The sequence below is a fragment of the Saccopteryx leptura genome, chromosome 3 (genome assembly GCF_036850995.1).
Source record: "Saccopteryx leptura isolate mSacLep1 chromosome 3, mSacLep1_pri_phased_curated, whole genome shotgun sequence".
Classification (NCBI taxonomy): domain Eukaryota; kingdom Metazoa; phylum Chordata; class Mammalia; order Chiroptera; family Emballonuridae; genus Saccopteryx; species Saccopteryx leptura.
Window position 1 is genome coordinate 65921108 of NC_089505.1, and position 139232 is coordinate 66060339.

Sequence of the window (139232 nt, forward strand, 5' to 3'; positions counted from 1 at the left end):
CAAACCCACAGCCAACATCATACTCAATGGAAAAAAATAAAAGCAATCCCCTTAAGATCAGGAACAAGGCAGGGGTGTCCCCTTTCACCACTCTTATTCAGCATAGTTCTGGAAGTCCTAGCCACAGCAATCAGACAAGAAAAAGAAATAAAAGGCATCCAAACTGGAAAAGAAGAAGTAAAACTATCATTATTTGCAGATGATATGATATTGTATATAGAAAACCCTAAAGTCTCAGTCAAAAAACTACTGGACCTGATAAATAAATTCCGCAAGATGGCAGGATATAAAATTAATACTCAGAAATCAGAGGCATTTTTATACACTAACAATGAACTGTCAGAAAGAGAAATTAAGGAAGCAATCCCCTTCATCATTGCACCCAAAAAAATAAAGTACCTAGGAATAAATTTAACCAGGGAGATTAAAGACTTGTACTCGGAAAATTATAAAACATTGATAAAAGAAATCAAGGAAGATAAGAACAAGTGGAAGCATATACCGTGCTCATGGTTAGGAAGAATAAACATCATTAAAATGTCTATATTCCCCAAAGCAATATATAAATTCAATGCAATGCTGATTAAAATACCAATGACATACTTCAAAGATATAGAACACATATTCCAAAAATTTATATGGAACCAAAAGAGAACATGAATAGCCTCAGCAATCTTGAAAAGGAAGAATAAAGTGGGAGGTATCACACTTCTTAATATCAAGTTACTAGAAAGCCCGGCGGTCATACGAAATGACTGCTGTTCTAGATATTATAAATTGTAATTAAAATGATTTGTGCAAAGGTGTCTGCTAATTCAAACTGAATTACCCGGGGGCAGGCGGCGAGGACGCCCCTTTGCTTAGTGCCCCACAGGGTTTCCCCCTTCTACTTGCTTAATTGCTTAAAGTAGAGTGCAATGAAGGAAACCACTGGCGGTACATTTCTTAAGAGCCACCGCTTGCTATTTGGATGCTGATTAGTCAATAATTTATTCAAGAGTGGTGGATAATTCTCAATTAGTGGAACTACAATGTTTCTGTACTTGCAACATTGAGAAAATCCTTTCTTGCCACGGTCAAATTGATTAGTTTCTAACTTGAAGTTTAAGGACTGACAGTGTTCACACTTAATATTCATGTCACCAGAGGAATGCTCAAAACTTAAAGTTTCTCCATTTGAAACTGTTTTAATCCTTTTTGCATTTCGGTCAGCATTACTCTGTCATTTTTTTGCATTTCTCTCCTGCCTTTGTTCAAGGGACTCATTTTGTCGAGACAGGCTTTTTTGTCTTGCATCTGGGGCAAGCCTTGTTTCTCTATGCTCATCAGTCTCATTTTGCCGAGAAAGACGCATTTGCTCTGCGACTGAAGCAAGCCTTGTCTTTCTCTGCTCAGTGGTTTCTTTTTGTCGAGAAAGCCGTTTTTGTGCAACTTTAGCTCCTTTTCTCTCCTCTTCAGTGCTGTATTTTCTAGGAGGCATTCTTAAAAGAAATTACGTTAAGACTTAGGTTTTATGTAAAATAGATGATTGCCAATGCAAACAAATGTTCACCTTCCCCCTGACCTGCTCAATTTGCGTTCAGCCGTGGCAACTTCACCCCATTGGCTAGTACAGTTATGCAAGCAACCAATAAGCTATCGGTGACAAACAGACACTTAAGCCGCATATAATAAAGATACTACAAGGCCATTGTACTCAAAACAGCCTGGTACTGGCATAAGAACAGGAATATAGATCAATGGAACAGAACAGAGAACCCAGAAATAAAACCACACTTTTATGGACAACTAATATTTGACAAAGGAGGTAAAAGCATACAATGGAGTAAAGACAGCCTCTTCAACAAATGGTGTTGGGAAAATTGGACAGCTACCTGCAAAAAAATGAAACTAGACCACCAACTTACACCATTCACAAAAATAAACTCAAAATGGATAAAAGACTTAAATGTAAGCCATAAAACCATAAGCATCTTAGAAGAAAACGTAGGCAGTAAGCTCTCTGACATCTCTCGCAGCAATATATTTGCTGATTTATCTCCACGGGCAAGTGAAATAAAGACAGGATAAACAGCCTGACCTGTGGTGGCGCAGTGGGATAAAGCGTCGACCTGGAACACTGAGGTCGCCGGTTCGAAACCTTGGGCTTGCCTGGTCAAGGCACATATGGGAGTTGATGTTTCCTGCTCCTCTCTCTCTCTCTGTCTCTCTCTCTCTCACTCCTCTCTCTCTAAAAAAAAAAAAAAAAAAAAAAAAAAGACAGGATAAACAAATGGGACTATATCAAACTAAAAAGCTTCTGCACAGCTAAAGATAATAAGAAAAGAATAAAAAGACAAACTACACAATGGGAGAACATATTTGACAATACGTCTGATAAGGGGTTAATAACCAAAATTTATAAAGAACTTGTAAAACTCAATACCAGGAAGACAAACAATCCAATCAAAAATGGGCGAAAGAAATGAATAGACACTTCTCCAAAGAGGACATACAGATGGCCAATAGGCATATGAAATAATGCTCAACATCACTAATCATTAGAGAAATGCAAATTAAAACCACAATGAGATATCAACCTCACACCAGTCAGAATGGTGCTCATCAACAAAACAACACAGAATAAGTGCTGGCGAGGATGTGGAGAAAAGGGAACCCTCCTGCACTGCTGGTGGAAATGCAGACTGGTGCAGCCACTGTGGAAAACAGTATGGAGATTGCTCAAAAAATTAAAAATTGGCTTGACCAGGTGGTTGCACAGTGGATAGAGCGTCGGACTGGGATGCGGAGGAACCAGGTTTGAGACCCCAAGGTCGCCAGCTTGAGTGCAGGCTCATCTGGTTTGAGCAAAGCTCACCAGCTTGAATCCAAGGTCACTGGCTTGAGCAAGGGGTTACTCAGTCTGCTGTGGCCCCACAGTCAAGGCACATATGAGAAAACAATCAATGAACAACTAAGGTGTCACAACAAAAAACTAATGATTGATGCTTCTCATCTTTCTCCATTCCTGTCTGTCTCTATCTATCCCTCTCTCTGACTCTATCTCTGTCTATATAAAAAAATGTGTGTGTGTGTGTGTGTGTGTGTGTGGTGGTGGTGGTGGTGGTGGTATAGGGGGAGCAAGGAGTCCACCTTTGAGGATAAGCCAATCTCCTGACTGTCTCGCCCCCCAGGCAGACTCTTTAAAAAAAAAATTAAAAATCAAACTGCCTTTTGACCCAGCCATCCCACTTTTAGGAATATACCCCAAGAACACCATAGCACTGTTTCAAAAGGAGAAATGCACCCCCATGTTTATGGCAGCATTGCTCACAATAGCAAAGATCTGGAAACAGCCCAAGTGTCCATCAGTGGACGAGTGGATTAAAAAGTTTTGGTGCATATATACAATGGAATACTACTCAGACATAAGAAATGATGACATCAGATCATTTACAACAACATGGATGGACCTTGATAACATTATACTGAGCGAAATAAGTAAATTAGAAAAAACTAAGAACTATATGATTCCATACATAGGTGGGACATAAAAATAAAACTCAGAGACATGAACAAGAGTGTGGTGGTTACAGGGTGGGGGGGGGGAGGGGAGAGGCACAAAGAAAACCAGTTAGAAGGTGACAGAAGACAATTTGACTTTGGGTGATGGGAATGCAGCATAATCAAATGCCAAAATAATCTGGAGATGTTCTCTCTGAACATATGTACCCTGATTTATCAATGTCACCCCATTAAAATTAATAAAAGAAAAACTCTAAGGTTGCACCTGACCAGGCAGTGGCACAGTGGATAGAGCATCGGACTGGGACACAGAGGACCCAGGTTCGAAACCCTGAGGTCGCTGGCTTGAATGCGAGCTCATCTGGTTTGAGCACAGCTCACCAGCTTGAGCTCAAGCTGGAGCAAGGGGTCACTCGGTCTGCTGTAGCCCCGTGGTCAAGGCACATATGAGAAATCAATCAATGAACAACTAAGGAGCCGCAACGTCTTCGTTTGCAAAGATGTTTGATGTTTCTTTTCTTTTTTTTTTTTTTTTTTGTATTTTTCTGCAGCTGGAAACGGGGAGAGACAGTCAGACAGACTCCCTCATGCGCCCGACCGGGATCCACCCGGCACGCCCACCAGGGGCAACGCTCTGCCCACCAGGGGACGATGCTCTGCCCCTCCGGGGCGTCACTCTGCCGCGACCAAGACCCACTTGAGCGCCTGGGGCAGAGGCCAAGGAGCCATCCCCAGCGCCCGGGCCATCTTTGCTCCAATGGAGCCTTGGCTGCGGGAGGGGAAGAGAGAGACAGAGAGGAAGGGGGGGTGGAGAAGCAAATGGGCGCTTCTCCTATGTGCCCTGGCCGGGAATCAAACCTGGGTCCCCCGCACGCCAGGCCGACGCTCTACCGCAGAGCCAACCGGCCAGGGCCCGTTTGATGTTTTTTTATCTCTCTCCCTTCCTGTCTGTCTGTCCCTATCTGCCCCTCTCTCTGACTCTCTGTCTCTGCCACAAAATAAATAAATAAATAAATAAATATCAGATGCCAACATTTAAAAAAAGAAAAAAAAAGAAAAAGAAAATCCAGATAGCTGTATAATACCTAAAGAGATCAAATGAGCAATAAAAATAAATAAACATGCTCTGTGAAGAAATCCATTTTCTGAATAGATGCAGTATTGTCACAACCATGTGCAAACCCTTTCTGGTAATAAAAGTTGTCTGATAATTTACCTCTAAAAAAATAATAATAAACAAATAAATAATAAATAAATAAACAAACTTTCTACAAAGAAAAATGCAGAACCATATAGCTTCGCTAATTAATCCCACCAAACTTTTTAGAAAGGATTAATGCCAATTCTTCACAAATTCTTCCAAAAACAAAGGAGAAACACTTCTCAATTCACTTTATGAGGCCAGTACTGTTATCCTGCTACCAAAATCAGATAAAGATATCATGAACAAAGAAATATACAGACTGTAATAATTCTTGTAAGTATATATGCAAAGTTTCACAAAAAAAGAGAAAAGAAGAAGAGGAAGAGGAAGAGGAAGAAGAAGAAAAAGAAGGAGGAGGAGGAGGAGGAGGAAGAGGAAAAGGAGAAGAAAAGGAAGGAAGGAAGGAAGGAAGGAAAGAAAGGAAAGAAAGGAAAGAAAGGAAAGAAAGAAAGAAAGAAAGAAAGAAAGAAAGAAAGAAAGAAAGAAAAAAACCCCAATTTTGAAAAAGAAGTAAAGGCCTCCCCTGTGGTGGCGCAGTGGATGAAGCATCGAGGAACACTGGAACACTGAGGCCACCGGTTTGAAACCCGGGCTTGCCTGGTCAGGACACATATGGGAGTTGATGCTTCCTGCTCCTCCCCCTGTTCTCTCTATCTCTTTCCTCTCTCTCCCTCTCTCTCTCTCTCTCCTCTCTCTTTCTAATAAAAGTGAATAAATAAAAATCTAAATAAAGAATTCTTAAAAAAAAAAAAAAAAAAAAGAAGTAGAGTAAATAGCAGACATATTCTGGCCAATGGCAATAAGCACTAAGAAGGAGTACGAAGCCCAGAGGAGAGTGGTCCCTCGAATAAGACAGAGGGGGAAACTGGGCGCAGAGAGGCAAAGTCTCTTCCCTGCTGTTCTCCAGCGAGCAAGTAGCAGGGCTGGGGTTTAACTGGGGCCTTGCGTGCTCTGAGTCCCGTGCGGGGAGAAAAACCCAGCTCTGGGCCTGGCTCCTCAGAGTGGATGTGTTTTAAGCATCTGCCATGGACCAGGCCTGGCGCTTAGTCCTGAGCCCTGAGCAATCTCTAGGTTTTCTGAATCCACTTCTCTGGGACTCGGTTGCCTCACCTGTAAAATGGGGATAATAATACTGACTTCTCAGGGATATCCTGAGCATTCAGAGAGCCTAGAGTGCGGCTGCACAAAGGAAGCACTCAGTAAATGGTAGGTTTCATTCAACAAGTATTCACTGAGCTCCTTTGGGGTGGCAGGCACTATGCTAGGCTGGGGACACAGCAGCGAACCTCCCAGTTGGAAATCCCTGCCCTCATGGGGCTCCTGTTGTTGTGAGGGTGAGTCACTTAAGTAGAGAAATGTGGAATATGTAGAGTGATAAGAACTGTGGAGATAAATAAAGCAGCTGTCATGGCTAGACGGTGGGAGCTGCATTGAATAGGAAGATCAGGGAGGGCTTCTCTCAGGAGGTGGCTTTAAGTAGAGACCTGAAGGAGAGGAGGAAACAAGTCATTCCTTCCAGGTGGAGAGAACAACAAGTGCAAAGGCCCTGAGGTTGGAGGAACAGCCAGGAGGCCAGAGTGACTGGAACTGAGTGAGCAAGGGGCACCAGGAAAGAGGTGAGGGCAGTGGAGCCTGTCCATCCTGCGGGGCCTTGTGTGCCAGCTATTGGGGCTTTTACGTGGGGCTTTTACTTTGAGGGGAACAGGAGTCAGGGAGAGCTGTAAGTAGATGAGTTTCTTGAACTCACTTAAGTCTTTTTTTTTTTTTTTTTGTGGCAGAGACAAAGAGAGTCAGAGAGAGGGACAGACAGACAGAAAGGGAGAGAGATGAGAAATATAAATTTTTCGTTGCAGTTCCTTAGTTGTTCATTGATTGATTTCTCATATGTGCCTTGACCCGGGGGCTACAGCAGACCAAGTGACCCCTTGCTTGAGCCAGCGACCTTGGGCTCAAGCTGGTGAGCTTTTTGCTCAAACCAGATGAGCCCGTGCTCAAGCTGGCGACCTCGAGGTCTCGAACCCGCGTCCTCCACGTCTCAGTCTGATGCTCTATTTACTGCGCCACCGCCTGGTCAGGCTTAAGTCTTTTTTATTATTATTATTATTATTATTATTATTATTGCTGCTGTTGTTATTGTTCTTGTTATTCCCATGTTAAGAAGGTTGATGGAGATCAGGTAGTGGCCCAGTGCCCAAGGTGGAGGTAGAATTTGAACCCGGAATGAAAAACCCATCTCTTACCCACCTTGTGAGGGCGCTCTCCCATTCCCCACCAGGGGGCGCCAGAGGCCGGGCGCCAGGTTTGGGGAGGGGGGGGTGCCTCGTCCCGCCCGCCCCCCGCCCCTCCCTTCCCTCCTTCTGGCTCCGGGCCCCACCCGGCTCAGACGGCTCCGGGACGGGACCAAAAGCACAGGCCGCTCTGTGGGCGCCTCGGATCCCCGTGGGACCCCCGCCCAGCCGCCTGCGCACCCCATCGGTGAGTGGCCCCCGACCTCAGCTGTCGCCCCCAGTCCCAGGCCGTGGAGCCCCGAGCTTGCCCTGGCTCTTGGTTTAGTCGCCTGCTCGCCCAAAACCCTCAGCCCCCATCCCACAGTGTGTAACGGTCTCCCGGTCCCCAGTCCCTCCTGAAACCTGTCTGTCTCCTCCGCTCTTCTCAGCCCCTTCCAGTCTGTAACAGTGTCCGCCGCTCTCTGCGTCCCTCCCAGTTTTGCCCAGTCTTCTCCACTCCCCTCTGTCTCCACCAGTTGCTCTCAATTCCCTTCCCCATGCTCTCAGCTAGGGGAGACCCCCTCCTTGAGCTCTCGCTCCACCGCCCTCATCCATCTCGGTCCTACTTGGTCCTCCGCCTACCCAAGAGCTCCCTTCCTACCTCACCAACTCCGTTGCCGTCTGGCCACTTCAGGCGTCCTTCCAGCATGTCCCCCGGAGCCCTCCCTCTTAGGATACTACCCACAACCCTCTGCCAATGTCCCAGGGCCCAGCTCCTGCCTCTTTACCTCTCTTTCACCAACTCCTTTTTCTTTTCCTTTTTTAAAAAGTCATTATGATCGTATGGATTTTTAACATATTTGATTTGCAATTGTTTTTGATGCTCAAACTGTCTGATCTTTGGCCAGTGGCAGCCCCCTCAGGCTGGGTCCTGTGTCCCTGTGACATACCCCATTTGTCTTTAAGTGCTTCCTCATTGTCTGACCTAGGCTCACTTCTTTCTCTGCTCCAGCCCAAGAATCAGCCATGTCTCTTAGAAGCCCCAGTTCCTTTCTTTTTAAAAAAATTTTCTTTTTTGACCTTAGTGAGAGGAGAGAAAGGTGTGTGTGTGTGTGTGAGCAGTCAGGAAGCACCAACTTGCAGTCACTGCTTCTCCTACATGCCTTAACTGGGCAAGCCTAGAGTGTCCAACTGGGGACCTCAGCATTCCAGGTCGAGGCTCTATCCACTGGGCCACCACAGGTCAGGCTGCCACAGTTTCTTTTAGAGGAAAATGATATTTAGAGACTCCAATCTGACCAAAAGCTGGTTCTGGGAAAAGATCAGTAAAATTATAAGCATCTACCTAGATTGGTCAAGGAAATTAAAAAAGAAGGACACCAGGAATGAAGGTGGAGACATCACTACAGAGCCTACAGAGAGTGAAAGGCTAGGAAGGGACTTTAGAGAACAACAGTCTGGGTGTTGGGGGTGCTCACTGCTGCTGGGTTGCTAATTCTTTCTCTACCTAATTCTTTAGACCTATGATTGCAGGCTCTGAGGTCAGGTTGCCTGGAGTCCCAGCTTGAGCACTTTCCAGTCCATTGAACAAGTTATTGCTATCTTCCTAAGCCTCTGTTTTCTGGTCAAAAAAGTAAGAATAACAATAGCTCTACCTTACAAAGCTGTTATGATGATTAAATAAAGTAGAGCAGTGTCTGGCAGGCAGTGGTCATAAATGTTGAGTTCTTATTCTTGTGAATACCTCAGGCCTCCTGACCTGGATGCACCTGGGCAATTTCTCAGCTTTATTTCTCACCCCTCCTACTCCTGCCCATGAGTCCAGCCACCCCTTCCACACACTTCACAGCTCCTGACACATGGAGTGATTTCAGCAACAATGTGTGAAATGATGGAAGGGGAAGGGGGAGGAAGAGAAGAATGAAGGAATGAGGGAATAAAATATATATATATATATATATATATATATATATATATATATATATATATTTTTTTTTTTTTTTTTTTTATTTTTTTTTTGTATTTTTCTGAAGCTGGAAACGGGGAGAGACAGTCAGACAGACTCCAGCATGCACCCGACTGGGATCCACCCAGCACGCCCACCAGGGGCAACGCTTTGCCCACCAGGGGGCGATGCTCTGCCCCTCCGGGGCGTCGCTCTGCCACGACCAGAGCCACTCTAGCACCTGGGGCAGAGGCCAAGGAGCCATCCCCAGCGCCCGGGCCATCTTTGCTCCAATGGAGCCTTGGTTGCGGGAGGGGAAGAGAGAGACAGAGAGGAAGGAGGGGGTGGAGAAGCAAATGGGCGCTTCTCCTGTGTGCCCTGGCCGGGAATCGAACCCGGGTCCCCCACACGCCAGGCCGATGCTCTACCGCTGAGCCAATCGGCCAGGGCCGAGGGAATATATTTTTTTTCTGGGCAGCTTCTGCATCCTTCTCTTTGTCCATCCCTTGGTCTGCCACCACCAATCCCCCTTCTTCAGCCATTCCACCATTAATTTCTCTCTGCCTCCCATTGGAGGAGAAGTCACCTTCTTCCTCCTCCAGCATCACCTCCTACCATCCATCATCAGTACTCACTGCTCCTCCCACTCTGCCCGCTCCTCCATCCTTCTCATCTCAATCCACCTTCCAGCTCCTTCCCCTCTCCTCCTCCTCCACTAGGCAGTCCCCCATCAACACCTCCTCGTTTTCCCTCAGACAGCTCTCCTCCTGTGCATCTCCCTTGGCCGGTGAGCCCAGTGGGTAGTGTGCAGCCACCATGTTCAGCTGGATGAAGCGGAGTGGGGCTCGGGGCCAGCAGCCTGAGGCCATCCGCACAGTGACCTCGTCCCTCAAGGAGCTGTACCGCACCAAGCTGCTGCCCCTGGAGGAACACTACCGCTTTGGAGACTTCCACTCGCCTGCCCTGGAGGATGCCGACTTCGATGGCAAGCCCATGGTGCTGGTGGCTGGCCAGTACAGCACAGGCAAGACCAGCTTCATCCAGTACCTGCTGGAGCAGGAGGTGCCAGGCTCTCGCGTGGGGCCTGAGCCCACCACCGACTGCTTTGTGGCTGTCATGCACGGTGACACTGAGGGCATCGTGCCGGGTAACGCCCTTGTTGTTGACCCAGAGAAGCCTTTCCGAAAACTCAACCCCTTTGGAAACACTTTCCTCAACAGGTGTGCAGCCTAGTCAGAGGGCATCTTCCCTTCTGTGTTTTTCTCCTTTTCAACCCCAATTCCCTCCTCTCTCTCCGATCCTTCCCCTTCCTGCCTCTGCTCTTCTGCCTTCCTCAGGGGAGCAGGTAAGCCAGGGGAGCCAGCCTACCTGGGCTCTGCTTCTGCCCAGCTGGGTTGCCTTGGGTAAATGACTTGACCTCTCTGTGCCTCTCTTATCCTCATCTGGAAAATGGGGATAACCATAGTCTCCATTCCACAGGATTGTTTCAAGGACTAAATAAATTGTAATACATAAAAGTGATGAGAACAGAACTTCCTCTTTCTTTTTTAAGTGAGAAAAGGGGAGATAAAAGGACAGACTTCCACACGCACCCCAACCAGGATCTACCTGGCAACCCCGGTCTGGGCCAATGCTTGAATCAACCAAGCAATCCTCAGTGCCTGAGGCCGAGATTTGGACCAACTGAGCTGCTGGCTGCAGGAGGGGAAGAGAGAAAGAAGGGGGAGAGGGAGGAGGAGAGAAGCAGATGGTTGCTTCTCTTGTGTGCCCTGATCAGGAATCGAACCTGGGATGTCCATATGCTGGGCTGACCCTCCATCCACTGAGCCAAGCAGCAAGGGCTGGCTCTGATTTTTTTTTACAGTTATTATTTTCTGTACTGATCTTTTTCTTTTTAAGTCTTCCCTTTTCTGAACCCAATTTAACTAACCTCTGTGCAGTGCTGGTTTCTCTTCTGTGTCTTCTCCTGTCTCTCCTTGCATTGACCCCTGCCCTTCCTTCTACCCTAGGTTCATGTGTGCCCAGCTCCCTAATCAGGTCCTGGAGAGCATTAGTATCATTGACACCCCGGGCATCCTGTCTGGTGCCAAACAGAGAGTGAGCCGTGGTGAGTGAGGCTGGATTCCTGGGTCTGACTGGCGGGGCTGGGGGTCTGGACTCCCGGGTCTGAGGGGCGGGGCTGGGGGGTTTGGATTCCCGAGTCTGAGGAGGGCGGGGCTGGGGGTCTGGACTCCCAGGTCTGAAGAGGGACGAGCCGGGGCCCAGACTCAGACTGCAGGGACTCCTAGGCCAGAGGGAGGAGGCCCTGGTCTCTGCTAGGACTTGCCCTTGTGTCAGCTGGCCCTGTGCTGGCTGGTACTGGAAGGGAACTGGTGGAAAGGAGGCCGTGATTCTCCGTGTTGGCACCGGTGGGGGAGGCGGGTGGGTGAACACGTGTGAACAGGCCGCAGCTGCACGTCTGGGCGGGCTGAAGGGAGGAGAGGGAGTGTTCGAGAAAGAGACAGGGAGAGACACACAAAGTAAGAGACAGAGATTCTGAGAGCGAGGCAGGGAGACAGAGAGACAAGAGGCCCGGAGGGAAGGGAGGCCCTGGGCGCTGAGCTCCTCGCTGGGTCTGGGCCGCAGATGGGGCTGTGAAGGGGCTGGGAGGGGGACCTGGGCGGGGGCCAAGGCCGGGCCTGGAATTTATAAACAGCTGTGCAGGGGGAGCGGCAGGAGGCGAATTCCAGCGGGGCCTCCAGAGCCCGGCCCCCACCGCCCTCTGCATCTGCGCCCCGCACCGCCGCCCCAGCGTTCAGGGCCCCGCCCCGCGCCTCGGAGGCCGGGAACTGGGGCAAAAGAGGCCGCAGTGTAGGCCAAAGGGGGCCGGGAGTCTGGGCCACGGGGCAGGGCGAGGGCGCGGAGGGTAACGGTGTCCCTAGCTGCGGCCCAGCGACGCGCGTCCCCGGGGAGAAAGGCAGGGGGCAGCTGCGGAACTGATTGGGAGGGCGCACTGCCAGCCGCCGGGGGAGGCGGGTGGGCGGGGGGAGGGGGTTCCTGGGAGAACCGAAGGGAGCGGTGTCTCCAACCAGAGCAGGGGTGCCGCGTGCCGTGCCCAAAGGCAGTGGCGGGGGCGGGGTGGGGTGAGAGTAGAGAACAGGGTCTCCTTCCCTGACAGTGGGGATAGAGTAAGAGGAGGGGAGTCTGTCCGCCCCTCTGTCTGAGTGTGTTGTGTGTCCGGGGGCCTGTGCCTGTGACTTCTGGCTGTGACTTCGTGTGTCCCTGAAGAGATGTGGAGCTGTGGGTGACTTGGAGGGCTGTGATGGTATCTCTGTACAGTTGTGTGTTGTGTGTACAGGTGAGAGTGTGTGCACGTGTGCCGGGGTGTGTCTTTTGTGGAACTGTGTGTAGTTTTGTCCGGGTGCCTTTGGATCTGGAAGGGGTGGTTGTGGGTGTGAAGGTGTGCTTCTGTGCTGTGTGTGCGTGCTGGTGGCTGCTACTTTATGCGGGTCTCACAGTGTCTTTGTGAGTGTGTGACCAAGAATATCTGTGTAGGTCCTAGATTGTGAGCAAGAGTGTGTCCGGGAGTCTGCAGCTTGGAGTCTGTGACCAGGTGTCTGTGGGGTGTGCACCTGTGTGTGAGCCCGCATGTGTGCGCACACTGCTGGGCTGTGTGGCTGCCTCTGCATGCAGTATCTGTGGATGTGCATGTGTGTACACTCAATGGGGCCCTCTGGCAGAGTTCAAATCTGGGCTCTGCTATTTTTAAACTGTGGGGCCTTGGGCAAGCTACCGGTACTTAACCTCTGTGCCTCAGTTTCTTCATCTGTAAAATAGGAATAATAATGGTATCAGCCTCAGTGGTTGCACTGGGGGTTAAAATTAAATGTCAAAATGTGCAGAGCCTGAAAACAGTGTGCATCACACAGTAGGTGCTATGGAAGTGCTAATGTGACTTCCCTGTGTAAGTGCGCATGTGCCAGGTTCCTCTCTGCCACGTCTCCCATTCCCACGCTGACTCAATCTTCCTCCCTCCTTCCCTTCTGCATGAAACACTCTTTCCGAATCCGGGCTGGTGCGTGTGTTTGTGTAAACACTGGCGAGGGGGGAGCCCCAGCTGCCATCCCTCTGGTGACCAGCCGGTCCTTTCTCCCCCCAAACACTCTCCTCCACCCCACCCATCTAGTGCCCAGCAACCGCAAGGAGCCTGCTTCCTGATGGCCCAGCACCCAGCTCCCCAGCTAAGCATGGAGGCCCTTGGAGGATCCTCCTACCTGTGTGTCTTGAGAGAGTCCCTTAATCTTTCTGTGCCTTAATTTCCTCATCTGGAAAATGGGGGTCATAAAAGTGTGTGTCTTCCTGGGGTTGTTTTGAAGGTTCAGTGAGGAATCTGGGACAGCTTGAAGTGATGTCAAGTGAATCAGCTCTGGTTCCCTGTTCTGCCAGTTAACTCCTCTTCCCCTGGGTGGCCACTCCATGGTCCCTCCTCCTCCTCCTCCTCCTCCTCCTCCTCCTCTTCCTCCTCCTCCTCCTCCTCCTCCTCCTCCTCCTCCTCCTCCTCCTCCTCCGAGAAGCCCTCCCTGACCCCCCAGGCTGGGTCACGTGCCCCCTCTGGGCTCTTGCAGCTCCCTGCGCTCTCCTATCCAGCCTGATGACTCTGGGGACAGGTCTGGGTCCCCAATAGACTGTGATCCCTGTAAGGACAGGATGGGGCTGCCTGAGCAAGCTGTGTCCCCAGCACAGAGCAAATACCTCTGGGGAGGGTCCCTGAACAACCCCCAACCCTGGCCCCTGCCACGGTGTCTGGCCTGCATCATGACTAATACCTGCTGAGCACTTACCAGGCACTCAGCACTGTTTGTTTTTTCAACAGTTTTATTGTGGTATAATTTACATGCCTTAAACTCACCTATTTTAAGTGTATAGTTCAATGCCAGGTACTGTTTTAAGCTCTCCATATGCATTAGCTCATTTACACTGCTCACAAATATTAGGGGATCAGGGAACTTGCAGATACTCCAGTACTTTCAGCCTTTTGTATAGTGCATTTTCACTGATGAAATAAAAGCTGGTTTTGCATTTCATTTGCATAATTGAACTTTCTTTGACTTTGCTTTTCTGATGTTTTCGTTTACTAAAAAAAATCAAATGCTTCTTTTTTTTATCACTTTATATTCATTTTGAAATACTTCCTAATTTCTGTGAGCAGTATATATTCTTTTAATCTTCATAACAGTCCTACAAGGTCGGTTTTATTATGATTTCCGTTTTACAGAAGAGGAAACAGAGGCTCAGAGAGGTTTCCTACTTGCTTAAAGTAACAGAGCTGATAGGGGCAAAGCCAGATTTAAACCCATGTCTTCCTGACTTGGAAGACCTCTCTGTTTTCCCAAGCATTGCTTGGGAGCAAACGGTGTGAATGAATGAGTGAATGGTGAAATGAATGGTGAAAAGGAATGAATGAATGAGAGCAGTAATCAGTTGTTGGGATGGGTGCTCCACAAAGACAAGGACCTTGTTTGTGTGTCCTTTGTGGTATTAGGATCTGGCACACACTGAGGCTCTCAGTGAATATTGTTGAATACATTTATGATATTTAATATCTGCTAGGACAAGAGCATAGCCAGGGCCAATATCAACTCTCTAGTTGCTGGATTGTGTGGAGATCCAACAGGTCTGGGTGGGGCTGGGGTGATGGAGGTACTTAGGGGACTGGGGTGTCCATAGACGCACAGCTATTAGGAAACACTTCAGTATTTTAACAACCTGTACATCTAGACCAATGCACAACACTAGTATCTGCTGAATGAATGAATGCATGAATGAATGAATGAATGAGGGAAGGGTGGTGATTGCCCCGGTAGCTAGATGGCTTGAGGGACTGGGACCAGAGTGATGGGGGAAATTTGGGGGGCTGCGAAGCCAGAGCAGTGGGATACTCTGGGGACCTTCTCTATTTCACATAGAAAAGGATTTTGATAGTGAGAACCCTGGACATCTGGACAGATATGAACCCAAAGGAATGGATGCCCCCAGATGGCTGGAGGTTGGGGGCTGATCTTTGCCCCCCCCTCCGACCCCACCCCCACCCCCACCCCCAGGCTATGACTTCCCAGCGGTGCTGCGCTGGTTCGCTGAGCGCGTGGACCTCATCATCCTGCTGTTCGATGCGCACAAGCTGGAGATCTCCGACGAGTTCTCTGAGGCCATCGGCGCACTGCGCGGCCACGAGGACAAGATCCGAGTGGTTCTCAACAAGGCCGACATGGTGGAGACTCAGCAGCTGATGCGCGTCTACGGGGCGCTCATGTGGGCGCTGGGCAAGGTTGTGGGCACGCCCGAGGTGCTGCGCGTCTACATCGGCTCCTTCTGGTCCCAGCCCCTCCTCGTGCCGGACAACCGGCGCCTCTTTGAGCTGGAGGAGCAGGACCTTTTCCGCGACATCCAGGGCCTGCCGCGCCACGCTGCCCTGCGCAAGCTCAATGACCTGGTGAAGAGGGCCCGGCTGGTGCGGGTGAGCAGTCCTGGGGCGATGGTGGGCAGTACTGAAGGGCCAGGGTGGCAGGGGCAGCTCTAGCATTTCCTCTGACCTCCTCTCTTTGGTTACTTGTCGTGGACTTACTGCTCTCGGATTAACTAGTTGTCTAATCAGAGTTCTCCAGGCTGGGTCAGTCTGGTGCAAAGTGGACTGGAGGAAGCAGAATTAATTACGTGGAAAATTGTTCCTCTACTCTTGCATTCTTGTCTCTTTTCTGTTCTATTATTTCTTCATTTATTACCTACAACTAGTCAGACTGTATCATGTGCTGCCCAGGACTCCTGTCTCACTCAGCAAAAGCCAAGCCCTCCCTGTGGTCCACAGTTGACCCCTTCCACCTCCACCCTGCTTTTCCTCTCTATCCTCATCTTCTACTCCTTTCCCACCATTCACTGTACTTCACGCTGGCCTCCCCAGTCCTACCTCAGGACCTTTGTACTTGCCGTTTCCTCTTCTTGGAGACCTCTCTCTACTCACCCCCTCCCACCTGGCTATCCACCTGGCTCACTTGTCACCTCCTTTTGTCTTTATTCAAGTGCCACCTCTCAGAAAGGCTTCCCTGCCTGCCCTCCCTTTTAATGAAAATAACTCCTCCCCTCCCTCCTGCAAGTCCTGCTTTATCCATGTTGCAGCTTTCTTCACAGTGTTCATTACTACCTCGTCCTATGTTAGCCATTCATTGGGCTTCGGTGTTTGTTGCCGTCTCCTCCACTTGCACTTAAGCTCTACAGAAGCAGGGATCTTCCTTTGAATTTGTCTCCCACTGTATCCCCAGCTCCTGGAACAGGGTTTGTGTTCAGTAAATATTTATTGAATGAATGGCATTGAACAAACACTCACATTCAACAAAATCTCTCCTGTGCCTGGCCCTGTGCCGTGTAATGCAGGGCAGTCCCATTTCCAGACAGTGATCTCAGACTCCCAGCGTGTCAGGGCCAGGACTGGGGAGTCCAGGGGGGAATCAGAGAAGGCTTTTTGGGGGAGAGGGCACTTGAGCTGCAAACTGGATGATGAGGAGGGGAAGGGATTCTGAGTGGGAGCAGCACGGACTGGAGATGAGAACAAGGCTAGTTCAAGGAAAAGGGAAAATGGCGGCTGAACCTAGTGCAGGAAGTACAAGTAACTGAACCTGAGGCTGGGCAGGTGGGTGGGAGTCGGAGCACCCGGGGCAGTGGCCAGGAACATGCACTTTGTCCCAAGGGTCCTAGGGAGCCATGGAAGTGTTCAGAGCAAGGGAGGCAAAGGCACTGGGGAGGCCAGGAAGGGTTCAGCCTAAGGGAGGGACAGCGTCAGACTAGCTGCCTTCTGGAGGGTGGATTCAAGGGGTGAGATGGGCGCAGACCAGGAGGAGGCTGGGCACTGAGGAATGAGGAGGAGCCTGGATCAGGACAAGGTCTTGGGAGGGGGAGGAGAGCACTGGTTTCAGAGCGATTTTGGAGGCCAAATGGAACATTCATAGGGGAGCCTGCCAGGCTGGGGGTGGGGCAGGAAGCCGGGCAAGCAAGGAGTCCCAGAAGGTTAAGGAGCCAGAGGTGTTGGTTTAAGAAGCAGCAAGAGGGGGTGAGTCAGAGCCCCCACCCCCACCCCAGGAATCCTCCGTGGAAGGAGGGCCCGGTGTGGAGGTGTGGACTGGAGCCTTGAGAACCCACCTTTCTTTCCTTCTCTGCCCAGGCTCCGCACTGCCTCCGCCTGTCTCTCTCTCTCTGACTCTCTCTCATATATATAATATATTTCTACCTCTTTCTCAGTTTCTCTCTTTTATTCTTTAACTTTTTTCTCTTCCTCTCTCCTCTCTGTTTCTCTCTTCTTTTATCCCTTTCATTCTCTCTCCTCTGACTCCTCTCTCCTTCTCTCCCTCTCTCATTCTATCTATCATCTATCTATCTATCTATCATCTATCATCTATCTATCATCTATCATCTATCATCTATCTATCTCCTTCCATCTCTGTCTTCCTCAGTCCCAAACCCCTTCAGGAGGCACACAGCGGGCGGGAGCTGGAGGCCAGGGCCCCAGGACTGAGGGGCAGGATTGGGCCGGACACCTGGTACCCCCGCCAGACAGGAGGCGGCTCCGGAAACCTGGACAAACCCCGGAGTCCGGGACCCGTGCCCTGGCCCACCCTACCCTCCCACCTTATCTCTTCCTGGCACCTTCCCCCACTTCCTCTCTGGAAAAGCCATCAGCGCCCTCCCAGCCTCCCCTCTTCTGGGCCACCGAGGAGCCGCCCTTAGACCCCGCCCCCTCATCCCATTGGCTCGTTTCCACATGCCACGCCCAGCACACTGGCCAGACCCCTGCCCTGATGGTCCCTCACACCTACAGACCACTCCTTCCCCTTCCTCCTGCAGATCCAACCTTGGATCCCCAGTGCTGTTCAAGGCACAGCCTCCGCTGTGACCAAGCCTCACTGCCCCTCCCCTGCTCCATGTCACCTGCTCAGCCCTCATGTAGGATTCTCCCACCATCAAACAGCCTCTTCCCCAGAGGTACAAAGCCTTTCTGGACTCTGGGTAGCTACCCCTCTTCACGAGGTAGAGTGTGGGTGAGTCCTCTGGCCCCGCCCTTCAGTTGTGAGAGCTGCTAAAAGGGGCGATTTCACCGCGCTGTGATACACGAGGCCAAGGGCTTGGGCAGGTCTGAGTCTAAAGCGGCCACGTGCCCTGAACCTGCCTGCTGAGCTTCTCTGAGCGGCCCAGTAACATTCATTCAACAAACAGTTACTGTCTGCAACGTGCCTCTTCACTGTTCCAGGCCCTACAGATACAGCAGGGAGCAAACCAGATGGAATTTCTTTTCTTGTAGAATTACTTTTTAATGCGAAAGTGGGTATTAAATTAATCTATCACATTATATTGTATGTCATAAGGATTATGAAGAAAAATGAGGTGGAGGAAAGAGATTGGTGAGGGACTCTTTCAGGGACAGTAGTGAGGGTCTCCCAGAGGAGGTGATATTTGAGCAGGGGCCTGAAGGAGGGAAAGGGAGAGCTGGGTGGAGATCTGGGGGAGACCATACCAATCAGAGGAAACACTAAAATGCAAAGGCCCCGAGGAAGGAACATGCTTGAACAAGTAGCCCAAGGAGGCTGGAGGAGACAGAGTGGTGGAGGTGGGAGGGGGTGAGGATTCAGATCCAGAGTCACCAAAATTTTTAGCATTCTTAACTTATGATTCATTTAGTCAGTGTTTTTAATTGAGCATTTAAGACCATCTCACAGTAAAGCATTCATGTTCTGTCAAATATGCCCCTTCCTGCCCTGGATCCCACCAGCTCTGAGGGTCTCTTCCCTAGAAGTGGCCCCACGAATGTTTCTTGTGCCTTTCCCTAGAGAGATTGTTTTTATTTAAGCATATATGTTTACTTATTTAGCTTCCTATTTAAGTGGGACATAGTATGCTCATTACTCTGCCCTCCTTGTTTGTCTTTTGATAACATATGAGATTGTGGCTCAGAGTTGCCCTAGTTAACTGGCTTATTCTACAAATATTTTTTGAGTGTTTTCTGTGCACATGGTGCCAGTGCTGAAGTCCTATTCCTCCTGGAGCTCACATTCTGATGGAAAGAGACAGAATAAATGAACCAACAAATAAGTAAAATAATAATAAATGTTGTGAACAGAACAATAAAGGTAAAGATAGAAAATAATTGGGTGGTAGCGGTTGGGGCACCTGCTTCCTATAGGATGGCTTGTGTGAGGAAGTGGCCTCAAAAGGAAGCTGAGGAAGCCAGCTGCAGAGAGTGGCATATGCAAAGGCCCTGAGGTGGGAAAGGGTGGATATCTGGTTAACCCAGGAAGGCAAGTGAGGAAGCTGGAGCAGTGAATGGGGAGAGATACTGTTAGATGAAGTGGCAGGAGTCAAATAATGTAGAGCAGTGCTTCCCAAAACTTTCAGTCTTGGGATGTCATTACACTCTTAAAAATTATTGGCCCTGGCCCATTGGCTCGGCGGATAGAACATCTGCCTGGCATGCGGAAGTTCTGGGTTTGATCCCCAATCAGGCACACATGAGAAACTACTATCTGTTGCTCTTTTCCTCCTTCTCCTCCTTCTCTCCCTCTGCCCCTCTCACAGTCAGTGGCTCGATTGGTTAGAGCATTGGCCCGGGGCACTGTGGATAGCTCGGTTGATTCAAGCATCGGTCTTAGATGGGGGTCGCCAGGTGGATCCCGGTCAGGGCGCATGCAGGAGTCTGTCTCTCTATCTCCTCTCCTCTCACATAAAAAAAAAAAAAAAAAAAAATGAGAGCCTCAAAGAATTTGTATGTACATAGACTAAATCTGTCTGTGTTGGTTATATTAGAATTTGAAACTGAGCCTGACCTGTGGTGACACAGTGGATAAAGAGTCAACCTGGAATGCTGAGGTTGCCGGTATGAAATCCCGGGGCTTGCCTGGTCAAGGCACATGTAAAAAGAACCATGAGTTGATGCTTCCCGCTTCTCCATCCCCCTTTCTCTCTCTCTCCTCCCTCTAAAAATAATTTTAAAAAATTAGAATTTAAAACTGAGAGAACATCTAATGTTATCTCATAATATTAATGAACCAATAACTAATAGTTACGTAGTTATTTAGTAGTCATTTGTTATAAATGTTATCGGTAGGTTATTGATAATGTTAATTTATATTAATAAATATCAGTAATAATATTATAAGATCATTTAAAATAACAACTGTGAGTTAACCTAACATATGTTTTATATAAATTAACTATTTTTGAAACAAAAAAAAATTAGGAAGGACAGTGAACCTGTTTTACATTTTTGCAAATCTCTTTAATGTCTGGCTTCCCATATCTTGTAGTCTTAAAGAAAACTCTTCTGTCCACTTGGGAGGAAATGAGAAGTAAAAAAGATAAATAGTGCCTTACTATTATTATTCAAATACTTTTGATTGGGTGAACCCCTAAAGTGTCTCAGGACCTCCTGGGGTTCCCCAGACCACACTTTGAAAATTGCTACTGCAGGATCTTCTTGGCTGTGGTAGGAGGTGTTTTTTTTGTTTTGTTTTGTTTTTTTGTATTTTTCTGAAGCTGGAAACGGGGAGAGACAGTCAGACAGACTCCCGCATGTGCCCGACCAGGATCCACCCGGCACGCCCACCAGGGGCGACGCTCTGCCCACCAGGGGGCGATGCTCTGCCCCTCCAGGGCGTCGCTCTGCCGCTACCAGAGCCACTCTAGCGCCTGGGGCAGAGGCCAAGGAGCCATCCCCAGCGCCCGGGCCATCCTTGCTCCAATGGAGCCTTGGCTGCGGGAGGGGAAGAGAGAGACAGAGAGGAAGGAGGGGGTGGGGGTGGAGAAGCAAATGGGTGCTTCTCCTATGTGCCCTGGCCGGGAATCGAACCCTGGTCCCCCGCACGCCAGGCCGACGTGTGGTAGGAGTTTTGAACTTGGGTGAAAAGCAGATGGAGACTTTGGAGAAGAATCTTGTCTGGTGGTTGTTCCTTTAAAAAATCCTCCAGCTGCTGCTGCTGCTACATGGAGAAGGGTTTGTACGGACAAGAAGAGAAGCCAGGAGACCAGTGGGGTGACCTGTGTGTCTGCCCAGGCAAGAGATGCTGACTGGGGTGGTGGCCACTGAGGCTGAGGGAAATGACATATTTATTTATTTATTTTAAATTTTTTCATTGATTGGGGGGTGGGAGAGAGAAAGAAGCATCAGCTCATTATTCTATCTAATTGTTCCATTTGTGCACTCACTGGTTGCTTCTTATATGTGCCCTGACCAGGGTTCGAACCCTTGATCTTGATGTGCCAGGATATCTCTCTATTCACTGAACCACCAGGCCAGGGCTGAATGAGAGATTTAGGAAGAAATAAGGAAAGAGCCCACTATGGTGTTGGAGGTGTGAGGAGTAAGAAGATTGAAATTAGGAGTAATTTTCAGATTCCTGGCCTCCACTGAGGAGGGAGAAGTGGGGGTGCACAGCTGAGGGGGACACAGCTCTGGGGGCCGGCCCAAATGCCACAGAGGGTGTCATATAAGACGGAGCTGTCCAGAAATGTGGACAAGTCGATCAGCTCTGAGCCTTGAGCTTCAGGGAGAGGGCTGGTCTGGTCTATAGATTTGGGGGTGCACTGTGGCTGCACTGCAGGGTGTTTAAGCCACAGGAGGGGCCGAGAGTGCCTAGGAGCCTTCTACCTGTGATGGCAACAGGACAGCAGCTCACCTGCAACTGTCCGAGATGCAAACTCTCGGCCCCGCCCCGAGCCACGTGCATCAGCAACTGTGGGGGGGGGGAGGCCTGGGAACCTGTTTCAGCGAGCCCACCAGCTGACTGTGAGGCGGGCTCAGGCGCCGACACCCCTTCCTGCAGGTTCACACGTACATCATCAGTTACCTGAAGAAGGAGATGCCCTCCGTATTTGGGAAGGAAAACAAGAAGAAGCAGCTGATCCTCAAGCTGCCTGTCATCTTCGCTAAGATTCAGCTGGAGCATCATATATCCCCCGGCGACTTCCCAGACTGCCAGAAGATGCAGGTGGGAGGCCCCACGGGTGCGGGCGGGTGCCAGCAGGTTGACGGAGGGAGAGTCGACAGAGGGTTGGCTTTTGTGGGCTCCCAGACAGGGCCTCGCAAACGGGAGGGATGGATGGCAGGTTCTCAGAAGCACCTTCCGCAAATAGTTCCATGGGAGCGTCGTTTTATGAGTTAGGATAAGGGAGTGCAGAAAAACTCCAGATAACTGTGGCTTAGTTAGAAGTTTATTTCTCTCCTTCATACAAGTTCTGGAAGTTGATTTAGGGCTGGTTTGGTGCTTCACAGAGCCTGGGACCCAAGCCCTTTCTTAGTTAGCTCCCCTCCATGTCTGGTCTTCAGTCCCAAGAATCCCTCATGGTACAAAATGGCTGTGGAAACTCCAGCCCTTGTGTCTGCATTCCAGCCAGCAAGAAATGGGAAGGGGAAAGGAAGCTAATGGGATAGTCTCTTTCTTTATAGAACAGTGCTGTCCAATAGTACTTCCTACTATGATGTGTTGGAATCCATGGGAGTCCGAAAGACCAGAGTAACAGGCTTTATTGAAAGGAAGAAAGGAACCCTGCTGGGCACTTCTCCTGGGGGAGAAGAGCACCGGTTACAGACTAGGGGCGAGTTATGTAGTGTTTGGGAGAGCCTGAGGGGATACTGAGGCAAAAGTCCTGGTATGTCCGGAATGCTCCTCCTTGGGGGGCTTCGAGCATGTGGGTGTTGAATCAAAAGTCCTGGTGTGTCCAGAGCCCCTCCTTGGGGAAGCTTCTCAGCTTTTTAGAATTCCTCTGTCTCAGGGTCATTAGTCCAGTAAGGGTGAGGTCTGACAGATAAGCGGAACATCAAGAGGGCAGTTTGGAATTCACGTATCTATCATGATGAAAGCGCTTTATGCTGTGTGGTTCAAAATGGTAACCAGTAGCCACATTAGAACTGAAATTTTAGATTTTGTTTCATTTTAACTCGTTTAAATTCAAATAACCACATGTGGTTACTGTATTGAACAGGGCAGTTCTACTAAAATTGCACTTATAACTTGTGCTGACCTTCAGTTGGCCAGAATTTAATCACATGGCCACAGTCAACTGCAAGGGAAGCTGGGGAGCTAGGAAGTACGGTGTGTCTGTAAAGTCATGGTGCACTTTTGACCAGTCACAGGAAAGCAACAGAAGACGATAGAAATGTGAAATCTGCACCAAATGAAAGGAAAACCCTCCCAGTTTCTGTAGGATGATGTGGCAGCATGTGCGCATGCGCAGATGATGACGTAACACCGTGTATACAGTGGAGCAGCCCACGGCCATGCCAGTTGAGATGTGGACGGTACAGAGAAAAGTTCAGTTTGTTCTGTGGCTCACTAAATTCGAATCTGTGACCAAAGTGCAACGTGAATATCGGCGCGTTTATAACGAAGCGCCACCACATAGGAATAACATTACTCGGTGGGATAAGCAGTTGAAGGAAACCGGCAGTTTGGTGGAGAAACCCCGTTCTGGTAGGCCATCAGTCAGTGACGAGTCTGTAGAGACTATATGGGATAGCTACCTAAGGAGCCCTAAAGAATCTGTGCGTGAGCCCACATCAAACTGCACTGAATAGGTATGAAACTGGGAGAGTATTCCCTTTATTTGGGGCAGATTTCACATTTCTATCGTCTTTTGTTGCTTTCCTGTGACTGGTCAAAAGTGCATCATGACTTTACGGACACACTGTATAGTCTTTCTTCAAGGTGGCCCAGGTAACATTCAGGGTTCTAGTACTGAAGAAGAAGGGACAAATGGATCGTGGGGGACGAGTGGGAGGCTCCTCGCATGTCCAGGCCTAGGATTAGCAAGTGCTGGGGATGCACTGGGTCTGGGTGTGGTAGCGTGGAGGATAAATGACGAGCTACTGGAAGTGGGCAGGACACGAGTGACCAAATGACCATGAAGACAGAAGTCCTGGCCCAGGCATGGAGATGAGGACTAGCTCCTACCCAGGCTGAACCTGTTTTGAGGACTGATATTCAAAGCCTGTGTGACCTTTGGGTCTAAGATGTCTCCAACCCAAGACTGAGGAATTAGGGTAGAGTGAATTCTGCCTAGACCCCTTACTAGCTTCATGAACTTGGGTAAATCACTTTGTTGTCTGAGCCTCAGTTTCTTCAACTGGAAAATTGGCATCCTGACAGTGTCTGCCTATTGCCGTGAATACCCGCCAGCTAATGTGTGTCAACAAGCCCCTAGGACAGTGTCTGGCACAGAGTTTGGACTAGACCAAGGCTTTTCAACCTTAGCATTACTGACATTTGGGGCCAGAGAATTCTTTTTTTTTATTTAAATTTTTATTTATTTAGTGAGAGAGAAAGAGAGCGAGAGAGAGAGAGAGAGAAGGTGGGGAAGAGCAGGAAGCATCAACTCCCATATGTGCCTTGACCAGGCAGGCCCAGGTTTTGAACCGGCGACCTCAGCATTCCAGGCCAACACTTTACCCAGAGAGCCTCCACAGGCCAGGCAGAGAATTCTTTGCTGCAGGATGTTTAGTGGCATCCCTGGCCTTTATCACCAGTAGCACTGCCCCCCAGCTGTGACAATCAAAAATGTTTCTAGCGCCTGACCAGGCAGTGGTGCAGTGGATAGAGCATCAGACTGGGATGCAGAGGACCCAGGTTTGAAACCCTGAGGTTGCTGGCTTGAGCACAGGCTCACTAGCTTGAGCATGGGATCATAGACATGACCACCATGGTCACTGGCTTGAAGCCCAGGGTCGCTGTCTTGCGCCCAAGGTCGCTGACTTGAGCAAGGGATCACTCGCTCTGCTGGAGCCCCCTGGTCAAGGTACATATGAGAAAGCAACAATGAACAACTAAGGAGAATAAGGAGCCACAATGAAGAATTGATGCATCTCATCTCTCTCCCTTCCTGTCTGTCCCTATCTGTCTTTCTCTCTGTTTCTCTCTCTGTCTCTGTCACACACACAAAATATGTTTCTAGAGCTTGCTACCTATCCCCTGGGGAACACCATTACTCCTGGTTGAGCACCACTGGGCTAGATAAATAGCAGCTGTTAATATGACACTGACATTTTTATGCAGACAAGTTCATTCAGCCTTTCCCACCCTCCAAATGAGGGGAGTGCTAGTGATCAACCTGGTTTACAGATGTGGACACTGAGGCTCAGAGAGACAAAGTCACTTACCCAAGGACACACAGCTCCTAAGTAGAAGGGCTAGGTGGGAACCCCAGCAGCCTGACCTTGGAGTTCTGCCCCCAACTTCACTGTTACCCTCCTCCCCCCATCTTTTTATGGTCACTATCATAGATCTCTCTGTCTTGGCTTTGGAAATTAATGTGATGCCATGATATGGGTCAGTCTTTGTTGTGACTCTCCCAGTGGAGGTGACTTCAGGCTGCCTGGGTGAGAAGCGGTGTGACCACAAACCCAGCCCCATAGCTGCTCATGCCAAAGAAGACCTCTTGAAGGCGGGTGTCCCAGGATCTCTTAATGATCTTTCTATCCCAAAGCTAACCTCTGCATTTGGCAGCGAGCCCCCTGGCTCTTTCTGTGTGTGGGGTAACAGAGCGGCAGGAATGGAATCTTCTTAATTTGCATCATGGTGGGGAACCGACTGGGCAGCTGGGGTGCCCAGGGGGCGGGCAGGCCTGGGGCTGACTCTCCAGCACTCTGGTAAAGCTGGGGCTGATGTCAAAATGTCTAGCAGCTGGCAAACGGCTGCGGCTCTGAGTCACCGGAGGTCCCCCAAGCTCTCTCTGCCCAGTGACTCTGGAGCACCCCTGGCACAGGGGGAGGGTCCATGAGACCCTGTTGCCCAAGTCCCTTCTGAGTGGTGGGCCCCCAAGCAGATATTCGAACACATCTGCACCTCTTGGTAAAGAGCTGCAATCTGAGCTGCTCAAGTGTCACGGTGCCACCATGGGACCGGGGCCTTGGGGGTGGTACACCCTGACTTCTCGTTGCCCCCTTAGGAGCTGCTGATGGCTCACGACTTCACCAAATTCCACTCGTTGAAGCCGAAGCTGCTGGAAGCCCTGGACGAGATGCTGACGCATGACATCGCCAAGCTCATGCCCCTGCTGCGGCAGGAGGAGCTGGAGAGCACCGAGGTGGGCGTGCAGGGCGGCGCTTTCGAGGGCACCCACATGGGCCCGTTTGTGGAGCGAGGGCCCGACGAGGCCCTGACGGATGGCGAGGAGGGCTCTGACGACGAGACTGAGTGGGTGGTGACTAAGGACAAATCCAAATACGACGAGATCTTCTACAACCTGGCGCCAGCCGACGGCAAGCTGAGCGGCACCAAGGCCAAGACCTGGATGGTGGGCACCAAGCTCCCCAACTCGGTGCTGGGGCGCATCTGGAAGCTGAGTGACGTTGACCGGGATGGCATGCTGGACGACGAGGAGTTTGCCTTGGCCAGCCACCTCATCGAGGCCAAGCTCGAGGGGCACGGGCTGCCCACCAACCTGCCCCGGCGCCTCGTGCCGCCCTCTAAGCGGCGCCACAAGGGCTCGGCAGAGTGAGCTGGCGCCGCCCGCTGGCCCTCCACCCCACTTGCCCTGCTGTGGCTCCCCAGCTTTGGTCAGCTGCACGCACGTCCCTACCCTGGCCCACACGAATCCTGCCTGCCCACCTTCCCAGCTGTAAGGATGGGGGTCACTCTGCTCCCCACCACCAGACAGAGGGGACCAAGGGAGGGGCAAGACTTCTCTGCTCACCCGTCACACCTCTGCCCGCCCATACACTTAGGCACATCACACCCATGGCAACACACACAGAGGCATCCATCCACTCACCATTCATTCAAGTATTTATTCAGCACCTACTACATTCAGTGTTTGGGGCTTGTTCTAGGCACTGGGGATTCCAGCAGAGAAGACAGACACACACACATCTGCCCTCATGGGGTCTACATCCTCAGGAAAGAGCACCTATATGTCAAACAGACCAGCCCTGGGCAGTCCGACCCTGGGTTCTGGGTTGGACCCCTCGCTTCTCCCCTTAAATGAGCAGCCACTTGGTTGAAATGACTAACAGGCCCCCCGCCTCACTTCTTGCCCTCCCAGGAAATGACCCCCCACTCCATCACGTCCTCAGGCCTTGGGACCACTAGGGGCTCAGAAAGGAGACACAACCTCCTACTTCCTCAAATGGACCCCTCTTAGCCCCTCTCCCCCAACTCTGGTCACATCCTACTTTAACAGGGATCTTTAGGAGACAGAAAAGCCCCTTCGACCTTGCTCCTCCCAGACTGAGCCCACTTTGAGGTATTTATGTCCTTTGCCCACCTGCCCTGGATTGAAAGCCCAGCCTGGCCCCTCTGCCCCCTTCAGCTGGTGGTCAGAATTTGAGACTGCTGGGGCCCAGCCTCAGTGCCCGCCATCAGTCCATATTTAAGTGGCGCCTCTGCCAAACATAAAGGACCTCAGGGCTTTATTTTAGTCCTCCTTTCAGGGATGTTGTCGGGGGACGGGCTCTTGGTGCTACAGCCGCCCCCCCTCTCCCCTACAGGAACCTCGCACCTCCCCCCTATCCCGCCATCACCCCATGTTAGTGCTTGACCCTGGTGAGGACCCTATGGAAAAGACGGCGAGAGTTACACAAGGGGACTATGCCCCCTCCGGGGTTCTGGCTGGGATTCCCACGCTCACCGTCTCCCCCGCCCCACGCCTGGGAGGGGCCTGTGAACGGAATAGCGGCCCCCGAGCGAATAAAGGCCAAGGCTTCGTTCCCAGTGGGAGTCAGGCTGTCTTGGGGATGGGCTGTGGGCGGGTTGCTCTGCCCCTGACCCTCCGGGGAGGGGAGGAGAGCCCGGGCAGGCCTTGAGCAAGGGGGGGTCCCCTCCAAGCTCTCGGCGGGGCGGAGGCCGTGACTCACTGCTGCGGAGCCTGATGATTCAGCCTGGGCTGGGGGCCAGCCCGACATATTTTCCGAAGAAAAGTTACTTGGGGGCCCTCCCTCCGGGACATCCCTCCCTCCCACCGCCCGCCGCGGGGGCCTGGGAACCGAGCCCTGGGGCGTGGGGTTGTGTGTGCGCGAGCTTGGGCACAACCTGCCCCTGCCCTGCCCGACAACGTACACCCATCCACCGGGGTACACAACTCCTGACACATCACCCCAGGGGCAAACGGGCTCCTGGAGGGGAGGAGGTGGGGCTGCCCGTAAGCCCACAGCGTGTGCGCGCCCGCTGAGGCCCAGGGGACTCTCGGCCTCCGCTACGCAGCGGACACACACCCAAGACCACACCCACGGCGCCCCGGGACACGGTGGCCCCGCGCTTTGCCCGCCCACGCGCGCCCGCTTTCGCGGCTCCCAGCGCCCTCTGGCGGACACTCGCGAGCAAGGCGGGCTGGTGGCCGACTCCCCCGTCCGAGGTGGTGTGGGCCTCGGGTTTTCCAGGGCCTGTCACCTTCCCGATGCTCTGCGCAATGGCCCAGCTGAGTTCCGCTGTGTGACTTCCCCGCTAGCTCCTTCCCTCCCTGTGCCTTTTTCCTTTTTGAGTCTAGAGCAGCCTTTATGCGGCCCAGGATCCCTTGGATGTTTGCCAGGGCCCGAGGGCCTCTGGGCTTCCTTCCTTATTTGTAAACAGTTAAGATTTAGTTGATTCTAGCCCTGGCCGGTTGGCTCAGCGGTAGAGCGTCGGCCTAGCGTGCAGAGGACCCGGGTTCGATTCCCGGCCAGGGCACACAGGAGAAGCGCCCATTTGCTTCTCCACCCCTCCGCCACGCTTTCCTCTCTGTCTCTCTCTTCCCCTCCCGCAGCCAGGGCTCCATTGGAGCAAAGATGGCCTGGGCGTTGGGGATGGCTCTGTGGCCTCTGCCTCAGGCGCTAGAGTGGCTCTGGTCGCAACATGGCGACCCCCAGGATGGGCAGAGCATCGCCCCCTGGTGGGCAGAGCGTTGCCCCATGGTGGGCGTGCCGGGTGGATCCCGGTCGGGCGCATGCGGGAGTCTGTCTGACTGTCTCTCCCCATTTCCAGCTTCAGAAAAATGAGAAGAAAAAAAAAAAAAAAAAAGATTTAGTTGATTCTAAAATGAAGTTCAGGGGTGAGGTGGTAACAAGAGCTACCATTCAGATGCCAGGCACAATCTTAGTGCTTTGTATAAAAAATATATTATCTCATTTAATCTTCGGAATTAATCAACGAGGGAGATGTACTGTTATCTCCATTTTACAGATGAGGAAACTGAGGCAAAGCTAAGTAGCTTGCCCAAGATTAATGACAGAGTGTGTGCTTCTAGGGTTCTAACAGTGTATGTTTCCAACATTACTTGCATATAAATTTCTGTCCTTCCAACCTCCACTGTAAAGCCAGGAGCCATGGCCAGGGCCACTATCATAGCAGCCTCCTGGCCCATGCAGGTTCGCATTGGATTCGGACAGTCGGTAAAGAAACAATGGAGCCAAAAACTGGTGGGCCATAGTCTTTAATTCTAGCTTGCACTCGGTGGGCAAGCAAAAACACTCACTGGGCTCCAAAACCCACTCACATTCAGTGCTCACAAAGTCACTGACTTATCCGAGTTTCCTAGAATCAAAGGTTTCTAGCTCACCAGCCTTATTCTCCTCAGTTCCCCATCTCCTTCCTTATCCCAGATACAAACTCGACACAAACTGGCATCTCACTCAGCACTCTGCCATCTTGGCTGCTTCTCCTGGCCACATGGCCTCTTTCTGCTCTGCTCCCTCTGCTCTCTCATGCTAATCATCCCAGGAACCAAGAGAGCAAGCTCCCGCTCCATCCCCATTTTATAGTGTAGAAATCCAAACCCTTAATCCAATATACAAAATAGGGAAGTCTCTAATACAAAGTCACTTTCTGAGGCATGATTGGATTGTACCACCCCACATCAAAAAGGGTAGGAAAGGCTTAATCCCAAAACCAAGCCCCAGGCTACAAGGATTCTGCCTGCCTTTAGCCCACCCCAACACACATTAATATCACCTGGGCGACGGCCTCCTCGTGTTATCTTTAACAAAGTGAGCATAATACATTTTATCTGCCCAACATCCACATTCTTTTTTTTTTTTTTTTTTTTTTTACAGGGACAGAGAGGGAGTCAGAGAGAGGAATAGATAGGGACAGACAGGAATGGAGAGAGATGAGAAGCATCAATCATTAGTTTTTCATTGTGACACCTTAGTTGTTCATTGATTGCTTTCTCATGTGTGCCTTGACTACGGGCCTTCAGCAGAGCTAGTGACCCCTTGCTTGAGCCAGCAACCTTGGGTCCAAGCTGGTGAGCTTTTTTCTTTTTCTTTTTTTTTTTTTTGCTAGAGCCAGATGAGCCGGTGCTCAAGCTGGCGACCTCGGGGTCTCGAATCTGGGTCCTCCACATCCCAGTCCGACGATCTATCCACTGCGCCACCGCCTGGTCAGGCCCAACCTCCACATTTCCAGGATTCCAGAATTGGTACATTGACCAGCTAAACATCCGAGATTGGAACGTGTCTTGCTCTGAATTTGCCACTCATGGTTCAGATTTTTGTTTTCAATTTTTATTTATTAATTTAAAGAGAGAGAAAGGGAGAGAGAGAGACACGGACAGAAACATCGATTTGTTGTTCTACTCTTTCATGCCTTCATTGGTTGATTCTTGTTTATGCTCTGACAGGATATCGAACGCACAACCTCCGCATTTGCAGACAATCTTCTAACCAACTAAACTACCCGGCCAGGGCCCAGATATTTCTTTTTAAAGAAGGCTGGATTAGCCCTGGCCAGGTAGCTCAGTTAGAGCATCTAACCATAGAGCATCCTCAGGATAAGCCAAAGTTGCTGGTTCATTCCTGGTCAGGAAACATACAAAAATCAACCAATGAACACATAAGTGGGAAAACAAATCAGTGTTTCTCTCTCTCTCTCTCTAAAAATCAATAAAATTTTTAAAACTAGATTAAAAAGTAATAATCAGCACATAAAAGATGAAAAACAATAGCCAGGCTTAAAAATATTCCGCGGCGGCGTGGAAACATGGTTGGCTAGAGAGGGAACCAAGACTCTAAAACCCCTGTAGGACAGGAATCTGCAGAAGAGGGAGGAGTCGTTTACCCTTTCTCAAGATGGCTGCCTCCCGGCCCCTCTGCCGCTCTAGACACTTTACCAAGATGGCATTCCCAGATATGGGTCTTGCGAGTGAGTCGAAGACCTGCGCGCGCATGCCCTAAACCGGATTTCCGCTGCGGGCAGCTGGATTCTTCCTTTAACAAGATGGCGGCGGGAAGCAGCGGCTGTGGTGGCAATCTCCGCTGGAAAAGCGAGGCCGATTCCGGTTTCCTGGGGCTGCGGCCCACTTCGGTGGACCCAGCGTTAAGGCGGCGGCGGCGAGGCCCAAGAAATAGGAAGCGGGGCTGGCGGCGGCTTGCTCAGGAGCCGCTGGGGCTCGAAGTTGATCAGTTCCTGGAAGATGTGCGGCTGCAGGAGCGCACGAGCGGGTGCGTGGGCGGGGCTTCCGATTGTTGGGCCACGTTCTGTAGGTCGGGTGCGAGGCGGAGCGTGCGGGGGGACTTCGAGGTGCTCCCTGTCCCGGGTACCCCTAGGGAATCCCAGAGTAAGGGCTGGGGAGCCGGGGTGGATGGCTGGGGAACTTCCCAGAGTTACCAAATGGAAGACTCACAGTTAAATTAGAATTCAGGTAATCAAGGATCGTAATTTTCTAGCGTCTGTGTTTCATGCACCCATCCTAGCACGATGAATGTTAAGAATTTTGTAAACTGATGGGAGAAGCTTTAGCTTGAAGGGGTCTCATACCAGCAAGAGGATGGTTGAATGAGCCAGAGGGGAGCTGGGCCCTGCCTGAGAGGTTAAACCTACTCCTTCTGCTGCATCTTGTCCCTCCCTCACACCTGTGGCTGACATTTTGTTTTTCCATCTTCCAGTGGCTTGGTAGCAGAGGCCCCCGATGAAAAACTCTTCTTCGTGGATACTGGTTCCAAGGATAGAGGTGAGGAAGGGTTTTGTGGTGTTGCAGGACAGTGACTGGTTGATGTCTAGTTTCTGAGACTATCTGGTTGATGACATGGTTTGAATGGCGAATACCTTCCATAAAGGGACTTAACTATAAACAAGAGGACCTGGAATGCACAGATAGCAGGCTAGGCACTAACGTAAAGAAGTCAGATTTTCTTTTTGAGGTTTCAGAGATCTCAACGACCAGAAAAGCCATCACTGGTCCACTTGATGAGTAGATGAGACATAAACTAGAAGGGCTTATTAACTTACTGGAAAGCAAGTCAAGGACCTGCTGTAAGGAATCAGACCAGTTTTAGTTAATAGAATGTGCTTTACCAAGAAGTAGAGGGTCCTCTTTAAGTGGGTGAGAAACTTGTCTTAATCTGCTAGTCATGATTTGCCAAAGTGTAGGGTTGGGATGTGCTGAAACAAATGGAGAAGTGAATTAGGGATTATTAGGGTGTGTGTGAATACCTGGAAACACAAAGAACAGCCACTCTGGGCCTGACCTGTGATAGATAGCTCAGTGGGTAGAGCATTGACCTGGGATGCTGAGGTCCCAGGTTCGAAACCCTGAGGTTGCTAGCCTGAGCATGGGATCAGCGACATGATCCGTGGTCGGTGACTTGAGCCCAAAGGTCACTGGCTTGAGCAAGGGACCTCTGGCTCGGTTGGAGCCACCCCCCACCTGGGCAGGACACGTTTGAGAAGCAATCAGTGAACTTAAATGTTGCAACTCTGTGTTGATGCTTCTCATATCTCTCCTTTCCCCTCTCTAAAAACAACAAAACAGGCACTCTGCTTTAATGAGGGGATAGAGAACAAGCTAAGGGGTCTGCAATGGAAAAGCTGATAGCTGTAATGCAAGTGGCAAAGCTGCTTTAATAGCAGGGCACCTGTAAGGATCATGTTTGAGATCAGTCTAGGGACCTATTCTAACCAAAGTGAGTGGAATCGTTTCAGTGAGCAGAGAAGGAGTGAAGGGGCCTTCCAGGTGTACGGGATGTTCAGTGAGCAGGTAAGAGAGAGTTAAAGAGGTCATTTTCACAGAAGTGAGTAGATCTGGGCTGCAGACACAGTTAAGTCAGAGCTGGCCTAGTGAGCAGGTGAGGTTTTGCAGGCTGCTTTGTGTAGTAGGAAGTTGCTGGGGAACAGGGTGGGGGAGTGTTCATAGATCTGCTTTGGGCTAAAAGAAGGTAGAAAGACAGTAGCAATTGTGCACTTTCACAGGTGATTGGTGTGCTTTGAGCCCACACGGCCCTGTGAGGTAGGCATTAATGTTCTCAATTTGGGAGCACAGAGGAGCAAAGTCATTATGAGGTTCCACGGTAAATGGAAGGTTACACATTTTGTCCCAGTACATACTGTCTGGACAAAAAAGACTAAAGAGGGCCCTGGCCGGTTGGCTCAGTGGTAGAGCGTCGGCCTGGCGTGCAGAAGTCCCGGGCTCGATTCCCGGCCAGGGCACACAGGAGAGGCGCCCATCTGCTTCTCCACCCCTCCCTCTCTCCTTCCTCTCTGTCTCTCTCTCCCCCTCCTGCAGCCAAGGCTCCATTGGAGCAAAGATGGCCCGGGCGCTGGGGATGGCTCCTTGGCCTCTGCCCGAGGCGCTAGAGTGGCTCTGGTTGCAACAGAGCGACGCCCCAGAGGGGCAGAGCATCGCCCCCTGGTGGGCGTGCCAGGTGGATCCCGGTCGGGCGCATGCGGGAGTCTGTCTGACTGTCTCTCCCCATTTACAGCTTCAGAAAAAAAAAAAAAAAAAAAGACTAAAGAGTTCTTGATTTTTACTATTAAGTTTTAGAAGTAGAAGCAGAAAGTCCTGTTGTGCTGAGAATCGGCCATATTGGGTCCTGAGTCGGCTTCTGGGCCTCGGTGTCACCTGGCCACATGCTTCCTTCCATGTTAGTGTTACTGGTTCTGTGGCCATTCCCCTGCTGTGTCTGAAAGCCTGTGATGTACAGGGCTGTGGGTCTGACTCCTCTGTGTCCTCAGCACAGGGCTGCGTCCAGCTGGCCCAGGAAGGGGCGGGGGGCAGAGAGCTTGGGCAACTTGGGCCCTGTGCTTGGGGGCCTAATTCCTCAGGTGGGGGCCTGGAGTCAGCCTGGGGCCCCCACGCGTCTGTGCTGGGACACAGGTCTGATGGAACTGAATCGTGGTGGGAGGGGAGTTGGCCCTGGGATGTGAGGTGACCTGAGGCCTTGACTTCTCTCCTTCCTCCCACTCCTAGAGCTAAGCAAGAAGAGGACCAAAAGCCAGAAGAGGTCCCTGCTTCTCAAGAAACCTCTTCGGGTCGACCTTGTTTTAGAAAACACGTCCAAGATCCCTGCTCCCAAAGAGTGAGTCAGACCCTTCTTTTCCAGTGTATGTGGGCCTCCCGCCTTCTCTGCAGCACCCCCCACTCACTTTCTGGGGTTGCCTAGGGGTGGGGAGTAGGTTGGGTGTGGGCTTTGGAGAATGGATTGGGGCAGTGAGGCAGGGGCTGGACGCAGTGGCTGAAGTAGGCGAGGATGGGTCTGGACCTTCCCAGGGACTCGGGGTGGAGAGGAGGGGATTGTGGGAGCCATTGTCAGGAGACAGGTCGGGCAGGGCTTAGTGACTGATCCCTGAGGGAGGGGCTAGTGGGTGGGGCGGCCCCTGAGATGGGAATAGGTGAGGAGGAGTGGTTGGGGACTGGGCTGAGCTCAGTGCTGTGTGGTGTGTGAGGTGCCTGGGAGACACTCAGAGCAAGGGCCCCAGAGGCTACTGGGTCAGGGGTGGGCAGAGTTAGGAGGAAGCCCACCTTGCCTTGGCGGGGGCTGCTGGAGGAGGAGCTGCAGGAGTCTGGGGGAGAAAGGGGTGGAGAGCCCAATGCAAGGGTAGGGATACCTCAGGAGCCGGGGCTTCCCAGCCCTGTGCCGTAGTCACTTCACCTGTGCGACTTCCCCTACCCCAGCATCCTCGCCCACCAGGTCCCCAACGCCAAGAAGCTCAAGCGGAAGGAGAAGTTATGGGAGAAGCTGGCGAGGCAGGGCGAGCTGCCCCGCGAGGTGCGCAGGGCGCAGGCCCGACTCCTCCACCCTCCTGTTGCCAAAGCCAAGCCCGGACCGCAGGACACCGTGGAGCGGCCCTTCTACGATCTCTGGGCCAAAGATAGTGAGTGCCCTGCTTTCCCTGTGGGAGGGGACAGGGCTGCCACACACAGCTGTGCATGTTGCGCCGGTGCGCAAGGGGGTGCCCTGTAGGGGTTGTTTGACGACCTTCAGCAAAGTCAGCTAGCTATCTTGAAGTGGCTCCCCTTTCCCTTCCCGGAGTGGGCTCTCCTGAGGGCGGGCTCCTTACCCCTCAGCCTCGGGTCTCTCCTGCCTTCTGGGGCCCGACCAGCTGCTCTCTTGTCTGGCTTTTGAAGCCCGGGGTCTGAGAATCAGTTCTTCTCTCACCTGTGCTTCAGAGCCATCTCTGTAAAGGGGAGGGGTAGGAGGGAGAGAGTCCCCCAAGGCCACGCTGTGTCCCCATGCTGGAAAGCCCCTAGCCGCTGCCCTTACTGCCTCCACAGACCCCCTGGAGCGGCCGTTGGCTGGCCAGGACATGTTTTTCCTGGAGCAGACCAAGAAGAAAGGAGTGAGGGTGAGACTGCATCTGAGTGGTGTCCTGGGCAGTGGGGGGTCAGGAGGAGCTGGGGAGCAGTGGGGGGTCTGGGGAGCAGTGGGGGGGGGGGCTAGGAGGGTTCTGCCTTTGGCTGGTGAGCCCAGGTCTCAGCCTGCCCACCCTGTGACATGGTGGCAAGGTGGGGCCATAAAGGGAGAGAGCAGAGTGCTTTAGGGAAGGACAGGGAAGCCCTTGCTGGAAGGAGGATGGTACTACTGGGCCAGGAGCCTGAGGGAGCCTCCAGGCCAGGGGAGGGCAGGGCTGTGGATCAGGAGGAGGAGGAGAGGGGTCTGCCAGGTGGGAGGGAGTGGGGGAAGGGAGCAGGCCCGGGGGACACAGGGATGTCGGACTTTTGTTTAGGAGAGCTGCTCTGCGCAGGTGGGATTGAGGTGGCAGGGGACGAGGGCAGTGGGGTGTGGGGAGGGCAGGGACAGGGGTGTCCAGGGTGACCTGGGCTGCTGCTGGGGTGGAGGCCAGGCGGGCAGGGATGAGCAAAGGCTGTGAGTGGAGGTGCCGTCGAGGGTGCTGCTCAGATGTGAGCCAGCACTCGTATCTTTGGGGCCGTGTTAAGCCGCAGAGGGCCATCGGACCCAGGGTTACGTTTCTCACAGGGTCCCTGGTGGATCGAGGCTGTGCTGTGAGTCTCTTTCGGCCCTGCCCTGCTCTGACAGACACTGCTGCAGATTTCAGAGGGACAGGCTGCGGTGACTAAAGTCAAGACCCGCAAAGCTTCTGATATTAAGGCGGTGGTGGTGAAGGGTAGGGTTTTAAACAGGCCTCCTATTTTTCGGATACTTTGTTCATCGCCTAAGCTATGGATGATTGATCCAGAGCATATGAATAGTATAGCCTTGCAGAGTGCATGCGTGCAGATGTGGAGGAATGCTAGGTGGGGTTGGTTAATTCCAATGGTTACTATTATTAAGCCCAGTTGGCTGGAGGTGGAAAAGAACGATTTTTTTGACGTCATTTTGGATAAGGGTCCATGTGTTCTTATATAAATGTCGCCCGCCACATGGGTCACAGGGACTCATCTCAGGAAAGGTGGCCATAGCCTTTGTCTGCAGGAGCTTGCTGGTCCTGGGATGCCACTCTGGGGAGTACCGGGTGTCCCTGTTGCAGACACCGGACCCCATAGCACCTCCTAGCTTGGAGGCTGTGGGCCGCACTGAGGCATCAGGGCCCCGGGGCTTGGAGTCCCGGCCCTGGAGCTCGTGCGGACATGAGGCCGGGGGCTCCCAGGCCTTATCTTGCTTTGGGTTTTGTCCTCCAGCGGCCGCCACGTCTCCTCACCAAGCCGTCCCAGGTGCCCGCCGTGGAGGTGACGCCCGCTGGGGCCTCCTACAACCCAACCTTTGCGGACCACCAGGTACACAGCCCTGTCTTCAGTCGGTGCCTGCCCACTGGGGGCTGGAGACTTGGCAGTGACCAGGACAGTCCAGGGCCTGCCCTCCTGGGGCGTCCGGTCCAATGGGGAGACAGACCTGTCCCCAGACAGGGATGACCCCGAGTGGGCAGGGTCGGGAAGCAGGAACCTAGAGGGGTCAGGAGACCCAGCCTTGGGGATCGACAGGGCTGGCAGGAGGAGGGGACAGTGGCTGAGACAGAGGGCAGTTCGCTGTGAGGAGAGGGGGATGGGGATTTCAAGCAGGGGAACAGCATGTGCAGAGGCCCAGAGGTGAGTGAGTCCCTGGCTCCTTCTGGGACGTTCACGGAACCAAGGGTGCCGAATGCCTTACTGACCTGTTAACAGACAAGCCCTGGGACCGAGTGAGGTTTGTGCAAGACCGGAGGTGGTTTAGCAGCAGGAGATCTGGCTGTGAAAGAGTCACTGTGTTCATGTCACAGTTTGTTGAGCACGGGTGTCATGAACAGAGGGGGACACACCTCTGCTCTTGGAGGACACATGTTCCCGGAGAGAAATCAAGGTTCTGAGTAGATGCAGGACACGAGTGAGAGCTGTTGCTCCTCTTTCGTGATTAGAGGGTCTCAGCCAACAGCAGTAGAGGTGGTGGTTCTCACCTGGTAACAGTTTCTGGAAACCAACGCCGATGGCTTCCGGATGAGTGTGGCACTAGCTGCAGTCTGTTCCCTGTTGGACTGACATGGGCGGCGTGGTGCCGGGGGGCAGGGGAAGAACAGGCAGTCTTTTTTTTAAAAGCACATGATCTGCCCACTGACAGGGCACATTTCAGTGGTTTTTAGTATAGTCACCGAACTGTGTAGCCGTCACCACAATTTTAGAACGTTCATCACCCCAGAGAGAAATCTCAGGCCCATGTCACCGTAGGTCCAGTCTCCCCCAGTCATATGCAGCCGCCATGCTCCTTCCCGTCTGTGGCTCTGCCATTTGTGGGTATCTCATGTGAAGAAAAACTGTACGGTGCGTGGAGAGCACACCGTCCTAGGGGAGCCAGGGAGAGGAGAGGCCGGAGTACTGGAGGGCGGGCAGTCTTTAAAACCCAGGGGAGGGCTCATGGCTCTGGCTTTACCCACCCCCGCCCCTGTGCAGACCCTGCTCTGGGAAGCCCACGAGGTCGAGCTGCAGCGGCAGAAGGAGGCAGAGAAGCTGGAGCGGCAGCTAGCCCTGCCCTCCGGGGAGCAGACCGCCACCCAGGTGAGCCCGCAGCTGCCCGCCCACCCCTCCTTCCCTGGGCCTCCGCCTCGCCCGGCCCCTGACACTCTTTCTCTCCCTAGGAGTCTACGTTTGAGGAGCTGTGCCAGGGGCTGCTGGAGGAGTCAGATGGGGAGGGGGAGCCAGGCGTGGGCCAGGACATGGGCCCCGAGGCGGCCAGAGAGCAGGCTGGAGGAGCCTCGGCCGCACCCGCCCGCCTGGCCGCTGTGGAGAAGAAGACAGAGCAGCAGCGTCGGCGGGAAAAGGCTGCCCGGATGCTGGTGAGCACCTGCAGCTCAGGTCTGCTTGCCTTGCCCCCGCCGCCTGATTTCTCCTCAGCCTGCTCTCTCTTATGTCTGCAGCCTGCCTTCTCTAATCCCTGCAGCCTGCGTTTGATCATTTGGGGTCCTTTTAGCTGCTCTGCTAGCCGAGACCCATTTACCAGCGCCCAACAGGCGCTGCTAAGGTTTGGGGGTACAGAGGGGACAGGCTAGACCAAGGTCCTGCCCATCAGGGGCTGGGATGTATGGACCACTGACAGACAAATGGGTAGGGAAGGCTGTTCCAGAACCCACTGCTGTGTTCTGTGCTCTGGTACCAGGAGAGACCTGTGGGAGGCGGCATTGGAGGGGCAGCGGGTGGAGACGGCCCGCAGGGCCCATGCCGCTGGACCAAGCCCTGACTCCAGCTGTCTCTGCAGGAGGTCCAGCGGGCCGCAGTGCGGGCCGCCCGGCTGCAGCACCAGGAGCTCTTCAGGCTGCGTGGGATCAAGGCCCAGGTGGCGCAGCGGCTGGCCGAGCTGGCACGGCGGCGGGCACGACGGCAGGCACGGCGGCTGGCTGAGGCCGACAGGCCCCGCAGGCTGGGGCGGCTCAAGTGAGGCCCAGGCTGGGGGCTCCTGGGGTGGCCGGAGGGGTCCTCATCCCCTGCCCAGTGCCTCCTGCCTGTGCTTAGCCGGTGCCTTCTTAGAAGACCATGTCTTTCCTCCAGATCCCTGTGTTCGCAAGGCCCCCTCCCAGCCCACCCTTCCCTGAGGGACTTTGGACCCCGTGCTCTGGCCCAGGCCCCCTGAACGCCCTGTCTGTCCTCCAGGTATCAGGCCCTTGACATCGATGTGCAGCTCAGCTCAGAGCTGTCTGACTCGCTGCGGACCCTGAAGGTACTTGCCCGTCGGGGTGGCGAGGTTCTGTAAGGGGACGCCCGTGCCCAGTGATGATACCTATCCTTGCTCCCCGTGCCCCTCAGGGGCTGTGGGTGACATCATGGCTGCCCCCAGGCTGGTCTGGTGGGACTGATGCCTGGGGGCTGAGGGCGCAGGGTGCTGAGATTGTGGTCCCCTGGGGTGAGGGGCCAGATGGTGTGATGGTTTGACCCTGTGACCCTCGGGCCTTTCTTCCCAGCCATGTCCCATTGCAGCCCCTGGTCTCTGGCCTCTGTCCTCTCCAATCCCAGAGGGGTCACTCTAAAGCTCAAAATGGACCTTGTCCTCTCAGGACCTTCCATGGCTCCTTGGAGCCCCAGAAGAAAGTCCAGATCCAGCTTTTGTGTTCCGATAGCTGGCTGGCCATGTCCCCCTCTGAGCCGGGCCTGGCCCTGCTCTCCTGCCTGCATGCCCTTTTCCACATCGCTGGCCTCCTTCCTGTGCTTCCTCCAAACCTGGCTTAGGTGGCTGTGGGTCAGTGCCCATCACCCCATGAGCTCAGGCCCAGCTGAGTCCCTGGTGTCCGAGGACAGCTGGGTGTCTTCGCCCACAAGGAGCTTGTAGGGGCTGAGCCTCCCCTGGAGCCATGGCTGGACCCTTCCGAGAGGTCAGAGACCCATAGGTTTCTGCCACGCACCCACTGAGACCTTCTCCTCTGTCCCGCAGCCCGAGGGCAACATCCTCCGTGACTGTTTCAAGAGCTTCCAGAGGAGAAACATGATCGAGCCCCGGGAGAGAGCCAAGTGAGGACTGGGCTGCTGGGGGGGGGGGGGGGCTCGGAGCATGCCTGCTGTAGGGGGCTGGCCCCTCACCTGCACTCTGTCCTCCAGGTTCAAGCGCAAGTACAAAGTGAAGCTGGTGGAGAAGCGGGCGTTCCGAGAGATCCAGTGAGTGATGTCCCCCTTCTCTGCCCGCTGGGTCCCCGGCCCTTCTAAACCCAGTAATTGTGGCCGGTTGTTGGAGGGTCAGTCCACCAGATGCACCTGAACCCAGAGTTGGGGCAGGAGGGAAATGGAAGGACCCAAACCAGAGGGGGCAGTCAAGTGGGTGAGAATGTGGGCCCCCTCCCCTTCCCACCTCAGCACCCTCCTCTGTCCCCAGGTTGTAGCTGGTGCTGGACACGCACCTCGCCCTTCAATAAAGCACCTTCTGACCTACACCCTGGGCCTCGTGTGGACTTCCCCTGCTGTGGCAGCTCCTCTCTGTCCGTCCCCCTGTAGCACACAAGGATGGAGGTTCCAGAACCTTCATCTCCACCAAAGCCTGATGAGAAGTCAGGATGTCCCTCGGGGCAGGGTGGGCAGCTGGTCCCCAGAGTGAGGAAGGTCTTAGAGGGATGGGGCTGGCAGGGTGGATGGGTGTGGAGTGGAGGGAGGGAGAGGGCGGTCACACCTGGGTTTCTGACTGGGCGGGGGGATAGCCCACGGCTCTTTGTCCCAGTTGGTGACAGCCCTGTCACATTGGCAGTGGCAGCAGCTCATGTTTGCTGGGTACCTCTTGTATTTTCCAGCATTTGGACAGTCACTGAGCCCTCACGACAACCCCATTAGGGAGGGCCAGACTTGCCCCATTTTAAAGGTGAGGAAATGGAAGCACATCAAAGAGGGTAATTTTCTCCCTTCACACCACCTATTTAATATTTTTCAAAACCTTAATTCTACAAGGAGTAAAGGACTTCATTCTCACTGTAACTCACTGAGGACGGGGTGGAAAGATGCGAAACACCAGGGCTGTCGTCCTTGACCTATGCCCTCCATTCACGCCCTCTCTGCAGAGGTGGCTGTCACTGTAGTTTGGGCTTAAGGATGCCATTATGTCCCGTGTGATCCTATTAAAAAACAATTGTCCATTTCAAAATAGAATTTTTTTTTCTGTGTCTTGGATACCATCACAACGTGGTTCCTAACTTGTTTTTTATTGCATCTTAGAGGACTTGCAGTGGTTTGTGAGGTGCTTGCTCATTCCTTTCCACACCTGCATAGACTTCCGCCATCCAAGTGTGTCCTAGTTTCACTTGGACAGGCCCATGTGCTCCTAGCGATGCTGGAACAAGTAGCTTGCACATGATGTGTTTCACGTTCTGTACATCAAGACCCTGGAGTGAATCTCTGGGCCAAAGACAGTATATCGAAGGGGTCCTTTGATGGAGTCAGCCAAAGTGTTCTCTGAAGGCTGTGCTGATTTTTATCCAAAAGCATTGGATCCCACTTGTTTCCTCATGGATTCACTACTATGTAATCTTGCTGTGTTTACTTTACTGTCCCTGGTTGCCAGTGCAGCTAAGCATCTCTTCAAGGATCTCTGGCCTTTTACCTTTCTGTGCAGGTTCAAACCATTTTCCTTCTAGGTTGTTTGTCACTTTGTTTGTTTGTGGTAGCCCTTTATTTGTTCGGAATTTGAAGTCTGTCATGCATGTTACAAACATTTCTCCAGGGCTGATACATACATACATACATATATATATATATATATATATGTTTGTTTTATTAAGTGAGAGGCGGGGAGGCAGGGACAGACTACCGCATGCACCCCGACAGAGATCCACCCAGCAATTTCCCTACTACCAGGTTATGCTCTGCCCATGTGGGGCCACTGCTCTGTTGCTCAGCAACTGAGCTATTTTCATGCCTGAGACGAGGCCACGGAGCCATCCTCAGCACTGGAGGCCAATTTTGTTATAACCATTCGAGCCATGGCTGTGGGGAGGGGAAGAGAGAAAAATAGAGAGGGAGGTGGGGGGGGGGGGAGGGAACAGATGGTCACTTCTTCTGTGTGCCCTGAAGGGGACTCAAACCCGAGACTTCCACACCCCAGCTAATGCTCTTACCATTGAACCAACTGGACAGGGCCTGGGCTATTCTTTTTACTTTGTATACGTGTAGGGTATCTTTTGTCAGAAGTGTTCAGTGTTTTTAGTTTTGTTTTCTTTCCTTTTTATTATAGCCATTAGGAAAAGGTTTTTCAGGACAAGATATTTTTAAAACAGAGTGAGCAATTTATAAAAGAAATTGATGAAGAGACTGACGTCAGAGCCTCCCCCCTTACATCCTGTAAAATATCACCTTAAGAAATTATTCCCCTCTTTTGACCTAAAGATAAAAAGGAATGTTTTACAGAATAGTTAAGTAGGGGAAGAGACAGGGTGACAGGTTAAGGTGAAAATGAAAGCCACTTGGTGTCTGCCAGAGAACCTCATTCCGGACATCTGAACCCACAAATCTTATCTTGGAGAGTGAGGGAGGGAAGCTACTTGAAGAGGGGACAAAACTTAATAAGTGTCCAGAGGTGGCCATCAGCACATCCGTCCAATTCATGGGTGGCATGAGGTGGTCACAGCTACTCAAGCAAATTCTGCCTCCTGGACATAGTGCAGGAAATCCATGCAGTTTCTGTTGCCTCAGGAAATGAATCTGTTCCTATGTGTGCAAAACGGGTTCTGTGGCAAAGGCACGTGTGTGTGTGTGTGTTATTGCATGGCAATTACATTTCACATCTGAATTTTACTGCAAAAGGAAAAAGACTTGGAAGTGAACTTGAGTTAAATAATTGGCAAGCTGAACTGATGCTGGCCTAAACCTTCCTCTCGTTTGTCAAACAATCGGGAGGGGTGAGAGGTCGGATGGGGGATGGACAGATGCCCGGAAACCAAGTACAGCGAAATGTGAATGGCGGAATGTGGGTGGTGGGGACACGGGAAGCTCAGCTCTGCTGTTTGAAAAAGTCCTAATAGTTATCAGGAGAAAAGCACATTGGGGTTTAGTGAAAGGGTGATTGAGCTTAAGCTTCAGCCACTAATTTATGCTGATCCCTTCAAAGGCCCTACGCCTCCTTTTGAATTTGTAACTTTTTTCTAAAGCATGTTCCCTAAACTGTAAAGCTTCAGGCACCACAAAATCTGGGTCTGCCTCTGTAATGCTATACCACAGAATGAGCACAGCTTGATTTATAAAGGCTGGTGTCATCTGTAGGCAGCAGCCCAGAATTGTTAAGAGCATGGATTTAGGAGCCAGCGTCCTGATTTCAAAGCCCAGCTCTGTTACGTATCGGCTCTGTGACTTTGTGAAGGTCACTCACCCTGCTTAGGCTTCCCAGCTGCAAAATGGGCATCATGATCATACCTACCTCACTGGTTTAATCCCAGGGATTACGTGAGTGCATATGAAAGCGCTTAGAACAGGCCTTGGCACAGAGTCAGCCCTAGATGAGTGTTTGCTATTAAAACAATGTCGGGGGAAAAATTGACTTAAAAAAAAGTATGGAAACTTGCAATCTGTGCCAAAGACCCCTTACAAAGACTTTTTACCTTTTGGCCCACTGATTGCACTCTTGGGAACGTGCCCTAAGGAAATGGCCGGAAGTTTGAGGAAAAGCATAGTGCATTGGGAGGTCCTGCAGAGAGCTGTGTAGAATGGAAGGAAATGTGCTAATGGACTTGAACAAGCCTGCCGCTCTGCTCTGTGGCCACTAACCCAGGGGTGGGATGTATGTGTAATAACCGGGACTTGTTTATGTTCTGATGCTTTGTAAAAAAGGCAAACAGGATCTGGCAGTATCCATGCTGGGCTCAGCAGCCTGACCTCATGCTCAGGGTCTCTGGGCGGGGGATTCCAGGGCTACTTTCTCCTTCCTGTGACTTTCCAGCATCTCCAACTTTTCTATTTTGGAGAAAACTTAAACATAGGAATTCAAAATATGGGCAGAGATTCCCTGTTGTACGCAAAGATGTCTGCCACTGTGCTATTTGGAAGATCAGAAACAGAGGTAGTCCCAATGTAGAACAACAAGAAATGGGCTTTTACAAGTTGGTTGTCTACACTTGGGATATTTCACTATCATTTAAGAAAACATCAGCTTTTGGGAGAATTTTTAATGATCTGGGGAACTACTTGTGATGTGTCTCAGAGAACTGCTAAATGAGGAAAGGGCACACTATGACCCTGACTATTTTAACGTGATAAAACTGCAGGCAGAGGAGATACCTGGGTGGAGTACACGGGTTCACAGAGACCACACTTGGATAATGAATTATAGTGGATTGTTACTGTGAACCGTGGGAAAAAAGACACCTACTAAGGAGGGCTCCTCGTGGCTAACTGGGCTCAAATTTTAAAAAACAGCCTAGCCCTAGCTGCCATTTCTTCACTTTACAGAAAAATCTGCATTGAACTGCCTGCCTGCGTTCTTTCTGCCATCTGAGCCAGACCTTACAAAGGAGTTCCAAGCTCCTATTGCAACCAATAGGACTGAGTCTTCCCCCTAATCAGAGCTGGGCAGCTCTGACCAACCAGAGCAACTCTATTCTGACCAATCAGGACAGTGCTTTTTGGACCAATCAAGCTGTGAGGATTTGGAGTCCTCATTTGCATGAGGATAAACCAGTCAGGGACCAGGGGCTGGAACTTCTGTCTATATAAGCCAACTCCCCCCTGAGTACTGGAGCACATCTTCCTTTTCTGCAAAGATTGAGACTGTTCCTGGCTGAGCTGAAATGCTGAAGGTGCCTCGCTGGAGCAGAGGGGACAAGTGCAACAGCACGAAGCTGGCCTAGGCTAACTGTGTACAGCAGAGCAGACCAGTGGGGAGTAGAGCTGTCCAGGGAGAGAGAGGTGCGGCCCCAGGGCTGCCTCAGCTGTGCTGTCTTGCAGTTGAGCTGTCCCATAATGGGACTATCACAAGAGAGCTGTTTTGCACTGAATAGAACTTCCTTTTTCCCTGCATCCCAAACTGGAAATCCCTGTTGGTGTTAAATTGGTGCCTGCGACCTACCAACCGGTTGACACTCTTTCTCACATCTGCTTTTCTGTCTCTTCGCTTGCTCCCTGTTCTTTATTTCAGGGGACAATGGGCTTGGCTGACCTCCACCCACCTGCCCCACTGCAGAGGTGGGAACAGCTGCCGTATTTCCCACTGTTTCAGCTGCATTCTGGACACAGACAGGGTCCTAGCAGTTAGAGTCCCTCCAGAGAAGCGAACTGCAGACGTGATCTAGGGTCACAGCCAGGACTGAAGGTTCTTGAACCCGGTGGTGCCAGCGGCAGCCTCAGAGGCAGCAGCACCTCTGGTTCGTGGGTTCTGGGCTGTCATCCTGGGCATCGTTTCCAAGGGCCAGATCGAGCCCACTACTCCAGCCTCCCAGGGTTGTATAAGCGCCTAGTTCCCTGTATTAAATAACTTCCTGTTTAAAGCACCAGGCATGGTTTCTGTTTAGGTTTTGATCTCTGCCCTCAACAATCATGCCTGCTTTTACATTAAGGAAAATAATTTTTAAAATTCTAAGCTTTGCCCTGGCCGGTTGGCTCAGTGGTAGAGCGTCGGCCTTGCGTGCAGGAGTCCCGGGTTTGATTCCCGGCCAGGGCACACAGGAGAAGCACCCATTTGCTTCTCCACCCCTCCCCCTCTCCTTCCTCTCTGTCTCTCTTCCCCTCCCGCAGCCAAGGCTCCATTGGAGCAAAGTTGGCCCGGGCGCTGAGGATGGCTCCATGGCCTCTGCCTCAGGTGCTGGAATGGCTCTGGTCGCAGCAGAGTGACGCCCCAAATGGGCAGAGCATCGCCCCCTGGTGGGCGTGCCGGGTGGATCCCGGTCGGGCGCATGCGGGAGTCTGACTGCCTCCCCATTTCCAACTTCAGAAAAATACAAAAATAAAAAATAAAAAATTCTAAGCTTTCCGAGATAAGCATGAAACAAAACCAGTGTAAAAAATTGACAGTTTTGCTCTGTTCATTCACCAGCAAAAGAGATGGTGGTGTCCTGGTCAGTGGGCTCAGTGGATAGAGCGTCAGCCCTGTGTGCGGATGTCCCAGGTTCGATTCCCGGTCAGGGCATGCTTGAGAAGCGACCATCTGCTTCTCTTCCCCTCCCTCTTCTCTCTCTCTTCCTCTCACACATCCAGTGGCTCCATTGGTTCAAGCATTGGCCCCTGGTCCTGAGGATAGCTCAGCTGATTCGAGCATAGACCCCAGATGGGGGTTGTTGGGTGGATTCAGGTGGGGGTGCATGTGGGAGTCTGTCTCTCTATCTCCTCTTCTCTCGAAAATAAAGAGAGAGAGAGAGAGAGAGAGATGCCTGACCAGGCGGTGGCACAGTGGATAGAGCGTCGGACTGGGACTCAGAGGACCCAGGTTTGAAACACTGAGGTCGCAGGCTTGAGCCCAAGGTCACTGGCTTGAGCAAGAGGTTACTCGCTCTGCTATAGTCTCCCCAGTCAAAGCACATATGAGAAAGCAATCAACAGCTAAGGTGCTGCAATGAAGAATTGATGCTCTTCATCTCTCTCCCTTGCTGTCTGTCTGTCCCTATCTGTCCCTCTCTCTGTCTCTGTCCCTCTCTCTGTCTCTCCCCCCCCCCCAAAGAGAGAGAGAGAGATGGTGGTTCAGAGAACGCACGAGACTTACCCAAGGCCACACAGACCTACTGAGAGTCAGGGACTAGCCAGGACTTTGTACATTCCACTTACACAACGAGGTGGGAGCACATGCGGATGGCTGAGGATGCCTCCGCCCCTTTGTGCCTTATCTGCCCAACCTGTTCGGAGTGAGAGGGAGTAACTGGTTATCTAAAACCCTGTGACCTGAACTCTGGAATGACACATAAGTCCCTGGAGTCAGATTCCTGGCAATGTCATGGATTCCTCCCTTTCCTTTATTGATAATATGTCATTTAAATAATTAATTGTTCCAAATGTAGACAGCTGTATCTGTCCCAGGTCGTTGTTCTGGTCCCGGTGGGACAGATACTATTATGACCCTCTTTTTACAGTGAAGACATTTGAAGCACAAAGGGAATCGCTTGTCCAGATTTGAGATTCCATCCAAATCATGTCCAGTCTCCCTTTGAAATAGTCCTTCCATGTGTCACCACCCCGTCACCCACCCAGCTACTGAGCCAACGTACTGAGTCCTCTCCTAGTAGCTGACATTTGAGCAGAGAGTGGAATGAAACAAGAGAGGCAGCTACATGGATCTTACAAGGAAAACCTTCCCCGTGCAAAGACCCCGGGGTAGGGAACCTCAGGAAGGGCAAGTAGACCGGGATGCCTGCAGCCGAGTGAACCAAGGAGAGAATGTCGTAGGTGAGGCCCATGATGCAACCTGGGGCCAGAGAGAGTCCCTCTGGCTGTGAGTGGGGACCGACTGTAGGAGGCAAGAGATGAAGCAGGGACCCAGTGAGAAAACAACTGCAATAGGCAGAGGGTGGGAGGGGGAGGGGAGGTGGGGGAGATGATGGCCGGACCAGGGTGGAATCAGTGGAGGTGAGAAATGGTCAAGATTCTGCGCAGTTTTGAAGATGGAATGCCCAAATTGACTAAGAGGCTGCATGTAGGTGTGAGGAGGCAGGGGGAGATCAAGGACGAGCCCAAGGACGTTCATTTGGAACACAAGTCTCTGAGGGTAAATCTCTAACACCTGCCTGGCTGGTGGAAGATTCAGAGGGAGATAGTGAATGGAAACGGAATGAATGAAACAGGTCGACTGAGATGGGGACAGCTCAGGTTAGAGTGGGTTTGGGACAGAGAAGTTCAACTTTGGCAGGATCAAGCTTGAGCTGCCCGTTAGGTTTATAAATGGTGAAGTGATTAGATACAGGAATTGGAGCTCGTGGGACCGGTCGGAGAGATGGGCAGCCCACGTGTGGGTACGGGGGCGTCTGAGGCTGTGGGAGTGGGTACTAGCAGCTGAGGTAGACAAAAGAGGAGAGGAGGGAGGACAAGGGAGGTGGAAGAGGGAGGTCAAGTGAGAGAGGGAAAAAGGAGGGGGTCAGCAAAGGGGACAGAGCAGAAGCGGCCAGAGAGCGGAGAGAGGGAGGGGACCAGGGCGGTGGGTGTATCTCTCTGGCCACCATCCCCACCCGCAAGGCGGGAAGGACTCCCAGAAGAGAAGAGCGGGGAGGAGGTCGGGTCAGGGGATGGATTTCTGCCAATAGCAGGGGGTGATTTACGGCGGGGACCACCTGGCAACCGTATCAGGAGCGGTCTGGTGGCGCCGCCTGTGTTCCTGCGTGAGCATTAACGTCCTCCTCTCTGCGTGTCCTTTTGTGGGCGGTCAAATCCAGGGTCTCCCAAATTCAGGGGAAGCGACACAGATGAGAGACAGTGGCCGCCAGGGGGCGCCGAGAGCCTGCGCGGGAACAGCCGGCCTGAGAGTTTCCTGCGTGACCCTAAGCTCCTTGGTCTGGTCACCCTTACTCAGGAGCCCTCCAAGGGCCATAGTGCAGCATGCGGGTAGAAGGTAGACTGGGGTAGGTGCAGATCTGAGGAGACACTTCTCTAGGCTTGCCCAGAGAGCCTTCTGGGGTTCTGGGGGCTGTGTGTTGGGACTCCTGCTCAATTTATGAAATTTGGTTAATATGTCCACAGGGTTATCAGCCCCCTCACCTCAGGCCTGGATCAAGACCTCGGCCTGGTGGAGTGGGGGAGTGGAGGGTGGGCAGGAGTGCTGGACCTGGAGAGGTGTGGGAGGGTAGTTACAGGTGAGGGCCAATGGGAGGGTAGGCTGAGCAGGTGTCCTTGTTCCTGAGGCATGTGTAGCTCACAGTGGCAGCAAGGCCAGGAGGTGTGGACAGTAGCACTACAGGTCTTTGCCACTTAGCTGTGGGGGAGGGGGGAGGGACATCAGCCCTGACTCCTCCCCTCCCCCCTTCTCCCATTGCTAGGCTGAGACCTTACCCAGAACCCCTAAGGGCCAGCAGGCACCATTCCATTCCACTCATTCCTCAGTGGATCCATCTATCCGTCAATCCATGTGTCCATCCATCCATCCATTATTCATCTGTTAGGTCGCCAAAGGAGGGACACACAGGCCTGATGAGTTTTATAAGAAATTTATTTACACACCTGTGAACAGAGGGGCTGAGACCCCAGTGGTATTGGCCCTGAGGGGATGAGAAGCCTCAGCCTGTGGAGGGCTGTATTGGCTGTATTTCTCGCCACAGGGGGAAAACTTCTGTTACCTGTGGTGGTTCAACACAATGTCGGTGGTGGTGATTAATGACCAAGCAATGGAATGTTTAGATGAATGGAGGGGGAGGGGTGTCTAACTGGCAGGATGTCTGAGGGTAGGGCGGAGGTGAGGCATCAACCAGGACTGCTCAGGTGGAGAGCTCCGGGAACTGCCTGGCGCCCGGTCACCTCAAGTTCAACCTGGCTGGTTGCTTTCGGTAAGGGGCCCTGGACCCGAACCTCACACCATCCACTTATCCATCTGAGGCAAGACAGTGAGAAGCTAGGGAAACTTCTTGACAAGTGGAAGAAGGGAAACTGAGACAGAATAATTAAACGAGGGCTAACCATTTGAGCAGTTTATAGCCAGCTAATGATTTACAAGTCTTATCTTCCCTAACAAAGGCCACTTAGGAGCAAATGGTTTACACATTATAGACCCGACTTGGCCCTGGTCCCTCCTCAATGCCATTCTTTAAAAATGAAAGTAACCAGAAAATAACCCTGATCCTTCTTCATATGCACAGTTGACGAATCAACATATTGAAGGACACACCTGGAAAACTAATGACTATTCTGTTGAGACCTTCCCATGAGACCTCCCCTAGGATTCTTGCCTGCAGAAGAGATTAAAAACCTTAAGACAAAGGACCCAGCTGGGTGCTCTCTGGTGAGCATGCTTCTGCCTTTCTCCCTTAGATGTGTGTCTGTTCTTTCTCCTAAGCTCTAAGGGTCCCCACAAGACTTGCACAGAGAGCAGTAGCCAGTGTGGCCGCTCGTCCTGGGCTAACCCCGAATGTGTCCCCAAGACCCCTTTTCTCTGACTTTTCAGTGAGCTAACAGCAGCCTCCCTGGGGCTCCCTGCTTTCCTATAACATTTCTGGAGACAAAGCCGCCCACCCAGGCTTTTTCCTGTTGCTTCTACTCTAAGTCTGTCCTTCATTTCACTGTCTCCGGTTTTAATACTCTTCAGATCACCTGGACTCAGGCTGTGAAATCTTTCCTGCACCAAGCCAAAAACACACACCAGGCCCTGGCCGGTTGGCTCAGCGGTAGAGCATCGGCCTGGCGTGCAGGAGTCCTGGGTTCGATTCCCGGCCAGGGCACACAGGAGAGCGCCCATCTGCTTCTCCACACACACCCCCCCCCCCCCCCTGCCTTCCTCTCTGTCTCTCTCTTCCCCTCCTGCAGCCAAGGCTCCATTGGAGCAAAGATAGCCCGGGCACTGAGGACAGCTCTGTGGCTCTGCCTCAGGTGCTAGAATTAGAATGGCTCTGGCTGCAATAGAGCAACGCCCCAGAGGGGCAGAGCATCGCCCCCTGGTGGGCATGCCGGGTGGATCCCGGTCAGGCGCATGCGGGAGTCTGTCTGACTGCCTCCCCGTTTCCAGCTTCGGAAAAATGAAAAAACAAACAAACAAACAAAAAACCACACACACTATAGTCTGGTCCCAGGCAGACCTGCTCCAGGCTCGGTCTCTGTCCGGTAACATCCATCCATCCATCCATCCGAGTGCATGCTGTATGATTCCGTTGCTGTGAAGTTCTACAAGCCAAGTTAATGTATGCTGATCTAAGTCAGAATAGTTGTGACCATTGTGGGGGAACTGACGGAGGATGAAATGAACTGTATCTTTGTTAGGTTAGGTTTGGGTCCAAGGCCCCTTTAAACTCAGACTCCCCTCACCCAACCTCCCAATGGGGCAACTTCCTCATTTAGCACCTCCCTCACCAGACCTCCCCCTCTCCTTAAGCAGTTCCCTTGGCCCCACTAAGCTCTGGGAAGTGTCCCTGGGACAAGGCCTCTGGGAGGGGCCTGAGGTTTGGGAAAAGGAGTCTGTGACCAAAGCCAGGGACCAGGATATGCTAACCTGAGGCTATCCAGGTGCACCCACCCTCAGTCAGCAGGTCCTACAGTAGCCCCTCTATCGACACCCCTGGCCTGCAGCTCTGGGCTGATGCCACCAAGGTCTCAGCCTCTCTGTGAGCAGATGTGTAAACAAACTTCCAAAACTCATGAGGCCTCGTGTGTCCCTGCTTTGCTGGCCTAACAATCTTGGCCTGGGAGATGGTTAAATGGTGTTACACATATGAAAAATTCACTGATCTGTACACTTAAGATGTGTGTGCTTTTTGTGTGTGTGTGTAAGGAAAAGTAAATGAAAAAGAAAAGAAAAGAAAGGCCTGAGGCAGTGACATTTGAGTCAATGCCCATGTCACCAGTACTCCTGAATGCTCCCTGGATTCTTCAGGTACTGAATTCACCAGAATAGGTCACAGCAGCCTCGTGCTGTCTGTCAGTGGCTCCATGTGCCCCATGTAAACAGAAGAGGCCTGCCGGAGTGCGGGTGGACTTACTCTGGCCCCAGCGGAAGAAGAGCCTACTCTTCCATCAGAAATAGGTCTTTTCCTTTAAAGATGCAAATTGGCTTCTTATCAGCCAAGGGCCAGTCTGGGAGGAAACGAACCCCACTTCCACCCCATCCAACTTGCCTGAATTCCCAGCGCCTGGTTCTGGCCTGGAAAGAGATAAGAATTATCATGGGGAGGGGAAGATAAGAATTCTGCTGGCGTGAACAAATGACTTAGTTCACTTTCCTGTTTCACAGACCGTTTGTACATGATTCAATTGTTTTGAATGTTTATGAACATTCATTCAAATACATGACACGTTGTTTTAAAGATGGCTTTTGTAAAATTTATGGCGTTCACAATAGTAACCGTTGATATAAGTGACTCAACAATAAACTTACTAAATGTTTTTTTTAAGATTTTTTTTTTTGAGAGAGAGGCAAAGAGAGAGAGGCAGAGAGATAAGAACATAGAGCTTTTCCTGAATGTGCCCTGACTGGGGACCGAACAAAAGACAAATATTTTAGATGAGTAAATATTTTATGACAAATATTTATTATGTGTCTATTGTATGCCACTCACCTGATGCTGGGCCTATACCAAGGAGGGGAACAAAACAGAAAAACATGGCCCTGGCCAGGTAGATCACTTGGTTTGAGCATTGTCTTCATACACCAAGGTTGCAGGTTTGATCCCCAGTCAGGGTACATACAAGATTCAACCGATGAGTGCATGAATAAGTGGAACAACACATAGAGGCTTCTCTCTTTCTCTCCCCTTTCCTCTTTCTCTAAAATCAATTTAAAAAACACAAACAAACAGAAAAAAACAGAGGGCATATTCTAGCTGGAGGAGACAGCTAGCACCATAAAAAAATCATAATACATAAGAGACTTAGACTGTCAAGGGTGTGTGTGTGTGTGTAGCTGCGCTGTTGTGGCCTGTGTCTGCCTTTCAGCATAGCAATGTGGTTGTGTAGTCTCACTGTGTGTCTTGTCCCTGGCATGATGTGGTGTGATATTTTTACTGTATTGTTATACACCTGTGTCTAGTGGGGGCGGGTGGAGTTGTGTGTTGCTGTGTGTGAGGGCCACCAATGAGCATTAACGACCACATCTGTATGTGCAGCTGGACCATGTGCATCAAAGCCTGTGACTATGTCTGCAGTGTATGCTTTGTCTGTAACTGTGTCCCAGTGAGCCTGGGTCTCTGGGCAAGCTGTCCTGCCCTGGGCTGTGTGTGTGTGTGTGTGTGTGTGTGTGTGTGTGATGCTATTGTATGTTTGGGGTACCACTGTGTGTCCCACTATGTGGCCAGATGAGGGTGGCAGCCATTGTATGTTGTGCATTTGGAGGTGTGTGATTGTGACACTGTCTGGGCTGTTGTGTGTTGGGAGCCTGGTGTGCTTTTGTGTCATCATGAGGTAGAACAAGGTGTGGCCTGTTGTGTGTGTCTCTGGCTGGTGTGATTTCTCTGGTGTGCCATTGTATAGCCAGGTGAGCACTCTGTTACCAGTGGTGTGTGTGTGTCTGTGTGTGTGTCTGTGTGTGTAAGAGAGAGAGAGAGAAAGACACAGAGAGAGAGAGAGAGAGAGAAGAGAGAGAGAGGAGAGAGAGCCCCTGCCCAGAAGTCACTGCTGTTCCCCCAGCCTCCTGCACTTCTAGACAACAGAGATCCCTTTGTTCACAGCTGCGAAAGGGGGCTGTCTCTCTTCTCTTGAGGCCCCTGGCAAGTTCTCAGCTGGTTAACAAAATATCCTTTGAGCCTCTTCCCTGTGCTCAGCCACTTGCTGAATGTGCTGAGAATGTCAGTGGAGGCAGCAGACCTGTGATGAACAGAGTGGTTAGGGCAATGATGTGACAGCCCCCGGGGACACTGACCCAGCTTGTGTATTGTTATAAAACAACTTTTGGAAAAAAAGGGAATATCATACAGATTTAAAAGTAAGCATGTCGCCTGACCTGTGGTGGTGCAGTGGATAAAGCACCAACCTGGAAACACTGAGGTTGCCGGTTCAAAACCCTGGCTTGCCTGGTCAAGGCACATATGGGAGTTGATGCTTCCTGCTCCTCCTCCTTCTCTCTCTCTCCCCCCCTAAAATGAATAAATAAATAAATAAAACTTTAAAAAAAATAAAATAAAATAAAAGTAAGCATGTGTTGCCCTGGCTGGCTAACTCAGTTAGAGCATCGTCCCTACATGCCAAGGTTGTGGGTTCGATCCCCAGCCACATATACAAGATTCACCCCATGAATGCATAAATGGAGTAACAAGTCAATGTTTCTGTGCATCTCTCTCTCCCTTCCTTTCTAAAATAAAGAAAATTGAAAAAAATAAACACAGGTTAAAGATGAGGTGCTACAACCAATTCAAAGGAGATCAAAAGATAGACACATTTATAGATCAGAAGTATTAGAACAAAGGTAATGATGGCAAAACACTTGGGGAGCTGTGGTTTGAATGTTTGTGTGCCTCCAAATTTATATATATTGAAGTCCAAACCCCAAAGGCGATGGTAATAGGAAGTGGGGGCCTTGGGAGGGGAACTGGTCATGAGGGTGGGGACCCCGCAGAAAGAATTGGTGCTCTTGGAGAAGAGACCCTAGACTGATCCCTCACCCCCACTTCCACTATGCAAGAAACACAGCGAGAAGAGGCTGGCTATGAACCGCAAAGAGTGCCCCCACTCAACCATGCTGGCACCTTGACCTTAGACTTTGAGCCTCCAGAACTGTGAGCAATAAATTTCTGCCGTTCATAAGCAGCAGTCTGTGGTCGTTTTTATTTATTTATTTATTTATATTCATTTTAGAAAGGAGAGAGGAAGAGAGAGAGAAGGGGGGGGGAGCAGGAAGCATCAACTCCCATATGTGCCTTGACCAGGCAAGCCCAGGGTTTCAAACCGGCAACCTCAGCATTTCCAGGTCGACGCTTTATCCACTGCGCCACCACAGGTCAGGCCTGTGGTAGTTTTGTTATAGCAGCTCAGACGGACTAAGACAGGGAAAGAATTGTCTCTCTTGGGGGACAGAATTCATTTAAGTGTATGTCAATGACTGCATTGCCACCACTTATCCCAACTTCCAGAGTTGTGAAATCGATTCCAGGGAACCAGACAACTCCAGACGACATTCTGGGTTGAGGTGTGTCCCACTGTCGGTCAAATAAGTTTGTAAATAATGATATATATGTTTGCTCGCTTATAGTTTGCATTGGATGTGGGGGGACAGGCTGTAAGCAGGCAGGATTCTTATAGCCTAAGGCAGTGATGGGCAATCTTTTGAGCTTGGTGTGTCAAAATTTGCCAAAAAAACGAGCATAACTCGGGTGGTGTGTCACTTCCAAGAAAAAAACCATAATTTCGCGATATTTATAGTTTAAATAACAAAAATGTATAATTGTAATATATAACTGTATTTAATAAACCAAAAACGAATTATTTAATTTACCTGCTTAGTGACTTCTTTGTTCATCTGTCAGCCGGTTTCTTTTGTTGGTCTTGATGTTATTTAACTTATGTGGGGTGCCGTGAACTAAGATAAGTGAGGGGGAGGGGGAATTCTTTAACTAACCTGCCTATTAGTGACTTTTTTATTGCTGAATTTCATTGGCTAAATCTTCAATTGAAGGTTGATATTTTGTACACTTCAAGCCCAAGCAAGCGCTACTAACTTCATCAGTCAATCCATTTCTTTTGTTGGTTTTGATATTATTTAACGCTGAGAATAAGGTCTCACAAAAGTATGGAGAGGGAAAAATTGTGAGTAAAGCCACTGCTATATTTTTCAGGGTGCTAAAAGTGTCTGGTAATCGGTTTCAGGCACTCCAAATTTCCTGTTCGTAGTGGCACTCCTCTTGATTCTCCAAGCGGCACCTTTCCAGATTCTCAAGCTTTGAACTCAAGTTGACAAACACCTGAGCCCAGAAGCTGTCTTGAAATTCTGCAAGTTGCATCTTATGTAAATTAAGATGGCTGCCACTATTTCTAATGGCAGGAAATGGCACCCATAGTACAGGCCCTTGCCTCTCCCAGCCTCCCCGTCACTTATCTCAGTAATGATGGTCAATTAGAAACCCACCACACCCAGAACAGTAGATTGGATGATGGTTGCTGTGGTTATGTGGTTGCTGGTAATGGTGATCACAGGGCCCCCAGAGATGTGTCCCCCGCAGCATTCCGCTGCTCCCTGCTCTGCCTGCCAGAAGTGAGGTCAAAGATTCCCCCGGAATCTTTGAGGTCAAAAGCCTAACTGGAAGTCCCAGAACTAGAAGCTCTGTGCTGGAGTTCTGTTGTTTTGGCCTACAGACCTCCCGCACAGAGTGTCTACACTACTGCAAATGTTTTGTCCTCGGCTACTGCACCTGGCCATGCACGAGCTGAAGATGAAATGTCCTTCTTGGCATGCAGCCCCATACTTCTCTGGTATGCGGCCACGTGTCATCGAAAATGGCTATGTGTGTCAGTGCTGACATGCGTGTCATAGGTTCGCCATCATGGGCCTTTCCCACCCTTTTTGATGTGGGGTGGTACACTCTCATGAAGAATCCCATTATGCCTGACTAGGTAGTGGTGCAGTGGATAGAGCATCGGACTGGGATGTGGAAGACCCAGGTTTGAGACCCCGAGGTCGCCAGCTTGAGTGCGGGCTCATCTGTCTTGAGCAAAAAAACTCACCAGCTTGGACCCAAGGTCGCTGGCTCAAGCAAGGGGTTACTCGGTCTGCTGAAGGCCCACGGTCAAGGCACGTGAGAAAGCAATCAATGAACAACTAAAATGTCGCAATGAAAAACTGATGATTGATGCTTCTCATCTCTCTCCGTTCTTGCCTGTCTGTCCCTGTCTATCCTTCTCTCTGACTCTCTCTCTGTCCCTGTAAATAAATAAAAATTAAAAAAAAAAAAAAGAATCCCATTATGCCTCAGATAAGTGACTTTGTATCAGAGACTTTCTTGTTTGTATATTGGATTAAAGGCTTTGATTTCTATACTATAGAGTGGGGGAGACCGGGAGCTTGCTCTCTCAGTTCCTGAAAGTAGCATTTGAGAGGAGAGCAGAGAAAGGAGAGCAGAGAGAGGCCATGTGGAGAAGGCCAGGAGAAGCAGCCAAGATGGCAGAATGCTAGAAAAGAAGCCAGTTTGTGCAGAATTTGTGCAGAGAGAAGGAGATGGGGAACAGAGGTGAATAAGGCTAGTGAGGCAGAAACCTTTGATTCTAGGAAACTTGGATAAGTCAGTAGCTTTGTGAGCACTGAATGAGTGGGTTTTGGAGCCCTGTGTATGTTTTTACTTGCCCACCAGGTGCAAGCTAGGATTAAAGGTAATGGTCCACCAGTTCTTGGCTCCAATGTTTCATTATCGTCTGTCCGAATCAGATGTGAACCTGCATGGGCCAGGCAGCTGTGATGGTGGCCATGACTACTGTACTGGCCCTACACACACCCAAAATCCATGTGTTTCAGTCCTCATTCCCAGGACCTCCAAATGTGCCCTTATTTGGAAATAGAGTCACTGCAGATGTAATTCATGAAGATGAGGTAATCTTGGAGTAGGGTGAGCCCTAGTCTGACAGGACCAGTGCTGGTATAAAAATGCCAAAATCTGGACATAGTGACATGCACGCAGAGAGATGTCATGTGAAGAGGAAGGCAGAGAGTGTGTGATGCTTCTACATGCCAAGAAATGCCAAACATTCTCGGCAAGCACCAGAAGCTCGGAGAGAAGCATGGAAAAGATTCTTTCTCACAGCCTCAGAAGGAACCCCGCTGACACCTTGACCTTGGAGTTCAGGCCTCTAGAACTGTGATATAAATTTCTGTGGTTTAGACCAGTTTATAGTACTTTATGATGATGGCCCTAGCAAACAAATACAGATGTACTATAGACAAAGCATAGTTTTCCACTGAAGACAAAACTTTCCCTAGAATATGTTGGAGATGATTACTGGAAGATGAGCCAGTATTAGGAGAGGGTAGAAACAGCATGTGCAAAGGCCCAGAGGCAGAAAGATGGGTGAGGTCGGTGATGAAGCTGCAGTGTTTCTGAGTGGGTAGGGCACTGAGAGAAGAGGCAAGAAAGGACCAATGCAGTCCTAGGTGAGGGTAGATTATGCTAAGGTTTGGAGTTTTGTTCTGAGGGCCCTGGAAGCCACTGAAAGAGACTGTGCCCAGCCCGGTGTTAATGGCTCTAAGTCACAAGTTTATCATATCTTTCCAAGACCACCAGGATCGGAGGTCACATGGCTACAGAGGTGGTGTGGCACCTGAAACTTCGCTGCCACATGCCCTGAGATGTCAGGGTTACAGCAGGTGAGGAGCAGAGAGGTAGAGACAGAAACCGGGGCAGGAAAAATCCATCTTTATTGAGCGGTCCCGCTGTGTCAGACACTAGTCTACTGCTGTCCACGTGCATGAACTCATCTGACACTCACAGGAACCCCAGGAGAGAAGTACTATTTTCAGACTGCTCTCTATCCTTTCCCTGCTGGCCAAACCTCTCCCAGGGCAGGGACTTTGTTTTGTCATCACTGTATCCCCAGACGTAGGACTGTAAGTAGGTCCGCTACACAGTTCCCTAAGGCCATAGCGGCCATCTTCAGACGGGGAAACTGAGGCTCAGAGAGCGACGTCCGCGCCCTAACCCCTTAACTCAGTTGCTAGTACTTTTCCGTGAACCCCTCGCCTGCAGAGAGCGAGAAGGTACAGAAAGAGGGACTGCAGTGGCGAGCGGGCGTCACCCGGGTTCAGGTGTCAGATAGCTGAGGGCCCTGGCGCGTACACTGGAGACCTCGTTTCACAGGCCGGCCCTTGAGCGTCCCGAATCCTTTCGGACCCTGCCCTGTCTCCCCTTCACCCTCTTCCGGGGAGGAGAGGCGCCCCAAAGCCCAGCCCTTCCGGAACACATCTTTAAATTCCCACCCCCAGCAATTTCGTTTCCAAGGCGACAGCGTTGGTCCCGCCCCACGAGGTCGTACCATTCAGGCCCGGAGGGGGATCCTGGAGGGGACGCAACGGCTTCTCCGGGGTCTCGTTCTGTCGGGACGCTCCCTAGCCCCCCAAGGGGACAGGAGGGGGGCTTGGGCGAGAGGCTCAGGATGGTGGGTGTCGCGCCACGGTGGGTCCCGCCGTGGGCACTTGTCCCCTCCGTTTCCCCGCGGCGTTGGTTCGCGCCGTGGGTCGCTGTGGGCTTTTGGGTGCGGGCTGACGCGCTCTCCCGGCGTGCAGGATTCGCGCATCCGCGGCCGGTCGGTTTACTGCTGGGTCGGTCCGCGTTCCCGCGGGTGCTGCGCTCGCGAGCTATGGCCCTCGCGGTCCGAGTCGTGTATTGGTGAGCACGGCTCCGGAGGCCCCCGCCCGGCGCCAGGACTGGGGACGTCAGGGGCAGGACCCATGGGGATCGTCCACGGGAACAGGGACTCAGTGTGGATGGGATGGGTGTGAGCAGGATCGCAGAATAGAGGGCCTTGACCCCCCGCCCCCAACCTGTCACCTACACAGCTCAGGTTACAGAAGGTAGACCTGAGACGTGGGTGTGGAAACCTCCCGGCTCTGGGACTCTGTTTGGGGTGGTGGGTGGGGTCCAACTTGCAATCGGGGAGGAGCCTCCGTCAGTGCTTAGGCGTCCCCTGCCCCCCAGTACCACGAACAATCGTGGATTGGGGGACGAGAGTTGAGAAGTTTGGCGGAGATTCACAAATGTTCGAGAATATTCGGCATGGGTTTAGAAAGGAATGAATACTTTTGACTTGTGGTGGCGCAGTGGCTAAAGCGTCCGCTGAGGTCGTCGGTTCAAAACCCGGGGCTTGCCGGTCAAGGCACCTAGGAGAAGCAACTACTAGAGTTGATGGTTCCTGCTCCTTCCCCTGTCCTCCCTCTCTCTTAGTCAAGAAATAAATTTTTTTTTAAAAAAGGAATGAATATAATGGATGGATTTGCTGCTCCTTTTCTGGCCTCAGTTCCCTCAAACGTAGAGGGAGAGAAACTGATCTGCATAGTCCCCACGGATGGAGTCGTGTGTGTCTGTGTTTAGCACGTTTGGATTAGCTCCCTGCGGAGTGGAAGGCCCACGGGAGCCGGGCACCTTCTCTTGGTGACTGCTTTGCCCTCTGGCACCTGGTACTGTGCAGGCGTGCCGGCCCGTGGCTCTAGGTAGATGTCTGAATTTCCTCTACCAGTAACCTCTTGAGGGAGGACAATCTTAGCTCCGTTTATAGGTGAGGAAACTGAGGCTGGGAGTGGGGCACGTCAGCAGCTTGAGGTCCAGACTGCAGGACACAGGGATTACTGGAATCCGGGTCCCTTGGCTGTGTCCTGTTTGGGAAATGCCCACCAGGGCAGCCCGGGGTTTTGAGAGGATCAGATATCTCTCAGCGTTTCACATGCCCACTTGGCTAAGCACAGGGTAGAGCGACATTTTCAGTCTCCTAAGGGAGAGGCCTGTGCACCAGACTCCAGTCCTGAAATAGCCTGCAGTGGGGGTAGGGGGGTTAGATTTCACCCTCAGGACTGGGAGGGACTTGGGGATCCTCAGAGCCTTCCACTGTGGGCGGGCACGGGGGAGGGGACCGCGAGGGGCGTGTGTTTTGCAGTTCTCATCCTAACCCAGTTCTCTCTGCTTCCCTCCTCCCATCCCTCCTTCCTTCCTCTTCACACTTGTGGTCTCCTTGTTGCCCCTTTTTCTGTGCCCTGTCTCCGCATCCTTGCTCTGTGTGGGTTTTCTCCGTTGGGTGTCCTCCTGCTTCCTGTTCCCCTGTCCCCTCATCTCTGTGCCCCACCCCAACACTGTGTGTCTTTCCGCTCTCCGTCCCTCTTTTTATCATGTTTCCCACGGCATTTCTTCCCGGCTGCCCGCCTGTTTCCTTCCATCTCTCCCACCGCGCCTGCCTCTCCCTGGATCCCCACTGTCTCTCTCTCTCCCGGGGCCCCACCCGCCTGGACTCTGTCCCACCAGTGGTGCTTGAGGCTACAAGCCCAAGGTAAGCACAGTGGCCGGCCAGAGGTGTCCCAGGAAGATGGGGCAGGAGGGCTAGCTGGCGGCGCCCCTGTTCACCTCTATTGTGACCCCCCCCACTTTACAGTATCTTGAGCTCAAGAAGAAGTTGGAAGATGAGTTCCCTGGACGCTTGGACATCGTGAGTCTTGGGGCCAGGGGAGAGACTCAAATGTGGGTCACATTGTCCCTCAGCCCTGGATGTCAGTGGGTGGGGTGGGGCTGCCCCGCCCTCCACCCGTGTTCTCCATTCTCTGGGAAGGGGGGGGGGGCGTCTCCAAGATTGCTTCTCAGCCCCTCCAACATCTCCACCCCCCTAGTGCGGCGAGGGGACTCCCCAGGTTACGGGGTTCTTTGAAGTAATGGTAGCGGGAAAGCTGGTTCATTCCAAGCAGGTAAGTCTGTCTGTCCATCCTGCCTCGTTTTTGGGCTAGTGGGGAGTTGGGGCTGGGCTTGGTATGTTGGTCGCCGCTCACCCCTCCCTTTTTCTCCTTCCCCAGAGAGGTGATGGCTATGTGGACACCGAGAGCAAGTTTCTGAAGCTGGTAGCCGCCATCAAAGCTGCCTTGGCTCAGGGCTAATGTGCCCTGAAGGCGGAGGTGAGGGGCCCAGCTCCTAAACCCTACAATTGACTTCTAGTTCCTAATGTAATCCGACCCACATACTGGTCTCCAACCCAACTCTTTCTAGAACGAGGAGCAGTTTCCATGTTTTTGGATCATAGAACTGCTTTTCAGCACCTTCTGAGCCTCATTTCCAATTTTCAAGCCAGTGTGTTCCAGATGAGCCCCAAACCCATCCTGTACTAGAACTGGTCACCAGTTCCTAGCCCAGTCCAGAATCAGGTTCTGGCTCCTGGGTCAGGAGCCTAGAAGCACTCTCTACCACCCTCTAAACTTGGGTGCCAGGCTCCACCCCCCAGGATCTAGAACCAAATGTCCTGGCCCAGGAATCTGCATTCAGGCACCTCCCCACCCCCAGCCTGCTTTATACCAGAGAACTGGTTCTAGTGCTTTCAGCTCACAAGTTCTTAAACTGCTTCCATAGAACAGAGCAAGGTCACTCTCAGTGTGAATTTGGCCATGCAAGTACAGTTACTATAATGAAAATGCAAATGTCCTACCTGTGTGTGGGTCTGAAATGAAGTGTGAGCCTCCCCTGGTTTGAAAAAATCACAAAAATTATGTGATTTCAAAGCTGCATGAACTGAATAAATTGTGGACTGTCGCTGTAAGGGGAGTGGGCTGGGGGTGCCTCGCGTGGGACCTGAATACTGAATGACTCAGATGGAGCTCATTCCTTACACACACATCGTTTGCCACTTCTAAACTCAGTCACTCAGCGGTGTCTGCTTAAAGCAGCATGAGGTTTACTTGGATTCCAGAGGTCCATCCATGGGTGATTTCAGCCGACAGAAGCCATGAGGGATTGACCGAAAGAAACGAGAGAGGGACCCCAGACGGGGGTTTCTGGGTGGATCCAGGTCCCAGGTCTCAGGTCCCAAGTCTGGTGCTTTCCAGAGTCTATCTCACCTTCTCTCACTTAAAAAAAAAGAAAGGAAGGAAGGAGGAGGGAGGGAGTCACTCTGGTTTGCATGTTTTGTGAGTGTAGTCTTGGGTTCCCAAGACCAGCGTCAGGTCCAGCAATTTCCTAGAACTCACAGAACTCAGCAAAGCTGTTATACCCCTGGTCGTTCATTATACAGGGAAGTGCTAGAGATTAAAGTCAGCAAAGGAAGAGTGTCTGGGGCAGGGCCAGAATCGACCAGTTGGGAATTCCCAGTGAGGTCATGCGGACTGTACCCCCGCCGCCCAGGGTGTGGCAGCAGGCACAGAGCTGGCCCGCCTGACCCCTCCCCACTCTTCTCTCTGCACAGTCCAGTGACCTTGGCCCAGCCCTCTTGGCAGACGCTTCATGATGGGATGGACTGAAATGTCTCCACGCGGGGTCTTTCCCTGATGTTCTGCGGCCGCCAGGTGGGGCAGAGGTCGATGCCCCTGGTCTTTGCCTGTGTGTGTGGGAGTGTGTGTGTGTCTCCCTGGAATGCTCCCCCCGCCCCCGCCCGCCCTCCACTTTTCACCATCTCCTGTAGTCCCCCCCGTGCCTCCCTGTGTCCCCTCTGGTGTGTGAGGTGGCCCTGCTCAGGGCTTCCTTCTCAAGGGAGCTCAGAGAGGGAGCCGGATGCTTGAGGCTCAGATTTCAGCCATGTTTGCAACAGTACACCGTCAATACATGCTGAATAAATTTAACAGACGTGCCTGTGTCTGCATGTGTCCATTTTACTCCTGGAAACCCTTCCACCTTCCGTCTCCATTCCAGGAAGGTAGCCGCCAGGGATTGAGTTCTCTGGTGCCAGATGCTGTGCTAATTAATAAGCACTTTATAGCAGCTCTGAGGATAGGCAGATGGAAACATGCAGTCGTGATATGAATTTAAATGAGACCCAGACTCCCGGATCATTTGTCCAAATAAGTCTTGCCAATAATTCAAAGTCTCTGACACTTGTGCTAGTTTGCTAGGGTTACCATGACAACATGGCACAGACCAGGTGGCCCAAACAATGGCTATTTACTTCCTCAGGTTTCTGGAGGCTGGAAGGCTGAGAAAGAGGTGTGGGCGGGTTTGGCTTTCTTCTGAGGCCTCTGCCTGTCTTGCAGCTGTTTGCCTTCTCGCTCTGTCCTCACGTGATCTCTGCATGTATTATATATGCACTCTGGTGACCCGTATGTGTCCAAATTTCCTTTTATAGCACACTAGTCAACTCAGACACAACAATGTGGATGGGGGTTTCACGAGGGAAGTGGGTGAGGGGAAGAGAGGGTAAAGGGGGGTAGTGGGTAATGGAAAGGGGCTCGACAGGGTGGGGACACAAAACAATATGATTTATTATAGAATTGAACACTTGAAACCTATATAACTTTATTAACTAATGTCACACCAATAAAGTAAAAAAAAAATTTTTTTTAAAGGCACCAGTCAGATTGGAATAGGGCTCACTTTAAAGGCCTCATTTTAATTTGATTACCTCTTTAAAGACCCTATGTCCAGACTCACATTCTGAGTTCTTGGCATTCATTATGTGAATTTGGGAGGGAGGGAAGCTTAATTTGTCCCATTATGACACTTTTCAGGGAGGAGGTGTTGTGTTGCGGGCAGTGTCCCTCTGCCTCTGGGTGGCTGGTGGTTCTACCAGCAGGGGGGCACAGTGGCACTGGGAGAGACTCCAGGGCTAGAGACTGGCCCTGCGGCTCCCGGGGCCTCTGAGCCGCCCGTTAGCACCAGGCTCTGGGACCACAGGCCGGCCGGGCTGCTCTCGCTTTGGTAAAAGAGCACTACTCCAGCCCCTGTGCACGTTTCTCCCTGCCTTCCACCTGCTGCTGAAGCAAGTCACACTGCTGGATCACAACTCAAGGGGACTTGCGTCCCAGAAGAGGCTTTAGACCTTGACAGCTACATAAGGATTGGTTGGGTTGGATGAGCCCTCTCTAGCACCATCAAGGAAGGTGGTCCTTCGAGGAAGCTTAAGGAGGAACTGAGCCATCAGCCACCACATCATGTCACTGTTCTGGGTCAGCTGCTAGGGCCAGCCATGCTGAGGAGGGGACGCCCTCCAGCCACGCGTTGGAGTCACGTGACACCAAACTCTGCCCCAGCTGCCACAATGATATTCCGGACTAGAGGTCCCACAGACCCACTGATTAGTATTTTATGTGGCAAGACTGTAGGAGTGATGGGAGTCTGGCCACGTTTGTTCGTCCTGCTTCTGTTCAAACACACCTTAGCCAGGTAATATTTTGAGAATTCTGTTTTTGTTTTTTTTTTTAAGATTTTATTTATTCATTATAGAGAGGAGAGAGAGAGAAGGGGGGAGGAGCAGAAAGCTTCAACTCCCACATGCGCCTTGACCAGGCAAGCCCATGGTCTCGAACCGGCAACCTCAGCGTTTCCAGGTTGACACTTTATCCACTGCGCCACCACAGGTCAGGCGAGAGAATTCTGTTTTGATAGCTCACCACCCCAGCTGATTTGGGGTGACACGGGCCACAAAGCTGTGATTCATGTTATAAAGGATAAGTCCTGGTGGCTACTAATAAGTAAAGGTATTTTCAAAATCAGTAATAGATCACCTGACCTGTGGTGGCTCTGTGGATAAAATGTTGACCTGGAATGCTGAGGTTGCTGGTTTGAAACCCTGGGCTTGTCTGGTCAAGGCACATGTGAGAAGGAACCAGTTGATGCTTCCCACCCTCACCACCCCTTCTCTCCTCTCTCTAAAATCAGTAGATAAAATCTTTTATTTTTTGTATTTTTTTTCCCGAAGTTAGAAGTGGGGATGCAGTTAGATAGACTCCTGCATACACCCGACTGGATCCACCCGGTGTGCTCACCGGGGGTGGGGGTGGGGGTGGGGTGATGCTCTGCTCATCTGGGGCATTGCTCCATTGCTGCAGGAGCCATTTTACTGCCTGAGGCAGAGGCCATGGAGCCATCTGGGCCAACTTTGCTCCAATGGAGCCTTGGCTGCGGGAGGAAAAGAGAGAGACAGGGAGAAAGGAGAGGGGGAAGGGTGGAGAAGCAGATAGGTGCTTCTCCTTTGTGCCCTGACTGGGAATCGGACCCGGGACTTCCGCATGCCAGGCCGACGCTCTACCACTGAGCCAACTAGCCAGGGCCCAAAAGATAAAATCTTTAAAAAAATTGGGAATAGGTCTTTAAAAAGTCCTTTCTCTGAGGGCTGTTTATATATATATTTTAAATTTTTATTTATTTTTTTACAGAGACAGAGAGTCAGAGAGAGGGATAGATAGGGACAGATAGGCAGGAACGAAGAGAGATGAGAAGCATCAATTATCAGTTTTTTGTTGCCACACCTTAGTTGTTTATTGATTAAAAAAAAAAAAAAAGAATAAATAACCTGGAAATGTTGAGGTCGCCAGTTCGAAACCCTGGGCTTGCCTAGTCAAGGCACATATGGGAGCTCCTCCCCCCTTCTCTCTCTCTGTCTCTCCTCTCTCTCTGTCTCTCCCTCTCCTCTCTAAAAAAAAAAAAAAAAAGGAATAAATAAATATATGTTCATTGATTGGTTTCTCATATGTGCCTTGACCATGGGCCTTCAGCAGACCGAGTAACCCCTTGCTTGAGCCAGTGACCTTGGGTCCAAGCTGGTGAGCTTTGCTCAAACCAGATGAGCCTCCACTTAAGCTGGCAATCTAGGGGTCTCGAACCCGTGTCTTCCGCATCCCAGTCCAACGCTCTATTCACTGCGCCACCGGCTGGTCAGGCTGTTTATATCTTATATACATCTACCTACCCTGAAAAAAATATAATCAAATCACAAAATTTGATTTGTATAAAATGCTGTATTCAGGAATGGGAGGAGAGCCCTAGAAATATCTACCACCGTGTTTTATTTTTTACTTTATGGGTGGAGGAGAAAAATAAAGTGTTACAATCTTACTTTGACTTAACCAAGACAATTCACACCTTCAAGCTAAGAGAATTCAGCTAGAATCAAATTTAGGGCCTAAACTGGGGACAGAGTAAATTCTTTTCCAATAGCGCCATCTCGTGGCCAACCTGATAACTGCAACTTCCTGGATCACCTAAGATCACAGGGAAGACCTATAGGGTCTCTGCATCTCCATAGAATCACTTCTGGTCATTGAGATTTAGTGTAGTCAAGGGAGTCACTGTCTTTGGCTTGGTGACATGATGCTTTTCAAAAAAAAAGGATTAAAATATATCTCTCTTCTCAAATTCTTTCATTCCTTGCTGGCTGTGGAACCACAGACAAGTGACCTCACCTCTCTGGGTAAAGATTTGGTGGCAGGAGCAAAATAATGAGTGTGAGGGACCAAAACAACCCCAGGCTAGGATCAGGCATGACCAGGGTCATGTGCAGAATGGTAAATTTTGCCCTCAATGCCCTTGGGATGCCTCTCTCCTCGGGGGACCTCTGCAGTGAAGGCATCCTTCTCAAGTCTTAACCGCCATCCATGAGTGAGACCAGCCTGTTCCGCATCTATCCTTAGTTATAGGAATTCTGTTCAGCTAGTTGTCAGATGGTTCGCCAGGGTGCTCGTCCTATAATTTAGTTGTCATTTTGATGTGATTGTGGGAGGAGGCAGGTACAACGTTTACCCACTCTTGATCTCAAATTTTTTTGTTTACTTTATTGATTTTAGAGAGAAAAAGGGAGAGAACAGGAGAAAGACAGGAAAATCTCTTCCTGTATGTGCCCTGACCAAGGACCGAACCAGCAATCTCTGTGCTTTAAGATGACACTCTAACCAGCTGAGCTATCTAGCCAGGGTTCCAGGTCTTTGTAGCATCAAGACATCTTCCCTTCTTGACTCAGGAACTGCTTTTTTGCTCTGGCCTGGTGGTTCAGTGGATAGAGGGTGGTCATGGTGTACCAAGGTTGTGGGTTCAACCCTGGGTCAGGGCACGTGTGAGAAATAATCAATGCACAACTATATGGAGCAACTAAGGGGACCAACAGTTGATGCTTCTCTTCCTCCCATCCTCTCTTTCAAATCAATGGAAAAAATTTTTTTGTTTTTTTTAAAATTGATTTTAGAGAGACAGAGAGAGGGAGAAAAGGATTCATTAGTTGTTTCACTTATTTAGGCATTTACTGGTTACTTTCCATAGGTGCCCTGACCAGGGATTGTGACCAAATCCACAACCTTGGTGTCTCTGGATAACAATCCAACCACTGACCGAGCTAACTGGTCCAGGTGAAACACTCAGTTCTCCTCTCCCCCTGGCCCCACCCTGCAGCTATTCCACTTTGCTTCATAACAGGCAGCTCCTCCCACATTTTAAATTCTATTTTAAATTTCAAGGACATTTATTGTTAAGAATCTTGAGGTTGGAGCCTGACCAGGTGGTGGCGCAGTGGATAGAGCGTCGGACTGGGATGCGGAAGGACCCAGGTTCGAGACCCCGAGGTCGCCAGCTTGAGCGCGGGCTCATCTGGCTTGAGCAAAGAGCTCACCAGCTTGGACCCAAGGTCGCTGGCTCCAGCAGGGGGTTACTCAGTCTGCTGAAGGCCCACGGTCAAGGCACATGTGAGAAAGCAATCAATGAACAACTAAGAAGTCGCAACACGCAACGAGAAACTGATGATTGATGCTTCTCATCTCTCTCTGTTCCTGTCTGTCTGTCCCTGTCTATCTCTGCCTCTGTTAAAAAAAAAAAAAACAAGAAAAAAACAAACAAAAAAACAAACAAACAAAGAATCTTGAGGTTGTGCCTGACCAGGTGGTGACACAGTGGATAGAGTGTTGGACTGGGACATGGAGGACCCAGTTCGAAACCCCAAGGTCGCCAGCTTGAGCGCAGGCTCATCCAGTTTGAGCGGGACTCACCAGCTTGAGTGCGGGGTCAGTGGCTTGAGCGTGGGACCATAGACATGACCCCGAGGTTGCTGGCTAGAGCCCAGAGGTCACTGGCTTGAAGCCCAAGGTCGCCAGCTTGAGCGCAGGCTCATCCAGTTTGAGCGCAGGCTCATCCAGCTTGAGTGCGGGGTCAGTGGCTTGAGCGTGGGACCATAGACATGACCCCGAGGTTGCTGGCTAGAGCCCAGAGGTCACTGGCTTGAAGCCCAAGGTCGCTGGCTTGAGCAAGGGGTCACTCAGCTCTGCTGCAGTCCCCGGTCAAGGTACATATGAGAAAGCAATCAATGAACATCTAAGAATTGATGCTTCTCATCTCTCTCCCTTCCTGTCTGTCCCACCCTCTCTCTGTCAAAAAAGAAAAGAAAAGAAGAAAAAAGAATCTTGAGGTTGATATTCAGTGCAACAATGTAGTCAAAGTTTTAGATTTTTTTCTTTTTCTTTTCTTTTTTTTTTTTTCTTTAGCGTGTGTACATGAAAAAAGAGGGATAGACAGGGGCATACAGGAAGGGGAAAAATGAGAAGCATCAATTCATAGTTATGGCAATTTAGTTGTTCATTGATTGCTTTCTCATGTGCCTTGACGGTGTGTGTGGGGGGTGCTTCAGCTGAGCCAGTGACTCCTTGCTCAAGCCAGAAACCTTGGGCCTGAGTCAGTGACCAGGGGGTCATGTCTATGATCCCACGCTCAAGCCGGCGACCTCTGGGTTTCTTTATTTTTTTTCTTTTGTTTTTGCATTTTTCTGAAGCTGGAAACAGGGAGAGACAGTCAGACAGACTCCCGCATGCGCCCGACCGGGATCCACCCGGCACGCCCACCATGGGGCGACGCTCTGCCCACCAGGGGGCGATGCTCTGCCCATTCTGGGCGTCGCCATGTTGCGACCCTCCTGGGCGTCGCCATGTTGCGACCAGAGCCACTCTAGCGCCTGGGGCAGAGGCCACAGAGCCATCCCCAGTGCCCGGGCCATCTTTGCTCCAATGGAGCCCCGGCTGCGGGAGGGGAAGAGAGAGACAGAGAGGAAGGCGCGGCGGAGGGGTGGAGAAGCAAATGGGCGCTTCTCCTATGTGCCCTGGCCGGGAATCGAACCCGGGTCCTCCACACGCTAGGCCGACGCTCTACCGCTGAGCCAACCGGCCAGGGCCGACCTCTGGGTTTCAAACCTGTGTCTTAGGCATCCCAGGCCAATGCCCCATCCACTGCGCTACCACCTGGTCAGGCAGAATTTTCCTATCTTTTCATTCTCTCACCTTTCTTTAGCTTGTTGGGGTTTCCTCTGTTTGGCTTTTGCTCCGTGGTAGCAAGATGGCCAGTACAGCTCCAGCCAGTGCATCTGTGTTTAAAGCAGGAGGGAGGAAGGTATCCTGCAAACACGCTCTCCTTTTGTGCCTGTCCTCCTGCCATTTTCTGTTATTGAGGTAAAATACGTGTAACATAAAGCTGACATTTGAGCCACCTTAAAGCGTATGGTTAATACATTTTAGTACATTCCCAGTGCTGTTTAACTATTATCCCTTTCTAGTTCTAGAGTACTTCATCCCTCCAAAACGAAACCTTTAACCCGTTAAACTGTCACTCCCCATTCTCCCCTCCCCCCAGCCTCTGGTAACCACTATTCCATTCCATCTCTATAGACTTATCTATACTGGACACGTCATAATGGAATCATAAATATGTGGACTTTTGTGTCTGGACTCTTTCACTTAGAATGATGTTTTCAAGGTTCCCTACATTGTAGCTTATGTTAGACAGCACCCCTCCCCCCCCCTTTTTTTTTTGACAGGGACAGAGACAGAGAGAGACAGACCGGAAGGGAGAGAAATGAGAAGCATCAATTCTTTGTTGCGGTATTTTAGTCTCCTTAGTTTCTCATTGATTGCTTTCTCATATGTGCTTTGACTGGGGGGCCACAGGAGACTGAGTGACCCCTTGCTCAAGCCAGCGACCTTGGGCTCAAGCTGGTGAGCCTTGCTCAAACCAGATGAGCCTGCGCTCAAGCTGGTGACCTCGGGGTTTTGAACCTGGGTCCTCTGCATCTTAGTTCGACTCTATCCATTGCGCCACCACCCGGTCAGGCAACAGCATCCCTTTTTTTTTTTTTTTTTTTGTATTTTTCTGAAGTTGGAAACAGGGAGGCAGTCAGACTCCCGCATGCGTCTGACTGGGATCCACCTGGCATGTCCACCAGGGGGCGATGCTCTGCCCATCTGGGGCGTTGCTCTGTTGCAACCAGGGCCATTCTAGCGCCTGAGGCAGAGGCCACAGAGCCATCCTCAGTGTCCGGGCCAACTTTGCTCCAATGGAGCCTTGGCTGCGGGAGGGGAAGAGAGAGATAGAGAGAAAGGAGAGGGGGAGGGGTGGAGAAGCAAATGGGTGCTTCTCCTGTGTGCCCTGGCCGGGAATCGAACCCGGGACTCCTGCACACCAGGCTGAAGCTCTCTCTACCACTGAGCCAACCGGTCAGGGCCAACATCATCCCTTTTTATGGCTGAATAATACTCCACTGTATGGCTGCCCCAGTTTGTTTATCTAGTCATCAGTTGATGGCATCTGGGTTGTATCCACCTCTTGGCTATTGTTAATAGTATTGTATGAACATTCGTGTATAAGTTTTTGTTCGAGAACCTGTTTTTCATTCTTTTGGATTAAATTTTATTTTTTCTATAACTACAAGATCATTATAGCATCTAATAAAATTAGTAGTAATTTCTGAATATCATATCATTCTTGGCCCATTTTTTAATCTCTTCTATTTTCAAAGAGATGTCTTTTTATAGTTGGTTTGTTTGAGTGCGATCCCAGATGAGATTGACACATTGCATTCAGCCTGTATGTTCCTGCGGTGTCTTTTCACTCTGCACCTGTCCTCAATTTCCTTCTTATTTTGTTCTATTATTTAGTAATAGCTGTCTTAGGAAGTTGTTATCCTCCCTGGTCACAAAGCTTTCTAACAGTTCTAAATGCGGTGGTTCTTAACCCTGGCTGCCTCCCGTATTGTCAACGTCCTCACCTGAGTGGAATCGCCTGGGGAGAAAGTTAAACCCTCTCAGTGCGCCTGCCCTGTGGTGGCGCAGTGGATGAAGCATCAACCTGGAGGTTGCCGGTTTGAGACCCTGGGCTTGCCTGGTCAAGGCACATATGAGAAGCAACTACTATGAGTTGATGCTTTCCCACTCCTCCTTTCCACTTTCTCGCTCTTTCCTTTTACTTGAAAAAACAAAAAAATTGCCCTGGCCTGATAGCTTGGTTGGTTATTGCATGTGGTTGCCGGTTTGATCCCCGGTCAGGGCACACACAGGACAGATCAATGTTCTTATCTCTCTCTCTCTCTCTCTCTCTCTCTTGCTACAAATAAAATGAGAAAAAAACAAAACAAAAAACTAACAAACAAACAAACCCTCTCAATGTTCAGGCCACAGTCACGCTAATTAATTCAGAACCATCAGTCAGAGGGTCCCTATTTTTTCCCTATTTTTTTGTAAAATAAACTTAATTTTTTAAGAGCAGTTTAAATTTTTTTAATTTATTTTTTTATTTTAGAGAGACAAGATGGGAGAGAGACTCTTGTCTGTGCCCTGACTGAAGATTGAACCTGCAACCTTGGTGCATCAGGACGATGCTCTAGCCAACTGGACTACCCGGCCAGGGCTAGTTTCATACTTACGGCCAAACTGAGGAGAAAGTCAGGAGATTTCCCATCCACCTACCCCACATGCACAGCCTCCCGTATGGTCAACATCCTCACCCGAGTGGGACGCTGGAGGTACATGGACACATCATTGTCACTCAGAGTCCAGAGTTCACATCAGGGCTCGCTCTTGGTCTGTATGTTCTCTGGGTTTGGACACACGTGGACTGATTTGTGTTCACTGTGACAGCATCGTATGAAGCAGTTTCATTGCCCTAAACACCCTCTGTGTTCTGCCTGTTTATTTCTTTCCCGTGAACCCCTGGCAACCCCTGCTCCTTTTACTGTCTCCATAGTTTTGCTTTTTCCAGAGTATTATGTAGATAGAATCATATAATATATAGCCTTTTTTTTTGTATTTTTACCAAGTGAGAAACAGGGGGGGGGGCAGACAGACAGACTCCTGCATGCGCCTGACTGGGATCCACCCAGCATGCCTACCAGGGGGTGATATTCTGCCCATCTGGGGCGTTGCTCCATTGCAACTGGAGCCGTTCTAGCATCTGAGGCGGAGGCCATGGAGCCATCCTCAGCGCCTGAGCCAACTTTGCTCAATGGAGCCTTGGCTGCGGGAGGGGAAGAGAGAGACAGAGAGAAAGGAGAGGGGGAAGAGTGGAGAAGCAGATGGGCACTTCTCTTATGTGCCCTGGCTGGGAATCGAACCCGGGACTTTCACACACTGGGCCGACGCTCTACCACTGAGCCAACTGGCCAGGGCTGTAATACATAGCCTGCCGGTTTGATCCCCGGTTTGACTGGCTTCCTTCACCTCATATATGCAGTTAAGATTCCTCTGTGCCTTTCACAGTTTGATAGCCCATTTCTGTTTAATGCTGAATAGCATTAGACTGTTTGGATGGACCGCAGTTTATTTCTCTGTCACCTGCTGAAGGATATCTTGCTTGCTTCCAAGTCTTGGCAACTGTGAGCAAAGCTGCTATAAAGATCCATAAGAGTCTTTATTTGAAAAGTCTTCCCCTTCCAGGTTGTTTCAGTGTGCACCCAAGGTTGAGAACAGCAGGTCCGATGGTGACCATCCACCTGCACGATCCAATAGAGTAGCTACTACCCTGGCCTGGTAGCTCAGTTGGTTAGAGCTCCATATGCTAAGGTTGTAGGTTCAATCCCCAGTCAGGGCACATACAGGAGTCAATCAATGAATTCATAAATAAGTGGAACAACAAATATCTCTCATTCTATTCCCCTTTCTCTCTAAGAATTAATTTTTAAAAATATTTTTCTCTTTTTTAATCTATTCATTTTAAAGAAAGGAGAGAGAGAAAGAGAGAGAGAGAGAGAGAGAGAGAGAGAGAGAGAGAGAAGGGGAGGAGCAGGAAGCATCAACTCCCATATGTGCCTTGACCAGGCAAGCCCAGGGTTTCAAACTGGCGACCTCAGCATTCTAGGTCGACACTTTATCCACTGCGCCACCACAGGTCAGGCCTAGGAATTAATTAAAAAATATAGTAGCTACTAACCACAGGTGGCTATTTAAATTAAAATGATACAAAACTAGCCTGACCAGGCAGTGGCGCAGCGGATAGAGCGTCAAACTGGGATGTGGAAGGACCCAGGTTCGAGACCCGGGGGTTGCCAGCTTAAGCGTGGGCTCATCTGGCTTGAGGAAAAAGCTCACTAGCATGGATGGATCCCAGGTCACTGGCTCAAGTGGGGGGTTACTCGGTCTGCTGAAGGCCCGCGGTCGTGGCACATATGATAAAGCAATCAATGAACAACTACGGTGTCGCAACAAGAAACTGATGATTGATGCTCTCATCTCTCTCCGTTCCTCTCTGTCTGTCCCTATCTATCCTTCTATCTGACTCTCTCTCTGTCCCTGCAAAAGAAGAAAAAAAAAAAAGAGATACAAAACTAAAAATTCAGTTGTTCAATCACAATGGCCACATTTTAACTGTCCAAAAACCATTTGTGGCCAGTGGCTATTGTATTGGACAGCCTACTTACAGGATATTTCCATCACTATAGAAAGTTCTATCGGGTAGCACTGAACTGGACCCCTTATTTTATGGGGAATTTAAAAAAAGATTTCCTGATTCCATATTCCTTCCTTATTGGCCATAACTTCTCCTGTTAACATTTGTTTACACTGAATTACCATCTCCAAAGAAAAGGCAGGAGAAATACTTGGTTGTTGTTGTTCTTCTTCTTTTGCATTAACAAATGTATTTATTGATTCTAGAGAGAGGACAAGGGAGAGAGAGAGAGAGAGAGAGAGAGAGAGAGAGAAACATCGATCTGTTCCTGTATGTGCCCTGACCAGGGATTGAACCCTCAATCTTTTCTTAACAAGATGGCACTCTAACCAACCAAACTATTTAGCCAGGGCATGATTCTTTTTTTTTTCTCCTTCTTTTCAAAGATTTTATTTATTGATTTTAGAGAGAGTTGGAGGAAGAAAGGGAGGGAGCAAGATCATGGTTGCTGGGCCTGACCTGTGGTGGCGCAGTGGATAAAGCGTCGACCTGGAAATGCTGAGGTCGCCAGTTCGAAACCCTGGGCTTGCCTGGTCAAGGCACATATGGGAGTTGATGCTTCCAGCTCCTCCCCCCCTTCTCTCTCTCTCTGTCTCTCCTCTCTCTCTCTCTCTCTGTCTGTCTGTCTCTGTCTCTCCCTCTCCTCTCTAAAATGAATAAAAAAAAAAAAAAAAAAAGATCATGGTTGCTCCACTTTAATTGTTCATTGCTTCTTATATGCACCTTGACCCAGCAAGCCCAGGGTTTTGAACCCGCGACCTCAGCATTCCAGGTCCGTGCTCTATCCACTGCGCCACCACAGGGCAGGCTGGTTCCTCTCAATTTAGCAAAGTTTGGAATATTATATCAGAGCCTCAGCAATTTTCTCTACTTCCTTTTTCTTCCTTTTTGCAGGTCCACTGCAAACCCATCTGCAATATGAGTTGATGTCTTTCAACCCACTGCAGACGTTCCTTGTATAAAGCGCAAAATATTCCCCCTTCGGTTTCTTCAAGTTGGTCCCGGGCCCTCAGACGTAACCCCAGCGATCTCTGAGGTTTGCATTTTTGGTGTGGCAGGGTGCTCAGGAGCGGCTCCTCTTGACTTTTTCTGCCTCAGACCTGGAGTCAGACTTTTGCTCCCAAATTTGGGTGACTGTGAGAGGGAAATGATATCTGAGACAATAATCTATGTCCCTAAACATCTCGATGAGATATAACAAAGTCTCCTGGCCCCCAGCAGTCAAGACACCCAACACTGCCCACCCCTGTGGGTGGGAGAGACCCAGCCTAACCCCTCCGGTCTCGAGCTCCTGGGTCTTCCCTCTCTCCTCGGCGTGCCTCTGGGTCTGTCTGTACCGGGGTCTGTCAGATAAACAGGGGAAGCTTCCGTTATATCCTGGCAGTCCTAGTGCTGTCCACCCTCCCTTTCCTTCATAACTTGTCACGTGTCCCGCCTTCAGTCCCCGCTGTCTGATCTAATTCTCTCTCTGTTCTGCCCAGGCTGGCGGGCCTAAGAGGATTGGAGCATCTGCTGGGCCAGAGAACCCGCGTGGGAGACCCAGGGGCCCGGACGGCCGCAAGGGGGCGGCAGAGGAAGCGGGACGTTGGCGACAAAGGAGCAGAGAGAAGGGGGAGAACCAGGGAGGGAAGGTATTAAAAGAAGGAACACTCCCCCTGGCTCTGAGTATCAACAATATTTACATGGTCACCTGACGCGTACATTTAAGAACTAAGGTAAAGTACTTGACCTGTGGTGGCGCAGTAGATGGAGCATTGGCCTGGAATGCTGAGGTCCTAGATCTAACCCGGGGCTTGCGCGATCAAGGCGCATACGGGAAGCAACTACTATGACTTGGTGCTTCCTGCTCCTCCCCCACACCGCTTTTTCTCTCTCTCTCTCCTCTCTCAAAAAAAATCAATAAATAAAATCTTAAATGTACTGAAGAGGTCTGAGTAATACAAATGAATAGGGCATGGGGAAGAGAGGGTTGGAGGAACGGAGAGACACAAGAAAAACTGAAGCCGCGTAAGCTAGTCATTGCGCAGAGAACTGTACACGGACTCCTCCCTAAACTTCATATAGATAATTATGTGAGGACACTGAGTTGAAAGAAAAACAGGGGCCTAACCAGGCAGTGGCGCAGTGGATAGAGTGTTGTACTGGGATGCGGAGAAGCCAGGTTCCAAACCCGGAGGTCACTGGCCTGAGCGCGGGCTCATGCGGCTTGAGCTCAAGGTCACTCGCTCTGCTGGAGCCCCCTGGTCAAGGCACACATGAGAAAGCAATCACTGAACAATGAAGATGCCACAAGGAAGAATTGGAGCTTCTCATCTCTCTTCCTGTCTGTCTGTCCCTGTCTGTCCCACTCTCTGTCTCTGTCAAAAACAAAACAAAACAAAACAAAAAACCAGGGAATTGTCCTGTATAACTTTCTATGCCTCAATTTGATAATTTTAATTTTTTAAAAAGTAGACTCAGTTTTTAAGAAAGACTTCAGATTGACAGAAAAATAGACAAGCAAGTACAGAGGATTCTCATATCCCGCACCCAGTTTTCACTTTTATTAACATCTGACATTGCCTGATCAGGTGGTGGCAGAGTGGATAGAGAGTTGGACTGGGAAGTGGAAGACCCAGGTTCGAGACCCCAAGGTCACCAGCTTGAGTGCAGGTTCATCTGGTTTGAGCAAAACTCACCAGCTTGAGCCCAAGGTCACTGGCTTGAGCAAGGGGTCACTTGGTATGTTGTAGCCCGGTGGTCAAGGCACATATGAGAAAGCAATCAGTGAACAACTAAGGTGCCGCAACAATAAATTGATGCTTCTCATCTCTCTCCCTTCCTGTCTGTCTGTCCCTATCTATCCTTCTCTCTGAGTCTCTCTCTCTGCCTCTGTCAAAAAAAAAAAAAAAAAAAAAAAGAAAGAACATCTGACGTTATTATGATCCTTTGGTTTTAATTCATGAACCTATATTGATTCACTATTATGAACTAAAGCCTTTAGTTTAGTCAGATTTCCTTAGTTTTTTAAAATTAACTATTTTATTTTAAAAAAATGTTTTCATTGATTTGAGAGAGAGAGGGAGAAGCATCAACTCATTGTTCCATTTAGTTGTGGACTCGTTGATTGCTTCTTGTACGTGTCCTGATTGGGAACCCCACAACCTCGGGTGCTCCAGGACGACCCACTGAGCCACCTGGCTCAGTTTTGACCTAATGTCTTTTTTCTGCCCCAGGATCCCACCCAGGACCATGTTATGTTGAGTCATTGTGTCTCCTTAGACTTCTCTTGGCTGTGGCGATTTCTCAGACTTCCCTCGTTTTTGATGACTTTGCCACTTGAGTAGTACTGCTCAGGTAGTTTGTAGAATGCCGCTCTATTGGAATTTGTTGAGTGTTTTTCTCAAGATTCCACTGGAGTTATGGGTTTGGGGGAGGAAAACCACAGAGAGTGTCACTTTCATCAGATCATATCAAGCATTTGTACTCAGACGCCTGGCTAAGGGAGTGTCTGTTGGATTTCTTGACTCTTTTCTCCTCCTTTCCATTCTGTACTCTTTGGAAGGAAGTCACTACGTGCAGCCTGTTATATGTTTTAATCCCCACTTTATAGACAAGACTGCTGAGTCTCAGAGAGGTGCAGTGCCCTACTTCAGGTCACACAGCCAACACCTAGTGTTGCCGGGAACTTATCCAGCTCTGAATTACTCCGCATTACAGACACTCAGGGTGAAAGAGATACAAAGACTAAGACATGAGATTCCAAGACAGAGTAAGGGAAAGAGGAAGGAGAAGGTCAGAAAACAGACAAAGAATCCCTGGCCAGGTAGCTCAGTTGGTTAGAGCATCATCTGGATATGACAAGGTTGTAGGTTTGATCCTGGGTCAGGGCACATACAAGAAACAACCAGTGAGTACATGAATAAGTGGAACAACAAGTAGATGTTTCTCTCCCTTTTATTTCTAAATAATTTTTTTTGAAGTAAATACTTAAAGGAAAAGGCAACTGGTGGGGGAGCCTAATAAATAGCCAGAGGGCAGCTGGCATAGCACATTAAAGCCAGGGTCTGGCCTGATCTGTGGTGGCACAGTGGATAAAAGCGTTGACCTGGGAATGCTGAGGTCGCTGGTTCAAAACCCTGGGCTTGCCTGGCCAAGGCACATAAGAGAGTTGATGCTTTCTGCTCCACTCCCTTCTCTCTCTCTCTCTCTCTCTCTCTGTGTGTGTCTCTCTCTCTCTAAAAAAAAACTGAATAAAGTTAAAAATAAAATATTAAAAAAAAAAAAAAAAAAGCCAGGGCCTGCTGGAAGCAATGAAAACATTAATATAAACTGCTTCACCGTAAAAGAGTCCAATTCAGGCTGATGTATTGCAGCTGAGCCGCCTGTCAGATGGTATGCTTTAAAAAAAAAAAAAAGCAACAAAAAAACCCCAAACCACTTTATTGAGGTATGATAGATATATAAAAAGCTGTAAGTAGGCCCTGGTGGGTTGGCTAAGTGGTGGAGCAACCCAGTGTGTGGAAGTCCCGGGTTTGATTCCGGGTCAGGGCACACAGGAAAAGTGACCATCTGCTTCTCCACCCTCCCCACTTCTCCTCCCATAGCCTGGCTCGATTGATTTGATTGATTCGATTGATTCTAGCACGTTGGCCCTGGGCACTGAGGATGACTCCGTTAAGCCTCCACCTCAGACGCTAAAAATATCTCCGAAACGGTCCCAGATGGGGAGAGCATCGGCCCCAGACAGGGTTGCCAGGTGGATCCCGGTCAGGGCGTGTGTGGGAGTCTGTCTCTGTATCTCCCTTCCTCTCATTTAAAAACAAAAAACTGTAAGTACAAAAGTGGAGCCCTGGTCAGTGGCTCAGTGGATAGAACGTCATCCAGGAGTGCGGGAGTCACTGGTTCGATCCCGAGGTTGCGGATTCTCAGTCAGGGCACATATATGAGAAGCAATCAATGTGTGCACAACTAAGTGGAACAACTAGTTGATGTTTTCTCTCTCTCTCTTTCTCTCTCTCTCTCTCTCCCTTCCTCTCTCCCTCTCTCAAAACAAGTAAACAAAACAAAAAACTGAATACAACTTGATGAGTTTGGAGACAAACTGATTTTATTTATTTATTTATTTTGTAGTTCTCTGAAGCCGGAAACGGGGAGAGACAGTCAGACAGACTCCCGCATGCGCCCGACCAGGATCCACCCAGCACGCCCACCAGGGGGCGACGCTCTGCCCACCAGGGGCGATGCTCTGCCCCTCCGGGGCGTCGCTCTGTCGCGACCAGAGCCACTCCAGCGCCTGGGGCAGAGGCCAAGGAGCCATCCCCAGCGCCCAGGCCATCTTTGCTCCAATGGAGCCTTGGCTGCGGGAGGGGAAGAGAGAGACAGAGAGGAAGGAGGGGGGGTGGAGAAGCAAATGGGCGCTTCTCCTGTGTGCCCTGGCCGGGAATCGAACCCGGGACTTCTGCACGCCAGGCCGACGCTCTACCACTGAGCCAACCGGCCAGGGCCTGATTTTAATTTTTGATTAAAAATGCAAATACAACCAAGGATGTGTGTGAACATTTACTATGCATTCCATCCTCTGCCCAGGGTACTGCGGATAAATCACAGAGATGAGAGATACTGCCTCCTGCCACTTCGCCCTCTCCTCCTGAGAGCTGCTCCCCGGGCCTTAGATTGGGGGAGGGGACCCCAGAGACTCCAACAGCACCCACAGTCTTACAGCCACCAAGGAAGCATAAGAATATGCGAGCAGGGGCTCGGAAAGGGTTTTGCACTCATCTGCCCATATGTCCCTGTCCCTTCAGCTCTCCTCTGACCTGGCTGAGATCCTGCAGATGCTGGCCTGGCCTAGGAAGGTGGGGGCAGGTGGTGAGTCAGACTAGGTCAAGGCCAGGGAAGCTGGCTGGGGGAGCCCAGAGGCTGAGGGGGAGGGAGAGAGACCAGAGCAGGAGAGGGAAGAGGCAGCCTGGGTATACACAGCACAGACAGGTGTGAGAGGGAGATTAGGGGAGGGAGGAGAGATGGGGGAGGGGTCTGGTGGCAGAATGGTAAGACCTCTTAAGGACTCTCTGACTTGGGCTCTGTGCTGAGTGTGTAAACGGCATACTCCATGTGATTCAGACCCACATACGTGGAGAAGGTGGGATCGTTACCCAAAGTCTCATGGATGTCCAGCTGTCCACATGTCTGAATAGTCCAAGAAGCAGATGGGTTTGGCCTAGCATGCCAGGGCCGGGGGTGGAGGATCATGCTTGCCAGCTGGGCAGCTGGTTCACGTCAGCTCAGATGTTTGCTGGCTTCTCAGAAATGCACCAAACGCTCTGATGTTTGTTGTGACCTCCTGTCAGCAAGGGATTAGGCTGTTGGCCTTAAAGGACATTTTGTAAAGCTATTAGAGTATATGGCCTGCTGTCACATGGGAAGTGACCTATGCTGGGGCACCCTGCCTGTTCTGAGGTCAGTTTTCTGATGCCTCAGTTTCCCCTTCTTCTTGTCCCCTAAACTCTTCCCTCTCTGCCCCTGTTTCCCCCTTTGTGTGTGTGTGTGTGTGTGACAGAGACAGAGAAGACAGAGTCAGAGAGAGGGACAGATAGGGACAGACAGGAAGAGAGAGAGATGAGAAACATCAATTCTTCATTGCGGCTCCTTAGTTGTTCATTGATTGCTTTCTCATATGTGCCTTGACCCGGGGGGGTTACAGCAGACTGAGTGACCCCTTGCTCAAGCCAGTGACCTTGAGCTCAAGCTGGTGAGCTTTGCTCAAACCAGATGAGCCCGCGCTCAAGCTGGCGACCTCAGGGTCTTGAACCTGGGTCCTCTGCGTCCCAGTCCGACGCTCTATACACTGCGCCACTGCCTGGTCAGGCTGCCCGTTTCCCCTTCTATCTGCCCCTCTGTGTTCCTTCTCTCTGACCCTTGGTCTTCTCCCCTCACTGCCCCTCTGTCTCCTTGCAGGGTCTCCGTGTGTTTTCCTATGCACATTTCTACCAGGGTCTCTCTGATATAAGCAGGAGGAGGGATCTCATATATCCTGCAGTTGTGCTTACCCCTCAGCTACAACCTGTCACATGTCCCTCCAAATCCCTGCTAATTCTCCCTATATTTTGCTGAGGCTGGCCAGGCCTAAGAGGATTGGGGCATTTGCTAAATGGGACCAGGACAGGGTCAGAGAACCGGCTTGTGGGAGACCCAGGGGCTGGACCAGCCACAAGGGGGCGGCAGAGGAAGCTGGAGACAGGAGACAGAAGGAGTAGTAGTACTTGGTGGTTTACAGAGACCGTGTACCCATAATACAGACTTTTTGATAACAATCCATGTTACTGGATCCATGATATTTTATTAAAATTTTTTCAATTGCAGTTGATATTCAATATTGTATTAGTTTCAGGTGTACAACATAATGATTAAGAATTTATACAATTTATAAAGTAATCCCATAACTACTACAATTTGTTGACTGTTATTTCCTATGCTATGCTTTACATCCCCGTGACTATTTTGTATTTGCCAATCTGACCATCTTGATCTTTTTTTCCCCTCACCCAGCCCCTCAACCCCCTTTCATTTGGCAACCATTTATTCTCTGTATGAGTCTGTTTCTGTTTTGTTCATTTATTTCGTCTGCCTGTTTCACTAGATTCCACATATAAGTGATATAGGTATGTGTCCTTGTCTGACTTATTTCACTTAATAGCATAATACCGCCTGACCAGGTGGTGGCGCAATGGATAGAGCATTGGACTGGGATGCAGAGGACCCAGGTTCAAGACCCCGAGGTCGCCAGCTTGAGCGCGGACTCATCTGGTTTGAGCAAAAGCCTACCAGCTTGAACCCAAGGTTGCTGGCTCCAGCAAGGGGCTACTCGATCTGCTGAAGGCCTGCGGTCAAGGCACATATGAGAAAGCAATCAATGAACAACGAAGGTGTTGCAACGCGTAATGAAAAACTAATGATTGATGCTTCTCATCTTTCTCCGTTCCTGTCTGTCTGTCCCTGTCTATCCTTCTCTCTGACTCACTCTGTCTCTGTAAAACAACAACAAAAACAACAAAAAAAAATAGCATAATATCCTCCAAGTCAATCCATGTTGTCACAAATGGTGATATTCCGTTGTATAGGTGCGCTACAGCTTCTCTACCCATTGGTCTTTTGGAGCACTTAATCAATTTACATTTAAAGGAGTTATTGCTAGGTTTGTAGTTTTTGTTTTCTTATTTTTTTATAGTTCTACTGTTACTTTCTTATTCTATTGCTCTCTCCTCTTGTATGTTAATGCCTTTCTGTAGTGTTATGTTTGAATTCCCTTTTTCTTTATTTCTTGAATATCTCTCATATATTTTTGGTTTATGGTTAAATGGACTCTTGACTTATGATAACCAGTCTCTCCATAAATTGACAGTTGGAAATCCATGAGAAAAAAACTGTACAACCCCCCCCCCCCCAAACAAGTATATCCTAAGAATACCAAATCACTGATTCAAAAGAAGAAATGCACCTCGTGTTTATGGCAGCATTGTTTACAATAGCCAAGATCTGGAAATAGCCCAACTGTCCGTCAGTGGACGAGTGGATTAAAAAGCTATGGTACATATACACAATAGAATACTACACTGTGAAAAAGAAGGAACTTTTTCCTTTTGCAACAGCATGGGTGGACCTAGAGAGAATTATGCTAAGTGAAATAAGCCAGGTAGAAAAAGAAAAATATATGATCTCACTGATATGTGGAATCTAACGAACAAGGTGAACTCAGGAATAAAATAGAGGCAGAGGCGGGGTCACAGAAAGCAGAGGAACAGCTGTTTGAGGGAAGGGGGATGAGGAGATAGGATCAGAAAAGGTGAAAGGATTAGGGAAATTACATATACATAACACAGAGATACAGATAACAGGACAGCAAATCCCAGAGGGAAGAGGAGAGGGAGTTAGAGGGAGGGGGACAAATGAGTGTAACAGGAGTCATGTGGTTGGGGGGTGAGGATGTTATAGAGTGGGCCACTTGAATCCATGTTAACACAACAAATTAAAATAAAAAGATGCCAGAAAATGGAATCCATACTTCACACCATATACAATTATTTCTAGATGTATTAAAAACCAATTTGCACCTGACCAGGCGGTGGCACAGTGGATAGAGCATCGGACTGGGATGCACTAGGACCCATGTTCGAGACCCTGAGGTTGCCAGCTTGAGCGTGGGTTCATCTGGCTTGAGCATAAAGTTCACCAGCTTGGACCCAAGGTCTCTGGCTAGAGCAAGGGGTTACTTGGTCTGCTGAAGGCCCACGTTCAAGGCACATATGAGAAAGCAATCAATGAACAACTAAGGTGTCGCAACGAAAAACTAATGATTGATGCTTCTCATCTCTCTCTGTTCCTGTCTGTCTGTCCCTCTCTCTGACTCTGTAAAAAACAAACAAACAAAAAACAAACAAAAAAAACACACCAATTTGCAACCAGGAAAGGAGACATATTGAATATGGAACTTATGAACGTTTATACCAATTTGAAAGTGAAACTTATCTTTTCAAAGTCATTTTAAATTTTCATTAATAAATGTACCTTACAGCATATCAGTTTGCTACTGATGAAAATAACAAACATAACAGATAATGAGAAGCACTAAAATAGACACTAAAATCAAGAAATTTCTAGCACACTTGCACCTTTCCCTTCTCCCCTCATTTACCCCACAGGTGTGCATCTCCTAAACTAAAGGACCCCACAAGACTTGAACCCAGGGGAGCAGTGGGCAGCGGCAGCTCCTCCGGGGCTCACCCCTTGCACCTGCCTCCAGGGCCCCTTCTCTGACTTCCCAGTGAGCGCGGGCGCGGGGCTCTCTCCTGTTGCTTCTTCTATCCCAAGCTCTTCCTTGTTTCACGGTCCCCAGCTTAAAAGAAAAAAAAAAAAAAAAATCAAGAAATTCTACTTATAAAAAATACAAATGGAAAAAATGTTCCAATACATTCATTGCTTAGAAATATAAGAAAAAATTCAAATAAACCAAGAAAAAAATTTTAAAATAGACATGTTATGAGTATTCCTATTGTCCAATTAATGGATGAGAAGGGCTTAACTTCTCCACCTCCAGGGAAATAAATATGTAAACTACAACGAAACCACAAAGTCAGCAGATCAGCAAACATTTAAAGTTTTCACATTCCTGCCTGGCCTGTGGTGGCGCAGGGGAGAAAGCATTGACCTGAAACACTGGGGTCACCGGTTCAAAATCCCGGGGCTTGCCTGGTCAAGGCACATACAACAAGCAATCAACGAACAGCTAAAGTGAAGCAGCTATGAGTTGAAACTTCTCAGTTCCCCCTCTCTGTAAATAAAATCTTTAAGAGGACGCTGACAGGAGAAGTGCTGGGCAATAAGGCTGGCCTAAGACGTTTGAAAAGTTCGTGGCAATTTATTCCTGGACCTGAGAACCCACACAAATGTCACGTGAATCCTAACTAACGCGGCAGGGACATAAGAGCAGCGGGACAGGTGGTGGCCACACAGTGAACATAGCAAATGCCATCTTGCCGGGTGAAGGGAGGTGCATTCGCGCTGTAAAAGAGAAGCCCGCTGTCAAGAACCGCGGGCCACCGCTTCCCACACCCGCGTGGGCTCACGTACTGCCCAGGGGCACCCTACTCTCCTCTGTCCCCGCGGGATCAGAAGGACTTGTGGGGGACAGAAAGTCCTATAGAATCAGTAACATCTTGGAGCCCGAGTTGTCCGCACTCACAGAGTCGTCTCCCTCTTGGTAGTCAGATGAGAAGGACGAGGAGGGTCCCTCCAAGAGCTCTGTGAAACCAGTGGTCACAAGGGGGTCTGGAGAGAGATTGGAGGTGTAGGAGCCCCGAGGCCAGACTGGAGCAGGGGCCGGAGCTGGTACAACCGGGACCATGGTCTGGGCGCCCTGCTCAGGGTCCCACCGGGCCTGGCTGTGGCTGGAGACGCCGGGTTCCGCTGCTGGGACGACTCCGAAGGCGCTGGGCGGAGAGGCGCTGCAGAAACCTGTGTCCTCGGAGAGCGCAGGGACCCCAGGGAACACGGGGTCTCCGGAGAATACAGGGTCCTCGGGGAACACGGGGCCCGCAAGGCGTATGGGGTCACCAGAGAACACAGGGCCCCCGGGGAGCACCGGGTCCTCGGGGAACACGAGGCCCGCAGGGGCAGCCGCAGGGGGAGGCGCAGGGGCAGCCGCAGGGGGAGGCGCAGACGTGCAGACTCCGGGGCCCTGGGGCGCAGCGCGGGCACCCCGGCCTTTCTTCTTGGTCAGTCCCAGCAACCTATTGTGTTTGGCCCTGCGGTTCTTAAACCACAACTGGGGAGAGAGGACAGCGAGCAAGTGTAAGAGGACAGAAGTTTGGAGCGCCCGCCTTTGCCCAGGTGTGAGGCTGCTCAGGTGAGAAGGGCCAGCCTCACACCTCCCCGTCCGCCCTCAGACCCAATTAGGGGCCAGGGTTTCCATGGCCTCTGGGGTGACCCAGAGGGCAGAAGGGCAAGGCGTGGACACCCAGGGTAGGAAGAGGTCTTCCCGAGAGGGTCCCCGGGACAGAGGCCCTGAGCTCTAGGCACGGGGAGACCGAGGGCATCATCAGTCTGGGCTGGACCGTGTTGACCGCTTTGTACCACACAGGGTTGAGGCGGACTCAGGGCTCAGCCTTGACTCCACACGGGGACCTCTTGCTGGAGGTGTGACCCGGGGTATTACTCGGCTCCTCTGGCCTCGGTCTCCCCGTGCTGCAGTGGGAGGGGCTTGGGGGGAGGGGTACCTGCACTTGGTTCTCTTGAAGGTTTAGCTTGGCTGCCAGGGCCTCGCGTTCCTCGTAGGTCGGATAAAGCTTGCTCGCAAAGAATTCCTCCAGCTCCTGCCTCTGTTCTACGCTGTACATCGTGCGCTGCTGCCGCTTTCTCTTCAGGAGTCCTAGGGACGGTGAGAAACCTGGCCGAAGGGAAAACAGGTCAGAGGAGCCCACAGACAGTCCCAACCCGCCGGGCCCCTCCGGCCCTGCCTGGGTCAGCGGTGAGCAGGTGGGGGGCCAGGCCTGAGGGCGGGAGGCAGCGCTGTGGGTAGGAGTGGGGCATCTGGACCCGCCGCCCTGACCCTCCACCATCCTGCCCCGGCCCCTGACCTGTCTAGGCCTCAGTGTTCACATCTTTGAAATGGGCATGATAACAGGGCCTGTATTATTGTAACAGGGCCCAGAGCCTGAGAAGGCAGCAAGCTGGTGCCCAGGTGGGCTTCCGCCTCACCCAGCCCTCACCACCCCTCCATTCAAGGATGACTGAAGCCATCCTGACACTCGCAAGAGGCTACTCTGTGTTAGGCCCTCTGCTCAACTTGTCCCCCAAATGTAATTCCATCCTCAAACTCTCTAAGGCCCCGGCCACAAGCTGGCCCTCGTCTGGGTGCCCAGATGACTCCCAGTCTCGGCCACTAGGTCCCACTCACACAGCCCCACAGCGGCTTCCCTATCCCCATCTCCCTGTCCCCTCACAGCCGGCCCCACTCACCCTCGGGAAACTCAGGTTCCTGCATTCTGGATGCTGCTGGGTCCGCTGCTCTTGAGCCTCTATCCTCAGCCTCTTCGGAGGTCTTAAGGACTGCGAGGAACCAGCCAAGCCCGGGTCTTAAATATCACCTCAGGGTGGAGCTCACCCCGGACAGCCCTAAGGGTCCTGGGACCACCCGCCCTTGCCCTGCCCTGAGCCCTGCTCCCTGCAGGAGCCGTGAATCATAGATTAATCCTTTCATTGAGCAGCTACTGCGCCCCCCCCTCCTGGGTGCTGGGAAATGCCAGTGGCAAGACAGCCTTGGCCCCGCCCCCAGGGGAATCGAGTTCAAGGAAACCCCACATTGTGTGGGTGACGGACATTGTGTGGGTGAGGGGTCCTCATTGTAGAAAAACGGTCCCTCCAGCCAGCCAGCCAGTGCCCAGAGGTCATCCTCTCCTTTCCCAGACCTGGAAGTCCCATCTTTCCCACCGTCCACCTGCCTCCTCCCAGGACCCCAGAGGCCGCTCTCACTTCTGCAGTCCATTCCCCAGGTTGTCCCAGGTCCTGGGGTGGGGAGAGTGCAGACATGCTGGCCCTGACCATGGACTGGAGTCGGGCTGGTTTTCCAATGAGATGAAGGTGGGTTGGGGGTGCAAGCGAACAGTTTGCCTATTTCCCTTGTGAATGAATGAACTGAGTCTGGTCTGTGTGTCACTGGTCACTGACCCCAACCCCTCTGAGCTCCATAGACCCGCGACTAAACCTCAGACCAGACTCCTCGCTTGTCCAGGGTCCGGTGGGCTCAAGTCAGGGGAGAGTACAACTTACAATGCTCATCCCAGGGGACTTTTACTGTAATCAATGTGAGTGACAATTAACTCGGTGATCTAACACAAAAGGAAACAAAGCAAAGAGATCTCATTAGATTGGCCTCACACCCTCGACTGCCTCTTCCTGTGGCGGAGGCATTCTGCCATAACCGGGCATTTTTCTGCTTCTTGAGAACACGCTAATCTCCAGGACAGATGATGGCCCTGATGTCAACAGGCATAACCTGACAGTTTCCTTGTCTCTAAAATGTGACTAGAAAAGAAATGTGACTAGAGGCCTCCTTCTCTTTGCTATAGAAAGGAAATTAAGTGTAATATTTTGATGATTTGATTGGCAGAAGACAAGAAGAAGGGCCAGGCCTGGGGCTGGTGGCTGAGAGAACAAGGGACCTGGCTGTCCATCTTGGAGTGTAGGCTGGTTTCTGAGACAGACTTGGTGATACCTGTCAGCGTCCTTCTGACATAAACCATTAGGAGAATATACCAGTAGTTGAGCAAATTTGGGTTTATTGTCTCTGTGCGATGAGGGGAAACACACCATGGAAACCCTGGAGGTGTCTCAGCGGAGGGTGTTTGAGAAAAACTGTACAAGGTTTGGGCTTGTGTGTGATGGTGTCGGGAAGGTTCAGAGAGTGACATTTAGGGCCAAACAGATGCTAGTACACCCATACTCATAGCAGCATGATTCACAATAGACAAGAAGTAGGAACAGTGTCAGTTTCCACAGATTGCCCTGGCCAGGTGGCTTGGTTGGTTAGATCATTGCCCCAAAGTGCAGAGGTTGCTGTTCAATCCCTGATCAGGGCACAAACAGGAACACATCGATGTTTCCTTCTCTCTCTCTCCTTTCCATTCTCATTAAAATAAAAAAAAAAGTTTCCACTGATAGATGAACGGAGAAACAGAAGGTGATCCATGCATACAGTGAAACATGATTCAGCCTCATGGAGGAAGGTGGTTCTGACACACACTGCACCATGGGTGAGCCTGGAAAGTATGATGCTAAGTGAAATAAGTCAAAGAGGACAGATAGTGCATGATTCCACTTCTATGAAAAATCTAGAATAGGCAAATTCGTAGAGACAGAAAATAGATTAGACTTGGTGCTCACTTTGGCAGCATGTATACTAAAATGGAAATGATAGAGAGAAGATTAGCTTGGCCCCTGTACAAGGATGACACGCAAATTCAGGAAGCATTCCATATTTTATTTTTTTTTAACAGGGACAGAGAGAGAGTCAGAGAGAGGAATAGACAGGGACAGACAGGAACGGAGAGAGATGAGAAGCATCAATCATCAGTTTTTTGTTGCGACACCTTAGTTGTTCATTGATTGCTTTCTCATATGTGCCTTGACCGTGGGCCTTCAGCAGACCGAGTAACCCTTTGCTCGAGCCAGCGACCTTGGGTCCAAGCTGGTGAGCTTTTTGCTCAAACCAGATGAACCTGCGCTCAAGCTGGCGACCTCGGGGTCTCAAACCTGGGTCCTTCCGCATCCCAGTCCGATGCTCTATCCTCTGTGCCACCGCCTGGTCAGGCCCATATTTTTTTAAAAGAAAAAAAGGCCTGGCCTGTTGCAGCACAGTGGATGGAGCATAAACCTGGAATGTTGAGGTCACTGGTTCGAAACCTCGGGCTTGCCCTGCCAAGGCACATATGAGAAACAACTATGAGTTGATGCTTCTGGGTCCTCCCCACCCCATTTTTCTCTCTTTCTCTACTCTAAAATAAAAATAAATAAATAAATAAAAATCTTAAAAATATATGTATATATATTTTTTTTTAAAAAAAGGAAGAAAGAAAAGAGATTTTAAAGTTCCCTGGGCCTGGGGCACGGGGCAGGGCGTGGGAGTTAGTGTTTAATGGAATCAGAGCTGCAGTTTGAGATGGGGGAAAGTCCTGGAGGCGGCTGGTCTGCAACAGTGTGAACATACTTAATGCCACTGAGCTGTGCACTTAAAAATGGTCAAAATGATACATTGCATGTTCTGTATGTTTTACCACCAATTTAAAAAAAGGTGACTCTGCTCTGGGTTGAGTGTCATCAGGAAATGGGGGTAATTCCATGATTGGGTATCTCATCGGGAAGGTGAGAAGAATGAAGAGCGGAGTGTGGCTAGAGTGTAGTTTGTATAGAAGGCGTCACTCGAGTCAGTCTGGAAGGGGGACATACTCTTGAGCAGGGGTCCCCAAACTACGGCCCGCGGGCCGCATGCGGCCCCCTGAGGCCATTTATCCGGCCCCCACCGCACTTCCAGAAGGGGCACCTCTTTCATTGGTGGTCAGTGAGAGGAGCATAGTTCCCATTGAAATACTGGTCAGTTTGTTGATTTAAATTTACTTGTTCTTTATTTTAAATATTGTATTTGTGCCTGACCAGGCAGTGGCGCAGTGGATAGAGCGTCGGACTGAGACGCGGAAGACCCAGGTTCAAGACCCGAGGTCACCAGCTTGAGCACAGGCTCCTCTGGTTTGAGCAAAGCCCACCAGCTTGGACCCAAGTTCACTGGCTTGAGCAAGGGGTTACTCGGTCTGCTGTAGCCCCCACGGTCAAGGCACATATGAGAAAACAATCAATGAACAACTAAAGTACCACAATGAAAAACTGATAATTGATGCTTTTCATCTCTCTGCATTCCTGTCTCTTCCTATCTATCCCTCTCTCTGACTCTTGCTCTGTCTCTGTAAAAATAAATAAATATTGTATTTGTTCCTTTTTTTTTTTTACTTTAAAATAAGATATGTGCAGTGTGCATAGGGATTTGTTCATAGTTTTTTTTATAGTCCAGCCCTCCAATGGTCTGAGGGACAGTGAACTGGCCCCCTGTGTAAAAAGTTTGGGGACCCCTGCTCTTGAGATTTGGACAATGTTAAGGTAACCAACTTTTTTACAATGAAAAGGAGGACAAAAATAAATTGAAGAAAACAATATCGTAAATAAAATAAATATTTTATTCATTGTAACAATAACATACTATAATATAAATGCATAATAAAAACATTTGGCCTGACCTGTGGTGGCACAGTAGATCAAGCACAGACCTGGAACGCTGAGGTCGCTGGTTCAAAATCCTGGGCTTGCCTGGTCAAGGCACATATGGGAGTTGATGCTTCCTGCTCCTCCCCCCTTCTTTCTCTCTCCCCCCATCTCTCTCTCTGTCTCTCTTCTCTAAAATGAATAAATAAAAATAATTTTAAAAAAACATTTGTAATATTTTATATTGTAATTATGCTTATATGCCTATTAATTTTTAATAATTATTATAAGAAAAAAGTACTCATTTAGAAAAAAGTACAAATACATCACATCACAGGGTCGATTCTGCATCGATCAAATACAGACATTTACAGATTAGTCTCCCAATATCAAGAAGGAGGACATGTAGAGGATACTTTTTGAAGGAGGACAGAACTTACAAAAGAAGGACTGTCGGCCCTGGCCGGTTGGCTCAGCGGTAGAGCGTCAGCCTAGCGTGCGGGGGACCCGGGTTCGATTCCCTGCCAGGGCACATAGGAGAAGCGCCCATTTGCTTCTCCACCCTTCCCCCTCTCCTTTCTCTCTGTCTCTCTCTTCCCCTCCTGCAGCCAAGGCTCCATTGGAGCAAAGATGGCTCGGGCGCTGGGGATGGCTCCTTGGCCTCTGCCCCAGGCGCTAGAGTGGCTCTGGTCACGGCAGAGCGACGCCCCGGAGGGGCAGAGCATCGCCCCCTGGTGGGCGTGCCGGGTGGATCCAGGTCGGGCGCATGCGGGAGTCTGTCTGACTGTCTCTCCCCGTTTCCAGCTTCAGAAAAATACAAAAAAAAAAAAAAAAAAAAAAGAAAAAAAAAAAAGAAGGACTGTCTTCCCTAATGGAGGACGATTGGTCACCTTAACAATGTGTTTCTCGCTCTGTTCAGACATGATTACTGGGAGGTTGCTTCAGCAGGATGGAAGCCTGACCCTGTCCATTTGTGTTTGTGGAATTGTTCATAGTCAGCAGGAGGGCACCCAGGCTCGGCCCCCCAGTGTCTGGCCAGTTCCTGGCTGTTGGACTGCTGTTCTCTTTGTGTTTAGCAAACTCCCTTGAACAGTGAGGTCCTTAATCACTGTCAGCTGTTTGACCTTGGATGAAACCTCCTCCCGCTCAGGCCTGGGTTTCCCCACCCATTTAATGGGATTAAGTCATCTCTCCCTCACACCCACCTGGAGATAGACATCTGCTCAGGAGAGAAACTGTTACAACAGCTGAGAAAACCCACCCTGTCTCCAAGGTTTGTCCCAGGGCAAAACTGCTGATGCTCTGCCTGGTTTCCACCCTGTCGGGGATGCTGATCAAACATTGTTCCTGGAAAGCAGCCTCTCTCCCTACCACCCCCTGGCCAACAATTTTCACATCCCAGTGGCTATCAGAACCCCTGAGGGTTGATTGAAACCCAGATTACTGGGTCTCACCCCCAGATTTAGTAGATTCACAGGTGGAGCCTTCAAATTTGCATTTCTAACTACTTCACAGGTGATGCTGATACTGCTGATCTAAATGGGGTGTCACACTTTGAGACTTACACACTGCTATAAGTGACAGTTCACCTCGCCCACCTTGGCCCCAGAACTTGGATTGTTTTAGGGGCTGGAAAAGGCCAGCTGGACAGAAGGGACCAATAGAGGGATAGACCAGGGCCAGATTGTGCAGGGCATGTAAGAACTCTAATGTTATTCCCAGAAAACAGAGGGATAAAGAAGGAGGGAAAATAAGAGCGAGCCAAGCAGTGGTCTGTCTGCGTACCGATGACTGTGCTGTCTGCCATTACGTGGTGTGTCCCCACCAACTCAGCCAGTTTCCAGCTGCTGTGCATCTGGGCTGGCTCCAGTGTTGGTTATTACAAGACAGACAGATGTAAGAAACAAAGGCAAACACAAAAAGGGAAATTAGATAGAAGGAATGGAAGAGAGAAAAAAAAGTAAGGGGAAAAGAGAGAGAGGTTCAAACTTTTTTCTTATGTGCCAGGCACTATTCTAAGTGCTTTGTAATTATTAACAGAGGTCTCAGCTGGCTGCATTTCTCTACCCTTAGTTCCTCCCTCTGTCCTCACAAACTCTGTAGCCTGCATGCGTCTGCCTCTGTGATGACAGGCTTGGTAGGCAGGACACAGTTGTCTATCCCTCAGAAGACTCTTGGTGGCCCCATCATTCCATTCCATATAAATTTTCTCTCTACTTTTGTGCCTTCCAAAATTGTCCCTCCTGCCCCCAATTATCCATTTTACACATTCCAACATTGTCTGTTTTTGAGAGAGACAGACAGACAGGAAGGGAGAGAGATGAGAAGCGTCAACTTGTAGTCGCATCATTGATTGTTTCTCACATGTGCTTTGACTGGGGGCTCCAGCTGAGCCAGTGACCCCTTGCTCAAGCCAGCAACCTTGGGGCTCAAGCCAGTGACCATGGGATCATGTCTATGATCCCACACTCACGCTGGCGACCCTGCACTCAAGCTGGTGAGCTGGTGCTCAAGCTGACAACCAGCTTTTGAACCTGGAACCAGGACCTCTGTGCCACCACTGGTCAGGCTCCAATATTGGTATTTTTTTTGTTTTGTTTTGTTTTTTATAAATAAATTTTTATTTTAATGGGGTGACATCAATAAATCAGGGTACATATATTCAAAGAAAACATTTCCAGGTTATCTTGTCATTTAGTTCTGTTGCATACCCATCACCCAAAGAGAGATCGTCCTCTGTCACCCTCTATCCAGTTTTCTTTGTACCCCTCCCCCTCCCCCTCTCCTTCCTTCCCTCCCCCCATCCCCCGTAACCACCACACTCCTGTCCATGTCTCTTAGTCTCGCTTTTATGTCCCACCAATGTATGGAATCCTGCAGTTCTTGTTTTTTTCTGATTTGCTTATTTCACTCCGCATAATGTTATCAAGATTCCACCATTCTGCTGTAAGTGATCCGATGTAATCATTTCTTCTAGCTGAATAGTATATCATGGTGTATATGTGCCCCATCTTCTTTATCCAGTCTTCTATTTTTTTTACAGTGATTAAAAGCCTTTAAGCAAACTCTTGGCCAATACAGCAAGAATCCATAAAAGAGTAGTGTCCTTAACATGTTCACCAAGTCCAAGTTGGCCCCATCACCGTGCCAAATCCCTGAAAAATGCAACCCAACCACAGTTCAGTCTGTTAGGAGCTGTCACAGGGAGCAGGAGTCCAGGAAAAGTCCACACAGGAAAAGTCCGCATGGCACTGGAATTGTTGTCACCATTCTATACTTTGCAGCTCATGTCCAAGTCCCAATGACCACTGCTTCTAGCTGGTAATGATTCAGGTAGACTGGAAAAGCCATTTGCAGCATGCATGGATATGGAGCTTCTGTTCTCCTCTGCCTGGAGAGTTGAAACCAGGTTGCTTTTCCCTGGAGCTCTGCGACTGTGGCATGGTAAAGAGAACCTTGGGATACACTAAGCTGGGTGGCAAAGGTAAATTCATAATACAAGTTGGCAAAAGGGGGAAAGAGAGCTCTAAATTAGGAGTAGGTTCCAGCCTGAGATATGAGTGGGGCATTGAAGTAGGAGGGATAAAGGAAACACTATATATTAAGCAAAGCAGCAGAAAATAGGACTATCAACACCCACAACAGAGATCTTTGAGGGAAGAATAAAAAACCTGACTATTCAGGCAAAACATAGTTAAGTGGCCCTTGTGCAAATGAGATCAGTTTACCTGCTTCTTGGAAGAAATACCCTAGGCTCGTCCACAGTGTCGTAGATGGGGCCGACGGCCCTGGGCACCTTCAGCCTTCAGTGGCAAATCCCAGCATTCTGGGCAAGGTTAGGTCATAGGTGGCTGGAGCAGGGCTGGAAGAGACTGAACCCTCCCTTAGAGGAGCGAGGGGGAAGCCTACCTTCCAGTGTCCCTGTTTCCTCACAGCAGAGGCATGTAAGCCTGGCAGGCTTTAGCTCAATGACCTTCCTTTCCACTATTGAAGCAGGACCCAGATGGCATCCTATGAGACCCCTTTGGGGCGTTGGAGCCTTTAAGGGTGTATCCTAAAAGCTGGTAGTTCCCCTGATCTCTATTGGGCTTTTTCTGCCTCTAGGTATCTTAAAAGCCATGCTCAGAAGATCTCGCTGAGGGGTTTGAGGATCCCCATCCGCCTATATAAATCTTTTCCATATATCTGGAGTTCCCGCCACGCGAGTCTCTCCCTGCTGCCGTTCACTCCAGGGAGCTGGGCAGCCCTCTCCGCGTTTCCGCTTTTCCTACCAGTCTCAGTGTGGCTTCTTCAGTGTTCCTTAGTTGAAGAGTCCTCTTAGTTTGGTCCAAAGTTGGTTTTTCCAGATGATAGTTCTTAAAATTAGTTTGTAATCCACTTTGGTTCTGGGAGGTAGATGTTGGTACGTCCGCCTACTCCAGCGCCATCTTGTCTCCCTCTCTCCAATATTGTTTTTAAGATTATATATCCTTCTGTCCATCCATCCATTCATGTATTTTTGCATTATCTACTCACCTGGCTATCTATCTATCTATCTATCTATCTATCATCTATCTATCTATCTATCTATCTATCTATCTATCTATCCATCTATCTATCATCTATATCCCAGCTAGTTCTGAGAACAGTTTTCTTGAACCAAACTTGAGAAGCAGAAAGAGATGCAAGGAAATGTAGAAACCTGAAAAGAGGACAAAGGTTATCGTTTGCTCCCATATGCACAGCCTGCACCTAGGAAAACACACAAGAAGCTACTAGGAGCAGCAGTGCGTGGAAGGGCTGTGGGCTGGGAGGATCTGCAAGGCACTCCTTCATCGCGAATTTCCCACAGTGCAGTTATTTGTGATGGAAATGTATGTATATGAAATAAAATGAGGTCTATTGTCTTTTTAGAAAGTTGGTTCCTTTTTGGGAAACCTCTGGGCCTCTTTCCCTTCCTCTGGGAATGAGGAGCTCCCCCCCCCCCCCAGTTGATCTGAGCCTCGGGTGGACTCAGGGGAAATGACACCGCCCATTTACTGCTCTGGGCGTGGGGCTTTCTCTGAAAGATGTCTGGCCTATCTGGGCCTCTTTCTGTCCTCCCTGGGAAAACGGGCTTCAGTCTCATTTGTAGAGAAACATTAAAAAGGAAAAGAAACGTTTCACTGAAGCATAACATTGGCTGAGAAAAATGCAACAATCAACAAGTTATCACAAAGTGAACACACCCATGTCCACCTCCCTGAGTGAGAAACAGTATTTCCAGCAATGCTGAAGCTCCTTCACGCTGCCCCAGCCCCAACCAACAAAGGTAATCACTATCCTGCTTTCCTTCTAATACTATGGGCTTGTTTCACCTGTTTCTGAACTTTACATGCGTAGAATCAATAGAACATGTTTTCCTTTGTGTTCGCTCTCTTTCATTAATCATTGTTCGTGAGACTCAACCCTGTTGCCTTAGCAATGCGCTATTTGTGCTCTGATGTCTATGAGGTTTGCTGTTACATGATAAAGCACCATGAATTTAGCCAGTCTCATTGGTTGGTGTGCATCTGGGTTGGTTCTGGTTTGAATTATTATAAACAATGATGCTATGAACATCTTGTGGCTGTCTTCTGACACACGTATGTACGCATTTCTGTTGCCTATTCCTAAGAGTGGGATTTCTGGACCACAGAGGAGGCATTTGCTCAAATGTAGTAAATAATGCTTACTAGATTTCCAAAGTTGCTTTACTTCATATCCTCACCAAAACTCAGCATTGTCTATCTTCTAATTTTAACCACGTTGATGGCTGTGGAGCAGAAAATCATTGTTTGTATTTTTTTAAAAAAACTTTTTATTTATTCATTTTAGAGAGGAGAGGGAGAGACAGAGAGAGAGAGAAGAGAGACAGAGAGAGATGAGGGGAGGAGCTGGAAGCATCAACTCCCATATGCGCCTTGACCAGGCAAGCCCAGGGTTTCGAACCGGCAACCTCAGCATTTCCAGGTGGACGCTTTATCCACTGCGCCACCACAGGTCAGGTTGTGTTTGTATTTTGTATTTTCCTTGTGACTAGTGAAGTTAAACACCTTTTTCATTCATTATGGTCGATTTAAAATTTTTTTTCCTGTTACATCATAGAGTTTTCTATGTAGAGATCACACACAGATTTTGTTAAATTTTCCCCCCAAAGTATTTGATATTATTGTAAATTGTATCAAGTTTTTAATTTAAAATTTATTTCCTAATTGTTTGTGGCTGGAATATAAAAAAATAACCCATGGCCTTGGCTGGTTTACTCAGTGGATAGAATGTTGGCCTGGCCTGCAAATGTCCGGGGTTCAATTCCGTCTCAGGGCACGAATGAGAAGGGACCATCCACTTTTCTTCCCCTACCTTCTCTTTCTCTTTTCCTCCCACAGCCAGTGGCTCCATTGGTTCAAGCATCAGCCCTGGGTGGACTCCAGACATGTGGGAGTCTGTCTCACTATCTTCCCTCCTTTCAGTTAGGAAAGAAAGAAAGAAAGAAAGAGAGAGAGAGAGAGAGAGAGAGAGAAAGAAAGAAAGAAAGAAAGAAAGAAAGAAAGAAAGAAAGAAAGAAAGAAAGAAAAAGAAAATCTGTTCTTGTTCTACTGACTTGTAGCCAGTACCTTGTGGAATTCTCATATTAATGTTAAATAATTATCCATAGATTCTTTTGGATTTTATACCTAAACAGTCATGTCATCTGTAAAAAATGATAGTTTTCTTTCTTTCAAAACCATTATACCCTTTATTTCCTTCTCTTTCTCGATTGCATGGGCCTTCAGTATAGTGCTGAGGGGAAGTGGTGAGCACTAGGTGGTCCCAGTAGCAGAAGGAAATCTTTCAACATTCCAACGTCAAACATGATGTTCCCTGTAGGATTATTCTGCAGACATCCTTCCTCAAATTAAGGAATTCACTTTTCTTCCTTATTTCTAAATTTGTTATTTAAAAAAGAGTTTGTTATTTTTAATCAAAAGTTGATTTTTGAGTTTTATTAAATGCTTCCCCTACGTATACTAAGATGATATAATTTTCTCTTTATGATTAATAATATGACAAGTAACCTTCCTTGGTTTTTAAATATTAAACCATTCTTGCATCCCTGAGATCTTATTTCTGACATAAACTCAACCTGGTCAGGATATATCACCCTCCCATAGGTCAGATATGCTCAGTTCCATTTGGTAATATTTTATCTGGGACTTGGATATCTAATATCTGAGTTCATGCCCTATAATTTCCTTTTACTCTAATGTTCTTGCTAATTTTTTTTTTGTGTGTGTTTGTGTGTGGCAGAGACAGAGAGAGGGACAGATAGGGACAGACAGACAGGAAGGGAAAGAGATGAGAAACATCAATTCTTCTTTGTGGCTCCTTAGTTGTTCATTGATTGCTTTCTCATATGTGCCTTGGCTGGGGGGCTACAGCAGACCGAGTGACCCCTTGCTCGAGCCAGCGACCTTATGCTCAAGCTGGTGAGCCTGAGCTCAAACCAGATGAGCCCGAGCTCAAGCTGGTGACTTCGGGGTCTTGAACCTGGGTCCTCCGCATACCAGTCCGACACTCTATCCACTGTGCCACTGCCTGGTCAGGTGCCAAGTTTTTGATATCAAGGCTATGAAGGCCTCATGAAATAAAATGAGAATGTTTTCTCTCTTTCAGGGCCCTGAAAGTTTGCATAAGATCTGTGTAATTCCTTTCTTAATTGTTATATTAGATTCTCTGAGGAAGCCAAATGATCATGTAGGGTTCTTTGTGTGAAAAATTTTAATTATGAATGGCTCTTCTTTAATAGCTTTTCCATTTTGTGTGCATGTTTGCCATGGTTAATTGTATCTTGATAAGCTGTATTTTGCTAAGGATTTGTCATCTAAATTTTCAAATTTCTTGGCATAAAATTGTACATAATATCCTCTTACCAACCTTAATGTCTTTTTAAAAAATTTTAACTATTGTATTTATTGATGTTAGAGAGAGGACAGAGAGAGAGAAAGCAGGGGAGGAGCGGGAAGCATCAACTCATAACAGTTTCTTCTTGTGTGCGCCTTGAGTGGGCAAGCCGGGGTTTCGAACCGGTGACCTCAGCATTCCAGGTCGATGCTCTATCCACTGCGTCACCACAGGTCAGGCAATTTTATTAGTTTTTAACAAAACATGTCTTTGTTGTTGTTTTTTATTGTACATTTTTTTTAGTTTATAATTTTCTGTTCTCATCTTTGATTTTTCTTCCCTCTGTTCTAATTTCTTGAGATGATGTTTATAATGTTTGATTTTAGTCTTTCTCCTTAACTGATATATCATTTTTCTTTATAAGAGGAAGTTTTTTTTAGAAAGTCACAAGGTAGAAGAAATGGGCTTTAGGTAACAAATTACAGAGGCCAAAGAAGGGGAACTTGGAAGGGGTGGGGGAGAGAGAGAGAGAGATAGAGAGAGAGAGAGAGAAATGCTCTTGGGGGCAGAGGGGGAGGGAAAAGGCTTGGGAATGGTCCAGGAATTAAGGGAGAGTGTACTAGGTCCTGCATCCTATGGGCTTTTAACAGTGGAGATTTTATGCTGTGGCCATTAGTTCAGTCCGTTACAGTGTCCTCCCATAGCACCAAGGTTGTGGGCTTGATCCTGAGTAAGGGAACATACAAGAAGTGACAAATGAGTGCACAACTAAGTGGAACAACAAATGAATGCTTCACTCTCTCCCTGTCTCTCTCTTCTTCGCTGGCTCTGTCTCTTTAAAAAGTCAATTAAAAAGAGTGGAGGTCACAGGGGAGGATCCCAAAGAATATTCATTGGCTCTCCAGGTGTGACCTTTCACTGTCTGGTCAATTGCCCCAGGGCAGGGGGTCCTTACTCAATATAGCAGGTCCTGAGGATGATATACCATTTAATGCTCTAGACCAGGGGTAGTCAACCTTTTTATACCTACCGCCCACTTTTGTATCTCTGTTAGTAGTAAAATTTTCTAACCGCCCACCGGTTCCACAGTAATGGTGATTTATAAAGCAGGGAAGTAACTTTACTTTATAAAATTTATAAAGCAGAGTTACAGCAAGTTAAAGCACATAATAATAATTACTTACCAAGTACTTTCTGTTGGATTTTCGCTGTTTGGCAGAATAAATCTTTATAAAACAACTTACTATAGTTAAATCTATCTTTTTATTTATACTTTGGTTGCTCCGCTACTGCCCACCATGAAAGCTGGAACGCCCCCTAGTGGGCGGTAGGGCCCAGGTTGACTACCACTGCTAGACAAATGACACTCAAGTTGGAATATTATGAACAAATGTATGCCAAAAAATTTGACAACTTAGAGGAGATGGACAAATTTCTTGAGAAATAAGACTTTCTGAAAGAGTTTAAAAGATGAACAATTATATATCTGATCAAGAAGTTAAATACACACTTGACCTTGCTACAAACAACCGTCTTGTCTTTTTCTTTTCTTTTTTCTTAAGATCTCCCCCACCCCTTCTTTTCCAACTGAGAGGAGGGGATATAGAGGGACAGGCTCCCGGATTCACCCTGCAACCCTCGTCTGGTGCTGATGCTCTGCCTATCTGGGGCCACAACCCAGCTATTTTTAGCACCTGAGGCGAAATCTCCACAGAGCCATCCTCAGCACCCTGCCTTGCCCTGCTGATGAGCTGGAAGGGGAAGAGAGAGAGAGACAGAGAGAGAAGGGGAGGTGGGTGGTGGAGAGGCAGATCATTGCTTCTCCTGTGTGCCCTGACCCAGAATCAAACCCAGCACATCCACATGCCCAACCCTCTACCATTGAGCCAACTGGCCAGGGCCTCTTTACTCTTTTCTTTACCTACCTAATCCTATTCCTCCTGTTTGGAATTTGTTTTCTCTCTATTTTCACCCTGTCTAGGTCCCCCTCTCTCTTTACTCCTCCATATTTCGAAGGCGCTGAGAAATTCATCTTTAAAGTCACCAATCAGGAGTTGCCCTCAAGGCTGGGTGGCCCCAGGGTCATTCCATTCTTCACCTCCCAGCCTCAGTGTCTTCATAGTTAACCCTAGATGCCCCGGAGAGCTGAGGCGGAATTGTCTTGGGAAAGCGCCTGGACCCCTCCTGACCAAGAACGGGGCGGGCGGAGTGAGGGGGCAGGGATCTGAATATTCAAAAAGGGCGAAATTACAAGGGTCGTGCTTACAGGGCCTGGCTCCTGATAAGGGCTTGCCAGGCAGTTTGGCGGTGATTTTGTTATCACTGTGTGCCCCGGGCATGAGTTTACGTGGAGGGCAGGGGAGTAGGAGGGCATCACAGTGAAAACTCGGACGTGACAGCGGAGTCCCCTCCCCCGCGTGTCAGGCGTGCGAACCTAATCCTCGCTAATTCCCCTGCGGTTCTGCTGAGGCTGGGCCGTCTGGGTAAGAGGATTGGGGCATTTGCTAAATTAGTCCTGTTCAGGGACAGAGAAAACAGCCAGGGAAGGGTTCAGAGACCAGGAGAGACAGGAGAGAGGACGAAGACAAGGGGGTGAGGGGTAGATGGAGAGAGGAAAAGAGAATGGAGAAACACTCCGTCCTGCGTCCTCTGTGTGCCCGCGTGTCAGGGAAAGGAGAAACCCGGAGAGAGAAGCAAGACTGAAGGGCGGGGCCGAGAGTTGGGGGGGGCTCGCCGGGTGGTCCGGGCGCTGCATCCCAACAAGATACTCAGAAACCCCAGTTCCACCTCTTCCTAGTTGTGGACGTTGGGCAGGTTCCCTGACCTTCCTCTGCCTCTGTTTTGTGATCTCGGAAATGGGAATAATAATAGCATCCATCTGAATATAGCAGCATGTGTCTGGTGGGTTCTGAGAAGTAAGGGTTAGAATTGGCTTTCAAAGGTGTTTGGCAAATAGCACCTACTTAGTAAATTTTTCTTCCTTTTTTTCCCATTTGATTTATTGAGGTATATGTTCTCTACAATCCACCCACTTGGAGTGTACAGTTTGGTGAGTTTGAACAATTGTACACAGTCATGGAACCATCGCCATAGTCAAGATACAGAACATTTCTAGCCCCAAAAGACTTCCTTGTGGTGACTTCTGCCTGCTGACCCCACTTCTTGGCAACCACTGTTCACTTCCTGCCTCTACAACTCCACTTTTCTAGAATTTCATATACATGGAATTGTAGGGTGTGTGCCGCTGTGAGGGGGGATTCTCTCTCTTGTTACTGTGCCGGTCGCCCATGCTCTGTTTGTCAGCTCATTGCTTTTTATTGCTGGGGACTTTATTCCATTGTCTGGATGCACCCCAATCTGTGTATCCATTTATGTGTCGACAGACATGGGTAGTCTCCAGTCTGAGGCTATTATGAATAAAGTTGCTATGAATGGCACAAGTACAAGGTCAGTAAAAAAAAAAAAATCATCATCCTGATATACCACCAACGCTAGAGGTTCAATCCTTAGTCAGGGCACATCCAAGAATCAACCAATGAATGCATGGATAAGTGGAACAACAAATTGATGTGTCTCTCTCTCAAAAAAAATCAACCAAGAGAGGCGGGGAGGCAGAGACAGACTCCCACATGCGCCCTGACCGGGATCCACCCAGCAAGCCCCCTACCCGGCAATGTCCTGCCCATCTGGGCCTCTGCTCCATAGCTCAGCAACCAAGCTATTTCAGCACCTGAGGTGAAGTCATGGAGCCATCCTCAGCACCTGGGGTCAACTTTGCTGGAAGCATTCCAGCCATGCCTGTGGGAAGGGAAGAATGGGGGCAGGAGGAGGGGTGGAGAAGCAGATGGTTGCTTCTCCTGTGTACCCTGATGGGGAATCAAACATGGGACTTCCACATGCCAGGCCAATGCTCTGCCACTGAGCCAACTGGCCAGGGCTAAACATTTTTAAAATTAGGTTAAGATAAACGTTTAGCATGGTGTCTTCAAAGGCCATCCATGCTGTCGCAGGTGTCAGAGCTTCATTTCTTTTAGAGGCTCAGTAATATTCCTTTGTCGGATCCCCCACGTTTGCCCACCCGTTCATCGGTTGATGAGCATTTGGGTTGTTTTCATCTCTTGGTTACTGTGAATAGCACAGCCAGAACGTGAGTGTACGAATTTTTGTTTAAATATCTGTTTTCAGTTCTTTGGGGGTATATATTTAGGAGTGGACTTGTTGGGTCACTATCTAATTTCAGAACTTTTTTTGTCCCCTGAATAGAAGCCCCGGACCCATTAAGCAGCCACTTCCCATCCCCCTCTCCCAGCCCCTGGCAGCCACTCATCTGCTTTCTGTCCCTGTGGGTTTGCCTGTTCTGGACATTTCAGAGAAATGGGAACCTACAGTGTGTGGCCTTTTGTGTCTGACTTCTTCTTTGAATGTACTTAGTACCACTGAATGGCATTATGTAAAATAGTAAAAAAAAAAATGGCAAATTTTATGAGATATGTATTTTAATCACAAAATGAAGTAAATGTATATTAACCTCTTCATGTGGACCAGTATTCAGAACCACTTGCTTAATATAAAAATCTCATTTAATTCTCTCAAAACAAGCCTTCTCGATGCCCCATGTGGGGAAACTGAGGCAGGGGAAAATGAATGGCTCAAGGTCATATGCCCAGCAGTGGCTGCACCAGGCTTGGAGAAACTGTCTGACCCCATCAGTACTGTGTTCAATCCCTGCAATCGGGAGGGACAGAAGCAGGAACTTGGAAGAGGAGAAATAGACATTCAGAGGCAAAGGGAATGAGGAGAAAGAAAGAAAAAGACAAAAATACAGAAGAAAATCACAGGGACCTGGGAGCCTGAGGGACAGTCCAGAGGAAGAGAGACAGAGAAAGAAGAGATTGGAGAGGAATGGTGGGAAGTGAATATGATCGAGGATGAGAGGTGCAAGGAGAAAGGGTGCAGGGTGAAGCTGCAGAGATCGATGGGGGGCTCCACCCTCACACGGCCACTGAGGCAGGAAGTATGGAGGCCAGCGAGGCCACAGCGGGTGGAGGCAGGTCACCGGAGCCCATGTCGCCGCTTCACTGGCTTTAGGGAGATAGCCAGGAAAATGGAGGAAGCACGTGAGTGAGCCCAAGCCCCCAGGTGCAGAAGATGAGGACAGAGGGAAGGGACAGGGCAATCCCTGTGTCCGTCTTTCCTGTCTGTCCATCTATGGAAATAAAAACAATCACCAGACTTTAAGCAGGATTCAACATTTTAATCACTTTCAGTCCAAAGGAGGCCAGGGAAGGGGGACCTGAAGTTCCAGGGAGGGGATAGGGGAGGACAGAAGGTCTGTGGCCCCTTCCTTTTGTCCCCACTTCCCTTGTCACTCCTCCTGGCTTTGGAAAGTAGACCCTTTGCCATCTTCATTGACAGCTGGTTAGGCGGCCACTCCAGGAATTTCATGAACAGATTCCGTTCCTCTCTCTTTCGAACTCCTCGAGCAGCCTTGGAAGACCGCATGATAGGAGTTCCTTGTGTCCTCAGCTTCTCTTGCCTTCCGTCCTTCAGAACATCAAGCCCTCCCTGGACCCCTTATCAAACTGCCTTTGAATCGCTTGCACAGCCATGCCCTGCCCTGTGGATGGGGAACCCGGAGTCCTGTTTACACTCGGGACCCCAGCCCCAGAGTGTGGAGTGTCTACAAAATGAGTAACTAATAACGCATTCGCGTCCCAACTTGGGCACTCACCCAGAGCACGGTGTCGTCTCCGCCCACCCTCCCCTGTGAATTTTGTCTGGATCCCCCATCCTGCACCCCTGTTTATCAGCGTCCCACTCTGGATTCTGGGCCTCTCTTGGGTTTAATGTCATAAACTCAGGCTCACAAGAGATGACCAAGTGGTGTGTTGAGTAAACCATCTCTGTGGGCTCTACTGATCACGCTGTGCCCCCCGGGGTTCAGGATGTGGGAACCTTTCTTGGCCTGAACCCAGAAACATCATCTGATGCCTTTCAGCCTCTCTTCACACTGTGGCTTCCTCCTGACCCCTTCCCTCCTCTGGGGTCCTGGAGCCAACTCCTACTGGCTTATAAACTCAGATTACATGCATCTCTTCCCAACCCTAAGTTTGGTGACCTCAGATTGGTGCCTTGAATTTAGACATAATGGGAGTATTTACACCATGGAAACTGGCAAGCACTACAAATCAGGGCTCTTCCTCTTCCTGGGGAACCACTTGTTAGCCATCTACCAGCACACCACTGCCTTCCCACCCCACTTTCTTTCACCTGTGCCTTGTGAAACCCACAGGTGAAAGACTCCTGGCTCCTGCCTCTCCTAAACTGGGAATGAAAGGAGAAGTCAGGCTGAGGAGGCAGAGGCCAATGCACCAGCTTCCAAGGGTATCAAAATGCCTGACTCCTTAGAATTCTCACAGTACTGTCTCTGCCAGGTCTAGCTGTATTAAAAGCAATATGGTGCTGCCCCAGGAAGATGTCCTCAGGCCAAACGCTGCTGTTCAATCGCGCAATGGAAACTGCAAGCAAAACATCTAAAAGAGGGATTGTCTGTGGAAATGTGGGCCTACTTCCAAATTCGTTTCTCTTCTCTCCCACCCCGGCTTTTCTATATTTATAGGTGGGAAGCTTGTTCACCCCCTCTTCTCTTTAAAATACCCACAACTATAGATGATACACCCCTTGCAACTACCACAATTCCTCCAATGTTTGGATGAACTTCACCTTTAGACAACCCTAAAACAAAAGGAAAAAAAAAGAAATAGACATGGAACAGGCAAGTTGCCTCCATTCTTCTACCAGATGTGTTCATTCCTACTGTCTGAATGAGTGGTTGAAAAATGAAGTGTTTTTAAGAAGATACTAAAAACAAATAGATGCTAAATATAAGCAAACAGGCCCCTAAGCCTACCATGTAAACCGGACATTTGTGAAGTCAGTTAAAATTGTCGAATAATTGTCCTTGATTTAACTGTATAACTGGCCTAAGTTTCCATGATGGGGATTCTTCAAGTCTGTCTTTGGAAGTTCTAGAAGGATCTCTAGCCACATGCTAAAGAAGCGTCCACATAGAAAGTTAAGGAATCGAGCCTCCCTACTGGTTTGTTCAAGGGCATCTCAGTTCCGACCCAAACATCACCCCCGAACCCACGGCAAGTTTGGTACCCTTTCATCCCAGGGCAAGTTCTCGGCACCAGTTCCTGGAGTCTGGAGCGTATGGTTGGAAGCACCAGTTAGAGTCGGTGTGAACTGGAGCTGGGTGGAGAGAACACTGAGCCCTGCTCAGTCGCCCCAGGAGAGGGAGGAGGCCGTCTCCCGGGGGGAAATGGGGGGCTGTGTTGAGCTAAGCTGCTCATGAAGCCGAAATGGCTGCAACCTTTGGCAGGATGGCTGGCTCCTGCTGCTTCTTCACAGCTGCCGCCTATCTAAGCTTCAGGGAGGCAGATTTTAGCAAGAGATGGAGGGAGATGGAGGAGACTTGCTTCTACAAGATCTGAAACTTCCAGGCACTCTGATCCTTGTAGTCCAGAGGATCCATGGGGTTGTAGGCGAATTTCCAGGTGCCTGTGGGGTCTTTGAATTCCAAGCTGTCCACAGGGCTGTAGGCGCCATAGCTCTGGCCTGACAGGGAGGTGGGGGACTGGGCCAGGGAGGGTCCCATGGAGGGACCTGACAGGGGGCTGAGAGCCGGGCCTCCCAACTGGGGCACCATGGGGGACAGGTAGGGATCCAGACCACTGAAGTAGGAGCTGGGAGACCCGTAGGCAGAGGGGGAAGAGCAGAAAGCAGAGGCAGGGGTGTAGGTCATGGCGTAGGGTGCTGAGGTCAGAGAAGGCCCTGAGGCCACCAGCCCAGCCCGCTGGGCCTCCGGCAAAGGGGACTCTGAGGCTGGACTCCAAATGGACACAGTGGCCACCGCTGTCGTAGGAGAGCCTGAGAGGCTGGGCAGAGGGGGGCTGTAGGAATCTGAGATGCCCAGGGGGTCTGCACAGATATCAGTGGAGGGCCTTGGAGAGGTGCCTGCCTTCCTCTTGGCAGGACGAGCCTTGGCTTGGGCCCCTGGGGGCTGCTGCTGCTGCTTCTGCTGCTGCCGCTGCTGTCTACACTTAGCCCTGCGGTTCTTGAACCAGACCTGGGGAAAGAGGAGAGAGCGGGTGGGGGAGGGGGGAGGTCAGGGAGCCCTCATGGCACTCAGGAATGATGTTGCTTACTGGTGAGACAGGCCGGGGTCACCTCTCCGTTTGTGGTTCGTTCTGGAGCACTCCATTCATTCCTCCATTCATTTGTCCACCCATCACCCACCCACCCATCCATCCATCCATCTGTCCACTCATTCAATCATTCATACATACAATTGTACATATACACATTCATGCCAGCACACATATACCCATCCATCTATCCATCCATCATCAAATCATTCATATACACATATATACATTCACCCATTCAATACATACATAGTCATACACACACATATATATAACTGTACATACATGCACACATTTATCTATCTAATCATCAGATATACACAATCATACAAGCACACATGTAAATACATTCATCCATTTACTCTGTTAATAACTGTGCATTAACTGTCTTCTCCATCAGTGAAGCTGACATTTGAGTTGAGAGAGACAAATTATAAATAACCAATAAGCTAGTAAATCACATAGTATTTTAGAAGGTGATAAATACTATGAAAGAATCGATTGGGCAGGACAAGGGGGAGCAGTAGAGTTGGGAGGGGAAAGACTGCAACTATAAATTTGACTGTTGATATAGGTCTCATTGACTGACAAGGTGACTTAATTGGTTGGTAAAGATCTTGAAAAAGATGATGAGGAATAAACATTCCATGTAGGGGGAACAGTGCATACAAAGGTCCTGAGGCAGGAGTGTGCTTGGCAGGCATGTTAGAGGTAGAACCAGGGGTCGGTTGGCTGGAGTAGGGGGAGTGGTAAGAGACAAGCTCAGGGTGTGTGTGTGTGTGTGTGTGTGTGTGTGTGTGTGAAGGATTTTTAGGGCATTTTTTGGCTGTCACTGTCACTCTGTGACCTCTCCTTCCTCCCATCATTCTGGACCCCAGGAGGGAAGGGAGGGGCCCAGGAACCAGAACCTCCCACCTGAACCCTGGACTCAGGCAGATTGATCTTCAGCGCCACCTCCTCGCGGGCGTACACGTCCGGGTACTGGGTCTTGGCGAACAGAGCCTCCAGCTCCTCCAGCTGGCTCCGGGTGAAGGTGGTCCGCTCCCGCCGCTGCTTTCTCGGGGCGCCTGGGCCGGGGACAGGGAAAGAGGACTCTCAGGTGACCCAGGCCTTCAATTCTCTTCTTCAATTGGTGAGGCCCTGAGGGTGCATGGGACCCCAGGAAGCCCTTCCTGGGTGGTCATCTTATCTGATCTCTAGACTTCTCTGTGCCCCTGGGAGTGGGTCCCTTTTTGCCTGTCATTTTAGGGCTCACATTTCACCTGAGGAGAACTGGCCCTAGCCTTGTAAGGAGGTGTACGAATTTGTTTTTTTTGCCCCCTTTCCACAATTTCTTAGGCACTAAAACATGACATTGTGGATATTTAACCATTTCTAGCCTATCAAAGTGTCAGGTTCATAATATTCAATGTAACAAAAAAACTAAAACAGCTAAAAAATAATGTCACCAGCCCTAGTGGGTGGCACAATGGCTAGAGCCTCGCCCTGGAGCACTGAGGTTGCGAGTTTGAGCCCGTTTGAGCCCTGGTTAGGGCACATATGAGAAGCAATCAATGACACAATTAGGTGGAACAGTGAGTTGATGCTTCTTTCTATTTCTCTTCCCTTTCCTCTAATAATAAAAATAATAATAATAATGCCACACACAAAAAATGGAGAGCTCACTTCTCTTAGAAATATAGCATTGCTGACAGATGGGGATCCTCCTGGGTCCCCCCTCCTTCACTCCAGAAAGAACCACAATCCTGAATTTCTATGAATATCCATATACTTTCCTCCAAGTGACATGAAGTAGTGTTTTGGATTTGTGTATGGCCCTGATGTCATCCTTCCACCTTCCTCCTGAGGGCAAGGGACTCCAGAGGCCCCAAAAGGTGGAGGCCAGCCTGGGTGGCGGGGAGAAGGACTGTACTCACTTGGATAGGCCACAGCTTGGTGCATCAAATCGACACTGGGGCCGCTCAGAGCCAAGGCGTTGACGGAATAGTGGGGCCCCGGGTTCATATACGCCATCATGATCTTCGGGGACGCTGGGGCCCAGGTCAGTGGGCCTGCAAGAGAAGGCGGGCGCAGTTCACACACTCCCCCGCTACCTGGTGGTGACAGGAAGGCGTAAGTTCAAATCCCGCCTCTGTCTTTTTTTTTTTTTTTTAAGATTTTACATACTGATTTTACAGAGAGATGATAGGGGGCGGGGAGTGAGAAGTATCAACTCAGTTGCTTCACTTTAGTTGTTTATTGTTTGCTTGTTGCTTGTTGCATGTGCCTTGACCAGGCAAGCCCAGGGTTTAGAACTACCGACCTCAGCATTCCAGGTTGACGCTTTATCCACTGCGCCACTGTAGGCTAGGCCTTGCCTCAATCTTTTCTAAGGTATGTGATCTTGGGACTCTGTGCCTCAGTTTCTCCACCTATACACATGACCCACTGTATAGACAGCTTCACCGAGCCTGTCTATACAATAGAGCTGAGGCTGTAATGGACATCATCGGTAAAAGCTATTCTTCCTACTCTGTTCCTCACAAAAATCCAGTCCTGCCACTTCCCTCTCCAAAATCTTTGCTTCTAGGACCCTGGGAAAGATGTTCAGTCTCTCGCAGAATCAGGGGGAGTTGAGTGACCAGATATCTGAGTTGGCCTGGGATGGAGGGATTTCTAGACGCGTGGAACTTTCAGGGCCAAGTCTGGAAGAGTCCCATACATACCAGTCTGGTTGATCACCCTAAGGGAAGCTCACATTAAAACGTCTGAGGCCTGTCTGGATAGCTTGGTTGGTTAGAGCACTTTCTGGAAGCTCAGAGGTTGCTGGTTTGATCCCCAGTCAGGGCACATACAGGAACAGATTGATGTCCCCGTCTCTCTCTCTCCCTGCCTTTCTTGATAAAATCAATCCAAAAAAAAAAACAACCAGTCTGAGTGATGACCTTTTCTTTATGCTTATTTTGTGTGTGTGTGTGTGTGTGTGTGAGAGAGAGAGAGAGAGACAGAGACAGAGACAGGGAGAGGGACAGATAGGGACAGAAAAACAGGAAGGGAGAGAGATGAGAAGCATCAATTCTTGGTTGCGGCACCTTAGTTGTTCACTGATTGCTTTCTTTCTTTCTTTCTTTCTTTCTTTCTTTCTTTCTTTCTTTCTTTCTTTCTTTCTTTCTTTCTTTCTTTTTTTTTTTTACAGAGAGAGAGTCAGAGAGAGGGATAGACAGGAACAGACAGACAGGAATGGAGAGATGAGAAACATCAATCATTAGTTTTTCGTTGCACATTGCAACACCTTAGTTGTTCATTGATTGCTTTCTCATACGTGCCTTGACCGTGGACCTTCAGCAGACCAAATAACCCCTTGCTCGAGCCAGCGAGCTTGGGCTCAAGCTGGTGAGCTTTATGCTCAAACCAGATGAGCCCTTGCTTAAGCTGGCGACCTCGGGGTCTCGAACCTGGGTTTTCCGCATCCCAGTCTGATACTCTATCCACTGTGCTACCGCCCGGTCAGGCATGATTGCTTTCTCATATGTGCCTTGACCGGGACAGCTACAGCAGACCGAGTGACCCTTTGCTCAAGCCAGCGACCTTGGCTCAAGCTGGTGACCCCAGGATTTCTAACCTGGGTCCTCCACGTCTCAGTCTGATGCTCTATCCACTGTGCCATTGCCTGGTCAGGCTCTATGCCCATTTTTGTCCTATCGAGCTGTAGGCATATATTGGATTGGATAGATGAATGTATCTGTGTCAGTATGAATGATTAGATGAAGGGACTTAGGGATGGGTCTCTGCACGTTTGTGTAATTGTATGTATAAATGATTAGATGGGCACATAACTGTATTCATTTCTGTTTCTTGAATTCCTCTCAGAAATGGCTGGTTCCCAATGACTTAAATAAATCTTTGACCTGTATTTGTTATATATGGTCTGAGAGGTTTCTGAATATTTTAAAATTACAATTTTAAAACAGGGGTGTGTGAATGTGTATATGTTTAAGAGACCATATACTACCAAAATATATATGACATAAATTATGTAATACATACATATTCAATATATCATATATATATGTATATATATACATAATATATTAGGTAAGAGGAGGGGAGATAATGAGGCAGACTCCTGCATGTGCCCTGACTGGGATCCACCCAGCAACACCATTTGGGGCTGATGCTTGAGTATCAAGCTATTTTTAGTGCCTGAGGCTGATGCCCTTCAATGGTGGTATCTTCAGCACATGGATTCACGTTGGAACCAATGAAGCCACTGGCTGTGGGAGGGGAAGAAGGAGAGAAAGAGGCAGGGGGCGGGGGAGAAGCAGATGGTTGCTTCTCCTGTATGCCCTGACTGGGAATCAAACTGGGGACGTCCATACACTTGGCTGATGCTCTATCCACTGAGCCACCAGCCAGGGCCACATGTATTATATATTCAAAGAAGAAAATATGGTGCTGAGCAGTCCACATAGCATGCTGTCATTTGTAATTTTTACTATTTTATTTTATTTAAAACACTTGAATAAAAGCTTTGTGCAGTGGCAGTATTGCAGTCAATGAGGTTTATCTGAGTCCCAATAGTTGCTAATTGAAAAAAAAAAAACAACCTTGAAAAATTTTTCACTTATAGTTGACATTCAATATATTACTTTCAGGTGTATAGCCTAGGCATTTATATTTTTAAAAGAAGGCAATGACCAATGTCACCCAATAAAATTTAATTTAAAATGCTCCAATTGTAAAAACAAGGCAATGATTTTATTATTATTATTAATATCATCATCATTATCATCATCATCATTGTTATATATGCTGTTCTAGGCAAAGGACGTTTCCAGGAAAGACACAAGAGACGGTAAACATGGCTGCCTCTGGAGAGGTGTGCTGTATTCATACCCTGTTTTTATAGTTTGGATAACTTTTAACCACATATACTGTAACCTTTTCAAAAGTAAAACCAACAATAAACTCTAAAAAAAATGAGAGCCTTTCCATGGGTCGCCATGGCCTTCATTAAGATGCCTCAGAAACTCGCAGCTGCTCCGGACACTCACACAGCTGTTCCTGGGCCAGGAGTGCTTGTCGCCCGCGCCCCCCACCTGAAGTCCCCTCACCAGTGAACTCCTCCGCCACAGGTTTCAGCCCAAACGTAACTTCTCAGAGACACCATCCCACACCCTCAACTGAATGTCCCTCTCTCTCACACACGCGCACACACACTCATTTTCTCTCTCCTGTTTTTCAAGACATTGCTGTATTGAATATAACACATTTATAAGTTTGTTTACTGTCTGTCTCCCCAACTCTGTCAGCTTCCTGAGTGCAGGGACTATGTATATTTCCATCCCTGCTATGTCTTCCTGCACCACCAATAAATATTTGAAAAATTAAATGAATAAAGGCCCTGGCTGGTTGGCTTAGCGGTAGAGCATTGGCCTGGCGTGTGGAAGTCCCAGGCTAGATTCCTGGTCAGGGCACACAGGAGAAGCGACCATGTGCTTCTCCCCGCCCTCCAATCTCTCTCTCTCTCTTTCTCTTCCCCTCCTGCAGTCATTATTCAAATGATTAGAGCAAAGTTGGCCCCTGGGTGCTGAGGATGGCTCCACGGTCTTGCCTTAGATGCTAAAATAGCTCTGTTGCCAAGCAGTGGAGCTGTGGCCCAGCCGGGCAAAGCCTTGCCTGGTAGCGGCTTGCAAGGTGGATCCCAGTGGGAGCGCATGTGGGAGTCTGTCTCTGCCTCCCTGCCTCTCACTTAATAAAAATAAAAATAATAAATGAATTAAAAATAGAGGTCCTGGCAGGTTAGCTTGGTGGGTTAGAGCATTGTCCTGAAACTTCATCCCCAGTCATACGGGAAGTGACCAATGAATACATAACTAAGTGGAACAGCAACTGAATGCTTCCTTCTCTCTCTCTTTCTTTCCCTCCCTCTCTCTGTCTCTCTAAAAACAATCAATTAAACATTTTTTTAATTAAAAATATGATGACATTTATTTCAGCTCCTACCCATTCTTCCCTCCCTGCCCTGTCCCTTTCGTCTCTCATTTGGGCGGGAGAGTTCTATTTATCACAAGCGGAGGTTCTACTGTCTATTGGGTAAACATTTTTCAAGCGTTTACCCCGCTCTAGGAACTCGGGATATAACAAGAAATAAGACACACAGCAGCTCTGTTCATGGGAGTGAACTTCCAGGTTCAGGTCAGAGAAACAGTGAAAGTGGATTTTCTTAGAAAATCAAACTGCTTCTAGAGAGTTTCAGCACCTCTGAGGAAATTAAATAAGGGTATTTATTATGATAATGATGGGGTGTGGGGTGACGGCAAAGCAGCAAATTCAGATCAGGGAAGAGCTCTCAGGAAGGGGGTGACCCTGGAGCTGCCCAGGGAAGGATTCCGTGTCAGCATTGGCAAGATCTCAGGGTCCAGGCTTTTCCAGGCAGAGGGAACAGCAGGGGCAGAGGCCTGGGGGCTGGAATTGGGTTTATCTCGTTGAAGGAGAAACAAGGTGTCCAGGGAGACTGGAACAACTAATCAAGGACCAAGTGGACTAAGATTATGTAGGACCCGATGGAAAGTCATGGGGAGGCTCAGTGCTGATAATAATAATAAAAGCCGTAGCACCATGATATTATAAGAATCTATTGGAATCCTAGGCAGTGCCCAATAATCTTCGTACTCTTGCGTTGTCCTTCCCACTGAGCCAGGCTGACTCATGCGACCAACAAGACATCATAGAAATAGCTGTGTGACTTCCGAGGCTGGCTCTCCCTCTGGGGACGCTCAAGCCATCCTATGGGGAGGTCTATGCAGAGGAACTGAGGCCTCTCGCCACCAGCCACGGGAATGAGCCCCCCAGTCAAGAACTCAAGTCACTGCAGCCCTGGCTGACATCTGAACACCCTGAGCCAGAATCATACAGTCACACAGCTCCTGGGTTCTCGTCCCTCAGAAACTGTATGCCATCATAAAGACTTACTGTTTTTACCTTCAAAGTTTGGGGGTGATTTGTTACACAGTCATAGATAACTCACAGCCAAGCCTTCTCTGTACAGGATGTCACCAAGTCCTCAGCACAACCTAGGGAGGCAGAAACTATATTACTACGTATTATGTTCCCAATTTACAGCTGACAACATCTTCAGGCTCAGGCCCCGTGATTTGCCCAGGGTCACACACACACACAGGCTGTGAGTGGGACAGGGGATTCCAACCCTGGAGAATTCCTGATGCCCTGTTCTCCCAGCCCCCAGCGGGGCTCCCTGTGTCCTCTCTCTCTTCTTCCAGGGAGCAATGATGTTCCATTGGAAGCTCTGGAGAGAGTGGAAACAGGGAGAACCGAGAATTGTGTGCTTGGGACGATTTGCAGAGCGTAGAATAAAAGCATCCACTTCCGATGTCTTCACTCTGGCATCGCACACCAGGTAATCCTGCTAACCTGGCCTTCTGGAAAGACTAGAACTCTCTCCCGGGGGTGATTCCACCCCCTAGGTGGGGAATCTGAGCCTCGGGGGAGGAAGCAGCTCACTCCAGATCAAGCAGCTGATAATGATAATGACCTCCACTCCTCAGACTCCTGATAAGAGCGGACAACAAGACAATAGCAGACATCCAGGTCGGCACCTAGATGGGGAAGCTCATGATACCGGAACCTTAGAACTTCTTTCCTCAGCAGACACTCCTTCAAAGTCTTCGTGTGTCTGATCTGAAGGAGCGTAGACAACAGTGTTTACCTTTGTTGAGCATTTATGATGAGCCTGACAGCAACCCTGTTAGTGTCCTGCCAGGCACATTTCAAGGCTGTGATGCTTCATGATCCCATGGAGTAAGGAGAGGGAGACCACTGTCCCTGCCCTGGGGGCCAACCCCTGAGCTCCAGGTTCCTGCCTGGGCAAGTGCTCTGACAGGTGAGGCTGGAAGGCTCGAGCGCACCTGTGGGTACCCGGGGAGGTCATCCCATTGGACAGGTGGGGAAATGGAGCCGGAGGGGGCGGGCGGATGGTGCTGCCCGAGGTCAGGCAGCTGACAACCAGGACATGACCCCCTGTTGGAGTCCCCAGGTGCTCAGACACTGCTCCCAGGGCCTCGGGAATAACATCTTGGGGAACAATAACATAGTGAAAACTTCCTATTACCATCCCACTTCACAGAGGAGGAAACTGAGGCTCCGAGAGTCCCCAGTCCCATCCCGCATGCCAGTGGCAGAGCCAAGGCTGAGCTAGCACCTGTCCCCTGAGCCTGTGCCTTCCTGATCAGCAAGCCACATGCCTCCACGACCCCACAGAGCTAAGACATCCATTTCTCAGATGAGGAAACTGAGGCTGAGTGTGGTTCTGTCAGTTCTTGACGTCACACCAGGTGTGTGTGGCACAACCAGGAATATAACCCAGATATCTCAGGCCCTACAGCCCTGCCCTTGACTGTCAAATCTACCTGCGATCATCCGACTGAGTCGTTGTGGCAACTTGTCATTGTCCTCACTTTGCAGATGAGGAAACTGAGGCCTGGAGAAGTCACATGAAGGACCAAGGCTGCACAGTGAGAAAGGGCAGCCTTTAAACCCAGGTTCAGGCAGCCTCACATCAGCCTTGGCACGACTGCCCCATCTCAGCCTCGTTCAAGGTCCTCCTTTTCAGATCTCTGCAGCCCCCATGGGCCCCTCCATCAAGGGGGACAAGGGTCTGAGATGCAGGTGCCACTGGGACATGGGAAAGCCAGAGCCTCTAGGAGCAATGAAGTTCCCATGTAAGCAGTTTGCCAGAATTGCGATCCCCAAATTGTCCAATTCTCTGTCCCCTTGGGCATCTCTCAGCCTCCCCTCCCTCCCTCCTGCTGCAGCCACAAACCTCTATGCGTGTCGCCTCAATTCTATTTCTGTCATCCGTCCATCTTTTCAACAAATATTTAGGCATTCCAACTACATGCCCAGCGTGGGAGGAAGTCAAGGTTCAGTGGGGAGACGGGCAGTTGGTGAATAAACACACAAATGATGAGAAGGTTTCAGGCAGTGATGAGTTTTAAAGGAAATCCACCGGGAGGAGTGCCAGGTGCCTTCAAATGGCTGAGAGGCCCCAGCCCTGGAAGCGGAGGGAGCTTGGTCACATCACTGCCCCTGAATCCTCCAGGGTCCCCTATCTGGGGGCCAGCTCTCCCTGTCTACCCTCATTCTCTCCTTTTGCAGTCACAACCCAGCAGTGTCCCCAGATGTCAGCATGGAACCTCTGTTCCATGTGGCATTGTTCTGCAATCATCACACACTCATTAGCCCCTGCGCCAGACACTGAAAAGTCTTGAAAAAAATGAACCCAACTTCTGCCCCTTACTGTCCCCTCTCTCACGTCTTCCCCACCTTCCATCCCCTCCAATGCCCCAGCAGACACTCACCTTCAGGAAGGAGAGACAGGGCCCATGTCCTGGACAGGGCTGTCAGATGGCGGAGGCTGAAGGAAATGGGTCCCTTCACATGGGGAGATTTTAAGCCCCAGCCACCAGTGATGTCATTTGCCGTGTGGCCTGGATCTCGGAGGGTAATCCTGGCCCGGGTGGGGGACTGGACTGGGCGCCAGGAGGTGACATTGGCTGGGAGGGGGCAGGGCATCTGTCCGCCTAATCCCCTCCTCTCCCCACCATGACATCTTGGCAATTAGGGCTGATGGGGAAGGGAGGCCCCCGCTCCTGTCTCTGACCAGGAGCTGCCACTCTTCATGGAAGTTCTTCCTTAGGTCTAACTGGCATCCCTGCAGCTTTGGCTATTGTCTCATGAAAGAAGAAGGAGGAAAATGCTGGGTGTCCTGGAGAGATCACTTGAAAAATGAGGAAGCAGGGCTTTCGCAGTCCCTCTCCTGGGTCACCCTTTCTCCACCCAATAGTCTGTCTGCCGATTAGTTCATCTCTGCTCTGCCCCCTTGTTCTCTCATCTGCCTCCGTTTCCCTTTTTCTCTCTTTTTTGACCTCAGCCTCCATCACTCTCATTTCTGACCTTCTTGTGTCTTTGTCTTTGGACATCAACTTTTCACACTTCTTCCTCCTCTCTTCTCTCTCTCTCTCTTTCTCCATGCCATTGGTCTTTGTTTGGAATTTCTATGCCTCAGTTTCTCTTTTCTTTGGGCCTCAGATCACGCCCCTTCTGCCAATTTGCTTGTGTTCCCCTCTCTCATTCTCCGCCCCTGCTCCTCTCTGTCCCTGCCTTGACTGAGTTACCTGTATTTCTGTTTTGGTCTCTCTAGTTCTCTGTCTCTCGTTCTCTTTCTCTCTTCGTGACTCGGTTTGTCTGTGCTTTGGTTTTGGCATCTGTGTGTCTCTGTCTCTCTCAGCCTCTGCGTCGCTCTGTCCCTGTCTCCTTGTCTGTCCACCTCTCCCTGTAACTCCAGCCGACCCTCAGTACCTCTGTCCTTCTTTATCCAACCTCCTAACATCTAATCTCCCTTCCTGTTTCTTTCTCTTTGCCCTGCTTCTTCCTCTCTCTCTCTCTACCTTTCTCTTCATGTCTTTCTCCCTATGTAGGTACTTCTGTTCGGACTGTCCTTGGCTCTTGTGCCTTCTGTGTTTTCTTCTCTCTCTCTTTCTCTCTAAATATTAATACCTCCCTGAGCTCCTGGTCCCCACATGGGCCTGCTCTACTTCTCCATATACCCAAACACACACCTGCACACACACATGCGCACACACACATGTGTGCATGAGATCATGCTAATCCTGCCTTGTGGCTGGGTCCTTGTGTCTCACCATAAGGGGCCCTTTCTTTCTTGGCCTCCCCCCAAACCCCTGCTAGGAGAGATTAAGGCCAGCAGCCTGGCCGGGGAATCAGGGCAGGTCTCATTAGCTTGAAGAACCAGGGGTGACAGGGAGAGAGGGAGGGGCTGTCTGACCCTCAGTGACCCATCAGGAGGCTACTTGCTGGGAGAATCCTTCCTATAACAGACCTCCTGGCCCATCAGAGCAGGGAAGGAAAGACAGCCATGCAGGAAGAGGGGAGAGCAAACAGGTCCTTGCAGGCTCATGGGGGAAGGTGTCAGCTACTCTGCATTGCCTGGTCCTGGAATTTTGGCACTAATTGGCTCTGGGGCTCAGAGTTCCCCCAGAGTGGGAGAGTGTGGAAAGGTGGGCCTCACAAGGTCATGCATGTGACCCTGAGGTCAATCAGAGCCTGAGGTTCAAATCCCCGGTGGGTACCCTGGAGCAAATCTTTTTTTCCTCTATACCCAGTGACTCAGGAGGAAATCTTGGCATTTACTTTCCCCTCCCTACTTTTTCCTCACCTCCTACATCCAATCCACCCTAAATCCTATCATCACTTCTTTCAGAGAATGGTCCTGTTGAAAACCACAAAACACTGCTGGGAGAAATTAAAGAAGACTCAAGTCAATGATGAAATATACCATGTTCATGGATGGGAATACTCAATAATAATTGTTAAGATGTTTATCCTTCTCAAACTAATCTTTAGATTAACTACAATTCCAATCAAAATCCCAGAAAGATATTTTTTCTTCTTCTTTTTTTTTTAAAAGCATTTTCTTTAGACATCTTTATTGTTCTTTTTTTTTTTTTTCAGAGACAGAGAGTCAGAGAGAGGGACAGATAGGGACAGACAGACAGGAACGAAGAGAGATGAGAAGCATCAATCATCAGTTTTCCGCTGCGACACCCTAGCTGTCCATTGATTGCCTTCTCATATGTGCCCTGACCATGGGCCTTCAGCAGACTGAGAACCCCCTGCTCAAGCCAGCAATCTCGGCTCCAAGCTGGTGAGCCTTGCTCAAACCAGATGAGCCTGCGCTCAAGCTGGCGACCTCAGGGTTTCGAACCTGGGTCCTCCGCATCCCAGTTCGACGCTGTATACACTGTGCCACTGCCTGGTCAGGCCCAGAAAGATATTTTTATAGAAATTGATACGCTGATTCAAAAGTCTATGTGGAGCCTGACCAGGTGGTGGCACAGTGGATAGAGTGTTGGACTGGAATGCAGAGGACCCAGGTTTGAGACTCTGATGTTTCTGGCTTAAGCACAAGGTTGCTGGCTTGAGTGTGGTATAATAAACCTTGTCCTATGGTTGCTGACTTGAAGCCCAAGGTTTCTGGCTTGAATCTAAAGTCACTGGCTTGAGCAAAGGGTCACTCCCTCCGCTGTAGCCCCCCCCCCCATCAAAGCACACACGGGAAAGCAATCAATGGACAACTAAGGAGCTGCAATGAAGAACTAGTGCTTATCATTTCTCCCTTCCTGTCTGTCTGTCTCTATCTGTCCCTCTCTCTATCTCTCTTTATCTCTGTCACAAAAAAAGTCTATGTGGAAATAAAAATGTTTATGTAGAGCCCTGGCCGGTTGGCTCAGTGGTAGAGTGTCGGCCTGGCGTGTAGAAGTCCCAGGTTCGATTCCCGGCCAGGGCACACAGGAGAAGCGCCCATCTGCTTCTCCACCCATCCCCCTCTCCTTCCTCTTTGTCTCTCTCTTCCCCTCCCGCAGCGAGGCTCCATTGGAGCAAAGATGGCCTGGGCGCTGGGGATGGCTCCTTGGCCTCTGCCCCAGGTGCTGGAGTGGCTCTGGTGGCAACAGAGCGACGCCCCAGAGGGGCAGAGCATCACCTCCTGGTGGGCAGAGCGTCGCCCCCTGGTGGATGTGCCGGGTGGATCCTGGTCGGGTGCATGCGGGAGTCTGTCTGACTGTCTCTCCCCGTTTCCAGCTTCAGAAAAATACAAAAAAAAAAAAAAAAAAAAAAAAAGTTTATGTAGAAATTCAAAGGATTGATAATAGTAAAAACAATTAAGAGGCCTGACCTGTGGTGGTGCAGTGGGATAAAGCGTCGACCTGGAACACTGAGGTCGCCAGTTCGAAACCTTGGGCTTGCCTAGTCAAGGCATATATGGGAGTTGATGCTTCCTCCTGCTCCTCCCCCTTCTCTCTCTCTCTCACTCCTCTCTCTCTAAAAAAAGAAAAAAAAAATTAAGAAAATAAACAAGTTGGAGTGCCCTGGACAGGTAGCTCAGCTGGTTAGTGTTGTGCTGATATGCCAAGGTTACGAGTTCAATCCTCAGTTAGGGCATGTACAGGGATCAACCAATAACGAATGCATAAGTAAGTGGTACAAAGGATTGATGTTTCTTTCTCCCCCTCTCCTTCTCTCTCTTTAAAATCAATATATAAAAATTAAAAAAAAATCAAGTTGGAGAACTTATACTACGTGACTTCAAGACTTATTGATATACAAAAGGCTTATTGTTTTGCAACGGTAATCAAGACAGCATGTTATTACAGAAAACAAATAGGTTGGTGGAACAGAATAGACAGTTCAGAAATTGACCAAAATGTTATGGTCAACTGATTTTTGACCAAAGTACCAAAGCAAGTTAACAGGGAGGTCTTTTCAATAAATTGTGCTTGAACAACTGGACGGCCATGTTGAAAAACGACCATGACAATAAAAACCCCTCAATCTCTCCCTCATACAGTACACAAAATTTAATTTGAGATATGTTATAGTCCTATATGTGAAAAACTAAGTATGTAGCCCCTAAAAAATTTTTATTTATTTTTTGACTGGGGAGTAAGCAAAGTTTTCTTAGAACACAGAAAGCAATAACCATGAAATAGAAAATTGATAAATCAGATTTGATCAAAATTGAAAAATTCTACTTTTCAAGAAGCACCATTAGGTTAAAAAAATGTTAGCCACAGTGTGTTAAAATGTATTTGCAAAATACTATACCTGTATTCAGAATACATAAAAATCCTTTAACTCAATAATAAAATAGCTGGAGAACAGACATGTCACAAGAGATATACAATAACCAATACACTCACACACACAATAAGACCCAAACCATTCAACATTATTTGTTATTAGGGAAATACTAATTAAAACCACAACGTGATACCACTATATGCCCACCAAAATGATTAAGCTGAAAAATTCTGACATCACAAATGTTGGTGAGATTGGGGAGCAACTGGAATTTTCATACCTTGCTGGTGGGAATACAATGGGGCAATCACTCTGGAGAACTGCTTCGCTCTTTTCTGTAAAGCTGAACTATTATTTCTATAAGTTGATCCAGTAATTTCAGTCCTAGGTATAGGCATAGGACCTATAACAATGTTTCGGTCAACAATGATCTGCATATAAGACAGTGGTCCCATAGCTTATAAAAGAGCGAAAAATTCCTATCACCTAGTAATATTGTAGCCCTCTTAACGTTATAGTGCAACTCTTTACCTGTTTGTGGTGATGCCGGTGTAAACAAGCCTACTGCGCAATCAGTCATATAAAGGCATACAATTGTGTACAGTAGGTAATACTTGATAATAATAAATGACAATGTTACTAGCTTATGTATTTACTATGCTACACTCTTTATCGTGATTTATTTGTTTATTTATTTTTTACACTTGATCTTAGGCAAAAGGCCGAGAAGCGATTGTTTTGTTTATTTTTTTAGAGGAGGGACAGACAGACAGGAAGGGAGAAAGATGAGAAATATCAACTCATTGTGTGGCACCTTAGTTGTTCATTGATTGCTTCTCATATGTGCCTTGACCAGGGGGCTCCATTCAAGCCAGTGATTCCTCACTCAAGCCAGTGACCTTGGGCTCAAGCAAACCACAAATAGTTCAAGGACCCTACAGAGAATACCTGCACCTAGCCACAGTAACCGGACTTTGACTTATGTGGCTACCTTGGCTTTGGCAGCATACATGTTTAATAAAGACTAACTTTCTGCCTTCAGAGACAATCTAAACAACTTTTTTTTTAAAGATTGTATTTATTGACTTTTAGAAAGAGGAGAGAGAGAGAAAGAGGGAAGGGGAGGAGTCAGAAGCATCAACTCATAGTAGTAGTTGCTTCTCATATGTGCCTTGACTGGGTGAGCCTAGAAATCTGACCCAGCAATCTCAGCGTTCCAGGACGATGCTTTATCCACTGTGTCTCCACAGATCAGACAACTCTAAACAACATATGCAAACATTTTTTTTTCTTTTCCTTTAAAAATCCCTGACTTGCTTCCTCGTGGAACACCATTTGGGTTGCTATCCAAATCTGTGAATCCAGAATTGCAATTCTTTCACCCCAAATAAACATTTTTGCTTGATTAATGCTTCCTAATAACTTTAGATTAACACAAATAAAGAGGGGGTTATGAGACCATTCAATTTATAGCCCGTTGGCTGTGACCACAGGTGACAACTTGGACCTACAAGTTTGTCTGAAGAGGGCAGAGGAGCCTGTGGGATGGAGCCCTTAACCCGGGGGACCTGTTGCTCTTGTAAACAAAGTCAGTGGAACCACTTTATTTGTTGTTTCTTTTGTTGTGCTTGGCTCTATATGTATATGTATTTATTGAATTTATTGGGATAACACTGGTTCACAAAACCACACAGGTTTCAAGTGCACGACTCAATAAAACATCATCTGCACACCATGTCCTGTGCCTTCTGCCCTGAGCAAAGCCTCTTTCTGCTCCTCACTTCCCCTGCCTTTGCCCACCTCCACCTACCCCACCCCCATCCCTGGCTATTGTCTGGGTCTGTGTGTTATGTGTATATAATTTATGGCTAATCCCTTCCCCTTCCTTCATCCAGTCCCTCCCCCACCTCTCCTCTGAGGCTGTCATAAACTGCCTTGAACATCTCACCCTCAAACCTTTGGAATGTTAGAACAGGGCAAAATGACCCCTGGACTGGGACTGAGCACCCTTGTTTCCCAAAGGACTGTTTACAAAGATAACAAGTTGGCACTAGACTGAAAATTAAAACAATTGTTTAGAATTCACATCTTTATGTTATCTGCGCCAATAGAAAAACGCCTTCCTTATATTGATGTAATTGTCCCCTTGCCTTTCTCATAAATACACCTTGCCTTTGTCTGCAAGCTGGAACCCTGTTTGGGCTTCTGCCTGAGGCAGTGCGTCCTGAGTAGCTGTTCTTACTGGTCCCCAATAAACGCTCCTTTGCCTGTCTGTTTGAAAGGGCTTTTTATTTTCAAGTTCACACTGTCCCCAGATAGATAGTGTCAGAATTGAGTTAATTAATGTTGGAAAACACATACCAGATTGTAGAATTTTCAAGTTCAAGAACACACACACACAATTTTTTAAAGATTTTATTTATTGATTTTTTTTTTTTTTAGAGAGAGAGAAAGAAAGGCAGGGGGCGGGGTGGAGGAGTGGGAAGCATCAACTCATAGTAGTTGCTTCTACTATGTGCTCAGTATGCCACGTCAATGTTTCATCCACTGCGCCATCAGGGGTCAGGAACACACAAAATTTTAAATAAGAAAATGGTTTCCACGGGTTGGTGGGGTGGTGGGGAGAATAGAGAATGAAGAGTGACTACTTAATGAGTGGGGCTTTCTTTTTATGGTGGGGGTGTGTGTTCTGGAATTATCATAGATCCTCGTGATGGCTGCACAACATTGTGAATGTAAGTGGCACAGTGGATAGTGTTCACCCAGAATACTGAGGTCACCGGTTGGAAACCCTGGGCTTGACCAGTCAAGATATATGACAAGTAACAAGCAAGCAATGAACAACTAAAGTGAAACAACTATACTTCTCTCTTCCTCCCCTCCTACCTCTCCTCTCTTTGTAAAATCAATAAATAAAATCTTTTAAAACCCCCACAACCCATTGTGAATGTACTAAAACACCACAGAATTGTATGCTTTAAAATGATAAATTTTATGGTATGTGAGTTAGCTCTCACTATTTTTTTTTTAATCAGAAAAGGTATTGTTGGCTGCAAAGTGGCAAGGGGAAAGTTTCTGGGTGGGAAAAACGGTCCATACCTTGATGGCTTACAGGAGAAAAGCATTTATCATAAACCCTGTGAAAACAGCTGCTTTTCCACAATAAAAAGTAATGAAGAAGGAGACACAAAACACAAATGAATTTTATTCCCCTAATGCTGAAGGGGAAAAGACAGACGTGAAAGAGTAGGCAGAGGAGAAGAGAGAGAGGGAGAGAGGATACAGCATGATCCCATTTACGCAAGTTACAAAACCCGGCACCCCGGGTCTATGATGTTAGAAGTCATGGCTGCCCTTGGTGAGGAGAAGGAGCATGTGGGGGATATGAGAAGGGCTTCCAGGAGGCTGGTCACGTTGATTTCTTACTGTAGGTGCTGGTAAGATTTGTTCATTTTGTGAAGATTCATCAAGATGTACTTTTTCTCACACATAAAAGAGATTCGGGCCTGACCAGGCGGTGGCACAGTGGATAGAGTGTTGGACTGGGATGCGGAAGACCCAGGTTCGAGACCCCGAGGTCGCCAGCTTGAGCGCACGTTCATCTGGCTTGAGCAAAAAGCTCACCAGCTTGAGCCCAAGGTCGCTGGCTCGAGCAAGGAGTCACTCAGTCTGCTGAAGGCCTGCGGTCAAAGCACATATGAGAAAGCAATCAATGAATAACTGAGGTGCCTCAACGAAGAATTTATGCTTCTCATCTCTCTCCCTTCCTGTCTGTCTGTCCCTCTGTCTGACTATTTCTGTCACAAAAAAAGAGATTCAGATAGATATACACATATATGTTATTATACATTATGTATTATATTATGCCATCATAATATATATTATATTTATTATTATTATATTTTACATATTATATATAATACTCCTTGGGCCCTAACAGGGTTAGCAGAGCCTGTGGTACTAGACCAGGTCCTAGGAACATGACCCTGTAGCAGTGGTGGGATTCAGCTGGTTGGCACCAGTTCGGCAGAACTGATACCTGATTTTTTTGTTGAGGTTGGCGAACCGGTTGTTAAAATGGCACTTGTAATCAGGGTTCTCTCTAAGGTGAATGCTGCAACGTGGAAATCACAAATTTACATTTCTTACTCTTTTTTAACGTTCATCTGCGCAACAGCGTATTCTAAGCGCCCATAGGAATGTTCATTCCGTCCACAGGTGAAAAAAATTGCAAGTGAGGATGCCAATCAAGAAGCAATATGGAGGCCTGACCTGTGGTGGTGCAGTGAATAAAGTGTCGACCTGGAACACTGAGCTCACCATTCAAAACCCTGGACTTGCCTGGTCAAGGCGCATATGGGAATTGATGCTTTCTGTCCCTCCCCCTTCTCTCTTTCTGTCTCTCCTCTCTAAAGTGAATAAATAAATAAATAAATAAATAAATAAATAAATAAATAAATATTGAAATTAAAAAAGAAGCAATATGGAAATATCTTAAATAACAGTTCTATTGTTTTTTGTCAGGTATTAATATTTTTTCATTAATATTTTAAAACTCATAACATAATCTAGTTTTTGTGTACCTTTTTTATTGTTCTTATTTAAGTAGTAAATGCATGAAATAATAAACTACCTTTTGGGATATCATTTTTTTATACTTAAAAAGGTCATTAGGGCAAAAAAAAAAAGGTCATTAGGGCAGAGAACCGGTTGTTACATTATTTGAACCCACCACTGCCCTGTAATGGTTGGACCCTAGGGACACACAGGGTTCCCATAAGACAGGGCCCCGGGGCACATAGGGATTAGGTGACCAAATGACCCAGTTTTCTTGGGAACATCTTTTCTTTTCTTTCTTTCTTTCTTTTTTTTTTTTTAAAGATTTTATTTATTCATTTTTGAGAAGGGAGGAGGAGAGAGATAGAGAGAGAGAAGAAGGGAGCAGGAGGCATCAACTCCCACATGTGCCCGGACCGGGCAGGAACATCTTGGTTAAGCGCTGAAAGTCCCACATCATAGGAGCCCCTGAGGGATGAGGGGAGTTGCTTTCCTACTTTAGGGCACACGTGTTGGCCACACTCCGGAGCACAGATCGATGTAGCAACTGTATCCCCCATACTGGTGTGTCACCAGGCCGACCAAACCCTCTGGAGATGAGGATTATCAACCTCTGTCTTCACAGGAGGAAAACTGAGACTTGGAGATGTAAGGGTCTTGCCGGAGACACACAGCTGAAGATGGAGTAAAAACAGTAAGGGGGCTTATGCTTGTTTGCCTCTCAAAACCCTGTCACCAATGGCCCTGCTGCTTATGGCCAGGCCCGGGGTCTGAAGGGGACTTCCCTCGTTACAGACACACCTGGGTCCTATCACGCTCTTGAAAGTTGTCAAGGCTATATCACTCACTATTTACTGTATTACACATTAAAATGGACAAATTTTAAAGACTATATTTAAATTGGTTAAAAATAGATTTAGGGCCCTGGCCGGTTGGCTCAGTGGTAGAGCATCAGCCTGGCGTGCAGAAGTCCCGGGTTCGATTCCCGGCCAAGGCACACAGGAGAAGCGCCCATCTGCTTCTCCACCCCTCCCCCTCTCCTTCCTCTCTGTCTCTCTCTTCCCCTCCTGCAGCCGAGGCTCCACTGGAGCAAAGATGGCCCGGGCACTGGGGATGGCTCCTTGGCCTCTGCCCCAGGCGCTAGAGTGGCTCTGGTCGCAGCAGAGCGACGCCCTGGAGGGGCAGAGTATCACCCTCTGGTGGGCAGAGCGTCGCCCCCTGGTGGGCGTGCGGGGTGGATCCCGGTCGGGCGCATGCGGGAGTCTGTCTGACTGTCTCTCCCCGTTTCCGGCTTCAGAAAAAAAAAAAAAATTAGCCTGACCAGGCATTGGCGCAGTGGATAGAGCATCAGACTGGGATGCGGAGGACCCAGGTTCGAGACCCCAAGGTTGCCAGTTTGAGCGCGGGCTCATCTGGTTTGAGCAAAGCTCACCAGCTTGGACCCAAGGTCGCTGGCTCAAGCAAGGGGTTACTCCGTCTGCTGTAGCCCCACGGTTAAGGCACATATGGGAAATTCATCAATGAACAACTAAGGAGTCACAATGAAGAATTGATGTTTCTCATCTCTCTCCCTTCCTGTCTGTCTCTATCTATCCCTCTCTCTGACTCTCTCTATCTCTACTAAAAAAAAAAAAAAAAAAAAAAGATTTAAAATTCTATATTAAATTTTTTTGCTTTAATGCTTTACTTGGATACCCTAATGCCGCAGGCAGCTCATGTCAGAGACCCCAGAGCTCTGCCAGCTTCCTGGCAGTCAGACCTTTCCAGGCACTCCCGGGACAGGAGGCCCAGGTCACTTCTGGAGGCCCTGGTCAGACACCGCCAGATCCTCATTTTCCTGTCTCCAGAGCCACGTGTGGCCTCCAAAAGGACAGAGACAGGAGAGTGGGTAGGAAATCAGGATTTAGGTTCATGAAAAATTAAAAAAATCAAGCATTGGCTTCCTCCTAACCCTTTAAATCATGTTTCCCACACAGCCAGGGAGTGTGTCCTTCTGTGCTCCTCACCCCTCCCCTCTGCTCCTGTATCCCATCTCCTCTGCTGCCCTCCTGTGGCCTCCTGGCCCTTGTCTCCCACAGCTGGTTCTCTGACCCTGGCCTGGTCCCATTTAGCAAATGCCCCAATCCTCTTAGGCAGCCTCAGCAGGGCGGAGAGAGAATTACATCAGATTTGGGGGAGGAACAGGCTGTACATATGTGTGTGTGGGTGGGTGGGGGGAGCAGACTGAGTAGAATGAAACTTCTACCGATCTGAAATGATAGAGGGGGCCTGAGACTTCTCACGTACTCAGACCACAGCAGATCACAGGCAGTGAGAGGGGAGACTGAGGACACAAAGAAGACAAACCAAGGTACAGAGAGAAGAGGAGACTAAGGGTCAGAGAGGGCACCTGCAAGCCAAGATGTCTGTTTCTCATTCCTGGGAAGTAGTTTCCCACATTTGGCTCTCAGCACTATAGAGCCCAACGCTTTTCTCTACACTTTTATTTATTTTATTTTATTTTTCGTATTTTCTGAAGTTGGAAACGGGGAGGCAGACAGACTCCCGCATGCGCCCTACTGGGATCCACCAGGCACGCTCACCAGGGGGCGATGCTCTGCCCATCTGGGGTGTCGCTCTGTTGCAACCAGAGCCATTCTAGCGCCTGAGGCAGAGGCCATGGAGCCATCCTCAGCGCCCGGGCCAACTTTGCTCCAATGGAGTCTGGCTGCAGGAGGGGAAGAGAGAGACAGAGAGGAAGGAGAGAGGGAGGGGTGGAGAAGCAGATGGGCGCTTCTCCTGTGTGCCCTGGCCAGGAATTGAACCCGGGATTCCTGCACGCCAGGCCGACGCTCTACCACTGAGCCAACTGGCCAGGGCCCTCTCTACACTTTTAGAACATCTTTCCTCTCTGGATGGGACCCATTTTCTTCTCCAGAATGATTACTTCTTGGCATGTGTGTTTTTATGGAACAGATGTTGATGGTTCCTCGGTTCTCTCCATGAGTGGGGATGTCATGGGGACAGAAGCAGAGGCAGAGGCTGGGTGACGCCCGCGGCTGCCCCGAGGGGCACCCAGACTCCCTCCCACACGGCAAAAGGACTCACCAGAGGACAGGCTTTAAGCAGAGGAACGGGCATCCCCTGGGGGCAGTTTTCCCTTCGGCAGCTGGTGAAAGCTCAGGGCCTCTTCCCAGGGACAGTGTTCTGCAAAAAGTCCCAGGATCTCAAATCCCATGAACCACATTCTTTCCAGAACCTTCTGAATAGGGCAGGGGTGAGACACCAAAAGGAGGAACTCATGGAGGCAGAAAGCTGTTTGGTCTGGAACCAGCTGTCCCCATGTACCTGGCACTTCTCTGGGAATTTTCGATTGCCCCCACTCCCCATCCCGGGCCCAGATCAGGGCCCAGATCTCCCGCGGCCCCAGTGCACCCACTCCCTTAACTTGCGAGCTGAGGGTTCTCTGAGTGGTTCTGTTCTGTAAAGTCACCTCCAACACCAAAATGGAGAATTTGTTTCTGCTCCTGCACTCCTGTGAGGCTCTAGTCACATTTTCATCAGCTGATCAATACATCATCCTATTTCATGTGTATTTCTGTTCAAGGACAGACATCCTGTGTAATATACATGCAGGCAGTCGCGTTGGACTCACGCCAGCAGCCCTGAGTCACTCCGGAAGGGAGTTTACCCAGCTTGCGAGTTTCTTGGTAAGGCACATCCCAGCCTTCTTACAGTTAGGGACGGTATAGACAGCATTTTGGGTCTTATGCTTGGGGACTCATTTGAGAAGCAAAATCATCAATAAAGAGTGGAGAAATACCCCACGGCCCAGCACTTCCATTCCTGAGTTATCCTCAAAGAGCTGAAAGCAGGGACACAGACATTTGTGCACCAGTGTTCACAGCTGTGCAACAGCCCGAGGGTGGGAAAAACCAGTGATGGGATTTAAATAATTTAACAACCGGTTCTCTGCCCTAGTGATCGTTCTCAGTATAAAAAAAGATATAGCAAAAGGTAGTTTATTATTTCATGCATTTAATACTTAAATAAGAACAATAAAAAGACACTCAAATCAGATTATAAGAGTTTTAAAATATTAATGAAAAAATATTAGATAATACCTGACAAAAACAATAAAACTTATATAAAATAGTTCTGTATCGCTTCTTGATTGGCATACTCGCTTGCAATTTTTTTTCACCTGTGGATGGAATGAACATTCCTACGGGCGCTTAGAATACGCTGTTGCGCAGATGAACATTAGAAAAGGATAAGGAATGTAAATTTGTGATTTCCACATTGGGTGGCTGCCCCGGTGCCCACCTTAGACAGAACCCAGATTACTAGTGGCATTTCAACAACCGGTTTGCAGAACTCAACAAAAAATTAAGTATTGGTTCTGCAGAACGGGTGTGAACCTGCTGAATCCCACCACTGAGAATAACCTGAGTGTCCATTAATGGATAGTTGGAGAAAAAGTAGGTAGTACTGTATATGCAGACAATGCACTATTAGTCAGCTGTGAAAAGGAACATTTTTATACATACATGGATAAAACTTGAAGACAGTGTGCTCAGTGAAATAAATCAACCACAGAAGAGCAAATATTGCACAATTCCACTTATATGAGGTAGTCAAATTCACAGAGACAGAAAGTGAAATAGAGCTGGGGGGCGGTGGGGAGGGTGGCGGGGGGAGTTCGTGTTGATCACTATGAAGTCTTTGTTGGGGATGATGAGGAAAGCTTTTAGGTGCAGATAGCCATGACGGTTACACAATATTGTAAATGTATGTAATGCCACTGAATTGTATACTTACAAATGGTTAAAATGATAAATATTGTTATATATTTTTACCACAATTTTTTTTTTTTTTTTTTTTGTATTTTTCTGAAGCTGGAAATGGGGAGAGATAGACAGACTCCCGCATGCGCCCGACTGAGATCCACCTGGCAAGCCCACCAGGGGGCGATGCTCTGCCCCTCCGGGGCGTCGCCCTGCCGCGACCAGAGCCACTCTAGTGCCTGGGGCAGCGGCCAAGGAGCCATCCCCAGCGCCCAGGCCATCTTTGCTCCAATGGAGCCTTGGCTGCGGGAGGGGAAGAGAGAGACAGAGAGGAAGGAGGGGGGGTGGAGAAGCAAATGGGCGCTTCTCCTATGTGCCCTGGCCGGGAATAGAACCCGGGTCCCCCGCACGCCAGGCCAACGCTCTATCGCTGAGCCAACCAGCCAGGACCATTTTTACCACAATTTTTAAACGGAGATAGAAACATTGTCTGCCGTGCAGGGAGGCCGAGAATTGCCGAGTTGCCGCAATCTGAGCATCGAAACACTCGGACACGGAATCTACAAATACGCGATCGATGGTACTTCTTTTTATTATTTTTTAAAAGATTTTATTTATTCATTTTAGAGAGGAGAGAGAGAGAGAGAGAGAGAGAAGAGGGGAGGAGCAGGAAGCATCAACTCCCACATGTGTCTTGACCAGGCAAGCCCAGGGTTTCGAAGCGGCAGCCTCAGCATTTGAGGTCAATGTGTTTATCCACTGCGCCACCACAGGTCAGACCTTGACAGTACTTTCGAATGAAAGAAGAGGCAGAGAGCAGTCAATGTCTAGAGACACAGGGAGCAACCCCAACGAAGAAAAACCGTTAGGTTGCCCTGGCTGGTTGGCTCAGAGATAGAGCTTTGGCTGGTTTGATTCCCGGTCAGAGCACACAGGAGAAGAGACCATCAGCTTCTCCACTCCTCCCCATCCCCCTTCTCTCCCCCCCCCCCGCCCCCCCACAGCCATGGCGCTATTGGAATGCATCCCTGAGAGGTGAGGATGGCTCCAGCAGAGCCTGGGTCAGGTGCTAAAAATAGCTCAGTTGGGAGCATAGCCCCAGACAGGTTGCCGCGTTGCCGGGTGGATCCAGGTCCAGACGCATGAGGGACTCTATCTACCTAGCTCCTCTCCTCTCACTTGGAAAAAAAGAAAAAGAAAAAAAAAGAAAGAAAGAAAAACAAGCTAGAAGTTACTAGAAGGCAGAGACCAACTTCCCCACCCCCACTTCTCCAGCTGCCTATGAGTGTCTTTAAAGCCCAGCTAGATCCTCACCCTCACCTCCCACACCCTTTCTGAGCATCTGAGTAATGCCTCTTGCTGCAGAGGGGGCGGCAGTTGTCTGGCATCTGTGGGCATCTTGGCTGGGAAGCCCAGCATGAGGGCTTGCGGGGAGGGTGCCGCAGAGGGAGCGGAGGAATTGATGGGTGAGATAGATAGAGCCAGTGCTTCTGTTGTGATTGAATCCAAAATGAGTGGATTAACTCCTTGCTCTCAATGCATATTCCACCCCCTTTCCTCCCGCCTACTCTCTTTGACTGCGGACCACAGATGTGTCCTGGGGGCTGAATGGCAGCCGAAGGCCGAGGAGGAACCTGGAAAAACTCCTGCTCCCCCAGGCGCCCCAGGCGGGCTCCGCACCTCGGGGCGCCGCGGGACACCTCGGAACCCCCACCCAGCTCCAGAAGGACTTGGGTCAGAAGAATGGAGGGCAGTGCATCCATGCCCATTTGACATCCAGAGCCAGAAACTGTCCTTGTTTTCCTGCTTGCAAATTAAAAAAAAAAAAAAAAAAAAATCCGTAGGAAATAAAGACAATGAGCATTCAGCATTCTTTATAATCCTCGTGTAATTAATTTTTGCGGGGTGTTTTGTTGTTGCTGTGAATTTAAATATCTTATGTATGTATGTGTATGTATGTTTTTTGCATGTGCTAATTAAATGTGTACCTTCTTAGAAATGAACCGTGCCTGAGACATTAATTACACTGTGTCAAATACTGCACTTGCTTAATCTTTTAGCGCACTGTTAGTCATCAACACTGAGCCTTCCTCATTCTAAACAAGGTGGTGGTGGTGGGGTTTCAGGGACAAAGGTCTAATTGTGACTGCGTTCAGACCATACTTATTTTGGCAAAAGAAAAGCAGCCCTCCCTTCACCAGGCACGCAACAAAAAAATACGTTGAAAATCTTCAATTGTTATTACAAGTCCTACCACTCATGCATTTTAACAGTTAGTCAATTTTGCCAAGAAATATTATTTAATTTTTTCCCATTGATTTGAGAGAGAGAGAGAGAGAAAGGGAGGAGGAGGAGAAGGAAGAAGGAGAGAGAGAGAGAGAGAGAGAGAAACATCAACTCATTGTTCCACTTAGTTGTCTCATTTAGTTGTGCTCTCATTGTTTACTTCTCATGTGTGCCCTGACCTGGAATCAAACCCACGACCTCGAAATGTTGAGATGACGCTTGATCCACTAAACCACCTGGCCGGGGCCACCAAAAAATATTTAATTATTCTTTTATTTGTAACTAAGAATTAATTCAATGAATTCCGTTCATTGATATCTCAAAAAACATGTGTTTGTGCTTGTTCACACTGGACAGGAATTCTCCCAGGATAATTATTTCTATGATTAAACAATTGAGTAAAAGACAGCTGTCACCACTCAGACTCCCAAATCTCCAAAATTTTTTCACTAGCCTACACTCCATCAATGGCCAGAGAAAGCCACATCTGCCATTCGCATCCCACCAAGTCTAGATGCAACCAATTTATTTCAGCTTGATCAGCCCAGTGGACAATAAACTGAGCAATGCATTCATTTCTGTTATTTTTTTTTTTCTGTGACAGAGAGAGAGAGAGAGAGAGAGACAGGGAGAGAGAGAAAGATAGGGACAGACAGGAAGGGAGAGAGATGAGAAGCATCAATTCTTCATTGCAGCTCCTTAGTTGTTCATTGATTGCTTTCTCATGTGCCTTGACCAGGGGGCTCCAGCAGAGTGAGTGACTCCTTGCTCAAGTCAGCGACCTTGGGCTTAAGCCAGCGACCTTGGGTTTCAAGGCAGTGACCTTTGGGTTCAAGCCAGCAACCCTATGCTCAAGCGGATGAGACCGCACTCAAGCCTGCGACCTTGGGGTTTCAAACCTGGATCCTCCACGTCCCAGTTCAAGGCTCTATCAACTGTGCCACTGCCTGGTCAGGCAACTTTTTTTTAATTGCAATATATCCATGTAACAAAATTCACCCATCTAAAGTCTACAACTCAATGTTTTTTATTTATTTATAAAAAGATTTTATTTATTGATTTTATGCAGGGAGGAACAAGAAATATCAACTCATAGTTGCTTCACTTTAGTTGTTCATTGCTTGCTTGTTGTATGTGCCTTGATCAGGCAAGCCAGGGGTTTCAAACTTGCGACCTCAACATTGCAGTTTGATGCTTTATCCACTGTGCCACCACATACCAAGCAACAATCCAGTGTTTTTTATTTTATCCACAGAGTCATGCATTCATCACCCCAATCAATTTGAGAACATTTGCGTCACCCCAGGCAGAAACTCCATGCATATCACCAGTTAGTCCCAGTTTCGCCTCTCTCAGTTCCTGGCAGTTACTAATTTACCCTGTCTCCATGGATTTGTCTATTTTGGAGAGCTTGTAGAAATGGAGTCTTACACTAAATGAACTTTTGCGCCTGGCTTCTTTCACTTTGAATCATGTTTGAAAGTTAACCCATGTTGCAGCCTGGGTCAATTCAAACATGAAATTCCTTTTCATGTTTACATAATATTCCATAGTTTGAATACATGATGTTTTGTTTATCCTTCAGTAGACAGGGTTTGGGTTTGTTTCTGCTTTTTGGCCATTGTGATCAGTGCTGCCATGAACTTTCTTATATGCACATTTCTGTCAAACAGTATCAGTGAGCTGGTCCATCTATATACACCATTTTTGGCCAAATAAATTGCTATACTTTCAAATACTTGAGGGCAGCCACATGACTTTCCCTGTCACCACAGCCTTTCTAGCATGTTTATAAGGTGTGAAAACCTGTTAGATGGGAAGAATTGATGGGCTGTGGTATTTTCCATTATAGAACATTAATTAGCAGTTCAAAATTGTGCACTAGACCTGAATAAAAATGTCTGCAGTTTTATTTTTTTAAAATGTTTTTAAAACTCTCACCAAAATGACTTTTATTTGTATTTCTTATGGAAACAGTAAGCAGTAATTCATGACACTTGGTAATTTGTCCAGAAACAAACCAACAAAAAAGATGTATGAAATCAGTTAATGCCATTTTGAAGAACCTTCTGTCACAAACTCAAGATCAGCCTGTTCATCTGATCCTTCAGTGCTTTATAAATGAAATTTTCTTCTATTTGTATCCATTTCCTGGGGTTTATGGACCCATTCATACTCTCCATATTCAGAATCAAAGTTCCCTTTCTGAAGAGACCTTTGTTAATTTTAAGGCAAAACATCGTCCAAATTTTCCTGGATTCCCACTTTCTTTTCACTCTTGAATACATAGCTGTGACTGAGGAAGATATAAGCTCATTGATTGTGGAACGTGGCAACCTGCCTTCTAACCCGAGGACTCTTGGGATAGCGAGATGCAAACGTCCATCAGACAGAATGACCCAGCCATGTTGTAAAATTATTCAGAATTAGCCTGACCTGAGGTGGCATATGGCTTGGACCTGATCGCTGGTTCACAAAAGAGAAGCAAGTATGAGTTGATGCTTCCAGCTCCTGTTCCCTGCCTTCTCCCCTCCCTTAAAAATCAATAAATAAAATCTTTAAAAAAATTCATTAGTTGATCCATTTGGCATGTGACTGAGAATTTATCCATGTGGTGTTTTACCATCTTCATTAATACTGATCAGATTTGTGAAATCTCTTGGGATGCACTGTGTGATAATTTTCTTAGAGCCAGTCCTCTTCTGTAATGAACACGTCAGTTTGGTATAACTGGAGCCCTGTTCAGAGTCGTAATGTTCTCCCATGAGGTCTCTCTGCTGTCGTAATGAGAATTGTGGGAGAATTTGTCTGTTGAAGAAGCAAATTCATCTCTAGCTTCATCATAAGCAACCTGTTCACCGTGAGGGTGTCCTGCCGTTTCCTCATGCACTCACTGGTTGACAGTGGTCTTGGGAATCAGATTTGATGGAGCCTAATCACCAAGAGCTTCTCTTTGTTTTTAAAGTATTTTTCTTATCTACCAACTTTTCCTTCTGCTGCTGCTGTTTCCACCACGTGAACATTAAGTGTCGCCGTTGTTTGCCCTTAATCTCTGAAATGCTGAAGCCTGGAGGAAAGGCAGACATTTTCGGAGGTTGGAACCCACTTTCCGTCGCCCCGTCCTCAAGACTGCGCACCTTTCTGCAGCCGCAGGTCTCCTCCATGGTGTTTGCTCCGTGGTGTCTGTTTTATTTAATTTTGAATTCGACCTCCTGGTAATTTCCAGCTCATTGGACGGTAAGCCTTGTCAGGCACACCCTGATCCTGACCCAAAGAGGGTCCTGCCTCAAGGAGATGTGGTCACCGAGGAGTCTGGACAGAACAGAGTCATCGCCAGTGTGCTCCCGATGGTCTTTGACTGAGGGAAGCTGGCAGATATCACCACGTCTGTCTCAGAAACCAACCTACACTCCAAAAGATGGACAGCCAGGTTCCTCGTCCCCTCACCCACCAGCCCCAGGTATGACCCCTCTCCTCATTTTTGCAAATAAAATCAGCAAAATGATACACTTTAATTTTCTTTCAGCATTTGAGAGAAGGAGGCCTCTAGTCACATTTCTTTTCTAGTCACATTTTAGAGACAAGGAAACTGCCGGGTTATGCCTGTTGACATCAGGGCCATCAACTGTCCTGGAGACCAGTGTGTTCTCAAGAAGCAGAAAAATGCCAGGTTATGGCAGAATGCCTCTGCCACAGGAAGAGGCAGTCGAGGGTGTGAGGCCAATCTAATGAGATCTCTTTGCTTTGTTTCCTTTTGTGTTTGATCACCTAGTTAATTGTCACTCACATTGATTATAATAAAAGTCCCGTGCACTGAGCCCACCAGACCCTGGACAAGCAAGGAGTCGGTCTGAGGTTTAGTCGCGGGTCTATGGAGCTCAGAGGGGTTGGGGTCAGTGACCAGTGACACACAGACCAGACTCAGTTCATTCATTCATAAGGAAAAAAGGCGAGGCCCTGGCTGGTTGGCTCAGTGGTAGACCGTCGGCCTGGCGTGTAGGAGTCCCGGGTTTGATTCCCGGCCAGGGCACACAGGAGAAGCGCCCATCTGCTTCTCCACCCCTCCCCCTCTCCTTCCTCTCTGTGTCTCTCTTTCCCTCCCGCAGCCAAGGCTCCATTGGAGCAAAGATGGCCCAGGCGCTGGGGATGGCTCCTTGGCCTCTGCCCCAGGCGCTAGAGTGGCTCTGGTGGCGACAGAGCGATGCCCCGGAGGGGCAGAGCGTCGCCCCCTGGTGGGCGTGCCAGGTGGATCCGGGTCGGGCACATGCGGGAGTCTGTCTGTCTATCCCCGTTTCCAGCTTCAGAAAAAAAAAAAAAAAAAAGAAAAAGAAAAAGAAAAAAAAAGGCGAACAGTCCGTCTGCACCCCCAGCCCACCTTCATCTCATTGGAAAACCAGCCCGACTCCAGTCCATGGTCAGGGCCAGCATGTCTGCACTCTCCCCACCCCAGGACCTGGGACAACCTGGGGAATGGACTGCAGAAGTGAGAGTGACCTCTGGGGACCTGGGAGGAGGCAGGTGGACGTTGGGAAAGATGGGACTTCCAGGTCTGGGAAAGGAGAGGATGACCTCTGGGCACTGGCTGGTTGACTGGAGGGACAGTTTTCCTGCGATGAAGACTCCGCACCCACTTAACTATGTTTTGCCTGAATAGTCAGGTTTTTTATTCTTCCCTCAAAGATCTCTGTTGTGGGTGTTGATAGTCCTATTTTCTGCTGCTTTGCTTAATATATAGTGTTTCCTTTATCCCTCCTACCTCAATGCCCCACTCATATTTCAGGCTGGGACCTACTCCTAATTTAGAGCTCTCTTTCCTCCTTTTGCCAACTTGTATTATGAATTTACCTTTGCCACCCAGCTTAGTGTATCCCAAGGTTCTCTTTACCAGGCCACAGTCACAGAGCTCCAGGGAAAAGCAACCTGGTCTCAACTCTCCAGGCAGAGGAAAACAGAAGCTCCATATCCAGGCATGCTGCAAATGGCTTTTTCCAGTCTACCTGAATCATTACCAGCTAGAAGCAGCGGTCATTGGGACTTGGACATGAGCTGCAAAGTATAGAATGGTGACAACAATTCCAGTGCCATGCGGACTTTTCCTGTGGGGAACTTTCCTGGACTCCTGCTCCCTGTGACAGCTCCTAACAGACTGAACTGTGGTTGGGTTGCATTTTTCAGAGATTTGGCATGGTGATGGGGCCAACTTGGACTTGGTGAACATGTTAAGGACACTACTCTTTTATGGATTCTTGCTGTATTGGCCAAGAGTTTGCTTAAAGGCTTTTAATCACTGTAAAAAAAAAATAGAGGACTGGATGAAGAAGATGGGGCACATATACACCATGGTATACTATTCAGTTAGTAGAAATGATGACATTGGATCACTTGCAGTGGAATGGTGGAGTCTTGGTAGCATTGTGTGGGGTGAAATGGGCGAATCAGAAAAAAACAGGAACTGCAGGATTCCATACATTGGTGGGACATAGAAGCGAGACTAAGAGGCATGGACAGGAGTGTGGTGGTTACGGGGGGGGGGGGGGGGGGGAGGGAAGGAGGGAGAGGGGGAGGGGGAGGGGTACAGAGAGAACTGGATGGAGGGTGGCGGAGGACGATCTCTCTTCGGGTGATGGGTATGCAACAGAACTAAATGACAAGATAACCTGGAAATGTTTCCTTTGAATGTATGTACCCTGATTTATTGATGTCACCCCATTAAAATAAAAATGTATTTAAAAAAAAAGACTCCGCATCCTCACAATGTCGGGTTTTCCTGAACTCTTCCCCCCTGGGGGCGGGGCCAAGGCTGTCTTGCCACTGGCGTTTCCCAGCCCCCAGTACAAGTCTGGGCGCAGTAGCTGCCCAATGAAAGGCTGAATCAATGATTACACCTCCTGAAGGGGGCGGAGGTGTGAGCTCCGCCCCGTGGTGGAGGGGCGTGAGCTCCGCCCCGAGGTGCTACTTAAGACGAAGACTTGGCCGGTTTCTCGCAGTCCCTAAGACCCTCAAAGAGGCTGAGGATAGAGGCTCAAGAGCAGTGGACCCAGCAGCATCCAGAATGCAGGAACCCGAGTTTCCCGTGGGTGAGTGGGACCGGCTGTGAGGGGACAGGGAGATGAGGATAGGGAAGCCACTGTGGGGCTGTGCGAGTGGGACCTTGTGGCCGAGACTTGGAGGCGTCTGGGCACCCAGACGAGGGCCAGCTTGTGGCCGGGGCCTTAGAGAGTTTGGGGATGGAATTATATTTGGGGGACGAGTTGAGCAGAGGGCCTAACACAGAGGTAGCCTCTTGCGAGTGCCAGGATGGCTTCAGTCATTGAATGGAGGGGCCCTGGCCAGTTGGCTCAGCGGTAGAGCGTCGACCTGGCGTGCGGGGGACCCGGGTTCGATTCCCGGCCAGGGCACATAGGAGAAGCGCCCATTTGCTTCTCCACCCCCCACTCCCTCCTTCCTCTCTGTCTCTCTCTTCCCCTCCCGCAGCCAAGGCTCCATTGGAGCAAAGATGGCCTGGGCGCTGGGGATGGCTCTGTGGCCTCTGCCCCAGGCGCTAGAGTGGCTCTGGTCGTGGCAGAGCGTCACCCCTGGTGGGCGTGCCGGGTGGACCCAGGTCGGGCGCATGCGGGAGTCTGTTTGTCTCTCCCCGTTTCCAGCTTCAGAAAAATACAACCCCCCCCCCAAAAAAAAAAAAAAACACAAAGATGCGGACACTGAGGCCGAGGCAGGATGGTGGAGGGTCAGGGCGGTGGGTCCAGATGCCCCACTCCTACCCACAGCGCTGCCTCCCGCCCTCAGGCCTGGCCCCCCACCTGCTCACCGCTGACCCAGGCAGGGCCGGAGGGGCCCGGCGGGTTGGGACTGTCTGTGGGCTCCTCTGACCTGTTTTCCCTTCGGCCAGGTTTCTCACCGTCCCTAGAACCCCCGAAGAGAAAGCGGAAGCAGCGCACGATGTACAGCACAGAACAGAGGCAGGAGCTGGAGGAATTCTTTGCGAGCAAGCTTTATCCGACCTACGAGGAACGCGAGGCCCTGGCAGCCAAGCTAAACCTTCAAGAGAACCAAGTGCAGGTACCCCTCCCCCCAAGCCCCTCCCACTGCAGCACGGGGAGACCGAGGCCAGAGGAGCCGAGTAATACCCCGGGTCACACCTCCAGCAAGAGGTCCCCGTGTGGAGTCAAGGCTGAGCCCTGAGTCCGCCTCAACCCTGTGTGGTACAAAGCGGTCAACACGGTCCAGCCCAGACTGATGATGCCCTCGGTCTCCCCGTGCCTAGAGCTCAGGGCCTCTGTCCCGGGGACCCTCTCGGGAAGACCTCTTCCTGCCCTGGGTGTCCACGCCTTGCCCTCCTGCCCTCTGGGTCACCCCAGAGGCCATGGAAACCCTGGCCCCTAATTGGGTCTGAGGGCGGACGGGGAGGTGTGAGGCTGGCCCTTCTCACCTGAGCAGCCTCACACCTGGGCAAAGGTGGGCGCTCCAAACTTCTGTCCTCTTACACTTGCTCGCTGTCCTCTCTCCCCAGGTGTGGTTTAAGAACCGCAGGGCCAAACACAATAGGCTGCTGGGACTGACCAAGAAGAAAGGCCGGGGTGCCCGCGCTGCGCCCCAGGGCCCCGGAGTCTGCACGTCTGCGCCTCCCCCTCCCCCTCCCCCTCCCCCTCCCCCTCCCCCTGCCCCTGCCCCTGCGCCTCCCCCTGCAGCTGCCCCTGCGCCTCCCCCTGCGGCTGCCCCTGCGCCTCCCCCTGCGGCTGCCCCTGCGGGCCTCGTGTTCCCCGAGGACTCGGTGCTCCCCGGGGGCCCTGTGTTCTCTGAGGACCCGGTGCTCGCTGGGGTCCCTGCGCTCTTCGAGGACACAGGTTTCTGCAGCCTCTCTCCGCCCAGCGCCTTCGGAGTCGTCCCAGCAGCGGAATCCGGCGTCGCCAGCCACAGCCAGGCCTGGTGGGACCCTGCGCAGGGCGCCCAGACCATGGTCCCGGCTGCACCAGCTCTGGCCCCGGCCCCGGCCTCGGCCTCGACCCCA

General features: G+C 49.5%; 6 protein-coding genes, 1 long non-coding RNA gene, 3 other non-coding genes and 2 pseudogenes across 15 annotated transcripts in view; 9 read left to right on the top strand and 3 right to left on the bottom strand.

Annotated features, from left to right (window-relative positions):
* Positions 1-7071: 7071 nt before the first annotated feature.
* Positions 7072-27576, top strand: EHD2 (EH domain containing 2). 2 transcript variants are annotated; one of them, XM_066373867.1, is made up of 6 exons: positions 7072-7183; positions 9616-10080; positions 10870-10967; positions 14941-15353; positions 21697-21861; positions 25814-27576. In XM_066373867.1, the coding sequence occupies exons 2-6, from the start codon at positions 9677-9679 to the stop codon at positions 26363-26365; spliced, it is 1632 nt and encodes a 543-aa protein (XP_066229964.1). In that variant the 5' UTR covers positions 7072-7183; positions 9616-9676; the 3' UTR covers positions 26366-27576. The 2 variants fall into 2 exon arrangements, with proteins under 2 accessions (XP_066229964.1, XP_066229965.1); XM_066373868.1 differs by having other exon boundaries at positions 7074-7183; positions 9620-10080.
* Positions 27577-31040: 3464 nt separating this feature from the next.
* On the top strand, positions 31041-40392 carry NOP53 (NOP53 ribosome biogenesis factor). Of its 2 annotated transcripts, XM_066373869.1 has the most exons (13): positions 31041-31277; positions 31722-31786; positions 34022-34130; positions 34727-34926; positions 35327-35397; positions 36692-36787; positions 37931-38035; positions 38116-38313; positions 38733-38908; positions 39125-39191; positions 39900-39976; positions 40064-40120; positions 40335-40392. In XM_066373869.1, the coding sequence occupies exons 1-13, from the start codon at positions 31054-31056 to the stop codon at positions 40339-40341; spliced, it is 1452 nt and encodes a 483-aa protein (XP_066229966.1). In that variant the 5' UTR covers positions 31041-31053; the 3' UTR covers positions 40342-40392. The 2 variants fall into 2 exon arrangements, with proteins under 2 accessions (XP_066229966.1, XP_066229968.1); XM_066373871.1 differs by lacking the exon at positions 40335-40392 and having other exon boundaries at positions 40064-40124.
* Positions 39236-39346, top strand: LOC136401668 (small nucleolar RNA SNORD23). The gene has a single exon (XR_010750682.1). It is a non-coding gene; the product is annotated as a small nucleolar RNA SNORD23 (small nucleolar RNA).
* Positions 40393-45514: 5122 nt separating the features above from the next.
* On the top strand, positions 45515-45590 carry TRNAA-UGC (transfer RNA alanine (anticodon UGC)). Its single transcript has one exon. It is a non-coding gene; the product is annotated as a tRNA-Ala (tRNA).
* A 13100-nt stretch (positions 45591-58690) lies between these two features.
* On the top strand, positions 58691-62761 carry SELENOW (selenoprotein W). Its single transcript, XM_066373872.1, has 6 exons — positions 58691-58842; positions 60466-60490; positions 60593-60646; positions 60825-60899; positions 61005-61103; positions 62381-62761. Exons 1-5 carry the CDS (start codon positions 58814-58816, stop codon positions 61083-61085), a joined length of 264 nt encoding a protein of 87 aa, XP_066229969.1. The 5' UTR covers positions 58691-58813; the 3' UTR covers positions 61086-61103; positions 62381-62761.
* Positions 62762-84259: 21498 nt separating this feature from the next.
* On the bottom strand, positions 84260-91675 carry LOC136398182 (tetrapeptide repeat homeobox protein 2-like). The gene is made up of 3 exons (XM_066372560.1): positions 91654-91675; positions 85338-85507; positions 84260-84886 (listed from the first exon to the last, which is right to left on the bottom strand). The coding sequence occupies exons 1-3, from the start codon at positions 91673-91675 to the stop codon at positions 84260-84262; spliced, it is 819 nt and encodes a 272-aa protein (XP_066228657.1).
* LOC136401938 (U6 spliceosomal RNA) lies at positions 87995-88101 on the top strand. Its single transcript, XR_010750861.1, has one exon. It is a non-coding gene; the product is annotated as a U6 spliceosomal RNA (small nuclear RNA).
* An 11313-nt stretch (positions 91676-102988) lies between the features above and the next one.
* CRX (cone-rod homeobox) lies at positions 102989-116492 on the bottom strand. Of its 4 annotated transcripts, XM_066373876.1 has the most exons (7): positions 115319-116492; positions 114781-115011; positions 114368-114465; positions 112923-113014; positions 107876-108010; positions 106875-107026; positions 102989-105880 (listed from the first exon to the last, which is right to left on the bottom strand). In XM_066373876.1, the coding sequence occupies exons 5-7, from the start codon at positions 107973-107975 to the stop codon at positions 105233-105235; spliced, it is 900 nt and encodes a 299-aa protein (XP_066229973.1). In that variant the 5' UTR covers positions 107976-108010; positions 112923-113014; positions 114368-114465; positions 114781-115011; positions 115319-116492; the 3' UTR covers positions 102989-105232. The 4 variants fall into 4 exon arrangements, with proteins under 4 accessions (XP_066229973.1, XP_066229972.1, XP_066229970.1 ...); XM_066373875.1 differs by lacking the exon at positions 114368-114465; XM_066373873.1 differs by lacking the exons at positions 114368-114465; positions 114781-115011.
* Positions 110466-110596, top strand: LOC136401833 (U4 spliceosomal RNA; annotated as a pseudogene).
* A 9926-nt stretch (positions 116493-126418) lies between the features above and the next one.
* On the top strand, positions 126419-130832 carry LOC136397379 (uncharacterized). Its single transcript, XR_010749874.1, has 4 exons — positions 126419-126522; positions 127764-127861; positions 129440-129518; positions 130529-130832. It is a non-coding gene; the product is annotated as an uncharacterized lncRNA (long non-coding RNA).
* A 2507-nt stretch (positions 130833-133339) lies between these two features.
* Positions 133340-134388, bottom strand: LOC136398183 (ribosome production factor 1 pseudogene; annotated as a pseudogene).
* Positions 134389-137276: 2888 nt separating this feature from the next.
* The window catches only part of LOC136398184 (tetrapeptide repeat homeobox protein 2-like), a 2133-nt gene continuing 177 nt past the window's right edge, over positions 137277-139232 (top strand). Inside the window, exons 1-3 of the mRNA XM_066372561.1 lie at positions 137277-137301; positions 138114-138283; positions 138735-139232. The exon at positions 138735-139232 is cut by the window's right edge and continues 177 nt beyond it. Coding sequence (XP_066228658.1) covers positions 137277-137301; positions 138114-138283; positions 138735-139232 — 693 coding nt within the window. The remainder of the gene's footprint in view (positions 137302-138113; positions 138284-138734) is intronic.

Coding starts and splice junctions, on each gene's coding strand:
- CRX (XM_066373873.1), bottom strand. CDS start 107,975: ATGATGGCGTATATGAACCCGGGGCCCCACTATTCCGTCAACGCCTTG. Junction 107,027..107,875: donor CCAAGCTGTGGCCTATCCAA/GTGAGTACAGTC, acceptor TCCCCGGCCCAG/GCGCCCCGAGAAAGCAGCGG. Junction 105,881..106,874: donor TGCCTGAGTCCAGGGTTCAG/GTGGGAGGTTCT, acceptor CTCTTTCCCCAG/GTCTGGTTCAAGAACCGCAG.
- LOC136398182 (XM_066372560.1), bottom strand. CDS start 91,675: ATGGCAGACAGCACAGTCATCG. Junction 85,508..91,653: donor GGCAGACAGCACAGTCATCG/GTACGCAGACAG, acceptor CCCTTCGGCCAG/GTTTCTCACCGTCCCTAGGA. Junction 84,887..85,337: donor TTCAAGAGAACCAAGTGCAG/GTACCCCTCCCC, acceptor CTCTCTCCCCAG/TTGTGGTTTAAGAACCGCAG.
- NOP53 (XM_066373869.1), top strand. CDS start 31,054: ATGGCGGCGGGAAGCAGCGGCTGTGGTGGCAATCTCCGCTGGAAAAGC. Junction 34,131..34,726: donor AAGATCCCTGCTCCCAAAGA/GTGAGTCAGACC, acceptor CCCCTACCCCAG/CATCCTCGCCCACCAGGTCC. Junction 38,314..38,732: donor AAAAGGCTGCCCGGATGCTG/GTGAGCACCTGC, acceptor CTGTCTCTGCAG/GAGGTCCAGCGGGCCGCAGT.
- EHD2 (XM_066373867.1), top strand. CDS start 9,677: ATGTTCAGCTGGATGAAGCGGAGTGGGGCTCGGGGCCAGCAGCCTGAG. Junction 10,968..14,940: donor CAAACAGAGAGTGAGCCGTG/GTGAGTGAGGCT, acceptor CCCCACCCCCAG/GCTATGACTTCCCAGCGGTG. Junction 21,862..25,813: donor CAGACTGCCAGAAGATGCAG/GTGGGAGGCCCC, acceptor TTGCCCCCTTAG/GAGCTGCTGATGGCTCACGA.